Genomic DNA, 144,179 nt, shown 5'->3' with positions numbered 1-144,179 from the left:
ATAGGACAGTCTCATTATTTCCTTCATTTTCTTGCAGGCCTGTAAGATGAAACCAGCATTAGGGAACTAACCTGGTTTGATGCAGCTCAAACTTGGTATTACTTGTGAGGAAAGGGGGGCTAGTTAGCTGTAGACACAGGACTAAAACCGTCTTATGAGCTCTAGTCCGTCCCCTTTCCACTGCATCACTGAGTCGTGCTATATCCTACATCCTACATCCACCCCATTCATTGAGTTTTAACTCTGTGCCAGGCCCTGTGCTAAGGACTTTACATCCATTATCGCATTGTAGTCTTTCAACAGCCCTGCAAGGAACCTGTTCAATCCCTGATTAACAAATACAGAAACAGACTCAAAGAAATTCAGTCATTTGGGTGTGTAAGCCGCAGAGCCTGGATTCAAACCCAGATATAACTGATTCCAAAGTCTGTACTTTTTTTTTTAATCCCATCCTCGATATGTCAATAGACAATACTTTTGTACCTTTACATTCTTTGTTCATTTTTAAGCATAAAATGCAACTTTCTCTGAGTCTGGAGGAGCACAAGAGCATTAGCTTTCAATCTTCACCGTTGCCCTGGGCCAAGGCATCTTTCGTTCCTTTGGTACACTGAGTATATGGTATTTTAGGCAACTATTGTATCAATCAGGGTCCAGTCAGGTGACAGAAACCACGCCAGTTTTTAGAACAGAAATTTTAATATAAAGAATTGGTAACTAGGAATGAAGCTGTTCACTAGGCAACTGAAAGGGTACAGAGAGACCGCTAAGTATCATACAGATAAGACACAGCTCCCACCCCGAAGGCTGGGGGGAATAAAGGAAGAGGTTGGAATGATTACAACTTAGATGCCTGGAGGAGGGGCCCCGCGGAGCTGAAACTCAGAGGAGCTGAAACGGAGGCTGATGCTCTGCCTCAGCTTGGAGGAAGACCCTGGAAAACTGGGACCCAGGCCCACGAGCCTCTGGATAAGCCCTGGAGACCACAGATGAAGAAGCCACACTCTCTGAACTTAAGTGGGAGAAAAAAAAATTTAATTACGCCAAAAATATCTGTTAGAGTTTCCCATTCAATATGGAGCCTAAGCACACGCATTCACCTCCTCTCCATCCCAGAGCGGCTTTGGGCTTAAAGTCAGTAGGTATCAAGAACAAGAGTGCTCTGGGCAGCAATCCGAGGGATTGCCGTGCCGACAGGCACAGAGTAGCTGTGCCCCAGGTGAAGCTCTAAGAATTACTCTAAACAGTGGGAGTGATTTGGCTGTAGAGGGCCCACGGTAAGGATACTGCGGCGGGGCGGGGTCAAGATGGAGCTGAAGAAATGAATGGACCTCTAGAATAACCAGGAGGAGAAATAAGGAAAGACAGCCCTGTGCAGGCATGATAGACACTGAAGCTCCCTACCCTTAGAGTCAGTCTTGCTTATTTTTGCCTGCGTCCCCAGGCAGCCTGCTGGCTCCACACTCACACGCCTGAAGGGGAAGCTGATGGAGAGACCCCGTTCACTTCCTCAGAGACAAAAATTACCCCTCCCACGGAGGGGACCGTAAGCCTTTGAATAAACAAACCCACACGACTGCGAAGGAAACCCACCCAACTCTCTGCAGGAAGCAATATAGCTCTTCATTCATAAGTGGGAGTTGTCCACCGAGATACAAGTCATTTGAAGAAATCCAACAACACAAAAGAGAAAGACTAAAATTGTTGAGGTGAAACAAGAATGGCAGGATAGTGTAGTCAAAGCCGGCAATAGTCCACAAGGATTCATTAAATTGTCATCTCTGTTTTTGTGTATGCTTGAAATTTTCATAATAAAAAGTGAAAAAGTGGTGTTTTGAGCACTTGTCATGTGCTAAGTACATACATACAGCAATGAAAAAAAGAGAAACTCCATACAAAGGAGTCAGAAAACGAAGCAAACAATATAAAGTGTGATGGTTAATACAATTGAGGGATTGATGATGAAATTTCATGGGGCCAGGACTAAGCAGGAAACAAGAGAACCCAGAAGGGGAGACGGAAGCTGTGGACATGGCCCTGGGTGCGGTGGAGAGCAGGCACTGTGTCTCAGCCCCAGAGCCCGGGCTGAGCTGGACCCGGAGTTCAGGAGAAGGCGGAGACGACTTTTCAGTCCAAACTAAGGTATCTGCAGAGCCAGCAACATAACATCCAGGGCCCGGTGCAAAACGAAAGTGCAGGGGCCCAAAAAGTGAGAAAAAGTGCCATTAAAGGGACCATTTTTTACCCTTCATTTTTGTGTTATGCAATACCCATTTTAAACGCAAATATAAGAGCACTAACTAATAAGGAAATCACTGATATGACACAATTCGTATTTCATTGCTTGTACATGAATAAGTATTGTGTTCTTACCTGAACGATGGAAATCCTACACAAAACTAACTGAACTGTTTTTATTTCTTAATGGGTGTACACATATCCTACCAACATTCTCAGCCTTCAGCTTATTGATGAGTAAAGAAATAAAAAGAGAAGGAGCTGTGGGTGGCCTGAGCTTTCCCTTTCCATCTAGGTCGTCATTTTCAGCCGATGTGGTTGTCTGATAGGCTGATACAGGGAAGTAACACGTGTAAGAAGGACGTGATGGGGATCCTTGTCCGTTGCCTCCTTCCTGCATTGGAAGAAAGTTTCAGTTGGAATGGAAAGTGTAGCCTCTCTAGAATGTCAGCCCTTCCCCACTCCCACCCCTGCCCCCACTGATTCACAGGCCTAACGGTCACCTAGGATTTGCGTTGAGCACGCCGGATGAGGACATCAGGAACGCTATGTGCAAAGAACGCCGCACACACGTTGCTTTTAACTCCTGCTCACATGCATGTGGCACCCATCATACCTTGCTGACAAACAGAAAGATGTTCAAAGATAAAATTATTAAGCACTTCAAGATGGCAAACGCAGAGCATTAAACCAAGTGTGAGGCCCTTTTGAGTGTGGGGTCGTGTAGGAGTGCACAGTTCACCCATGCCTGGAAAGCTGGCTCTGGCTCTCTAGGGGCTTTCCCAAGACCCCCACGTGGTGCCCGCGTATGTGGACTCATAGCAGCAAACTGATAGGTCCTCAGTGTGAAAGCTGCCCTGAATCCAGGTCAATCTGGGTCTCATCTCATGAACGACAGCAAACTCCTTTTACCGATCTGGGTTTTTGGATTCTTTAAACAATAGAAATTGATGAGGCCAGACAAGGAATTCAGGTAAGGCTTTATCGCTGCAGCACAAGGGAGCAAAAACATGTAACAGGTGTCCTTGCGCACTCCCTGAGGGGGTGACAAGCTGGTCCCTTAAATGGGGTGAGGGGGCGTGGATTGGTGGGTAGGCCAGAGGGGCAGCTTAGGGGGTCTGCCCACCCCCTTGTAGGGACCATGCGCAGGACCCTGCCTTTGCTCCTGGCACCTCAGAAGTGGCAGCTGGGTTTTGGCCTTGTTGTACCTCATTGTTCATATTTTGCCCCAACTGCACATGTGGGCAGTTATTTTTAGTTCCTTAGAGTTTCTTGTATTCTGCTGGTCGAGGAGATATTCGTCCAGGTGCAAGTACTGCAGCAAAGGGTCCCAGGTCCCAGGTCCCAACCTGTAATAGGAATAGAAGAGAGTTTTACTTGAACCAAACTGAGGATTACAGCCCAGGAGACAGCCTCTCGGATAACTGAGGAATGCTCTAGAGAACCATGGTTTTCAGCACAATTTTGTATCTTGTCAGGACAAAGAAAACCAAATAAGTCAGGGATACATTCCTTCAAGGTTTAAAAACAAACAAACAGATCAGCACATATACAGCAAGTCAGTATGGCCTTGGCACCTGGGAAGGGAGTCTTATCATTCAAAGGAGTACTAGCATTGGCATCCCAGGAAGGGAGGCATTTAATCTTTATTTTTAACATGGACATTCTTTACTTCTGGTCAATATGTCCTTTTCTTTAATAATTAAAGCAGATGTACAATGTTTGTTTGATAGGCCACAAACAGGCTGTGTTAGTTAGCATAAAATCAAGTTAACCCATGTATAAGCCAGAATGACTTCCCCATACCTCAATATGTGAAAATGTCTTTCATTGCTCTTAAAAGGTGTTGGTGTCCATTCTGACTGAAATAAATCACAGATTCAAAGAAAGAAAGAGTCAAAGAAAGAAAGAAAACAAACTCTACTCTGTGGGCATTTCCAGTGTGCTGCTGCCACTTTAAAAACTGAAAAACTGTAAATTCAGAAAATGGTCAAAGCTACCTGGGATACTTTTTTTCTTCCAGTTTTATTAAGATATAATTGACATACAAGGCAGTATAAGTTTAAGATGTACAGCATTATGATTTGACTCACACACATCATGGAATGATTATCACAGTAAGTTTAGTACATGGGGTACTTTTGAAGTAAAAGAGCAAGGTAGGTGCCTGAGTCAATTCCCTTCAAGTCAAATCACCTAAAGCCGACAGCTTGATTTGTTGGATAAATGTGCTTATCTAATTTACATTTCAACTGTAACCCATTCAACCCGGGCCTCACCAGACCATGACTTTGGCTAATAATACTTTTCCTTTTTATACCCAGACTGTTATAGCACAAGCTTCTAATAGCTGGAAATTAACCACTTCAATGTGACATTCTCTTCCCCAGCCCCATCTTCTGCTTTTTTGAGAGATTCTCAGGAAACATTTCAAGTGTACTGTGTGCTCTGTAACATCTCTTGGGTTTTCCTTTTTTAATTACTCCTCTTGCCATGACCTCTGCTCTACCAGCCGCTTTGAGACCATCACTGAGCTGGGTCAGCTGCCCCCTGCTGGTGACCTCCCACTGATATATACTCCCCCTACCCTCTCTGGTCCTTACCGTGGGCCTCCCCCTCCAAAGCATGGGTCAGGCCTTCAGCAGCCCCTGGAAATAGCTTCTTGTGAGCCCACAGGTCCAAACAGAACCTCAGGAACCCTTCACAAGCAGGACTCTCATCTGGTTCCAGGTAGGCCTCCACACCATGGGGCTAGCTGCCCATCCCCTTTCTCCTCCACCAGGTTTCTCTGAGCACCTGAGAACCCAGACCTGACTAATCCCACTGAGCCCTGAAAGAACAAGTCTTTCCTCAAGAATTTGGCTTCATCAAAAAAAAAGCCCAACTCAGTGGTCCCTCCCAGAACTGAGGCAACTCAGCCTGGTCCTTTAGACACTGGCACCATCAAGATGAATGCTCGTAGCATTTGAAAATGCTCAGTGGCCACACACATTGTAGTACAACTGTGCACATGATCTCTGGTCTGGTCATTTAGGCGGGGTTTTTTTAGTGTCTTCTAGATCTCCGGTGATATTGCTCCCTGACTGAAGGAAGATCACATGGCCTGTCCAATAATAGCTAAGAGAAGCACAGAGCAGGACACAGAGAGGCAGCACAGTATCAAGGCTAAGAGTACAGGCTCTGGAGCTTACTTTCTCTGAAACCTTAGGAAAATACATAACCCCTCCAAACCTCAGTTTCCTCATCTGTAAAATTGGCATGGTAATACTGCCTCCCTTGCAGTTTGTTGTAAGGATGTAATATACAACAATGCCTGGTACTGAGTGACGTCTAAATAACATTAGCTACTGTTATTATTTTTCTTTAAGCTAGGGAGCAGTATAAATAGAGGTACAGAGCCACAGGCCAAAGTCAAAGAGCTAGGTGCTTAGATTTTGGCTTCTTGCATTGTATTTGGCGCTTGGCCACCTTTGGGAGGCCTTTTGAATAGACATGTATCTCATCTACTCATGAATGGATTTTTACAAGTTTAACCTTATCACCAAGCTTGTGGGTATCTTTTTGAAGACGCCCTTGCATACACAGTTTCTAAAACTACAAAGCTAGTCTCAGTCATACCTAAGGATAAAATCTTCCAGTTGCCAAGGTATGCAAATGCAATGGACTGAATGTTTGTGTGACCCCCAAATTCATGTGCTGAAACCCTAATCCCAATGTGATGGTATTTGGAGGCAGGGCCTTTGGGAGGTAATTAGGTCATGAGGGCAGAGCCTTCATGAATGGGATTAGTGCCCTTATAAGAAGAGGCGATGCCAACAAATTGGACAACCTAGAAGAAACGGACAAGTTTCTAGAAACCTACAGCCCACCAAAACTGAATCAAGAAGAAATAAATAATTTGACCAGACCGATCACTAGAAGTGAAATAGAATCTATAATAAAATAAATTCCCTGCAAACAAAAGTCCAGGACTGATGGCTTCACTGAGGAATTCTACCAAAACATACAAAGAAGAACTTATACTGATCCTTCTCAAACTCTTGCAAAAGACTGAAGAGGAGGTAACACTCCCAAAGCCATTCTATGAAGCCACCACCCTGATAAAGATACTACCAAAACCAGACAAAGATACTACCAAAAAAGAAAATTACAGGCCAATGTCTTTCATGAACATAGATGCAAAAATTCTCAATAGAATACTAGCAAGCCAAATCCAACAACACATAAAAAAGATCATAGACCACAATCAAGTTGGGTTCATCCCAGGGTCACAAGGATGGTTCAACATACACAAATCAATCAATGTGATACACCACATCAACAAAGGAAATGACTAAAACCACATGATCATCTCAGTAGATGCAGAAAAAGCATTTGATAAAATTCAACATCCATTCATAATAAAAAAAAAAGGAAAAACGTGACCAAAGTGGGTATAGCGGGAACATATCTCGACATAATAAAAGCTATTTATGACAAAACTACAGCCAACATAATACTCAATGGTAAAAAGTTGAAAGCCTTTCCACTAAAATCTGGAACAAGGATGCCCACTCTCACCACTTCTATTCAACATGATATTGGAAGTCCTAGACAGAGCAATCAGACAAGAAAAAGAAATAAAAGTTATTCAGATTGGAAGGGAAGAGGTAAAATTGTCATTATGTGCAGATGACGTGATACTATATATGGAAACCACTAAAGACTCCTAGGACTTTAGTGGTTTCCATATATAGTATCACGTCATCTGCACATAACACAAAAACCACTAGGACTGACAAACGAATTCAGCAAGGTAGCAAAATACAAGATTAACATGCAGAAATCTGTTGCGTTTCTTTACATTAACAATGAAACATCAGAAAAATCCTTTTTAAAATCACATCAAAAAAGAATAAAATACTTAGGAATAAACCTGACCAAGTAGGTGAAATACTTATACACTGAGGACTATAAAACACTGATAAAAGAAGTTGAAGATGATTTAAAGAAATGGAAAGATATCCCATGCTCTTGCATTGGAAGAATTCATATTGCTAAAATGGCCATACTACCTAAAGCAATCTTCAGACTTAATGTGCTCCCTATCAAATTACCCATGAAATTTTTCACAGAACTATCGATAGAACAAATAATCCTAAAATTTACATGGAGCCATAGGAGACCCATAATTGCCAAAGCAATCCTGAAGAAAAAGAACAAGGCTGGAGGCATAACCCTCCCAGACTTCAGACAATACTACAAAGCTATAGTAATCAAAAGAGCATGGTATTGGCACAAAAACAGACATATGGATCAATGGAACAGAAAAAAGAGCCCAGAAATAGACCCACACACCTATGGTCAATTAATCTTTGACAAAGAAGGCAAGAATATACAATGGAGAAAAGATAATCTCTTTGGCAAGTGGTGTTGGAAAAGCTGGACCGCCACGTGTAAATTAATGAAGTTAGAACACACCCTCACACCATACACAAAAATAAACTCAAAATGGCTTAAAGATTTAAATATGAGAGAGAACACCATAAAACTCCTAGAAGAGAACACGGGCAAAACATTCTCTGACATAAATCAGAGCAATGTTTTCTTAGTTCAGTCTCCCAAGGCAATAATAAATAAAAGCAAAAATAAGCAAATGGGACCTAATCAAACTTATAAGCTTTTGCACAGCAAAGGAAACCATAAACAAAACAAAAAGACAATCTACAGACTGGGAGAAAATATTTGCGAACAACACAACTGACAAGGGCTTAATTTCCAAAATATATAAACAGCTCATACAGCTCAATAACAAAACAAACAAACAGGGCCTCCCTGGTGGCGCAGCAGTTAAGAATCTGCCTGCCAATGCAAGGGACACAGGTTCGAGCCCTGGACAGGGAAGATCCCACATGCCATGGAGCAACTAAGCCCATGCGCCACAAGTACTGAGCCGGAGCTCTAGAGCCCGCAAGCCACAACTACTGAGCCTACGTGCCACAACTACTGAAGCCTGCGTGCCTAGAGTCCATGCTCCACAACAAGAGAAGCCACGACAATGAGAAGCCCTCACACCACAACGAAGAGTAGGCCCTGCTCACCGCAACTAGAGAAAGCCTGCACACAGCAACAAAGACCCAATGCAGCCATAAATTAATTAATTAATTTAAAAAACAAACAAACCAAAAAAACAACCCAATCAAAATGTGGGCAGAAGATCTAAATAGACATTTCTCCAAAGAAGACACACAGATGGCCAACAAACACATGAAAGAGTGCTCAACATCACTAATAATTAGAGAAATGCAAATCAAAACTACGATGAGGTACCACCTCACACTGGTCAGAATGGCTGTCATTAAAAAGTCTACAGATAATAAATGCTGGAGAGGGTGTGGAGAAAAGGGAACCCTCCTGCACTGTTGGGAATGTAAATTGGTTCAGCCACTATGGAAAACAGTATGGAGGTTCCTTAAAAAAACTAAAAATAGGGACTTCTCTGGTGGTCCAGTGGTAAAGAATTTGCCTTCCAATGCAGGGGACGTGGGTTCGATCCCTGGTCAAGAAACTAAGATCCCACATGCTGCAGGGCAACTAAGCCCACATGCTCTGGAGCCCACGCGCCTCAACTAAAGAGAAGCCCATGTGCCGCAACAAAAGATCCCGCATGCTGCAACTAAGACAGGATGCAGCCAAATAAATAAATAAATAAAATATTAAAATTAATAAAAAGTAAAATAAAATAAATATTTAAAAAAAAACTAAAAATAGAGTTACTATATGACCCAGCAATCCCACTCTTGGTCATATATCAAGAGAAAACCATACTTCGAAAAGATACATGCACCCCAATGTTCATAGCAGCACTATTTACAATAGCCAAGACATGGAAGCAAACTAAATGTTCATCGTCAGATGAATGGGTAAAGACGTGGTATATACATACAATGGAATACTACTCAAGCATATAAAAGAATAAAATAATGCCATTTGCAGCAACGTGGATGGACCTAGAGATTATCATACTAAGTGAAATAAGTCAGGATAAAGACAAATACCATATGATATCACTTATATGTAGAATCTAAAATATACAAATGAACTTCTTTACAAAACAGAAACAGACTCACAGACATAGAAAACAAACTTATGATTACCAAAGGGAAAAGGGAGTAAGGGGAGATAAATTAGGAGTTTGGGATTAGCAGATACAAACGACTGAATATAAAATAGATAAACAACAAGGTCCTACTGTATAGCACAGGGAACTATATTCAATATCTTGTAATAACGTATAATGGAAAAGAATATGTATAACTGAATCACTTCACTGCACACCAGAAACTAACAACAACAAAAAAAGAAGAGGCCAGAGAGCTGTCTTGCTCTTTCTCTGCCACGTGAGGATACACAAGACATCTGTAAACCAGGAAGAAGGCACTCACCAGAACCTGATCGTGATCTTGGACTTCACCCTCCAGAACTGAGAAATAAATGTCTGTTGTTGAGAAGCCACCCAGGTTACGGTATTTTATAGCAACCCAAGCTGATTAAGACAGCATATCATTAAGATTTTCTCTCAGTTCTAAACCCACACTTCCAGCGGATGGCTTTGGGGTGCCGGGGCTGAAACCGCCTTTCTGCTTTGCCAGCTGCTCCCGGTGAGGGAGACAGTGAGGCTGCACGAGGAAGAAGGACTTACTCCTTCCTATTTCTTGTTCGTAAGTACATCACTCAGCAACACTGCTTCACTCTAGCGCAGCAGCAGCTGAATCTGGTTTTGCAGTTCTTTCCAGCACTTGGACAACCAACTTCATAGCAACCCCTCAGAGACATCAGCACCCCCTCCTCAGAGGTCTGGGGTCCAGGTCTGCTGTGCCCTCCTCTTACATATTTAATGCCCTTATTGACATAATTCACATACCATACAATTCACTCATCTAAACTGTACAATTCAATGGTTCTTAGTATATCCATGGGTATGTGCAACCATCACCACCATTAATTTTAGAACATTTTCATCACCTCTAAAAGAAACCCTGAAAAGAAAATAATAGGTGGACTTTCTCACCTGAGATGGCCCACACTCTGTCTGTGGAGTGCATTTCTCTCTAAATAAATCCACTTCTTACCTATCACTTTGTCTCTCACTGAATTCTTTCTGCGATGAGACATCAAGAACCTGAGCTTCGTTAAGTCCTGAAACCAGTTGTTCTACAGGAGCTAAGACTCCATACTCACGTGGAGGGTGGCAACTACCTGCTGAGCACAAGCACGGGACCAGACTGTTCAGAACCAGAAGGTTGATGATTAAGATTCCTAAAATACCACACAGTTAGTTCACAACCAATCAATGAGAAGAAAGTCATGAATCCTTCAGCCTTCCCTCCCAAATGTTGCCTTTAAAAATGTTCCCCTGGGCTTCCCTGGTGGCGCAGTGGTTGAGAGTCCGCCTGCCAATGCAGGGGACGCGGGTTCGTGCCCCAGTCCGGGAGGATCCCACGTGCTGCGGAGCGGCTGGGCCCGTGAGCCATGGCCGCTGAGCCTGCGCATCCAGAGCCTGTGCTCCGCAGCGGCCGCAGCGGGAGAGGCCACAGCGGTGAGAGGCCCGCGTACCACACACACACACACACACAAAATGTTCCCCTGAAAGCCATTGGGGAGTTTGGGTCTTTTGAGCATAAGCTGCCTGTTCTCCTTTCTTGGCCCTGAAATAAAGCTTTCTCTGCTCCAAAAGAAGAAAAAAAGAAAATAACAGGTGTTGGTGAGGATATGGAGAAACTGGAACCCTGTGCACTGCTAGTGGGAATGTAAAATGATGCAGCCACTATGGAAAACGGTATGGTGATTTCTCAAAATTTTAAAAATAGAGTTACCATATGATCCAGAAATGCCACTTCTGGGTATATACAGAAAAGAATGGAAAGCAGGGACTCAAACAGATATTTGAATACCCACATTCACAGCAGCATTATTCATAATAGCCAAAAGATGGAATCAACTCAGTGTCCATTGACACGTGGATAAACTCACAATAGCTAGGTCATGGAAGCAACCTAAATGCCCATCGACAGATGAAAGGACAAAGAAGAGGTGGTATGTATATACAATGGAATATTACTCAGAGATAAAAAAAGAACGAAATTGGGTCATTTGTAGAGACGTGGACGGACCTAGAGACTGTCATACAGAGTGAAGTAAGTCAGAAAGAGAAAAACAAATATTGTATATTAATGCATATATGTGGAATCTAGAAAAATGGTACAGATGAACCGGTTTGCAAGGCAGAAATAGAGACACAGATGTAGAGAACAAACGTATGGACACCAAGGGGGGAAAGCGGGGCAGTGTGGGGGTCCATGGTGGTGAGATGAATTGGAAGATTGGGATTGACATATATACACTAATATGTATAAAATAGACAACTAATAAGAACCTGCTGTATAAAAAATAAATTTTTAAAATTCAAAAATAAATAATTTTTTTTAAAATGTGGTGTATACATACAACAGAATATTATTCAGCCTTAAAAGGAAGGAAATTCTGACATATCCTGCAATATGGATCAAACTGGAAAACGTGCTAAGTGAAATAAGGCAGACACAAGAGGACAAATACTGTATGATTCCACTTACATGAGGTACTTAGAGTAGTCAGATTCATAGAGACAGAAAGCAGGGAATGGTGGCTCCCAGGAATGGGGGGAGGCGGCTGAGGAGTTGACCAGGTAGAGAGATTCGATTTGGAAAGATGAAAAATGTTCTGGAGACGGATCGTGGTGATGGCTGCACATCAGTGCAAATGTACTTAATGTCACTAACCTGAGTACTTAAAAATGGTTAAAATAGTATATTTTATGTTACACATATTTTACCACAATAAAAAAAAAAAAAAACCTGTACCCTGCAGCTATCACACTTCCCCCCACCCATATTTCCTATACTCCCTATACCCACCCTCCCAGCCACTGGCAGCCTCTAAGCTATCTTCTGTCTCTGTAGATTTCTCTGTTTTGGACTTTGACATGAATGGAATCGTGCAATATGTGGACTAGTGTGACTGGTTTCTTTCACTTAGCATAATGTTTTCACAGTTCATCCAAGTTGTAGCATGGATCTGTGCCTCATTCCTTTTTATGGCTGAATATCCTCTTATCTTCTAAGTTTTAATAATTAAACCTCTTCCGTTGGTTCCTTTCATCCTGCTTCCTGCAGTTGCTACCTCTGTGATCCCTTTTTTTTAACCTGTTTAGTTACTAGTGAATAGCTTTATATGTAGGTAACAATTCTTTATATTAAATTCTTTCTGTTCAAATCACTAGTGTGACTTCTGTCTCCTGATCAAACCCTGAGAGTCAAGAAAAGTCAAGATAATTTGAATTCCTGGGCTATTCATGCAGCTGCCTATTTTTAATGTTCCATTTTCTTCCTTTCTTTTCTGTGCCCCACCCCCCTCTCCTGATGATGGTCTTCTAGCTCTTATTATCCTCCACCCATCTGCAGCCCAAATTAATCAGGAAATAATATCTCCTCCTAACAAATTCAAGAAATGCAACATTTAAAGAGCGGCTCCTTCCAGCGTGGAGTAGCCCTGCTGCTCTTGAACCCATCTGCAGTGAATTCTGCAGCCTCTGAGTCTGCAGGCAAATAGGACTGATTCTTCGTAATTTAGAGGAACATAACTGGATGAAATCTTACACAGCATCCAGGCTTCAGAAGGCACTGATATACCTCATCTTACAAAAAAGATTGGAAGGAAATATACCAAAATATTGAATAATCTCTAGATCATGGGGTTATAAGTGATTTTAATTTTCTTATTTATCCTTTCGTTTTCAAATTAACCATAAAAACCTAGGGTTTTTTTGTTTTGTTTTGTTTTGTTTTGCAGTACGCGGGCCTCTCACTGTTGTGGCCCCTCTCCCGTTGCGGAGCACAGGCTCCGGACGCGCAGGCTCAGCGGCCATGGCTCACGGGCCCAGTCGCTCCGCGGCACGTGGGATCCTCGCGGACCGGGGCACGAAACCGTGTCCCTTGCATCGGCAGGCATACTCTCAACCACTGCGCCACCAGGGAAGCCCCAAGTCTAGTTTTTATAATGAGAAATTTTAAGTATAAAAAATTGACATCACTCATCTCCCAACCAATGGTGCTGGTAAGAAGCTTCCCCCCTTCCCAGCCAGCTCTTGGATCCTGTTGTAACTCTCTTCTTTGGGGAATGACTGATTTTCCAGGAAGAGGAGATAAATGAGGGTGTTACCAGGAAGGCTGGGCAATTAAAGCCTCTTCAGGAAAAGGTGTCATCTACAAGGCAAATCCCATAGGAGATCTAGAGTGTGTGGTAGGCCGTGAATTTAAATATCTAATATGCCTGGGTTCTATGAGCCTTTGAGACAGAGAGACAGAGACAGAGACCAATTGGCAGGCAGGCAGGCAGGCTTCCATCTTCAGGCCTCTTCCTTCCTCAGTGTGTGTTCTCTCATGAGGTGATCTCTCTCACAATCAGAAGCAGCTCTGTTTCCTCCCTCCCTTTCTCTCTTCCAGATTTACTGAGCACCTACTATATACCAGAACCAGATATTGTTATAGGAGCTGGGGATTTATCAGTGAACAGACTACTCCCTGCCCCCATGGAACTAATATTCTAATAATGGGCTTAGGCCATTAAATCAGTAACTGCATAATTATTCTCTTAAATACAACTGTGATAGATGCCATGAAAAGTAGCATAGGGAACTGTGGGTCATTCACAAGGTATATCATTTGGGATTAGGTTTGGCTGCAACAGACACCTAACAGTATAGAAGAATATTCATCTCCCAGGTAAAGGCAATCTGGGTACAGGCAACCCAGGGCTGGTATGACAGCTCCAGTGTCACAAGGAATCCTGGATCCACCACCCCAGCATGTGGCTTCCATCTTCAAGGTTACCTCCTGGTCCAAAATGCCTGCTGGAGCTCCAGCTATCATATTCATATTGCAGGCTAGAAGAAAGAGGAACAGTAGAAGTGCACAGGGTACCTCTCCCAGCTAAGTCAGCTTCCTTTTGCTCATATCTCACTAGGCAAAATTAATTTATGCCTAGCTGCAAGGGAGGTAACACATTGCTGCCTTGAATAACTTTACTTGTAAACTGATAATAAACCAACTAATGTTTACTGAGCATCTGTAATGTGTCTAGCTCTTTAGAAAACAACCCTGCAGTGCAGATATCATCACTGTCATTCAACAGACTGGAAAAGTGAGGTTCAGTGGGTTTAAAGAAACTGCTCGCAGATCACACCACCAGTGATGGTGGAGCTGACTTCCTGAAGCCCATGCTCTTTCCATTGTATTTTGCTGCCTTCCCATCAGCAACTAAAAAAATGGAGAAGAAAGTTCCTCAGATTTGTCATTGATTATATTTAAAGAAAGGCCACTTTTTTCTATTTAAAGTGCATTGATGCTACGCAGCCAATGAAAAGAACTTAGATCTGTATAAAAGCAGGGACATGGTCTGTTTTGTTCACCACTATCTTCTCAATGCCTAGAACAGTGCTGGGCAAATAGTAGAAATCCAATAAATGTGAATGTTCCCTGAATGTTCTTTTGTACCCCTTTCCAGTCACTCTCCATCCTTCAGATGCAACCACTATTCTGATGCTGATTACCATAGGTTAGTTTGGCCTTTTATTTAACCTCATGTAAATGGAATCATACATCTATAACTCTTTGGTGTCTGCCTTCTTTTTGCCCAACAGTTTTTTGAGATTTATTTATGCTGTTATGTGTATCAGTAGTTTATTCTTTTACTGGCTGTGTAGTATTCCATTGTTGGAATATACCATAGTTTGCTTATCCATTCTTCTTTTGATGAACATTTATAATATTCCCAGTTTGTGCATATTATGAATGAATAAAGATGTTAAAAGCATTCTTGTACAACCCCTCCCCCTTTGGAGGGGATACTTGCTGACATTTTTTGTGAATATATAACCAGGAGTTGAATTTCCGAGCCACAGGGTAGACGTACACTTAGCTTGAAAAACTGGCAAAAGTTCCCCAAAATTGGTTGTCTCCTTTTACATTCCACCAGCAACCCTGGAGTGTGAGATGGAGATCTTTTATCATTTCTATTAATTCCATAGCACAAACCTAATAAGGACTTTTTATAAATTTATTTATTTATTTTTGGCTGCGTTGGGTCTTCATTGTTGCGCACGGGCTTTCTCTAGTTGCGGCGAGCAGGGGCTACTCTTTCTTGCCCTGCGCAGGCTTCTCATTGCAGTGGCTTCTCTTGTTGAGGAGTACCGGCTCTAGGGCACACGGGCTTCAGTAGTTGTGGCACGTGGGCTCAGTATCTGTGGCTCACGGGCTTAGCTGCTCCGCGGCATGTGGGATCTTCCCTGACCAGAGCTCGAACCCGTGTCCCCTGCATTGGCAGGCGGATTCTTAACGACTGTGCCACCAGGGAAGTCCCTAATAAGGACTTTTTAAAGTATTGACTTTTAAGTCTACTCAGATAAGAATAACAAAATCTGAAATGAAATCATCTGTCTGGAAATTCTCCTCCAAGGTAAGAGATGAGCTACTCAGGATCTGTAGCCTTATCTGATGAGTTCTACTTGAGTTTTTCAGGACAGCAAAAATGCTTATCAACCTTGGCATAGGTTTCAATGGATTGAGTCACAAGGGATCAATTTCTCTCTCTTTTTTTCTCTGCCTGTAACTCAAACCTCACAATGATGAAGAGGAGAGGGAGGGAGTGTTAGAAATGTAAAACTACGTGAAGTTCGTTCATAACAAGCACTTATACACGTGGGCACAATGTAAGAGGGAAGATGTGGAAGATTCCATTCTTGTCCTTAAGTTGCTCACAACCTAGTTGATAGATATAAGATGGCACCTCTCCCTCTGCCCACCACGAAAAGATTGATGTTGTTCTGGATTCGGCCCTTTGCCCTTTTTGTGTTTCTTTTCCACCTGCTCCTCCGGGGTCATCTCACCTGAGCTAATGATTTCAACTACCCCGCACACCTCCTTCCAAAATCACTATGCTTGGTTTGAGCCCACTCCTAGGCTCCAGACCTGTGTCTTCCAGCTGCTTCTATCCCAACTCCTCTCTCATGCTCAAAACTTACATATAATTCATCAGTAAGTTTTGTTAACTTTGCCTTTAAATTTCACCAGGAACATACTATTTTTCACCACTTCCTTTCCTATAACCCTTGTCCAAGCCACTGTCATCTCTGGCCTGCCTTATTGTAATAGCTCTACCAAATCAGTATTGCTATCTTATCGCCTGTTGCCTGCTCTTTACACATTTCCCTTTCTTTCGGTAATAAAAGCTTGAATTACCTTTGGTGAATGTAACCGTCTGGGTTCCTGCAGAAGGTTAATCTGAGCTGAGTTTGGTAAAGGTTATATACAAATGTGTGGGCAGGGTTGAGGGAAACAAGAAGGAATGATAGGATGAAACTCTGAGGCTGCCAGCAGTAGGGAGCTACTACCACCTCTAGGCCAAGAGAAGGGAGACTCTACCAGAGCTAGGAGAGACCCGTATGAAGAGGGGCACTAGATAGAAGACTCAACAGAGGTATGTGGCCAACATGCAGTGACCCAGAAGGGAAAGGGCCTGCGGAAGGGGCCTAACTTCATCCTCCTCCAATCCTCTGCACGCCTCCAATGTCTTCTATGGATAAATTCAACTGTAAGCCAGAGAACTAGGGACCCATTGAAGCAGTCCATGCTGGTATCTCCTAAGGCACAAATCAGGTAGAAAAAAATGTAGAGTAGATAAAGGGACCAAGAGAAAATTTTTGGTCACACAGGAAGCCACGTTTCCCCAATTCTCAGTCCATGAGATTTAAGAGCTACTCCAGAGGTTAGCACATGACCCAGGTCTGGGCTATCAGAATAGTCCACGCCCCTTCTGAAGAGAGTGGCTTAATGATGCACAAGTAACCCAAGTTAGACCAACGAGATGCAGTCCTGGGACTTTTGTTGACAGCACTGAAGAAAAGAAACTCTCTAATGGTAAGGATATGATGTGAAGTTGTTAGCAGCCATTCTGCTATCTCATGGGGAAAGGCAGCCTGAGAAAGAAGTCAACACGAAGGAAAACAGAGTTAAGAAATGGAGATCAAATCCTGATGTCATACTTTTAAGCCCTTAGATCCAGCCATGCTTGAAGCCCACAACTTTTCTGCATTACATGAGGTAATGAATTCCATTTGCTGTTTAATCCAGTTTGAGTGGTATATTGCATGCAAAAAAAACAAAAACATAACCTCTTGAATAATATTTAATACTTATCCCAAAGACCAACATAAAGGCATACCTTTATATCTCTAAATATGCCATTATTCTATGGAATGTCCTTTTCCATATTCTCCACCTAGAAAAATCCTACTCAAATATCCTCTTAATGCAAAGCCTTCCCTCAGTTTTCCAGGTAGAATTGCTCGATCCTTCCTCTGCTTTGTCAGCACTTTGCAAATGCCTCTATCAGTGTACATATAAAGTTGTGTCATAGTTAGTTGTTTGCTTATCTGTCTCCCCTATCTGTGAGCTCCTGAAGGGATAGATTTGCATGGCCCTTACCCCTGTAAGCCTAGTACCCAGCACAAGGCCTAAACCCTGAGTTAAACAAGGCTAAACCAGTCTTTTTACTTTAGGACTTCAGAGCCATTTCTGTGTTAAGATGCATTAATGGATCCCCATGCAGGGGTACCGAATGCAGCAACTTCCAAATTCATTTGACCTAAAAGCTCAATTTTTGCTGAAGTTGCTGTGTTTGAGAAATTTAGAGAAGAAAAATAACTGCGGCTCTTAGGGTGACCTTAACGCATGAAGTGGCTCTCAATAAATATTTGTTAAGTGAATGAAAGGGAGAACTTGGTGGGGCGCAAGGGGCAGTAGGGTTGGAAGCAACAGAAACAACACAAGCAAGGAACAGGAAGCCAGAGGGGTGATCCGTTGGACATATCTCTGTGATGGTGCCAGGTCAATTGCTAAAGAATGATTGGGACCATAATGCAATCCTGTTTCCTTAGTTTAAATCTAACAGAGATTAGATGTATTCTACACACTTTAATCCTTCTTCCTGTCCCATGACCCAGGGGCTAAGTGCCTGACGGCATTGCTTCCTTGATTTTGACCTTCAATTTGCTTCACTTTGCCTCAGAGGGGACTATGTGGGAGATCAGAGCTGATTTTCCTCTAACTGCACACCTTAAGTCAAATTCCTTTCCTGTTCTGTGCCTCTGTTTCCCTCTCTGTGAACACAGGCTCCCTTCCAAGCTTGGCTCAGACGCCTTGGGAAAAAAAAAATTTTTTTTTTTTAAATAACCTGACAAAGGAAGTCCCAGTCCTACCACTGTAACTTTGGACAACTCATTGAACAGCTCAGGCCCTTGCTCTTTCTATTTGTAAAAGAAATAGAGGTTTCTGAGAGAATCAAGGAAGACTGTGAGGTGAAAAGTGTTTTGCAAACGGGGAATAAAACATTATAAATGTAAATATTATTAGGATTCTACATACGATGAAGAGGAGGTGGAGGGGGAGTGGGGGGGGTTGGAGGAGGCGGCGGCTGCAGCAGAAGCCCACCGTGGTTCAGAGCCCAGGACAAGGAGTCAGCACCCGGACGCAGCCTATAGCTCAACCACCTAACTTGCTGTCTCGCCTTGGGGAATTAAGCACATGGAAGCCCTCTTCATCTATAAAAGGAGGATAATAATGTTCGGTTCGCTGGTTGTGAGGTTAAATGAGGTAAATCCTGCAAAGCACACGTTGCAGTGTACATAGTAACTAGCCCTCAGTAAATGTTCATTATATTCCTACTAACTATTCTTGCCACCGACTGAATGGGACCAAGCAAGAAAAGGAGATAAGCCATTTCTGGTCACGGTGCAAGACCAGAAGATCGCCAAAGGTCCCGCCGTCGGGGGCACCTAAAGCCCCCTCCCCAGCTAGACCGCCCAAGCCCCTCACCTGCGCGGAACAAGAAAACCCGGACGCAGGTCAAGTGCGAGCGCGCAGCCAGGCTCCCGCCCCGGCCCCAAGGCCGCACGCGAAGGGCGGGGCCGCTTCCTGCCGGCTACTGGGCCCCGCGCGCCCCCGCCGGGCGGTCTACACCGGGCGCCTGCGCCGCGCGAGCTCGCCGGAGGTGGGGGGAGGGGGGGCGGAGCCGCGCGGGACCGGGCGCGCGCGCGCGCGACGCCGACGGCCTCGCTCTACAGGACGCGGCTCGCGCCCAGGCGGAGGCGGCCGTTCCCGCGGACGTCGAGGGCGTGGCAGCTAGGCTCTGGGCAGCGGGCGCCTAGCAGACTGTACCCCGGCGACTGCCCGCCGCGTCTCCCCAAGCGCGGCCCCTCGCGGCGCCCCGTCTCCCGCGTAGCCCGTCTGGCCGCCCCGGCCTCTCCTTGCCTGCCTGCCTGTTTGCGGCGGCCACGCGAGCAGGTGAGTCTCCCCTTCGCAGGGTGGGGCCGGCGCCCGCCTCTCCGAGCAGGCTCTGCCCCCGGCTCTCGGTAGGATGGGGGGCACTGGGTGTGGCAAGTTAAAAAAAGAAACGGTCCGCAGGTGCCGGGGGGGGGGGTGGCGCTCCTGTGCCCGAGACCCCAGAGATGCTGCGCCTTTGCCTTCCGGGTCCAGCCCCTCTGGCGTCCAGGCTCTTCTCTGACAGCTCTGGGGTCGTGTCTTGGAAAACAAAACCAAGAAAAATGTTCTCTCTCCCAACAGCTGTTTGACTTTTTGAAAAGCTGACAGAGCCAGCGTGCTCCTGAAGGCAGAAGGGTGCAGTCCAGGGGCGACCAGAAGTTGGAAGCCCCTCCTTTTTTCTTGCTCTCCTTCCTCCGTGATGCGCGGGTAACGATTGCATTACCTATTCGATAACTTCTTGAAACTTGTCTGTCTGCTTCCATCTGCTGCCTGGACCAATAGAGCAGTAGTGGTCCGTTTTCAGGTTGCTTCGTCCCAGCTTCCGTGCAAAATCTGATCATCTCCTTCAGGGATTAGGAGTCTAGTGCAGGGAGCAGTTCAGATCCGTGTTGCAGATACAAACTAGGATTATTTAAAGTGATGTTTTAGTGCAGTGCTCAAAGCCAGAAGTATTTGCTCCTTCTTGTTGAAAGTTACCTAGCACACCACATTTATTCGAACTTTTAATAGAAGTCTCTGTATTTCATAGAAGTCTCAGATGTACAATTTCATAAGCGATTGACTTATTGGTAGCTGTGATTACATAGGATTTAAAGTGATTAATTTTAAGACTGTTTCATTAGCTCTGATTCAAAATACTAAATTATAAAAACACACAATACTGAGACTCAGAATACAGATGTTTGTGTATCAGCTAAGTTCGTGCTTTTTGGTGGGGATATTATATTGGTTTTCTAGAAATGGATTTTTGATGCGGGAAGACAGTGAAAGGCCTGAAAACTCAGAGCCCCTTCTTTAGCCACGCTGTCAGCTTTATGTTTTACCAGGTTGGCAAAACTTTTCTTTCTTAGCGTGGGAAGAGATTTCAGTGCTTTTCAGGAAAACAAGATTTGTCCCACTATTGAATTGTAACATCTGTAAAACTTTTAAACGTGTTCATGTTAAGGATTACAAATGAGTACAAATTTTGTATGGTACTAGAGGATATGTTGGTTGAAAGACTTAGGCAAAACATCATGAAAAATAGTGTGATTTGGAAATCTATTAGGCTGAAACCTGTGAAATAATGGGAGGTCTAAAGTTCAATACCGTTTGTTATTTAGACCCAAAGAGCTACAGAAGGTGGAGGTCAGACAGTGGATCTCCACTTTTTTCCTAGAATGTAGAGGTTATAGTGAGAGGAAATGAATTACATACAGCGAAACGAATAGCATCAGTCTTTACATCTCTACTTCAATTATTCTTTAAAACCTGTTATTTTCATTTGTTCTGACAAATGTGAAAAGAGGGCATAGGTCATTGAAACATACAAAATTCAAAAATCTAATTTTCATCTTTACTGTTGCACCATTTTTTTTTTCATACCACAGCTACTAAAAAGTAGTAAGATTCTACCTAAAAGTAGTGAGTGGGGAGGAAGTGGGAGATAGAGGCTTGTAGGATAGCTATTCAGAACCCCCACATTGACAATCCAGAGGGTTTTTTTTAAAAAAGGAATTTAGTCTAAATTTATAATTTAGACGTTTTTATAAGGTATTTAGTAGTTCAACAGCATCTGTGAGTATTTTCCTCATTTTATATTGAGAGGACAAATGTAATACAAAAAGCCAAGTGACTGTTCCAAGGTTATTCAGCAGGGCACTTGTAGAGCTGGAAATGGGGTATTTTGTTTGCTTCCAGTATTGATCAATAGCATTTTGAGCACATCAAAACGTAATAAAGTGCATCTAGCTAAGGTATTTTAAATGTGCACCAAGTTGAGAAGCATACTATTTTGAAAAATTATTATTTTTTTAATCCTGGAGGAGGAGGAGGAATTTACCTTTTCCTGATCAGAATTTAAAATGCAGAGTCAAATCCATGTGCTTGACATTTTCCCCTGATGGATTACTTCTGTCACTAGGCTTGTAGCAGAGCAGAGGGTCATGCTACTTGGAGTTTTCCACTCATGTGATATTTCCATGAAGAAACAATTTGCCAGAAGCCAGCCACAGCTACCGTTGTGCTGCAGATGATGCTAAACCCTGATTAGCACAGACCTTGGCTTACAAAAGCTGGTGGATATCGGTTCAGCCCTTTCCAATCAATATTTTCCTGAGTTAGTAAACTGAGGGACAGGTTAGCCTTGTAGGAGTTGCAGTGAGGCAGAGTTAGCAACAACTCCAGTAATATCAGCATAGAGGCTGTATACTTCTGTAAATTTTTTTCTTTTCCTTAATAAAACCAAACAACTTAAGTACCAGCTGAGTTACCTTATAAGATGATTTCTTTACAGATGTGCTAGGATTGTCTTTTCCACTGGTTGACTCTGATCATATCTCTCTGTTCAAATCTGGCTGCATTTATGATGTCAGAAAATTGTGAAATGGTTGATGATGTTGACTTAAGCTATATCCAAAAAAATCTCATGGCAGGCGTTTAGCAAGAGAACCGTCATATGAAGGACAACATCTCTAATACTGTGTGCACTGAATTACAACATAGAATTCTTTGAGGCCCATAAAAAGTGCACCATGGCCTTTTCTCAGTTAGCTCTCTGGGGATTTTTTTGTTTTTTTTTTTTTGCAGTACACGGGCCTCTCACTGTTGTGGCCTCTCCCGTTGCGGAGCACAGGCTCCGGACGTGCAGGCTCAGCGGCCATGGCTCACGGGCCCAGCCGCTCCGCGGCATGTGGGATCCTCCCGGACCGGGGCATGAACCCACATCTCCTGCATCGGCAGGCGGACTCTCAACACTGCGCCACCAGGGAAGCCCAGCTCTCTGTTTTTAAATCTTTAAATGATTTCATGCTGGAGCTATATTACTACTACCAGTGGTTGCTCTGGAGCTGATTTTATTGATAGATCTGCAACTGAACAGTTTTCTTGAAATGATACAAAGTGTTAGTTTTATTTTTTTAGTTTTATTTTTGTATCCTTTTTGTTGCTTGGAATTAGATCATTTGGGTGTGCATTTTTCTCATTTTGTTATTTTAATATAAATTCCACCGAAGGTTCTGATATTATTGGGATCCTTTCGACCCAACAATACATTGACATAGATTGTGCCTATGTAAAGATAATTAGTTATCGACCACCAACTATATGCAAAGCATTATTCTGAGCACCCAGCATGTATTCTCTCATTTAATACTTCTAACATCATTATTGGATAAGAATTATTATTATCACCCCCATTTTATAGTTGAGGAAATAGAAAGGGAGGCAAAGTAATTTACCTAACATAGAATACAGGGGACAGAGTTTAAATCTAGAGGAGTCTGATTATGGAGCCTGAATCTTTCTGAGATATATTTAAATATTGTTCAAACTTGTTTGCAGTTACTATGGTATTTCATTAATCCATCCTTTTAAGCTGTATCAAATATACACTACTGTATAAGTGAAGAAAATATAGCAATACTATAAAGATTATTGAAATATCTTGGGACAAAAGGCAAATAATTTAACAATAATGTAAAAAAATTGAAGGGAAAATACCTATAAAGATATTATAGGGGATAACTGACAAAATGTGAAAATCGACTCTGATTTAGATAAAAATATTATATCAATGTTAAAGTACTTGGTTTTGATAATTGAACTGTAGGTTGTATAAGAAAATGATCTTATTCTTATACACTGAAGTATTTGGGCGTAAAGGGGGCATACCCTATCTTAGTCTCAACGGTTTGGGGAAAAATGTATATGTATTAAAATGAGAGAATGATTTTTAAAATAGGCAAAAATGTAAGTAATTGTATACAGGAAAAGGGTACATAGGAATTCCTTATACTATTCTTACAACTTTTCTGTTTGACATTATATCAAAAGAAAAAGTTACCCCAAAATGAAGGTAGAAAACAGGAAATGAAGGTGTAACATTCTAAGAATTTTTTTTTTTTAAGTCAGGTGAAGGATTGTTTCTTGTGCTCTGATTTTCTTTTTCTTTTAGAGGTTGGAGGAAGGAACTTGAGACAAACAGAAAATCTTATCAAAAATAGCTTGACTTTCTCAAATTTCAAAATCTAGCCATTCAAAGCTCCCTAACACTCCAGCCAGGCCAGGTGTTTTCGTCACCTCTTTTTTTTTTTTTTTTTTTTTTTGCGGTACATGGGCTTCTTCTCACTGTTGTGGCCTCTCCCGTTGCGGAGAACAGGCTCCGGACACGCAGGCTCAGCGGCCATGGCTCACGGGCCCAGCCGCTCCGCGGCCTGTGGGATCCTCCTGGACCGGGGCACGAACCCGTGTCCCCTGCATCGGCAGGCGGCAGGCGGACTCTCAACCACTGCGCCACCAGGGAAGCCCCTCACCTCTTTTTAATGGGGAGGGGGAGGATAAAGACATTAGTGTCTCAGAGATAAGAGGTAAAGACAGCCCACTTTTAGTGATACTGAAAGTTAAATTAGGTTGGTTATATCATTTCCCTGCCTAAAACCTTCAATGCCATGCTAATATTGACTAATTTTTATGTCAGAACTCTGTAACCCTACTTTCAAGGCAGCCTGGCCCAAACCTACCTTTCTCACTTTGTTTCGTGCCATCCCCACCAAACCTGGTCCACTCTGGCCACACCAGATCTCATGATCTGGTGCCTGCTCCTCTTTCTGTCCTCCTGCCTTTGTCCGTGAACTGTTGGCTTCGCCTGGAATGCACCCCATTCTCTTCCTGCAGAAATTCTGTTCCTCTTTTAAGTCTAACCATAACCTCCTTTGGGGAAGCTGTTTCTAATCTCATGCAGAATTAAATTTTCCTTTGTCTGTGCTGCCGTATCAGAGGGGTAAACACAATACTACCTGCTTGCGTTCAGTAATCCTTATTAAGCATATACTCTGAGCTAGAAACTGTGCCAGGGACTGGGGATTCAAAGGTACTCAAGCTCTGGTAGCTTAAGAGTGATTTGTAAACAAATAATCAAGTACATAACAGAGAATTGAACAAAGCTACGGACTCTACCTGACAATTTAGGCTTAAAGAAAAGATTACAGTGAAAGTCACAGTGAGATACCATTTTCCCCCCCAGCACGCCCCTGTCCAGATCAGAGATTTCCAGCACAGTCATCTACTTAAAGGAATAAGTTTTAAACAGTTGTAGTACCAGATAGGTATATTCAAAGGAAAGCTAAAAATACAAGTCTAGAACTCAGGAGAGAGAGGTGGAGTTCAGTGTGCACAGGCAGGAAAGACCTGGGGGCAGATGAGAATCTTTCGGGATCCTGTCGGTTTTCAACGCATCATAGCCTCCAATGCCCAAGATTCTGCTCTTGCTTCCCCCTCAATTTTGGTGACATCTTTCCCCGCTTAAGAATTATTGAAGCGAGAGACTGTATTGATATACATGTGTTGTGTGTGTCAACCACGGGGAAGCAAGAAACAAAGTTGAGAAACACTGGTGGTGGAGTAGTTAAAATCCTTGGGCCTCGATAAAACCACCCAGGAAGGGTAAGATGAAGAAGAGGATGGGGTTGAAACCTCGAAGAAACGTTGTAAAGGGTGAGTAGGGAAAGAGGAGCCAGTGACAAGGGCAGCTGGGGAGGAAGGAGAGCCGGGAAAGACGGAGCCCGGGGAGGGCATGGGCACAGAGACGTCCCAGAAGGAATGGGTGGGCGGCGGTCCCGAGCTGCAGAGACAGGCAGAGGCCTGGGATTAGGACACCACGAAGAGGCTGTTGCTGTCCAATGGGGGCAGTTTTAGCTGGAAGAGGGTGGCAGGAGTCCTGCAGTCCTGAATTCACGAGTGGCTGGAGTTGAGGAGACTCCTCTTTCCAGGAAGCCGGTAGGAAAGGGGAAGCAGAGACAGAGGGAGGTAGATGGAGGGGCAGGCCGACTCCAAATGGAAGGTTTTCTTTTTTCAAGATTGGGCCGGAGTGGGGGTGGGGAATCTTGAAGAGGTATGTTTGCTGAAGAAGAGGAATGAATGGGTGGAGATGGAGAAATTAAAAGTATAGGAGCCAGTTAATGGAACAAGGTCCTTTGGGGGTATTATTGAAGAGAAGAAATTCTTGCTTTGGTGGGATCTCCTTGAGGATAGGAACCATGTTTTATTCATCTCATAGCTCGCGGTACTTGGCATGGGCATGCAGTAGACACTCGGAAAATGTTTCTGAAAACAAGTAAAGATTTTACTTTTTAGAATTAGTCTTTCCTGATTGATACAGTGGAATAACGGGGGGGAAAAATCACTATTTTTTCGCAAAATTAACATTCTGTACTGTTTTCTATATAAGCAATATATTTGCAACTTCGTGTTCTTTGAAATAAAAGAGAAAATCACAAAGGGAATATTGAAGTAGTAATAATCATGCTCACTTAATTTTTCTGTGCCTGATAAGTGTTACTTAAATTCCAGCATTTTGAAATGTGTTATGTTCAAGGCACTGCTTGGTGGATGTGGAGTGCAGTTCATCAGAAGAGACAAAAATGCACGTAAACAGTCCTATAAGACAGACTCTGTTCATTATTTAACAGTGGGACACTATCAGCTCCATGCTTTGGGGTTAAAATTATTGATTTTTAAGCATTCAGAGAAAGGACATTTTTAAAATTGTCTTCTATGTCAGATTTTGCCTGTTGTAAATATTACTGATATTAGCAAAGACCAACTTTGTATAGAACTTTCGGTTCTGTGTAACTTAGTTCTTCGAGAGTGTATTCAAAAAGAACAAATTGTTTAAAAAAAAGGTAAAGTCAGCTTATTGCAGACCATATTTTAGGGTGCAGATGGTGAGCGAATCAGTGTGGGTTTTATTCTGCTCTGCCAATTTCAGTGTTGCAGACCTAAATCCCAAACAAATATGCAAAGGCAGCTCTGGTTCACATTTTCCTTCCTACTGCTTGTAAACTGGTGTATCTCATTTTGTATTATACCCCCAGCTCCATTTCAGTAGAAAACTTGCAGCCTTTTTTTCGTAATATGTCGTTGCCAGTGAAATATATTACATAAAGTATGCTAAGCAAATCAAATTAGTATGTATAGAATTCATTTATGAGGACTGTAATGAGGTTATTTAAACTTTGAGTGATCTTTCCTGAATAAAATTGCTTCATTTGACGAGTCACTGTCTTGAGAATTAATTGGAGCGTTATTGGGCCTTCAAAGTCTTATCTCTGTTGTTTTCTTTTTTTTAACAGTAGATGCCTGGTAGACATCTTAGAACTTTAAGAACGGAAAAGACCTGCTTTTAGGGGATAATGCTGAGGGACACTATGAAATCTTGGAATGACAGCCAGTCAGATCTCTGTAGCAGTGACCAAGAAGAGGAAGAAGAGATGATTTTTGGTGAAAATGAAGATGATTTGGAAGAAATGATGGATTTAAGTGATCTGCCTACCTCACTTTTTGCTTGCAGCGTCCATGAAGCTGTGTTTGAGGTGCCAGAGCAGAAGGTAGGCATGTACCCTGCCTTTCCCTGCCTTTGATAGTGTGTTAAATGTGTGCGGGTTCGGGGAAACAGCATGTCGCTGCCCGTTTGCAAAGTTTATTACTGGTCCGTGACTACTAAGTAGAGAAGTGTGCACCTAACTTTAGACATTGCTGGGGCATTTTTATTATGCTTTATGAGACTATCAGTCTGCGACAGATAGGAAATATTTAAAATCCAGTCCTTCCCCACAGACATTTTGAGAAGTACTGGTTTCTAGTGAACTCTGAATCAAGTCCTATTAAGTTCATCCATTTATTCATGCAGTCATTCATTTTTGGAGCCTGTGGTTAAAGAGAAGCTAAGTGATTTTTAGCCTGGCTTCCTATTACTTGGGAGTTTATTCACAAAAGAAGGAATTATTTTAAGCCTTTTTCTAGGGCTAATTACATAATTAGGACTATTTATGATTTCATTTTAACAGAGTTGTTAGTATTTCTTGTTTTACTTTCTACAACCTGGCCAGGGCAAAATGATTGAGTTTATTTTTTTAAAAGGTTACTCTTCTTTAGTTCATTCATTATTTAACTGGAAAAAGAGATTGTATGTGCGCTTTTGGTTCCGTCGTGACCTCACAAAAACTTGTGGGTCTTAGTCATACAAAAGTAAAATATTTCTGCCACTGGTATGAATTTTGCATGTTCTAAGACTTCGTTTAAAAATCCTATCACGATCCTTTTAATTTGCTATCTATGCCCTCTAAGTATTTTCCTTCCAGTGACTCTCATGGAGCAGAACTTGATACAGTTTGACTCAGTAGATACTTGAGTGCTCCAGTGTGTAAGGCACTGTACCAGTTGCTTCAGGGAATTTAAACAGCTTCTGCCACAGAGAGTTTACAGTCCTGCAGTGGAGATGATCAGTAATTTGATGTAAGATAGAATACTCGTGCCTTTAGAGACACTTGAAAGTACTGAGGTAACAGAGGAGTAGGATCACAGCCAGCTGGAATAAAAGAGCTTACGGGGAGACGCATTGCAGAGGAGCTTTGTGAGTTGGGTAGGAGTTTAGCAGGGAAGGGAAAGGCAGCTCCAGCCAGAGGGAACAGAATGAGCGAAAGAGCTGAATCAGGAGAGCGTGGACCGCTTACTGCAGGGAGTAGTGAGCAGTTCTGTGTGGCTGGCGCTGAGGTAAGATGTAGCCAACGTCAAGAGCAGTTGGGCTGGAAAGGTGAGTGTGAGGCATCCTGCAGACTCAAGGAGCTTGCCCTTCTGTGGTCAGTAGCCTCTGAGCAAAGGAGTGGCAGTCAGAATTACACATTGGGAAGGTCAGCCACAACCTGTAAAGGGCAGAGCAGTGGCAGGAGAGCCAAAAGCAGGGCCCGTTGGGGTGCGCTTGTGGAAACCAGCCTAGAGGTACAGGAGACCTGGAAGGGGAGAGGGAGAGGGTGGCAGCCACCAGGTTTTTACCGTTTGGGTTTGTTTACATTTACAAATGCTATTTTCTTTCCCAAGTTCAGTCACAGTGTAGACATTTTGAAATCATTCTTCCTAGTTTTCTCATACGTTTTAAGAGCTCTAAATTTTCATGTAATAAATAATTACATTGACTTTGTTGTTTGCTGTTGTGAGAAACCACATGTATTACTAGTTTATCTTAAAATTCGTAAGAATTTTTCAAGAAACCTCACAATCTTATCTGTCCCAAGTTTTTCATTTTTTACTATAGCCTAGGGGTTTGTTTAACTTGCCGAAGTGATGAATTCTGGTTGGTTTTCAATTTTAAAACCATTTGACGTTGTATCTAACCTAAATTTATATTGGGAATCATATCACCAGAAATTCTAGCAGCAGTTCAGTGGACTTCCCGTTACATACAGTTCACATTACAAGTCATAGTAAATTTTATATAAAAACCTTCATGATGATATCTGAAGCTGCAGAATATAAAATGTTTATATAATAAAATTATATATGGATCATTAATTGGATATAAAGTGTAAGGAGAATCAAATGTTTTCTTTATAGTTTGCTTCTCACTATCAGTGTCTTATTTTGCTTTAGTTTCTTCTGGAATAACCTGTTTGTGCAGGTCATCCACATACGTGCAAAAAACAAAGCGAAACAAAAACCACTTCTGATGGATTATGGACAAAATAATTCTGATTGCAATTAAATGTTTTATTTTCAAAAGAATTTTAGTTTTTTCTCCAGGTTTGAAAAGGTTTTTGTCTTGATAATTTTATAATTGTTGGAATGCGCTTCTACCCTCTTCTGAATGGTAGACTGAGTAACACAGGTGCCATTGTCATGTGAAGGTGAATCTTCATTTTAGACTGCTGGAATTGGGCTCTACATTTTCATCAATTTTTCTTGAAAATTGCATGAGGTTGGGGAGGAAAAGTAAAGAATATAGGAAACTGTAAGAAAAATAAACCGAGGAAAAGGCTTATCTCGTCATTTCTGTTTCTGCAGCAGCACGGTTGCTAGTTTTTATACATGTGCTCAGCTAATCAGCGGCTCCATCTGGAGCACTGCAGGTTTAGTACCTAATTTTTCTGTAACAGATTGGAATTTGTTCCGTGTGATTTTATTAACTTGACATTTTTAACCCCAGTTTTCCCTTTCTTAAAATAAGGAAAAATTGAGCAGCCTTCTGGTTTGAACATGAGAGGTCTTCAAAATGCAATTTAGGTTTTTATGATGGGAGAAACTGGAGTGATTCTCCTTCTGATTTAGGTCTGAGTATCTGAGGGGACTCAGTAAATGTTGATGCGAAGCAGCATTCCGATAGGACTGACTTTATAAAGAAATGCATGTGGCTTTTGGATTAGTCTCTTCGCAAAGCACTACCCTTCGCACATGAAACTGTTTCCACTGACCTACTCACCATACGACATTTGATTTATTTTTCTAATGACGATGGTTGGGGTATATTAAGACATCTCTACTTGCTCTCCTGGTCCTGCTTTTTGATCAGTGACACTTAGCATCTAATACAGTTCCCAGTACGGGGCAACACCTGTTAAATGTTTGTTGAATGAATGGATTATGTAAGATATTTGTGGAGGATTAGTGATACAGAGCTGTGGTAGAGAAACAGACTTATAAGCTGAGTGAGGTTAAGTAGTATGTAGAAGATTTAATCTGAAATTGTGATTTCAGATACACTGGCGCAAATTCTTCTGTGGTCTGTATAATCATATTCATAATATAATCTTTCTGTCGAGCATTTGGTTTCTATACCCTCCATTTAAAGAATAGAAAATATTACTTAAGAAAAATAAATGATATCTGGAAGTTAACTGAAATACCCTGAGTCTCTGGTTTTTAGACCTAATCAATTGTTGAGTGTTCTAATACAACCTTCAATCCAGGAGAAATGAATCTTTTGAGGAAAGTGATTTGTTTTAAACTTGAGAATTGAAAAAGGGGATTCAAAGGAAGAATGTTAAAGTGAACTGTATTTTTAACAGCGCCTGGAACATAATATGGTTTCAGTAAATATTTGTTCAATTGAATCTGTAGTGCCATTCTGGCCAAGAATTAGTAAAAATTTAATTAACTTCAAGGCTAGATTAAATACTAGAGAATCATAGAAGTTTAGAGCTGGAAGAAATCCTAGCCAAGTCTCATACAGTAGTTTCAGAGTGACAGAGTAATTGAGCTTGCTTTAGAACCCATTTTTCAGTTGTACACTGAAAACTACAAAACATTGCTGAAGGAAATTAAAGACAACACAAATAAATGGAAAGATATTCATATCCATGGACTGGAATACTTAATATTGTTAAGATGTCAGTACTGCCTAAAACAGTCTATGGATTTGGTGCAATCCCTATCAAAATCCCAAAGATGTTTCCTACAGAAATAGAAAAACTCACTCCTAAAATTCATAGACTCTCAAGAGACCCCCAAATAACCAAAACAATTTTGAAAAAGAACAACGTTGGAGGACTCACACTTGCTGATTTTAAAACTTAATACAAAGCTGTAGTAATCAAAGCAGTGTGGTGCTTACTTGTCAATTATATCTCAATTAAAAAAAACCAGTATGGTACTAGTATAAAGATAGACATATTAACCAATTGAATAGAACAGAGAGTCCAGAAATGAATCCTTGCATATATGGTCAAATGATTTTCGGCAAGGATACCAAGACCATTCAACGGGGAAAGGACAGTCTTTTCAACAAATAATGCTGGGAAAACTGGATATCCACATGCAAAAGAATGAGGTTGGACCCTTACCTTACACCATATACAAAAATTAATTCCAAATAGGTCAAAGACCTAAATGTAAGAGCTAAAACTGTAAACTCGTAGAAGGAAACATAGAGGGAAAGCTTCTTGACATTGGATTTGGTATTAATTTCTCAGATAGGACACCAAAAGCACAGACAACAATAGAAAAAATAGGTAAATTGGACTTTATCAGAATTTAAAACATGTGCAGAGAATATTTTCAAATCGTATATCTGATAAGGGATTAATCCCCAGAATATATAAAGAACTCCTAAAATTCAACAACAAAAACCAAATGGGGTATATACAACTAATTGAAAAATGGGCAAAAGATTTGAATAGACATTTCTCCAAAGGTGTATAAATGGCCAATAAGTACATGAAAAGATGCTCAACATCATGAATAATTAGGGAAATACAAATCAAATGCACAATGAGATACTTCACACCCATTATTGACAAGGATATGGAGAAATTGGAACCTTTTGTGCATTGCTGGCGGGAACATAAAATGGTGTGACTGCTGTGGAAAATGGTATGGCAGCTCTTCAAAGAATTAAGCATAGAATTACCATATGATCCAATGATTTTGCTTCTGGGTATATACACAAAAGAAAGCAGGGACTCCAACAGATATTTGTACACCAATGTTCACAGCAGTATTATTCACAATAGGCAAAAAGTGGAAACAACTCAAATGTCTATCAATGTTACCCGTTGATAGACATTTGAGTTGTTTCCACTTTTTGCCTATTTGCCTATTGTTGTTTGCCTATTTGCCTATTGTTGTTTCCACTTTTTGCCTATTTGCCTATTGTAAATAAACAAAATGCAGTGTATACATACAATGGACTATTATCCAGACTTAAAAACGAATGAAATTCTGATGCTGTGGATGAACCTTGAAAGACGTTATGCTAAGTGAAATAAGCCAGACAGACACAAGAGGATAAATATCGTATGATTCTACTTATATGAGACAGAAAGTAGAATGGTGGTTGCCATGGGCTGTGAGAAGTGGGGAATTGGGAGTGACAGCTTAATGGCTACAGAGTTTCAATTTGGGATGATGAGAAGTTCTGGAGATGGATAGTGGTTATGTACAGCAGCGTGAATATACTTAATGCCACTGAATTGTACACTTAAAAATGGTTAAAATGGTAAATTTTGTGTTTTGTGCGTTTTACCACAAAAAAAATGCAACCCCCCCTTTTTCTTGACTTTATCATTCTTTGTAATGTGCTTTTATACATATATAATATATATATAATATGTATATATGTGTGCGTACTACATGTGTATATATGTATGGGCACCTCTTTTGCCCCACTTTGCATGCTTTTGGCCCACGTTTTCACTCCAGCTGTTGTGAGCGTACTCACCTGTGTGCAGGTGTAACCCCACAGCAGCTGGCCTCCGTGGCACTGTGGATATCTTACTCTTTGTCCCAGTGTTTCTCTGCTGACTGTGCACAGATGCTCGTCCGTATTGATGCAGGTGCAGACGTAGCAGTGTGAGGGAGTTAATTAACATCTCACAGGGCAATCCTAGACCAGTGGGGGGCTGAAGCCAGTGAATACGTCCCTTCTCCTCTACTCTCCAGCCACCAGTTCCTTGGATTCTGGTTCCTCAGAGTGCTCCTAGCAGGATCAAGCCCCAGTTGCTCACAGAGGTGACCAGCTTGGTAACACAACCTGGACAGAAGGAGGACGGGCTTTCCCTTCTTCCCTGTTCCCACCTTGTCACATGAGGTCACTTCCCAAAACAAGCTCCTTGTGGGTGCCCTTGCCTCGGCCTCTGCTTTCACAAGGAGCCCAGGGAAGACACAGGTGAATAACTTCCAAGTTTGGTTATTCCTCCTGTGTAAAGGCACTGTCTCAGTCTCTCAAAAAAGGGGCAATTTTTAGCTTGTGCAGAAAGGATAAAGACTAATATAAAGAAAAACCACGTGCCCACCCAATTTAGCAAATAAAATTTTACTAATAAATTGAACAACTTTTGTCTTCTCCCAGAGATAAGCGTTGTCCTGAACTCCATGTTTATCATTTCCCATGCAATTTTAACTTTTTATTAAGTTTAACCGTATGAAATTGGTGTATCTGTAGGCCAAAATGGTCAAATACAGGTTTCCCCCTTTCTCCAAAAGTAGAGTGTTTCTACAAAACCTTTTGTAAGCTGAAACGGTATAAAATGAAGAAGCAATTCCTTAGGACACATCTTACCAAAGGATGCACAGAATAAATCAAGGTAGAGCACAGATGCTCACAGACACAGTTCAAAGCTAAGGTGGCTTGAGATGCTGAGATGCTAAGGATAGTTCCCCGGGACGGAGCTTGGTGGTGCCACTCTCACCGCTTGTGGTGTGCACTGCCTCTATAACAGCTGCTGCAAAACAGATGCTGAGTGTGATTTTCGCCTTTTTTTTGTAAAAGGGAAACATCCTCTTTGGATTTCTTTCAGTTAGTGAAAACAGGTACTAATGTAAGTCTTTTGTAAAAGCAAAGCAGCATAAAGCAAACTTTCAAAAAGTGGTGGATACCTGTATTGGCGTTTCTTCTGGTTCAGCCTAATACTGTGTGTATGTATGTATACTATTTTTAAATTTTGCTCTATTTGCAGTTGACATGATTGTCTATCTAGAAAGGAATCTACATAAAAACTCTTAGAACTAATAAGTGAGTTTAAGAAGGTTGTAGGATACAGGGTCAATATACAATATCAACTACATGTCTCTATACTAGCAGTAAACATTTGGAAATTGAAACTTAAAAAACACTGCAGTAGCACCATGAAATACTTAAAGATAAATCCAGCAAAATATGTGCAGGATCTGTATGCTGAAGACTATAACACTAATGGAATACATAGAATTTTACATAATTTAAAATTTTCTATAAATGGCGTAATTATATGGTTTTTCTCCATGTTATATTTGTAAGATTTTTTTTTAAATACCATGCCTCTCTCTTTTGACCTGCAAAGTTTTGTAGTTTTTTAAATTAATTAATTAATTAATTTTTGGCTGTATTGGGTCTTCGTTGCCACGCACGGGCTGTCTCTAGCTGTGGTGAGCGGGGGCTACTCTTCGTTGCAGTACGCTGGCTTCTCAATGCGGTGGCTTCTCTTGTTGCGGAGCCCAGGCTCTAGGCGCGTGGGCTTCAGTAGTTGTGGCTCGCGAGCTCTAGAGCGCAGGCTCAGTAGTTGTGGTGCACGGGCTTAGTTGCTCCACGGCATGTAGGATCTTCCCAGACCAGGGATCAAACCCATGTCCCCTGCATTGGCAGGAGGATTCTTAACCACTGTGCCACCAGAGAAGTCCCCTATATTTGTAAGATTAATCCATGTTGAGATATGTGTTCAGTGTCGCTTGCTGTATACTGTCCTGTTTTACAAATATACCATTCTTTATTTACCCATTCTAATGTTGGACATTTAGGTTATTTTTGAGATGTTGTTATTGCAGCAGTGATGTTGTAAATGTTCTGTATGTGTCCTGTATATGTGAGGGTGAGGGTGGGGGGTCTCCTCAGGGTATATAAACAGGAATGACGTTGCTGGCTTGTCAGGTGTCGCATTTTCACCATCTTAGTGGAAACTGTCAGATAGTCTCTAAAGTTGTACCTGTTTGCATTCCTACCAGCCATGCAGAAGAGTTCCCATTGTTCCATAGCATCACCAATACTTTATATTTTCAGAATTGAAAATTTTTGCCAGTGTGGTAGTTAACATTTTTATTCCTTTTTAACACACTTTTGCATAAACTGTAGATGAATGCTTCTCAAATTTATCGCTTAGTGAAGGACCAGGTTTTTCCTCCAAACTGTCACAGATTTGTAAAATGCAATAAGAATGTCACAGCAGTGTAAACTTGCTAAAATGTTCCTAGACCCTTTCCCTCAATTTCTATACCAAACCTTGTTGTGGACCAGTAGCGAAGTTCATGGACTAGTGCTGGGTCCTCAGACCACCGCATCGTATATATAACATTTAGGAAATTACAAATATAAGATTTTGAAATGAAGAAGCTATCTTCAGTTATCTTCAATTATATTTGTAGCTTCCATTGTAAATACTTTGTCTCAAAAACAAGAGTTAAAAAGGGTCTTAGATCATTTAGTTAGGTATCCTAATTATCGGCCATATTAAGAGATCACTGAATAGTCAGGTTAGCTGTCATGTTCTTAGAGACAATTGGTTTACAGATTCCACATGCGATCTTGGTTTGTGTATTCAGTAAGTGTTTATTGAGCATTGTGCCAGCCACAGTTAAAGTTCTGGGGAGACAGTGGTGAACGCAGTGACTCTCCAGCCCTGATGGAACATTAAGGAGATAAATATATTTAACATGCAAACAAGTGAATCAGAAGTTCAGATAATAACAAGTATTGCTGTGAAGAAAATAAAATAGTGGAGGGGTAGAGAGTGACTTGATGGGTGACAGTTTTTAACTAGAGTGGTTGGGGAAGGCCTGTCTGAAGAAGTGACGTTTGAAGTCACCGAATAATGAGAAAGAACCAGTATAATATTTAATACTTCCTATAATTTAATTGAGATTTATCCTAACATAGTTTTTTAAATATTTATTTATTTAGGCTGCTCTGGGTCTCAGTTGCGGCACACGGGATCTTTGTTGCAGCATGCAGGCTTCTTAGTTGCGGCATGTGGACTTCTTAGTTGCGGCATGAGGGATCTAGTTCCCTGACCAGGGATCAAACCCGGGACCCCTGCATTAGCAGTACAGAGTCTTACCCACTGGACCACCAGGGAAGTCCCCTAACGTAATTTAAATAACTTTTCTCTCATGTGTGTATATAGTTGAAATGCCTTATAATTTTTTTTTTTAATCTTTCTCAAAACAAATAACTGCATTGAAGCTTTTTTCCCCCAGTAATCTCAATTTCAGTTGGAAAAGATCTGCCGGTCCCCAAATCAAGGTAGGATTTAAGGTCCTTGGGTTCTAAGAAACATCTAGTTACCCATGTGTATGTGTTCCTAATCTCTCCAAAGCAGGGTGCTCCCATGGGGGAGGGTGGGATAATTCAGGAGTGAGCGAGCTCGGAATAGGCACGTGTGTCACCTCTATACTGCCTGTCACAGAGCCCAGCTTTTGAGCCTTGCTGTGCATTAAATATGTGATGAATAAAAAACTAGGAAGATTATCTACAAGGTCAGGGTACCAACACTCGCCAGCGTTTATGTTGAGCCCTCCTAAATTAATTTCAGTAACCATGTCTTTTCTGTTTGTTTTATTTTCTTATCTGATTTACATTTCTATTTTTATAAGTTTTATAGGGCATATTATATTGGAATAGCACAACATGTCCATAATATGTGTGTGTATGGGTATGTGTGTATGTATATAAATTTAAAAGTAGATAAATAAATAAAGTGTATTGGCAGTGCGTATTGAAATACTTTTACTGGTTTGGGTGTACAAAGGACTTTTTTCCCCAAACCATTTTAAGAGTGAGTTGCCAGCAATGGTGGCCATCACCCACAATTTTTTAATTTGTATTTGCTACAAACAAGGGCATTCTAAGAGAAAAAACAAAATTCAGGAAATCAACACTGATACATTACATTGTTCTAATTCTCCGACCCTACTCAAATTTGCGGTGGTTCCAGTAATGTCCTTTATAACAACAACATCAAAAATCCAGTCCCTTATCACGCAGTGCATTCAGTTGTCAGGTCTCTTTAGTCTCTTTCAGTCTGAAACAATTCCTAGTCCTCCCTGCCTTTCAGGATGCTCACACTCTAGGAGACTGCAGCTGGTCGTTTTGTAGCCCACCTCTCAGTTTGGGTTTGGCTGAAAACTGTTTCTTCAGGGTCCGTCAGGTTGTGCACCTTTGGCAGGAACATCCCAGAAGCGATGCTGTCCTCTTCTCACATCCATCTTTAATTTGTCCTGTTACCGATGAAATTCACTTTGAGCCGTTGATTAAGACAGTGTCTCCCAGGTTTCTGCACTGTCGAGTTATTCTTTTTTTCCTTGTAATTAATAAGTACTTTGTGGGAGTTACTATGAAAGTAAATATCCTGTATCCCCGTCAAGTTTTAAACATATTTACTCATATCAGCAAGATTCATGATTTCCTATTTCATTCATTGGTTATAATCTGTTACTGTCACGATTTTATGCTCACTTTCGTCCCAGGTTTGGCCAGCACTTGCCCCTTCCAGGTGGTCTCTGTGTCTTTTTGACATGTGCCCATCACTCTTTGGGTACCTCTTTAAACTTTCTAGCATAACAAACTATTGCAGAATTATCTTGTACTCTCCCTGCCCCAGCGCTGGAATCAGCCATTCCTCTGAGGAGCCCTGATTCCTTTCAATGGAGAATAGTCATATTTAGGAACCGAGATAGGAGTTAGCTGTGTGTGCCGGGTGCTCTCGGAGTCTCACTGTTCCTAGGCCTCTGGCACAGAGATGGGAACTATGTGCAAATGAACATATTTGCATACATACCTGTGTTTACACGTATACTTCCAGCTCCAGTCCAACACTAAAGAGTTGTTTCTAGTTTTCTTCCTTTTCAAATCTGTAACTCCTTTCTCTGACAGAGAGATAACTAGCTTCCATTATCTTATTATAGTTACTTATTCAATCACTTCTTCTGTATCACCTTAAATTAGATCACCACCCACCCCCTTTCCCATGTGGACGCCCACCTGTGTTCCAACACCCCGTGTCAGGTCCCACCCTGCACCCAGACCCACCACAGGAAAGTCCCCTTCACCCCACCTGGGTTCTGATACTCCCGTGGGTGCCCTCCTTACCCTGCTCGGGATTCAGTGTCCTGTGCTGGCCTCCTACAGACATATCCCTACCCACTTGGGCTCCGAGCTCCAGGCTGGATTGCCTTCCTGAGCAGGTCCCCTCCTCGGCCTTCTCACGCCATCAGCCTGCCCCTTTGCTGGATACCTTCCCTCTTGCCCTGCTCTGGGCAGTCTTCCTGCATGGACATCCACCTCACCCCACTGAGCTTCAGCACCCTGTGTTGGGCTACCCCTATGTGGGCACACTGTCCTCATCCTTATTGGGCTCCCGCACCCCATGCTGGGCCTGCCTCCCTCCCTGGTGTCTGCCCCCCTTAACCCACCTGTATCTGACACCTGCTCCAGGCTCCCCATCAGCATGGACACCCCAACCTTACTTGGCTACACCTGAAGGCTTCTGAAGCGAATGTTCAGGAAGAGGAAGGATGCCTTATTCTTTTTAAAGGAACAAATAATACACTTCCTTCTCAGACTTGTTTCTGACATTCTTTCAAGTTTACATGTCTTTGGAAAGATGGGTCCCTAACTTGAAAAATCACCTTCATTCTCTAATGTCCATGAAGAAAACACCACCGGAAAGGAAATGAACGTCTACCCTGGAATAAATCACACAATCAATATTGTTCCTTGTTTTAGCCTCAGTATCTAAGATAGTACCTGGCCTTATTGAATGAGTGAGTGGATGAACAGTGAGAAAGAATTTATCAAGACACGTACACACAAAGATCTAGATGGAAACCAAAGAAATGGAACAGAGCTCAAGTTACTGCCAATCCTTAAGCACATGGACAAGCCCGAGAATGAAATGTTTCTTGGTCTTTGTACGTAACTGACCTTGACGAAGAGGAATCGTGTCTTGCTCCTCCACATTTTCATGCATACTGTGATAGCTTCATATCAGCCGTTTCCATTTGTTTTAAGTGGCTTTTCATTCTGTGCAAGCTTGGCGCCATGAATACATACATAGTAAGCAACTCCAAGGCCATCACCAAACAGTTGACTTTATGAAATAGAAAACAAAACAAAAAGACAAAATTAATAAGGAAGATTAAAAGCCACTGGCCTGGAAATAGTGTATTTTTTCAGTATGTACAATTCAATTTATCGCTACAATAAAAAAACCCTGCTATCCTCTCCCTCAGTTCAAGTCAAAGTTCATAGCAGAGTAATGCAGAGTCCTCAGTGTCATAACAGAGAAGCAGTGTCCTCTGCTTCAAGGGGTCAGGGTCATAGGTCAAGTTCAGAAGAATCCTGGGAAGATGGACACTGATTCTGTTAATTAGTGGTTCACTGTATCACCCACTGCAACCGAGACTCCTGGGAGGGCATGTCTCCTAAGTGACTGCTCCATCAGCTCGATGCATCTGAATTACACTAAAGGACTGTCAGGAAGGGCAGGTTTTAATTTTCCACTGGCGACCTCCGTGGTACCTGCTATCTAGTTCACCCTGTCATCGCTGTGTATTTACCTCCTTCCTGGGGAATCCACATCACACAGTAGAACAGCTATTTATGTGACCACAGAATGGCAAATGGATTATTGCAACAGCTCTACCTATTTCTGTTAATAATAGTGATAATACTCCCTATGTATTGTTCTAAGACCTTTAAATGGTCTCTCTTTCTATCACCAATAACCCAATGAAGTGAGTACTTTTACTATCCTCAGTTAATGGATAAGGAAACTGTAGGCACAGCAAAAGTGAGTAACTCGCCCAAGGTCACACAGATGTGTAATGGAGCCAGGAGTTAAACACAGACAGCCAAGCTCCAGAGTTCTGTGCTCAGAAGATAAGTGGCTGGTAGAAGCCATAAGACCTTGCTGAAGTGATCTGTCCAGGCTGTGAATTCCTCATTAGGTCTTCCTTTTGTGGTCTCATGTTTGAAGAAGTGAAGAGTCTCTGTTACTGGATGCAAAAAGGAGTGTTTTACCCATGCTAAAGGCCAGTGAGCAGAGAGCCTCAGGAATGGATGGTGTGTACTCATGTCCCCCTTGCAAATGCAGAGGTGGGTTTTGTACTTGTTCATCAAAGCCAGTGCTCGGTCACTGAAGTCACAGGAAAGATACCACCATGTGGAGGACATTGTCCCTGACTGGGGGCCATCGGACCATCTGCAGGCTGGCACGTGCAGTTCTCTCTACTCCAGTAGAAGCCTGGGGCTGGATGTGAAGTTCAAGCTGAACCTGAACTTCCCTGAAACTTATTTGAAATTTAAGAAACATCTAAACAATTCATGAGACAAGGAAGAATCATAATGGAAATTAGACTGAAGTATTTAGAATCAAATGATAGTGAAAATAATATATATTAAAACTTGTGGGGACAGCTAAAAGAATACTTAGAAATGTATATTTTTAAAATGCTTATATTAAAAATGAGAAAAGTTGAAAAACTAATGGAGTAAGCATCCATCTTAAGGTGATAGGAAAAAAACTCAAAAGAATAAAGAGCAGGAATTAATGAAAAGTGAATAAACATACATGGAGAGAGCCAATAGTGTCAGAAAGGTGATTTTCAAGGAGAAAGAATTCTATCTCTCCACTTACATGGGTCTTTAATTTCTTTCAACTATGTCTTATAGTTTTCAGTGCACAGGGGAAAGGATAATCATTTCAACAATGGGTGCTGGAACAAAGGGATAGCCATATGGGATAAAAAATGAACTTTGACCCTTGTCTCACATACAAAAATTAACTTGAAGTGGATCATAGACCTCAACGTAAGAACTAAGCTATAAAACGTCTACAAGAAAGCATAGGAAAAAATCTTAGTGACCTTGGGTATGGCTGAGATTTCCTAAATATGACACAAAAAGCACAAAGGTTTTTTGTGGGTTTTTTTAAGTTATTTATTGTCTTTATTTTTTATACTTATGTGCGTTTATACTTGATACAGTTCTTTTTTTTTAACATCTTTATTGGAGTATAATTGCTTTACCATCGTGTGTTAGTTTCTGCTTCATAACAAAGTGAATCAGCTATACATATACATATATCCCCATATCTCTTCCCTCTTGCGTCTCCCTCCCTCCCATCCTCCCTATCCCATCCCTCTAGTTGGTCACAAAGCACCGAGCTGATCTCCTGAAAAAGCACAAAGGTTTTTTTTTAAGTCAACACACGGAGTCAACACTTCATCCAAAAACAAAACAAAAAAAAAAACTTGCTTTTCAAAAGATACTCTTTCAAAATGAAAAAGGAAAGCAAGGACAATATTTGAAAGACATAGACTTGACAAAGGGCTTCTATATAGAATACATAAAAGAACTCTTACAACTTAATAAGAAAGATAGCCCAAGTTAAAAGTGGGAAAAGATTTGAATAGACACTTGGCCCAAGAAATTATAGAGATGGCAAAGAAACTTAGGAAAAGATACTCAGTATCAGTAGTCATTAGGGAAGTGTGAATTAAAACTACAGTGAGATAATACTGTATCCCAGTACAATGACTGAAGTTAAGAAGACTGACCGTACCGAACGCTGGTGAGAATGTGGAGCAGCTAGAACTCTTATACACTGTTGGTGTGAATGTAAAATGGTACAATCACTTTGAAAATCGGTTTCTGAAAAGTTGACCATGTACTTGTCATACAATTCAGCCATTCTACTCTTAGGTATTTACCCAAAAGAAAATCATATATCTACCCAAAATGTGTACATGAATGTTCATAGCAGCCTAATACCTAATAGTTCAAAACTAGAAACAGCCCAAATGTCCATCAGCAGGTACGTGGGTAAACATCCTTACAGTGGAATTCTACTTGACACTAAGAAGGACCACAAAAGAGAACCCAGTAATATGAATCTCAAAATGATTATGCTCAGGGAAAAAACCTGGACCTCCCCACACACAGACCAAAAGTACATTTATACAAAATGCTAAAAGATATAATCTAATCTAGAGTGATAGGAAAAGAGATGGTGGTTACTGGGGTGAGAGGGGGCACCTCATACACATCTGTTTTATGTTAAGTAAGGACTTAAACATGAAAGGTAAAACCATAAAACTTAGAGAAGACGATCCGGGAGAACATCATTGTGATCTCAGAGTGCAGAAGGATTTCTCAAGACACAACACAAAAGGAAAAAGTGGATACATTTAGTAATGTTCAAATTTTAATATTTATGGTACCTATAATTGACAAAGAATTAGTATCTCTATAAAACTCCCATGACTCAATAAAAAAAGACAACCCAGTAGAAAAATGGACAAAAGATATGAACAGATACCTCACATTAAGAGGAGCCCCAAATGGCCAATAAACGTGAAACGAGGTTCAACCTCTTTATTATTCAGAGAAACGTGAATTATAACCAAAATTAGAGCCCATTTCATATTCCCTACTTCACATTGATAAAAATTTAAAGGTCTTTATAAAATGTTGGCATAGATATGATGCAACCAGAACACACATTCACTCTTAGAGAGTAAACTGATACAAGCTCTTTGGAAAACTATTTGGCAACATCTACTAAAGTTAAAGATGTGCCAGTGCTAAGGCCCAGGGATTGCACTTCAGAGAAACTCATGCATATAGTACCAAGAATGTTCATAGCAGCACTGTAGTAGCAAAATCTGGAGGCAGTTCAGATTCCAGCAGCACTAGAGGAATTGTGGTATGGCTCTACAATGGAATACTATACAGTCATGAAAAGGATAGCTCACAGTTACACGCAGCAACAAGGAAGAATCTTAGGAACAAAAAGCAAGTCACAGGGCTTCCCTGGTGACGCAGCGGTTGAAAGTCTGCCTGCCGATGCAGGGGACACGGGTTTGTGCCCCGGTCCGGGAAGATCCCACATGCCGTGGAGCGGCTAGGCCCGTGAGCCATCACTGCTGAGCCTGTGCGTCCGGAGCCTGTGCTCCACAACGGGAGAGGCCACAACAGTGAGAGGCCCACATACCACAAAAAAAAAAAAAAAAAAAAAAAGCAAGTTACAGAGGAATATGTGCAAAATGATGCAATATTTAGGGATCCATATAAATGTTGTAAAACTATAAAGAAAAGCAAGGGAAAGATAAGCACAAAATGCCAGAAAAGGGTTACTTTGGAGCAGGAAAGGAATAGGATGGGGGTAGAAACTCTGACACACTGTGGACTTCAAAATGATAGTAATGTTTTTGTTCTATGATTGGGAATGTTTTTATGATTTTTATACCTTACGTTTATTTTATAATACTTTACATATGATTTTATAATATGAATCTACACTATATTTAATAAGGTTATTTTTAGAATAAGTGCAAACTGCAGAATTTAGCATATGACTAACAGGATACCTGTTCTTGTATACCTGCAAGAAAAAAATGCTTTCTTGGGGAAAAAGGCAAATTATAATGAGTTCTATCCCATTAATTATGTTTAATGACTTAAATTTCCTCTTGGTAAAGGTTTGTCGTTTCTCCCCCCGCCCCCATTCTCTCTGCCTGGCTGCCCCTCAATTTGTAGGAGAGATTTGAAGCGCTTTTCACCATCTATGATGACCAAGTTACGTTTCAGCTGTTTAAAAGCTTTAGAAGAGTCCGAATAAATTTCAGCAAACCTGAAGCAGCAGCACGGGCTCGAATAGAACTCCACGAGACAGACTTCAATGGGAAGAAGCTGAAGCTGTATTTCGCACAGGTACTTCATGGTGCAGAGGGCAGTGTTCTCTAAACTTGTTTTCCTCCATCCAGAAATACTGTCAGTTCTCCACTTTCTCTATTATTATGCCAGAGGTCTTTCATATGAACAATCCCCAAGGAGAAAAATATGTTTTCCTTTATTTTACAGATATATACATTTATTTATTAAGCACATTTGCCGTCCTAACTTTGTTTTGCTTAAACATGAAAAGAGTTTCAACCTCTTCTTTATTCAGTTTAAGGAATTCATTTTTCTGGCAGCTTTTCTCAACTGGGGTTGAGAAGGTTAAGCCCTAACACCTTAAGGCCAGTGAATTAACTTTTCTCCTGTGCATCTAGAATGGCGCTCATGCTGGGATATCCTTGGAAGAAGTGAGAAAGAAGTCTCTGGAATCATTTCCGTGTGCTGTGATTCATATGAGGCACCCCTTTGAAAATGGCTCCCAGCCCAAGGGGTGAGCAGGGAGGAGGCATGGCACATACAGAAAGACTGTTTTAGACTTTGGAATTGAAAAGGATCCTGTGGGTTGCCAAGAATTGGCTATGCTTATTATTCTAATCCTACATTGATAGGACTCTGAGAAGCCAGTTTCTTCTCGGAAGAGTTAGTGAAATAAAGGCATTAGATGATGTGTTAAGGGCACTGTTTTATTTTCAACACAGAATTTTTTCCCTTGGTCTTAGCTTTCAAAATAAAAAAAAAAAAATTAAGGGGTTTGTCATCTCATACTCCAAATGAAACCCATGTTTGGACTTCTCTTGGTGGAATTGATGGAGATGGTATAACCTAATCTCTTCTAAAACTGGGATTCAGTGCTTAGTACCATTCATTGTTCATTCATCTCTCCACCAATTTATTTTTCTATTCAACTAATCTTTATTGAGCACATAATGCTCTGTGCTGTGCACTGAGTGTTCAGTGGTGAACCAGACAGGCACAGACCCTGACCCAGCCACTGGGAGACGTACTGTTAAAGAGAAATTTTTAATTTTTAAAAATTTTCTCCCAAGAGATGTTCTCCCAAGAGATGTTACAATTAATGTAAAGATGAAAGTGAAAAAAATAGTCCAGTCAAATTTTGAACATCTTCCTCCCTGCAGGTACAGATGTCCAGCGAAACACAGGACAAATCGTATTTACTGCCCCCCCAGCCGGTCAAACAGTTCCTCATCTCCCCTCCTGCGTCGCCTCCAGTGGGGTGGAAGCAGGGGGAAGACGCGATGCCTGTTATAAATTATGATTTACTCTGTGCTGTTTCCAAATTGGGACCAGGTAACAAACTTCTGTCTCTCCTGTTTTTTTTCCCAAGAAACTTTGGTATTAAAGACTGTATTCAGCAATTTGTGTTCTAGCCAAGTAGTAACAGCATGATCAGCATGGAGGATAAAACCTGGGTTCAAATTCTAGCATTTGCTAACTTTGTGAACTTGAGCAAGTTACTTAGCTTCAATTTTCTGAGCCTCTGTTTTCTCCTCTAAAATCCAAAATAGGGATCATAATAGCTACCTTTCAACGTGGTTATAAGGATTACATGATATATATGTAATAATTAATCTAACTGGGGTTTTTACCGCTATAAATTCTAGTATATAACAGGTCATTAGTGAATATTAGTTGCCATCAGAATAGACAGACGTCACGTTGACTAGTGTATCAGGGAACTGGTGGTGATACCATATCATCCCTTCCAGACTCTTCTCCTGTATTTATTTTTCATTTCTTCTTTTCCTTCTCTTTTATTTCTCTCTCTCTCTCTCATCCCTTTAAAACAATATAAGAAATCTGTGGCGTTGTTGTTCATACAAGTTGTCCACCTAAAATAATGTTATGTCTTTTATAGGGGATACAAAAGGCATTTTGAGGGGAAGTGGCTAGTTGTTGTTTTTAGACATCAGAGCTGTATCTTGGATCTCTGAGGTCCTATAGTAACGAGATTGCCGATGCTGCCCGGAACCTTACAGGTGTCTACCAAGGGAAAACCAGAAACCGTTATGAAATGAAGCTGATGTACTTGTGTTATTCATAGAACAATAATTAGCACTTACATTTTAACCCCCAAGACCTCAGTACTCCGTACTAGCTAATGTCTTAAAATGTCAAAACTCTTTAAGAACCTTAAAGCATCAGTTCTCTAATGCCAAGACAAGATGAAGTTCTCTGAAATAGGATTTAAAGATTGAAAAACCAATAATGAGCAATGAAAATATGAGTAGAGCAAGAAGTTCCGAGGGACAGAACCCTTCCTTTGCTGTTTACCTCCACAGGAGAGAAATACGAACTGCACGCGGGAACCGAGTCGACACCGAGCGTGGTGGTTCATGTCTGTGAAAGTGAAACTGAAGAGGAAGCGGAAACAAAAAATCCCAAACAGAAAATCACCCAGACAAGGCGCCCTGAACCTCTGACTGCAGGACTGAGCAAGCCCCGGGCCTTCGACTGCACGCTGTGAGGCTTTGGTTGTGGGGCGAGGCTGCTGCCACCTGGGCTGGGGTGGTGGGGACATGCCTGCCCGTGACCGCTGCTCAGCTGAGGCGAGGACAGGAGGGAACAGAGCGCCTGCCTTGGGGACAGGGGAGTACAGAGTAGCAGCCGGGTTTACCTGTTCAAAATTTTAACTGTTGCTCTGAGCAGCACGTTAAATTAAAGGATTAGCCCCCAACATGTGGCAACTCTTGACCATTTTTAACAATAGCAAATTGGAAGAATGGCTCCCTCCAGCAGCGTTGGTTTCCCTGCTTCCGTATAGCGTGGGGTACCGCAAAATGAAAACTCTAGTCACTGAGTGCAGTACCATTTTTAAGAACTTAAAAACAGTCTTACAATTTTAATAATGTAGTGCGGGGTTTTTTTGTAATGGTCTGTTGGCTTCCAACTAATCTGTTGGTAAATGGTTAATTGCTCTTCAATATACATGGAATTTTTTGCACAGAAAGAAACCTGACATAGAGAATAATTCGTAGAAAATCATTTTTCTCAAGTGTTTTTTCCTTAACTTTGGGGAAGAAATACCCAATTCCCTTTGACTGGCAGAATCAAGGGACCCAAATCTATGTGCACATTGTTCTCATCCCGGAAGTGATACACAGACCCCAGTTCCTGATGTGCCATCCCTCCCGGACACAGAGCTGTTGCTTTGGAACGCAGGACGTATCCCTTGTGAGCTTGACGACTGTGACCTCAGGCGGCCACTGCACTCTACCATTTGTGACCACGTCCTGGCCTGTAGCTCGACTGTCTTCAACCACCAGTTGAGTTTTTGTTACGCATATTTGTGTGTCATTATTCTTGAATTAGAAAAGGTCATGATAAGATTTTCCATTTTTAAATTGTCCATTTAAACATTTTTCAGTTTGATTTGAAAGAAAAGTCACACACATTCTTTTTCTGTGAATTAGGGAAAGATGGGGCAAACGGAGATCGTTTTGTTAATTGGACTTTCTTCTGGGTGAAATTTTTTTACCCTGGCTTCCAGTTGGCATTTTCCCATAAAATAGAAGTGTTTCCTACTTGTGTTTCAGAGTGTATCGTTGAACCTGCTAAGGTAGAAGCAGACATCTTCTTAACTCTTTGTGGTCTGTTTGGACTTTGAGGTCCCTTTTACAGAGAAGCATCAAAACTAAGAATGCTTTGCTTCAGGTCAAGTGGCTCTGCTGATTCTCTGCTCACTCCGAGGTTTTCTTTGTATGGCAAGTGTCTGGGGTTCCCTGGTGTGTCTGTGCAGGGACGTGTGGGTTTAGACTAATAAACCAATATGGCTGCCACTACAAAGAAAGAAAAATGCAGAAATTCAGCCTGTGCTGTCTATACATTTTTGGTAATGTGTTTCTGTGGTCTAGATGTTCTCATTATGGTAGAATTTATTTCTAAGGACATAAACTTTATTGCAAAAAAAAAAAAGAGTTTTCCTTGCCCTCAAATACTCTGAGATGATCAACTCTTCTATTTGTATATATCCACCACTGGTAAGCCTCAGTGTAAATTCAGTTGAAACTTGTGATTCTGTAAGCAGTTTATTAAACTCATTATTGGCAGTTTAACTGGCAGCCACTTAATAAATTTACTTTGCAGTTCTAAATTCAGCATTTTGTCACTTTTTAATCTTATCTGGGTGTACTAACTTATTGCAGGACGGACCCTAAGTCAGGAAATGTATGTATTTTCAACATTTGGGAATTTTTGAATTTCCTTTTAGATCATATTTATTTGCTATAATTTTCTAAGTGGTCAAAAGTCATGATGTTTTATTATCTGGCTTGGCTTTCATGCTCTACCTTCCAATTAAAGAATATTCTATCCCTAACTTAAAACTGTCTTTTAAAGTCAAACAATGCAAATTACCTGAATATTTCTTTTTCTCTTTTCTTTCTTTTTTTCCAGTGTTGAATAAATTGAAGAAAAACTTAAACCAAAATTAAATTTTATTTAAAATATAATTATTTAATATATATTAAACTTTTCTGAATGGAAAATGTTAATATTTTCATTCTTTCTAGTATAATATTTCCACAAAATGAACTCTAAAAGAAAAACTACTATATGCCCATTAACTTTTTTTTTTTTAATTTTTGGCCACGCCCCACGGCTTATGGGGCCTTGACCAGGGATGGAACCCGAGCCCTCAGCAGTGAAAGCACCAAGTCCTAACCACTGGATCGCCAGGGAATTCCCTCCCATTGACTTTTAAATATTGTGAAATCAACCAGGATCTCCCCAGGTATTATGAGCTCTTTCTTTGGCTATTTTGTATCCAGTTCATGTATCCATCTTGTGAGAGAGAAGTCTCATGCATCTTTCTTTTTTTTTAAGTACCTTCTAATAAGTTTATCTACTTCTTCTTCTTTGAAATTGAGTCATTGCTTAGATTTAACTGATAATATGGTAGCTATGTTTTCTTTAGAAGTGATAACCTCTTCTTGGGAGTCAATTTATGTAGACAGTTATGAGGAAAGAAGAAGATGTTTTTCGTTAGGAAAAACATTTGCGAAGGATAAGAAAATTGTACGACAGTAAAAATAGTCGACAGAACCTGTAATGCGTGGGCTATTATGGTCTAGGTTCTTTCAATTTACCCACCGGATGAAACCGGAAGTTAATCTATTTAAAAGTGTACCCCCGTGAGCATCTACTAGTTTAAGGTGCTAAGAAGCAGAAGTGGTAAGAGCAGTTAGTTCCCTTGCCTTGGAGAGCTGAAAACCAGGTGAAAGCCAACTAGTCTTTTCACATTCTCCTTCGCCAAAATATTATACACTAAAACCTATCAGTAATTAAGAGCCAAATAAAAGCTCCTGGGAACTTCTAAGTTCAACATAAAGGGTTTTTTTTTTAATTGAAGTTTAGTTGATTTGCAGTGTTTTGTTAATTTCTGCCATACAGCAAAGCGATTCAGTTATACATATATATACATATTCTTTTTTATATTCTTTTCCGTTATGGTTTATCACAGGATATTGAATATAGTTCCCTGTGCTGTGCAGTAGGACCTTGTTGTTTATAACGTAGAAGTTTAGATAAACATTGTGGTTTATGGGATGTTCAAATCAAAGAGATGCCAGGAGACAGAGTCAGGTTAGCACTTTCATTCTAGAATACGGTTGTTTTTGTTTCCCACTCACAATAATTCTGTCTTTTTAAAATGTTGTGATATAGGGAATTCCCTGGTGGTCCAGTGGTTAGGACTCTGTGCTTCCACTGCAGGGGGCCTGGGTTCAATCCCTGGTCAGGGAACTAAGATCCCGCATGCCACACAGCAGAGCAAAAAAAAAAAAAGTTGTGATGTAAAGTGAAAAGATTTGATTTCTCAGAATCTCAATTACAGAGCTGAAGATGCCTTTGGAAATCATAATGTACTCTTCGTGTTGCTCAGATTAGAAAACAGGAGCTGTGACTTGCCGTGAAGCCCACAGAAGGCAGCCCTGGTTCTAGAATTGGCAGTCCCAACTCCCAGGCTAGGGCTTTCCTCTAGTTTTTCTCACCTTAGCCTCTTAAAGACACTCAGAGGCAGTGAATCCCAGTCATAAGAAAAGAAACAAACAAACAAAAGGGAAAAAATTCCTTTTCCCCTGATACGATACAATGAATAAGAAAAATCTTACCTGATGAAATCAGTGACTTAGTAATTTTAATGAATGAATTCAATGTTCCATGTTTTGTCTTTGTTGTCATTGTACCATTGGGTTTGGAATCTACTTAAATATTGTCTTGGTAGCAAGGAATTGTGTTGACATTTTATCAATATGTGGGCTTTCCTAGATTTCATAGTAATGAGATTAAAATATAAATAGGCATACTTGAGATGTGATTCTCATGAAGCATAATGAGATCTAATATGATTTGAAAAGAGCTTGCAGTGGAATGGCACACTCACTCAGTGCTTGTAAGATGGAGTTCTGTTAAAGATTGAAGGCTGACCTGTGCTTCAGGTTTCTATATAGACTCTTACAGACCATGGCTTCATTTGTAAAAGGGAAAATCTCACGCCTAATTAAGCATTGGAAAATGTACAAAATTCTTTGGTTCATCAGGGTCACTGTCTGCTGGATCTCTCTCTTTTCTCCACAGTTGTGTACTTCATACCCGTCCTACAGGTGAGCTTGGTCAGTCTTTCTCTTCTTGGCACACTTGCATTTATATCTTCCTGTAGGAAGGGAAATAAATTACTGACAATAAGTGTGACAATATAAAGAAACTAAAGACTTGGAGAAGTAGTTGCCTCCTAGCTGAGGAGGTAAGTCCATGTTGTAGAACCTCGCCTTTTAAAAGGTTAAATAAATTTAAAGAGTAAGATTTGTGAACCTTGTCCAACAATTTGATAAATACATGTTCTTTAAACTTCCTTTGAAGTGGGGTCAGCCAGAACATCTTCATTGAAATGCAGGTTTTTTTAATTGCATGGTAAAGGTGAACCAGTTTGCAGGGCAGAAAGAGAGACCCAGATGTAGAGAACAAATGTATGGACACCAAGGCGGGAAAGTGTGGGGGGGATGAATTGGGAGATTGGGATTGAAATGTATACACTGATGTGTATAAAATGGATAACTAATAAGAATCTGCTGTATAAAAAAATAAATAAAATACAAAAAAAATCATGAATCGGGGGAAATTGTAAAAATTTGTAGAGTGTTGTTATTATTACCAAATATACAAGCAACAAAGCCACTGAAATTTGCAACGACTCCTAGGTTCACTGACCAAAAAAATTATAAAAATGGTCAAGTTCAAAGTAGAAGTTTCCAGCTAGGGTTAAGAACTAACCTTGGACTGAGTCAAAGTGTCTCTGTCCATTTAAACAAAAGTTTAAAGGCCTTTTACTGAATCAGCCATGTGGTCCATCTTGTAAACCTGCATTTCCTTTTGAAACAAAACCACGTTCTGCAGGCGCTTAGAACAAAGCGTAGCTTTGACTGAATGTCCATTCTTGCCGTAAGGGAAGATTTATATCTATGCAGCTAATATGTGTTTTTCTGTATTGTTTTCTGCGTAGTCCCCAATCTTCCTAACTCATATTGGGGACTGAGGAGAGATGAAGGTGGCTAATCCTGTTATTGTGCCATACTCTTCCCACTGCTTTCTCAGCCCACGTCGGGGCGCCCGTGATTTCATTCGTGCTGTATTGCGCATATCCTCCAAGTTTAAGAAACGTTTCTCCACCGTTTCGCTGTTCTGTTAACTGAACCCAGGAGTTGAATTTGTTATTTTACCTGAACACATGTGTGATCTTGTGTTACATTTTGGGGCACATCACCTTTCTGGTACTATCGACTGTAGTGAATATTATTGTACTTCAAGAAGCTGGTCAGTAATTCACATGTGTGTATTCCACATTTTAGTGTGTTTGAAGTGGCAATTTGTAGTTTGTAGTGCTTTGTTATTTGTCAGCTTTGGCTCTTCTGTATTTTGAGGACATTTAAACATTCCTCATCCTATCAAGGTGATAAAAGCAGAATGTAATTTGGGGGGGAGCCTTTGTGATTAATTGTAACAGTTTTGTTTTTAAAGCTAATAAAGTTAGGTTTTTTTTAATCCTTTGAACTGAGTTTTCTTAGTATTTTCAATAAGTATCACATTTAGGTAATAACACAAAAGGCAGAAAAGTGAAATATTATGTTTGATTCTTTAACTAGATCCCAGCTGGACATTAGTGCTGGGTTTGTGCCCAAGTTAAAGGTGGTGCCTCACTGCTGACTCTGGTTTGCATTCGCCAGCAAGAAAAGCTTTTACCCTGGTTTTTCCTCAGTTAAAAATGATTTACTCTGGGAATTCCCTGGCAGTCCATTGGTTGGACTCTGCACTCTCAATGCCGAGGGCCTGGGTTCAATCCCTGGTCCACAAGCCATGGGGTGTGGCCCCCCCAAAAAATTTGATTTACTCTTGTTAAAGGCTTATTTTCTGTCTTGGTTAAAAAAAAAAAAGTCTCTAACTCAAAATGTTGAAGCTAAAAATGACTGTAGAGGTTATCTAGTACAGTGATTTTATATATATATATATATATATATATATATATATATATATATATATATATATATACACCAGTTTTTAAGCTGTTGAACTCCGCTCTTTGTTCAGAAAAAGTCTTATGTAAATCACAGTGTAAAAGTGATTACCAAAAACAAAGGTAAACAGAGCTGCTCCTTTTGAAGGGAGGCAGGGAGTGGGGAGAATGGGGACCCACAGTCCCCTCCAGCCCGTGTGAGAGCTCATGGAACAGTTCAGAGCACTCCACAGGGATCTATTTCAGTAGCCTCCACACCCCCACCCCCATGTTCTCCACTCACACCTTTACAAGCAAACGGCCTAAGAGGCATTGCCAGGTTCACACATCTGGATGGTAGGCCACCTGGGACTAAAATCTCAGTTTCTTGCCCCTGTCCCAGGTTCTTTCTACCACACTCTCCTACTCTGTTAAACTGAAATCCTTAATTTTTCGGGAGAAGACGTATCACGATTCAGAGGTTCTTAAAATTATTAGTGTTTTTCTTTGTTTTTTGGTTTGGTTTGGTTTGGTTTTTTTATAAATTTATTTATTTATTTTTGGCTGCGTTGGGTCTTCGTTGCTGCACGCAGGCTTTCTCTAGTTGCGGCAAGCGGGGGCTACTCTTCCTTGTGGTGTGCGGGCTTCTAATTGCTGTGGCTTCTCTTGTTGTGGAGCACGGGCTGGCTCTAGACGTGTGGGCTTCAGTAGTTGTGGCACATAGGCTCAGTAGTTGTGGCACATGGGCTCCAGAGTGCAGGCTCAGTAGTTGTGGCGCATGGGCTTAGTTGCTCCGCGGCATGTGGGATCTTCCCAGACCAGGGCTCGAACCCGTGTCTCCTGCATTGGCAGGTGGATTCCCAACCACTGTGCCACCAAGGAAGCCCCTCTTCGTTTGTTTTAAAAGAACTAAGCCAGAGTTGTTGGGGACGTTGCCATTGTCACACATGCTTTTCAAGCTGTGTTCTGGGGAGCGGCCTCCAGGTGGCGCTGAGCCTCCAGGTGACCGGGGCCTGGCACTCTTCACTCTAATCTGTTGCACATAATGGCCTTAAAATAAGATCTCACTGGAGCTAAGGATTCCTTGGCTGAAACAGCAAGTTGGAAAACCACCACAAATAACCTAAAGGTAAAACACTCTTTTAATGCAGGATAGAAAATACAAGAATAAAGGTTTAAGTAATTTACCTCATAAAATTAGACTGACTGAGATAAAAGATTTAAAAAAAGAAAAAATAAATAAATAAATAAAGAGAAAAAATAGAGTGACTTAAAAGTTAGATTCAACAATGTGTGTGTCGGAGTCCTATTATCACCAAGAAACATGTTGGAACAGATATGGGGAGTGAGCAGTAACCCACTATGCTTTCACTGAACGCATGAAAATATGGTTCCAATCTAGAAAGAAAAAAGATTTAAATTCTTAAGCTCATAGGAAAGATCTCAAATCTTGCCAGACTTCCCCTGGTCTTCTGAGACATAGAGGTATAAATATAAGTAATTCATGGATTAGGTATTTAAATAGGGTGTATCAAAATTTGTTATATATTTGGAAAAAGTTTGTGGTCTGGAATATTTGGAAAAGTTAAGCAGCTATATTGCAGTGCTTCTAGGAACTTCGTTTTTTCATCAAGCATGTTCGTTCTTTCTTTCTTTATTTATTTTTGGCTGTGTTGGGTCTTCGTTGCTGCGCGCAGGCTTTCTCTAGTTGCAGCGAGCAGGGGCTGCTCTTCATTGCGGAGCACGGACTTTACACGCAGGGGCTTCAGTAGTTGTGTCACGTGGGCACAGTAGTTGTGGCTCGCGAGCTCTAGAGCGCAGGCTCAGTAGTTGTAGCACACAGACTTAGTTGCTCCGCGGCATGCGGGATCTTCCCGGACCAGGGCATGAACCTGTGTCCCCTGCATCGGCAGGTGGACTCTCAACCACTGCGCCACCAGGGAAGCCCTAAGTAATGCGTTTAAATGGGGTAGCAATATTTTAGGAATGTCAGATTTTCTCCAAATTAATCTATAAATTTAGTGAAATCTCTGTCAAAATTCCAGCTCTAGTTTTATAATACACTCATTAATCTTATTCTAAAATGTTCATGGAAGAATAACAAAATAAATAATTAAGACAACCTTAAAAAGAAATAAGATGGAGATATGCCTTACCAAATATTAACCAAAAAGTCAAATGAGATTGGTGCAGGAACTGGCAAATAAACTAAAAAAAAAATAATGGAGACCAGCCCATGTACATATAAGAATTTAATATACAATAAAGTGGCATCATAAATTTATTTAATTTATTTAGTTTTGGCTGCGTTGTGTCTTCATTGCCGTGTACGGGCTTTCTGTAGTTGCAGCTAGCGGGTCCACTCTTTGTTGCCGTGGGTGGGCTTCTCATTGCGGTGGCTTCTCTTGTTGTGGAGCATGGACTGTAGGCGCGCAGGCTTCAGCAGTTGTGGCTCATGGGCTCTAGAGCACACGCTCAAGTAGTTGTGGCGCCTGGGCTTTGTTGCTCCGCGGCATGTGGGATCTTCCCGGACCATGGCTCAGACCCATGTCCCCTGCATTGGCGGGCGGATTCTCATCCACTGCGCCACGAGGGAAGCCCCTAAAGTGCCATCATAAAATAAAAATGGAGAAAGGCTGGATTGTCTAGTAAATGGTGTTGGGGAAACTGGCTTAGCATATGTAGGTAAATAAAAATTGGTTCCCCATCAAACGCCACGCACAAAGATGGATTCCAGATGAACTTAAGACCTAAATATAGAATGTAAAACTGTAAACGTAGCAGAACAAATTGTAGGGGAATGCCACTGTGACCCAGACACAGGAAAAGACTTCATACAGCTTTAAAAGCATTGCTGTAATGTAAGTATAATTTGACTACATTGACATGAATGTTTTAGGTTCAGTGGAGACTGCCATGGGCAATGTTGACAGACAATAGGGAGAAGATATTTGCAATCCTAACATGGGATTAATAAAAATTTGGAAATCAAAAGGAAAAGCAGCCCAGTAGGAAAACTGGCTAAAGGATACATACAGCAGTTGACAACAAAGGAAAAAGTGAGCCTATGAAGAGATACTCCAACCCAGTAATAAGTGTAAATTAAAACAAGATCCCACTTTACACCTATTGGATTCTCAAAAATGTAAAAAGCAGATAACGCCAAGTCTAGCCAGAGGGTGGGGATATAGGAAACCTGATATAATACTGGTGGGAATGGAGACTGTTATTCTGAAGAACTAGCTGGTAGTACTTTGTCATATCAATAAGAATAAAGTCTCTGGGGACTTCCCTGCTGGTCCAGTGGTTAGGACTCTGCGCTCCCACTTCAGGGGCCTGGGTTCAATCCCTGACTGGGGAATTAAGATCCCGCAAGCTGTGTGGTATGGCCAAAAAAAAAAAGAACAAAGTCTGACTCAGCAGTTCTCCTGGAGATATATATCCCAAGAGTATCCCAAAGATGTTCTCATGCAGGTCCGTAAGGAGACGTCTTGAGAATGTTCATTGTGCCGTTATTTATGGAGGCAAGCTGGTGTCCCCAACTGGGAAATTGACACTGTGGAGAACTACACATCAAGAGAGTAACCATGCCCACAACAGCATGGATGGGTCTGAAAAACAGAGCTGAATGACAAAAGTGAGAGTGAGATGTATATAACAGTTGCATTACATAAATTAAAATACAAAGACAGTAATCACTATGCAAGAATATATACAAATAAAAAGACATTAAACACATATATATATATACATAAGAGGCATCCTGCATGGATCAGTGATGATCATGTGCTGGGAACTGAGAAGTCTGATTTACTATTAGACTTTACATAACCTTTTTTTTTTTTTTTCAGTCAGTGTTTTTAAATGCCACTTTTTATTGACAGCCATCTGGAGTGGGGATGAGGTGTGTTTTATGACACTTGGCCAAGGTGATGGTTGGCCCATATTATTTAATGTTTTAAAAAAAATTTTATTGGAGTATAATTGATTTACAATGTTGTGTTTGTTTCAGGTGCACAGCAAAGTGACTCTGTTACACATATACATATATCCACTCTTTTTTAAGATTCTTTTCCCATATAGGCCATTACAGAGTATTGAGTAGAGTTCCCTGTGCTATACAGTAGGTCCTTATTAGTTATCTGTTTTATATATAGTAGTGTATATATGTCAATACCAATCTTCCAACTTATCCCTCCTCCTACCCTTACCCCCTGGTAACGATAAGTTTATTTTCTACATCTGTAACTGTTTCTGTTTTGTAGGTAAGTTCATTTGTACCTTTTTTTTTAGATTCCACATAAAAGCAATATCACATGATATTTGTCTTTCTCTGTCTGACTTCACTCAGTATGACAATCTCTGGGTCCATCCATGTTGCTTCACATGGCATTATTTCATACATAACCTTTGTATAGACTTTAAGAAACTACTAATACGTACCTCAGTCTCTTTCCTCCCTTGATTCTACATTGTTTAAAATTTTTATGTTATTTTTCTTTATTATTGCTCTAGAAGAAAATATTTTGCTGTGATTTGTTTAGGTGAAATGCAGATTTTATTGGAGGTATTTGCCTTTTAGGATAAATATTTCAGAAAAATGTCAGGAATGCCTATTCTGATGCTAGATGTGTGTATATTAATGCTTTCTCCAAGTAAGTTACATAGATTCTTTATTAACTGTACTCCCATATGGATGGAAAAAAATATACCCACCATTCATGGTTCTCTGAGCTATAGATAAGCATTGCATGTGGTTTGACTCTAGATTCACCATTTCCTTTTGCTTCAAAGAAGTAATCAAGTTATTTCTTGGCCTGGTGCTGCCTTTCTTCCATGTGTTTTGAATAATTGAGATCTTTAATGGAAAATTATACAGTTTTCTGTCCTGAGAGATCTGAGTAGGCCCCCTGGCCCCAGAGCAGGTAATTAGACCACAAATGATTTCTCAGAGGTTGCTTGGGTAAGTCCTGTGAATAAAAGGTCTTTAATGGGCCAGCTTTACACGTCTTCTATTACCCATTTCCTTGATAACTTGAGTCATTTCCTAGACTATTTATTAGAAATTTCTAACAACTGTTGGAAAGTCTAGAATGGAGATGTCTCCTTTCCAAATGAGAAGCAGCCCTTGGGCATTGATTGACCAGTGCCACCTGCTAATTCTAATGAATTAGTGGGTTCCTTTGTGAAAGAGACAGAGCTGCCCTCCAACTCGGTTCCAGTCTTCAATTTCCCTTCACCATCCATACAGGAATGGAGCACCTTAAAATGTGTTTTCCTGGAGAGGGGCTTACGAATTGTTCATACTGGAATAAAATTAAACTGCAGGCTTAATAAAAACCCATTGAGGAGCACATTAGTTATCTACTACTGCATAATAAATTACTGCAGAATTTAGCATCTTAAAACAACAGAGCATTTACTTATTATCTCACAGTCTCTGAGAGTCAGGAGTCTGGGGCTGTCTGAAGGTGAAGGCCTAGGGTCTCTCAGAAGTTTCCATTGAGTAGTCAGCTTGGGCTGCAGTCACCTGACGGGACTGGAAGACCCGCCTCCGGGCTCACTACAGGGCTGTTGGCGGGAGGCTTTGGTTCCTCACCACAGGGCCTCCCCGTCAGTGCACACAGGGCATAGAAGCTGGCTTTCCCCAGAGTGAGGGATCAGAGAGAGAACCCAATATGGAATCTTTTTTTTATATAAAGTATTTTTATTTTATAAATTTATTTATTTTATGGATTTATTTTTTGGCTGTGTTGGGTCTTCATTGCTGCTCATGGGCTTTCTCTAGTTGCGGCGAGTGGGGGCTACTCTTCATTGTGGTGCGCGGGCTTCTCATTGCGGTGGCTTCTCTTGTTGTGGAGCACGGGCTCCAGGCGCGCAGGCTCAGTAGCTGTGGCGCAGGGCTTAGTTGCTCTGAGGCATCTGGTATCTTCTGGGACCAGAGCTCAAACCTGTGTCCCCTGCATTAGCAGGCAGGTTCTTAACTACTGCACCACCAGGGAAGCCCCTGGAGTCTTTTTATAACCTAAACTCAGAAGTGCTATCCCATCACTTCTGCCGTATGCTGTTGGTCACACAGACCAACCCTGGTACCAAATGGGAGGAGAGAAAGGGTGCTCAAACAATCCTGAGAGGGAAATGTAAAGCTCTAAACACCTAGATTAAGAGAAGGGTAAAGAATTAATTCTTTCCCTTCATCTCTCAGCTCTCCTTATTCTAACTCTCTTTAGTGGTCACTTCATCCCCACTTACGGCAAAAAGGACTTTCCTCTCAGAGTAGAGAACAAGGCAGCAAACAGGTAGAAGGAGAACTTTCTAGAGTCCCAACCTAGGCGAGGATTCTGATTGGCTTGGTTGGATGACATGCCCGTCCCTGTGGCCAGGTGGGCAAGTCCTTTACCCCAGAAAGGGAAACAGAAGAAGGGCAGACAAAAACACCATGTATGTACTTCAGCATACTGATGAGTGTTATAAAGCCTAAAAGGTGACAGCATTTTACCGATTGGTGAATTTGTCAGATTTTAGCAATCTAACAGATAAGCAGTGTTTGTTTTTTAATCTGGTATTTATTTTTTACCATCCAACTGATTCCAGGCAAGATATGAAGAGTAAATTTTAAGGGAGTCTTATAAACGTACCCAAAATAACTTGTGATACAGAGGTTTCTGACACAGATCTTCCATGATAATTTACCACAGAACTTCCTTAGGATCTTGACGTCAAGTGACAAACAACACCAGTACCACAGTCTTCCATGTTACACTGAGAGACATGTACTCAGAATCCATGAAGAACGTTATTTTATCACTACTCTAAATTTTTGATAGGGTAAGTCACTTTATATTATTTCACTTATTAAATACTTAAAGATCCAGAGAAGGAAACGTCACAGCTTGCTTTTTGTTTGTTTGTTTTCAATTTATTTATTTATTTATTTTTGGCTGAGTTGGGTCTTTGTTGCTGCACGTGGGCTTTCTCTAGTTGCGGCGAGCGGGGGCTACTCTTTGCTGCGGTGCATGGGCTTCTCATTGTGGTGGCTTCTGTTGTTGCAGAGCACGAGCTCTAGGCACGCAGGCTTAGTAGTTGTGGCGCCCGGGCTTATTTGCTCCAAGGCATGTGGGATCTTCCCGGACCAGGGCTCGAACCCGTGTCCCCTGCATTGGCAGGTGGATTCTTAACCACTGTGCCACCAGGGAAGCCCTCACAGCTTGTTTTTATTTAGATTTTCTGACTGTATAAAATTTTACTCTCACACTGTATCCTTCCATTCTTTTTTCTCAGTGTAAATTTTTATTTACAAGTTTGCAAAACTATTACCAAAAAAAAAAAAAAAAAGAAAACTATTACCAGCATCTAATTCCAGAATGTTTTCATCACTTCTGAAAGAAACCCTGCACCCATAAGTAGTCACTACCCATTCTCTCCTGCCCCCAGCCCTTGGAAACCACTAATTTATTTTCTGTCTTATAGATTTGCCTATTCTGGACACTTCTTATAAATGGAGTCATACAATATGTGGCCTTTTGTGTCTGGCTTGTTTCACTTAGCATGTTTGCAAGGTTCATCCGTGTCATAGAATGAATTCTTCATCCCTGTTTGTGGCTGAAAATATTCCACTGAATGGATATAGCACATTGTGTTGCATCATTCGCCAGTTGGTGGATTTGGGATATTCCCACTTTTTAGTTATCTATAATGCTCTCAAGTACATCCTATACAAGTTTTTGTGGGGACATATGTTTTTGATTCTCTTGGATAGATATACCTGGGAGTGGAATTGCTGGGTCATGTGGTAACTCTGTGTTTAACTTTTCGAGCAAATGCCAGACTGTTTTCCAAAGGTGCACCATTCTACATTCAACCCAGCAGTGTATGAGTGTTCCAGTTCTCACCAACACTCTTTGTGAGCTGTCTTTTTTTTTTGGCCGAGCTGTGCAGCATGTGGTATCTTAGTTCCCAACCCAGGGATCGAACCCACGCCCCCTGTACTGGAAGCTCAAAGTCCTAACCACTGGACCACCAGGGAAGTCCCTTTAGCTGTCTTTTTGATTTTAGCAATCTTAGTGGGTGTAAAGTGGTGTCTCATTGTGGGTTTGATTTGTATTTCCCTGATGACTAGTGATGTTGAGCACCTTTTCATGTACCTATCATAAGCTATTCATATATCTTCTTTAGAGAAATGTCTATTCAGCTGTATAATGGATTGAGTAGTGTCCCCCCAAAATTCATGTCCACCTGGAACCTTATGTGGAAATAGGGTCTTTGCAGATGTAATTAAGTCAATGTTAGGTCATACTGGATTAGGGTGGGCTCTGAGTCCAGTTTGACTGGTGTTCTTATAAGAGGAGTGAAATTTGGTCATGGACATACACAAAGAGAATGACATGTGGAGACAGGCAAAGAGACTGGAATGATGTTCCAGAAGCCAAGCAATGCCAAAGATTGCCAGCAACCACCAGAAGCTAGGAGAGAGACATGGATCAGGTTCTCCCTCAGAGCCCCAGTAGGAGCCAGCCCTGTCAACACCTTGATTTCAGACTTCTAAAGCTGCTAAAAGTGTGAAAGAATGCATTTCTGTTGTCTTAAGCTATGCCGTTTGTGGAAATTTGTTACAGCCACTGTAGGAAACTAATACAAGCTTCTTGGCCTATTTTTTTTTTTTTTTTTTTGAGGTACGCGAGCCTCTCACTATTGTGGCCTCTCCCGTTGCGGAGCACAGGCTCCGGACGCGCAGGCTCAGTGGCCATGGCTCACGGGCCCAGCCGCTCCGCGGCATGTGGGATCTTCCCAGACCGGGGCACGAACCCGTGTCCCCTGCATCGGCAGGCGGACTCCCAACCACTGCGCCACCAGGGAAGCCCTCTTGGCCTATTTTTAAATGGGGTTATTTGTGTTTTTATTCACAACTTCAACGTATAACCAGAACATACTACATAGGACTTAATTCTTTCCTTACAGTTAAAGTTTTTAACAACAGTCTGATTTATATCACTAGCTTTAAAAGCAAATTTTTGTATTTTGGTTTTAAAAGGACTATATTTGTGCTTATCTCTTTATGTTTATTTTTTTCCCACTTGTCCTCCTGATACTGACCAAGGTTCTTGGCCTTCCCCAATCAATAGAAATTGACTAGAGGCCAGACAAGAAATTCAGACAAGGCTTCACTGGGGCTCCTGAAGCTGCAGGAAGGAGTGAAAACAAGTAGCAGGTTCCCTTGCTCGCTCCCTGAGTGGGGGCAAGCTGGTTCCTTACGGGGTGTGACCAGGGCTCTGGCCGGAGGGGTAGCTTAGGTGGTTTGCCCACCCGTTTGGTGGTGTTGTGTGCAGGGGGCATGCGCAGTACCCTGCTTTTGCTCCCAACACCCTGTTTCAGTTCCTGGCTCTTCAGAAGTGGCAGTTGGGTTTTTTGGTCTTTCTGTATCTTTTTGTCCGTAATCTTCCCCAACTGCGCATGCGTGCAGTTATTTTTGGTCCCTTATAGTTTCTTTGTATTTTGTTGCTTGAGGAGAGGTGCATTCAGGTGCAAGCACTGCAGCAAAGGGTCCCAGCTCCTAGCCTCCCTCACTCGTATCCTAGGAATGACTTTAAACACGTGTTATTATATTTGTTAGGAAAAGTCACACAATTTGTAACGAAATGTAAGAGAGAAGAGAGAGAGGATGAATGTGGCTGAGCTCTTCTGAGTAAATGCCTTACTCTGTTCTTGGCTCCCATTCATTCTTCATTCATTTATTAATTTATACAACAAGAATCTATCATATGTCTTCTCAATAGATGACTGAGGCATCTGTTTTGCCCTTGAGCATGCATTCTAGTGGGGGAAACACTAGAATGCAGACATATAAACAGATATTCACCGTCATTCACAGAGTTAGTTACTGCTATAGAGTGAACGTTCATGTCCCTTCAAACTTCATATGTTTAACCACCAAATGTAAAATAGATAGCTAGTGGGAAGCAGCTGCATAGCACAGGGAGATCAGCTCGGTGCTTTGTGTCCACCTAGAGGTGTGGGAGGGAGATGCAAGAGGGAGGAGATATGGGGATATATGTATACATATAGCTAATTCACTTTGTTATACAGCAGCAACTAACACAACATTGTAACGCAATTATATTCCAATAAAGATGTTTTTAAAAAATATTCATATGTTTAAATCCTACCCCCCAACACAATGGTATTAAGAGGTGAGTGGGGCCTTTGGGAGGGAATTAGGTCGGGAGGGTGGAGCCCTCATGAATGGGATCAGTGCCCTTATAAAAGAGACCCTAGAGAGCACCCTAATCTCTTCCACCATGTGAAGTTACAGCAGAAAGATGGCTGTCTATGAACTAGAAAGCTAGTTTTCACCAGACACCAAAGATTTACGGAATCTGAGTCTTGCTTCAGGGAAAGCAGGATATTTAACCATTATGTATTTTCTGATTATATTTTGATCATAAAAAAGAATGTAGAGATAGCTTCATCCACCAGAGGCAGACAGCAGAAGCAAGAAGAACTACAATCCTGCAGGCTGTGGAATAAAACCTACATTCACAGAAAGACAGACAAGATGAAAAGGCAGAGGGCTTTGTACCAGATGAAGGACCAAGATAAACCCCCAGAAAAACAACTAAATGAAGTGGAGATAGGCAACCTTCCAGAAAAAGAATTCAGAATAATGATATTGAAGATGATCCAGGACCTCGGAAAAAGAATGGAGGCAAAGATCGAGAAGATGCAAGAAATGTTTAACAAAGATCTAGAAGAATTAAAGAACAAACAAACAGATGAACAATACAATAACTGAAATGAAGACTACACTAGAAGGAATCAATAGCAGAATAACTGAGGCAGAAGAACGGATAAGTGACCTGGAAGACAGAATGGTAGAATTCACTGCTGTGGAACAGAATAAAGAAAAAAGAATGAAAAGAAATGAAGACAGCCTAAGAGACCTCTGGGAACAACATTAAACGCAACAACATTCACATTGTAGGGGTCCCAGAAGGAGAAGAGAGAGAGAAAGGACCCGAGAAAATATTTGAAGAGATTATAGTCGAAAACTTCCCTAACATGGGAAAGGAAATAGCCACCTAAGTCCAGGAAGCACAGTGAGTCCCATACAGGATAAACCCAAGGAGAAACACACAGAGACACATAGTAATCAAATTGGCAAAAATTAAAGACAAAGAAAAATTATTGAAAGCAGCAAGGGAAAAATGACAAATAACATATAAGGGAACTCCCATAAGGTTAAACAGCTGATTTCTCAGCAGAAACTCTACAAGCCAGAAGGGAGTGGCATGATATACTTAAAGTGATGAAAGGGGAAAACCTACAACCAAGATTACTCTATCCGGCAAGGATCTCATTCACATTCGATGGAGAAATCAAAAGCTTTACAGACAAGTAAAAGCTAAGAGAATTCAGCACCACCGAACCAGCTCTATAACAAATGCTAAAGGAACTTCTCTAAGTGGGAAACACAAGAGAAGAAAAGGACCTACAAAAACAAACCCAAAACAATTAAGAAAATGGTCATAGGAACATACATATCGATAATTACCTTAAATGTGAATGGATTAAATGCTCCAACCAAAAGACACAGGCTTGCTGAATGGATACAAAAACAAGACCCATATATATGCTGTCTACAAGAGACCCACTTCAGACCTAGGGACACATACAGACTGAAAGTGAGGGGATGGAAAAAGATACTCCATGCAAATGGAAATCAAAAGAAAGCTGGAGTACCTATACTCATATCAGATAAAATAGACTTTAAAATAAAGAATGTTACAAGAGACAAGGAAGGACACTACATAATGATCAAGGGATCAATCCAAGAAGAAGATATAACAATTATAACTATATATGCACCCAACATAGGAGCACCTCAATACATAAGGCAACTGCTAACAGCTGTAAAAGAGGAAATCGACAGTAACCCAATAATAGTGGGGGACTTCAACACCTCACTTACACCAATGGACAGATCATCCAAAATGAAAATAAATATGGAAACAGAAGCTTTAAATGACACAATAGACCAGATAGATTTAATTGATATTTATAGGATATTCCATCCAAAAACAGCAGATTACACTTTCTTCTCAAGTGCGCACAGAACATTCTCCAGGATAGATCACATCTTGGGTCACAAATCAAGCCTCAGTAAATTTAAGAAAATTGAAATCATATCAAGCATCTTTTCTGACCACAACAACACTATGAGATTAGAAATGAATTACAGGGGAAAAAATGTAAAAAAAAACAAACACGTGGAGGCTAAACAATATGTTACTAAATAACCAAGAGATCACTGAAGAAATCAAAGAGGAAAAAAATACCTAGAGACAAATGACAGTGAAAACACGATGATCCAAAACCTATGGGATGCAGCAAAAGCAGTTCTAAGAGGGAGGTTTATAGCTATACAAGCCTACCTCAAGAAACAAGAAAAATCTCAAGTAAACAATCTAACCTTACACCTAAAGGAACTAGAGAAAGAAGAACAAACAAAACCCAAAATTAGCAGAAGGAAAGAAATCATAAAGGTCAGAGCAGAAATAAATGAAATAGAGACAAAACAATAGCAAAGATCAATAAAACTAAAAGCTGGTTCTTTGAGAAGATACACAAAAGTGATAAACCATTAGCCAGACTCATCAAGAAAAAGGAGAGGACTCAAATCAATAAAATTAGAAATAACAAAGGAGAAGTTACAACAGACACCACAGAAATACAAAGCATCCTAAGAGACTACTACAGGCAACTCTATGCCAATAAAATGGACAACCTGGAATAAATGGACAAATTCTTAGAAAGGTATAACCTTCCAAGACTGAACCAGGAAGAAATAGAAAATATGAACAGACCAATCACAAGTAATGAAGTTGAAACTGTGATTAAAAATCTTCCAACAGGGCTTCCCTGGTGGCGCAGTGGTTGAGAGTTCGCCTGCCGATGCAGGGGACACGGGTTCGTGCCCTGGACCAGGAAGATCCCACGTGCCGCGGAGCAGCTGGGCCCATGAGCCATGCCCGCTGGGCCTGAGCGTCCGGAGCCTGTGCTCCTTAATGGAAGAAGCCACAGCAGTGAGAGGCCCGTGTACCACAAAAAAAAAAAAAAAAAAATCTTCCAACAAACAAAAGTCCAGGACCAGATGGCTTCACAGGTGAACTCTATCAAACATTTAGAGAAGAGCTAACACCCATCCTTCTCAAACTCTTCCAAAATATTGCAGAGGAAGGAACACTCCCAAACTCATTCTATGAGGCCACCATCACCCTGATACCAAAACCAGACAAAGATACTACAAAAAAAGAAAATTACGAGGGCTTCCCTGGTGGTGCAGTGGTTGAGAGTCCGCCTGTCAATGCAGGGAACGTGGGTTCGTGCCCCGGTCCGGGAGGATCCCACATGCCGCAGAGCGGCTGGGCCCGTGAGCCATGGCCACTGGGCCTGCACGTCCGGAGCCTGTGCTCCGCAACGGGAGAGGCCACAACAGTGAGAGGCCCGCATACCACAAAAAAAAAAAAAAGAAAGAAAATTACAGACCAATATCACTGATGAATATAGATGCAAAAATCCTCAACAAAATACTAGCAAACAGAATCCAACAACACATTAAAAGGATCATACACTATGATCAAGTGGGATTTATCCCAGGGATGCAAGGATTCTTCAATATACACAAATCAATCAATGTGATACACCACATTAACAAATTGAAGAATAAAAACCATATGATCATCTCAATAGATGCAGAAAAAGCTTTTGACAAAATTCAACATCCATTTATGATAAAAACTCTCCAGAAAGTGGGCATAGAGGGAACCTACTTCAACATAATAAAGGCCATGTATGACAAACCCACAGCAGACATCATTCTCAATGGTGAAAAACTGAAAGCATTTCCTCTAAGATCAGGAACGAGACAAGGATGTCCACTCTCACCACTGTTATTCAACATAGTTTTGGAAGTCCTAGCCACGGCAATCAGAGAAGAAAAGGAAATAAAAGGAATACAAATTGGAAAAGAAGTAAAACTGTCACTGTTTGCTGATGACATGATGCTATACATAGAGAATCCTAAAGATGCTACCAGAAAACTACTAGAGCTAATCAATGAATTTGGTAAAGTTGCAGTACAAAATTAATGCACAGAAATCTCTTGCATTCCTATACACTAATGATGAAAAATCTGAAAGAGGAATTAAGGAAACACTCCCATTTGCCATTGCAACAAAAAGAATAAAATACCTAGGAATAAACCTACCTAGGGAGACAAAAGACCTGTATGCAGAAAACTATAAGACACTGATGAAAGAAATTAAAGATGATACCAACAGATGGAGAGATATACCATGTTCTTGGATTGGAATAATCAATACTGTGAAAGTGACTATACTACCCAAAGCAATCTACAGATTCAATGCAATCCCTATCAAATTACCAATAGCATTTTTTACAGAACTAGAACAAATCATCTTAAAATTTGTATGGAGACACAAAAGACCCAGAACAGCCAAAGCAGTCTTGAGGGAAAAAAACAACTGGAGGAATCAGACTCCCTGACTTCAGACTATACTACAAAACTACGGTAATCAAGACAATATGGTACTGGCACAAAAACAGAAACATAGATCAATGGAACAAGATAGAAAGCCCCGAGATAAACCCACGCACCTATGGTCAACTAATCTATGACAAAGGAGGCAAAGATATACAATGGAGAAAAGACAGTCTCTTCAATAAGTGGTGCTGGGAAAACTGGACAGCTACAGGTAAAAGAATGAAATTAAAACACTCCCTAGCACCATACACAAAAATAAACTCAAAATGGATTCGAGACCTAAATGTAAGACTGGACACTATAAAACTCTTAGAGGAAAACATAGGAAGAACACTCTGACATAAATCACAGCAAGATCTTTTTTGACCCACCTCCTAGAGTAATGGAAATAAAAACAAAAATAAACAAATGCGACAACTTCAAAGCTTTTGCACAGCAAAGGAAACCATAAACAAGACGAAAAGACAACCCTCAGAATGGGAGAAAATATTTGCAAATGAAGCAACCGACAAAGGATTAATCTCCAAAATATATAAACAGCTCATGCAACTCAATATTAAAGAAACAACCCAATCCAAAAATGGGCAGAAGACCTAAATAGACATTTCTCCAAAGAAGACATACAGATGGCCAAGAAGCACATGAAAAGCTGCTCAACATCACTAATTATTAGAGAAATGCAAATCAAAAGTGAAATGAGGCATCACCTCACACCAGTTAGAATGGGCATCATCAGAAAACCTACAAACAACAAATGCTGGAGAGGGTGTGGAGAAAAGGGAACGCTCTTGCACTGTTGGTGGGAATGTAAATTGATACAGCCACTATGGAGAACAGTATGGAGGTTCCTTAAAAAACTAAAAATAGGATTACCATATGACCCAGCAATCCCACTACTGGGCACATACCCAGAGAAAACCATAATTCAAAAAGACACACGCACCCCAATGTTCATTGCAGCACTATTTACAATACCCAGGTCAGGGAAGCAACCTAAATGCCCATTGACAGACGAATGGATACAGAGATGTGGTACATATATACAATGGAACATTACTCAGCCATAAAAAGGAACGAAATTGGGTCATTTGTTGAGACGTGGATGTATCTAGGGACTGTCATACAGAGTGAAGTAAGAAAGAGAAAAACAAATATTGTATATTAACGCATGTATGTGGAACCTAGAAAAATGGTACAGATGAACCAGTCTGCAGGGCAGAAATTGAGACACAGATGTAGAGAACAAACGTATGGACACCAAGGTGGGGAAACCGCAGTGGGGAGGGGATGGTGGTGTGCTGGGAAAAAAAAAAAAAGAATGTAGTTAAGAAGTAAAAATAAAAACCACTCCAACAAAAATAATTTTCACTGGAGGGAAATCTTTAAAAATGTGGCTTTCATGTAACCAGTTTACAACAGAAAAACTGTCCTCACATATCACCCACAGTGGAAGTATCACTGTGGTTGATAAAACATTCGGAAAACACAGGTAACCTGGCAGAACAGGGGGAAGTCAGGTAAGTAAATATAAAGGAGAAAAGCATATTAATATTTTTTAAAATGTAGTATCCCAATCGCATCTACTGCATCATGTGACCTTGAATATGTGCCTTTGCCTAAGTCTGTTTCCTGATGTGTAAAATGCTGATGCAACATCTGCCCCGTATCTCAAGGTGTTGTTAGACTCAAGTGAGATGATGTATATGCATATGCAGAAATTTTATAAATTGCAAAGTGCTGCACATATGAAAAGAATTGCTATGTCTAGATACCAACTCCTCGAAAGCAGAGGACATAGTAATCTTGTGTCTCTCATAGTACCAAACTCAGTTCCTTGCCCCTCATATACTCTCAATGTGTGCTTACTTAAATGAATCCACATGTGGCTGAGTTAACACATGTGTATCCTGGAAAAGGTGACGTCCACTCCCCATAGAATAAGTTTAACAAAAGCCAACTCTATACATCATGAGGAACTTTCCAGAAGCAGTTTGGTAGTTTTCCAGATGCAGCTATTTCTACAGAAATTGTTTTATATTTAGAACAGTAGTCATATATAACTCTGAAGACATGCCTGTATTAATTAAACCAACAAACTTAAACTAAGTTTAATACCAAATATTTTCCCAAATCACATGAACCTGAAATTCATTTGGGTTAGTTTCTATTATATTTCTGAGAATTTATGTAAGCCCTTAATTTTCTTTAAACCAATTAAATGAAACACTTTTACAAATTAATTTTGGCAATGCCATCCAAAGGTAGAAAACATCACATCTACAAGACACATACCAACAGGCACAAACAGAGAACCCATAACTCCTGTTCCAAAACTTCAGCCATGAATCAGGTACAATAACATAAACCCCACAAGTTACAAAATAGGTTTGATTCAAATTGGATTTCTGGCAGATGGAACAAATCAAGGTCATCTGTTCAGATGGCTAAAGCCCTTTTACTAATGTTTGTGGAGAAGACTTAAGATTTGCATTTCTCCTTGACAAGTCAAGCTCCAAATGACCTTTACCCCTTTTGGTTTTTCTTCTTTTGATAAGTTACCTTCCTGAAATTTGCATTTTTAAATAAATGGCCTGGGGACTTCCCTGGTGGCACAGTGGTTAAGAATCCACCTGCCAATGCAGGGGACACAGGTTCAATCCCTGGTCCGGGAAGATCCCACATGCCGCAGAGCATCTAAGCCCGTGTGCCACAACTACTGAGCCTGCGATCTAGAGCCCGCAAGCCGCAACTACTGAGCCTGCACCCCACAACTACTGAAGCCCACGTGCCTAGAGCCCATGCTCTGCAACAAGAGAAGCCACTGCAATGAGAAGCCCGCACACCGCAACGAAGAGTGGCCCCTGCTTGCCGCAACTAGAGAACGCCTGCATGCAGCAATGAAGACCCAATGCAGCAAAAATAAATAAAATTTTAAAAATAAATAAAGAGATGGCTTGAAAAGAGTTCCTGGAGAAGACCAGGTAGAACATTTACATCTCAAAGGCACAGGGAGAGAAATGCAAGCTCCATGTCTTTGATCCATGAGGAGTTTATTTTTGTAGGTGGTGTGACAAATGAGGACTTGGAGGTTCATGATCCTTTTGGGGTTCCCGTTTGTCTGAGGTATGAAGTTTAGGTCAAGGGTTTTCGGTTTGCTGTTTGCTGGCTTGTTTGGGTGTTTTGCCTGCCCATGTCCGATGGCCCTCCTCCCACTGGAAGGAGAGGCCATCTTTTTGCTTTTGCACTTTTGCCAAACATATGGGCTTGGGCGTATCTTTCTGGGTCTCCATTCTGTTCCACGGGTGGATCCACAAGTCTCTGAGTCTGCCATCATCAATGCGTACAAGCCTCTTAAGATAAATAGGGGAGGTTTGGGGAGTAGTTTAAAAAAAAAAAATTTGATGGGCTTTGAATTGTTTCTGAAGCCACACCTCTGGTACTGTAAAGACAAGATTTGTAAAACAAGGACAGCTGTTTTTAATTCCTCAAAGAATTGGGTGACTACCTAAATGATACTAAAGGACTGATGCAACCATCCACTTATGTTTTTCTTTCTCGCTGGGTACATTTAGTTCCCAGATTAAATGCTGTAGACTCTGAGAAATTTTCTGAAACCATCCAGGCAGAGCTAGATGATATATGCTCGCTGGTTCTCAAAGCCTTCCTTGACCATCCACAGAAGTCCAGGTTAGGGCCCCTCCCATTTAATCGCACTGGAGTTCTCCCCCACCAGGCTGTGAGCTCCACTGGGACAGGAATCACGTTTCTCTCATTCATCACCACATTTCCATGGTGCTTGGTACACTGACATCACTTGAAATCGCCAAGTGCTGTTGAATTGGATTGTAATTACCTGCTCATAATTCTGTAGTCAGGACTATGTCTCTATCCTTAGTGCCTATACTGTGCCTCAGATCAGTCAGCTCTGGGTGAATGGATGGATGGATGATGGAGGGATGGATGGATGCCATGGAAATTCTGAGGGTGGAGAGATCACTGAGATGTGAACTCAGCAAGAAAGTCTTCATGAGAGAGAAAGGATGAGTTAGGCTGGGAAGAAAGAATAAGCCTCACGTAAGTAGAGAAAAAGAGGAAAGATCCTGCAGAGAAGAGGAAGACCTAAGCAAAGGTGCTCCTTTGCAGAAAGCAGAATCACGGGATTGGCCTGGCCTGGACTTTGCACAATAAAGGAAACAAGCCTGGGGATGCGGGAGTCAAAGTCTGATTTGCGAGGGATTTGGACTTCACCCTGCGTAAGGTTTTCAGGAAGGGTGGAAGTGAAGGAGAATTGTGCAAGGTGGGGCTGCAGGACAGTTGGCCTGGCAGAAGCGGGTGGGATACCCTGAAGTAAGGAGGAGGCAAGGAGCCCAGGTAGGAGCCTTCTGATGGAGTCCAGATGGTGAGGATCTCTGCAGGGGATCATAGGACCCAGGTTTTGGAGTCAGACAGACCTGGGCTCAGATGCTGATTCACCACTGTGCAATTTAGGGCAAGACTCCTAATCCTAACCTCTGTAAAACTTAGTTTCCTCACCTTCAAAATGGGAATAATAAAATACTGCAGTAAGGGTTAATGAAAATGAAACAGGAGGGAAGGAGGCAGGGCACAACGTTTGAAAGAAAGACATAGCCCAAGGACATGACATAAACTGATTAGAACAAAGTGGGTCCAAGATGGCAGACAAGTCGACTTCCACTAGGCCTTGAGCCTCAGTATACGCTCACATCAAGAAGCTAAATGAGGGCTTCCCTGGTGGCGCAGTGGTTGAGAGTCCGCCTGCCGATGCAGGGGACACGGGTTCGTGCCCCGGTCTGGGAAGATCCTACATGCCGCGGAGCGGCTGGGCCCGTGAGCCATGGCTGCTGAGCCTACACGTCCGGAGCCTGTGCTCCGCAACGGGAGAGGCCACAACAGTGAGAGGCCCGCGTACCACAAAAAAAAAAGAAGCAGCAGCTAAATGACACACCCGCAGGCGCCGTGACAGTTCCAAGACAGACCAGAAGGATCAAAAAGTGGGCGGTGGCCCAATTCCTGGAAATCCCCGCCCCTTTCTAAAATAGCTGGAATACTCCTCCCACTCATTAGCCTATGATACCCACTCCTATAAAAACTGACAACCCCGTGCCCTGGTACCTTTCTCACCTCCTGAGATGGCCCACGCTCCATCTGTGGAGTGTGTTTCTCACACGGCCTTTCTCACCTTCTGAGATGGCCCATGTGGAGTGTGTTTCTCTCTAAAAAAATCCACTTCTTACCTATCACTTTGTCTCTCACTGAATTCTTTCTGTGATGAGACATCAAGAACCTGAGCTTCATTAACTCCTGAAACCAGGTGTGTGATCTCAGTTGGAAGACTGGGGGTTTTGTCTGGGTTCGAGTCCCAGCCGCGTGGGTTAAAGTCCCAATCTGAGGTGCACAATTTTTTCAAAAACACTTGTAGATCATCTAATGTAACAGGGAAGAGCCAATTTTGACTACATGTTGGATCTGTTTCTTTGACTTTAGCTTTTGCTTTTCGTTGCTTTTGGTATTATAATCATGCATAATGGCCTACCTCAGGGAACCCTACCCACCTGTGAATGGCTGCGAGAAAGAAGAAATTAACACATTTATCACATCCCCTCCCCCGAGGCTGACCATTCCAGGAGATGTCAAGACTGATGGCCCTTTTTACTTTACTTCCTCCCCACCTCTCCCTCTCTATTCTGCCTTTTTACTTTCCTTCCCTCTCTGATTCTATAAAGGAAACTGGCATCCAGACCCCATAAGATGGTTTTCTTGGGAACCCTATCTTCTCGGTCTGCTGGCTTTCCGAATAAAGTTGTATTCCTTGCCTCAACACCTCGCCTCCCAATTTATTGGCCTGTTGTGCAGCAAGGAGAGCGAGTTTGGACTCAGTAACACTAGCAGTGTTCTGGTACCTAATATGCTCTAAATAAGTAATAACATTATTGAGTATTTGGTGGCTGCCCTGGTAGGAAGAGAAAAATCAGATCAACTTCTTTACATGCAGAGGATTATTCTCTCTGCCTCTTAAGTCAGAAGAAAAAGACTTTTCCTTGAAGGCTTTGTATTTCCTTACAATACAGAAGCATTAAAGATACCCACTGGGAAAATAACATCTTTGAAATCTAAACAACGAGCCACCAAGTTTTACAGAAGAGAAGCAAAACTTTGACCACATTCTTCCCAAGCGTATCTCTGAGAGCAGCGTCTGACCTCAGAATGCCGTTCCGTGATCAGTTGTGTAAAAAGAGCTCATAGGATGCTTTACTTTATTTCCTAAGCAAGCCTCATCCTTGATTGACAGGCGTCCCTCAAGTGCTGTTAATAGTTCCGGACAATATTGCCCCACAACAGATTCCACACTAGGCCATAACACAGTCACAATGTTTTGTGTTCCAGTCATTATGGGTCTAATTATTAATTATTGTAAATAATTTGACATTTGTACCTGAGAGTTTTCAAAGCATTTTCACAGTCGTTATCTCCTTTGGCCTTCACAGTAACCCAGAAGGTCAGCCAGGCATGTGTGATTACTGTTTAACAGACAAAAACACAGTTGTTGAGCTCAACAGAAACTCAAGGAAGTGTCTGGGGAAGTCACGAAGAAAAAGAAAAATACAATGTGGATCTTGAGAAGAGGTGAGCACATAGGATAAAGAGGAGAGAGGAATGGCACTCCAGGCTTGGAGGAAAAGGGACACGGAGGACAAAGTCATGCTTAGGGTACCAGCAACCCGTCTAAAAATGGACTCATCTCAGAGACAGCAGTCAGCCTTGAAATAGCCTGCCTAGGGCATTCGGAAGAAGTTCACAGAGGAGACGGTATATGAACAGGAAGGGAAGATTTTAATATATATCATAAGAAATATGGTAGACAAAAAAGAAATATAGATAACAAAATGTTAAATAAAAATTAAACAGCTTAATTACATATTATATGTAACATAAATATATATCGCATTACACAAAATATACCTTGTATAATAATATAATCTAGTATCATGATACATAATTATGTGATAGATCATATAAATACATAGATTATATGTGTATCTTTATATATAACTTTGTACCCCAAAAAGCACATTCTTTTCAAGCATATATCTAACATCACTAATGATTATCAAGTATTAGTCTACAAGGAAATTTTCAACAAATCACAAAAAGCAGAAATCTCATTGTCTTAATTTATTCGGGCTGCTATAACAAAATACCATAGACTGGATGGCTTATACACAACAGAAATTTATTTCTCACAGTTCTGGAGGCTGAGTCCAAGATTGAGTCACCAGCAGATTCAGTGTCTGATGAGAGGCCGCTTCCTGATTCATAGACTTCTGTCTTTTCACTGGGTCCTCACACGGTGGGAGGGGCAAGGGATCTCTCTGGACACTCATTTATAAAGGCATGAGGGGACTTCCCTGGTGGTCCAGTGGTTAAGACTCTGTGCTTCCAATGCAAGGGCAGGGGTTCCATCCATTTTGTAAAATATATATTTTACAAAAATATATATTTGTAAAATATATATAATATATATTTTAAGTGTATATTATATATATTTATAAAATATATATATTATATATAAATATATATTATTTATATTTATATATATATATTATATATATATATTATAATATATATTTATTATATATCATATATACATATATATATATATAAAGGCACCAATCCCGTTCATGAGGGCTCCACCCTCGTGACCTAGTCACTTCCCAAAGGCTCCACCTCCAAATGATATCACTTTAGGGATTAGATTTCTACATATGAATTTGTGGGGGAGGGGAGACACAAATATTCAGTCTTACAGCACCCATGTGCCACATTCATTAACCATAATATAATAAAATTCAAAATTAACCATAAAAGCATAGAAAAACCGATCTAACCACTTGGAAATACAAAACTACCCCTCTAAATAGTTCTTTAGTTAAGAGGAAAACAAAACTGGTTTTGGAAATGAACAGTGAGAGTGCTCCCTACTAAGACATTTGGGATGTGGCCATGGTTGTATTCAGAAGAAAATGCATAGTAGCCTTAAGTCCATGTATTAGAAAACAGAAAGAATTCAGTCTAAATAAACAACACATTCAACTCAAGAAGCTAGAAAAAAGAGCAATAAAATGAACCAGAGCTTATAGGAGAAGCAGGAATTTCACAAAGTGGGGTTGGAAGGAATGGCTACAGGAGAGAGGAAACAAAAGCCTAAAGATAGTGTTCAGCATCTGTGGGAGCAAGTGTAGTTGGTTGAAGGGTTGGGTGTAAATAGGTGCATAGTAGAAGGTAATGCTGGAGAGATGAGCTAAGAACAACTAAGGCAGGCCCTGAATGCTGACCTAATGACTGTTCTTGATCCTAAAAGCAATGGTGAGCTGGCTGTTGGAAGGTGGTTCCGTCAGCAGTGTGCTAAATGGTTTGGGAATTACTTTGATTTTGTGCCATGGCCTCTGAACTTGGCCATTATAAACTCTTCTGTGTTTTGCATTTGACAAACAGCAAAGGGCATGGTTTTGAAAACAAATTTTGGTACATTTCCTGTTTGACCAGTGTTGTATTTGGGGCACTGCCACCGGCTTCTCAAAGCTGGCTGCTTCCCTGGGATCCCAGCAGCTGTCCTGTTGGATCGTCACTCACTACCTGCCCCAATTTGTGAAATGATTTTTCTCTGAAACAGACTCTGGTTTCATTGGTCATGCGTTTTTACACTTGACACCTGTGTAGGAAAGAGCCAGTTGAAAGCCCAGGTTCTAACCTGGACTACTCCTGGCTCCCCAGGTGACCATAGGCAAGTCCCTTTCTCATCTGTGCAGTGGGAAGAGCTGGACTAGGTGATGCAGTCTAAGGAGATGCCTAGAAGAATAACCGGCTCCCCTTAAACTCAGTCTGATGGTGTCTAATGGGATGTCAGTTAGCGGGTGGAGGAGAAGCAGGCTAGAGGATTTGTGGGCTTAAAATCTGGAAAGAAATTGGGATTCAGAGTTAAGTTGCTATGCTTCAAGTTTTGCCTTCCTGGCATCTTGGCCACATCATTTTGTGGCCCTTTTTCGTGTGTGTAAAACAGGGGTAATGATCCTTCCTGCCTCACAGGTTAACCGTAAGAATAAGTGACCAAGGAGTGAAAAAATACTTGGCAAGTGCAGCTGGCCAGCGTCAGAGCTGCCCAAACTTGACCTGACCTGCTGAATCTCCAGACTGTCGCGTCAGCAGAGTGAACGAGCTGTGTGAGCTGTACAGATGCCACCGAAGTAGAGGACATTGTCACTTGACCCACGCAGGCTGTTGCAGACATGCTTCCCCTGTGCTGTGCCCCACTCAGTTCACCTTGTAGAGAGGGACAGAGAGAAGAAGGATGAGGCTCAACCTGAACAATTCTCTAATCCGCCCATCCTGGGAGCAGACCCCCCCCCGGGGACACCAGTCTTTCTAGAAAATTCCACAATGTCCAGGCCTGTGGGCAGCCAGTATTCTGTGATCTTTAGCGCCCCTGGATGACTGAGTCCTCCCCGCCTAATTCCTCTGGCTGCCTGATTAGTAAATCCCAAAATGGTTTCCTCTCACTGGAATGTTTTGCTTTTCCATCCCAAGGCAGAGCAGTTCCAGGCAAAACGAGAAGCCATCGGGAGCTCTTGGGATTGGTCCTGGATATCCTGTAGCCCTACCAAGCATCTTCTGTCAGTCCCCTGCTGGCTGCCTCTCCCTACTGTGTCCACAGTTGGGAAAGGCCAAGTCCATTCAAAGGAGAGGGTGCTATAAGGCAAATGAGTTCATTTTGCAAACCAACACATTTAAAAAAATCTGTTTAACATTAGATGCTCTGGGATGGACTTCCCTGGCGGTCTAGTGGTTAAGACTCCGTGCTTCCAGTGCAGGGGGCATGGGTTCGATCCCCGGTCGGGGAACTAAGATCCCACATGCTGCACGCCTCACGGCACAGCCAAAATAACCAAAATAAAACAAAAACCTAAATGCTCTGGGAAATATAAACTCAGGCCTCCAAAGCCCAGAACAGAACAGGAGAGATGGGTCTGCAAATAACCAGCTGTAGTGTAAGACAGAATCACAGGTGATGGTTTGGGAACAGACACAGCGCTAGGGCTCCCCAAGAAGGGGGGCCAGACTTTGGCTGGGGGCTTAGAGGGACTTCATGGAAGGATGTGGGATCTTGAAGGAAGGCCATTTGTGACCGGGAGGGACAGGAGAGCATCTCTCTGGAAGGAATGGCCTGCTCTGACCCAGAGCCCAGGGCAGGTTTGAAGAGCAGAAGCCGCCCACGGGGCTGGGGAGAAGTCCAGATAAGACTGGAAAGGACAGCAGGCCCAGAGAGTGATGGCCACAGTGATGGGAGCAAGAGATGAACAAATGGTCAGACCAGGATCCTTAGTGAAATTGAGGATGGAGGGCATATGTCCCTGAAGGTCAAGGTCAATTCCTACTGTAGGGCTAACCTCATGGTGGGTAAGCCTGAAAGCCCTGGGTGACCTTGGGTAAATTGTACTAACTTGTTCAAGCCTCAATTTCTTCATGTGTAAAATGCAATAAATAATAGTATCTACTTCATAGAATTGTCTAGACAAATGACTTATGCATGTAACACATGCTCCCTAAACATGACCTATAATTTTAATTTTTTGTGTTTTTTTGTGGGGTTTTTTTTTGCGGTACGCGGGCCTCTCACTGTTGTGTCCTCTCACGTTGCGGAGCACAGGCTCCGGACGCGCAGGCTCAGCGGCCATGGCTCACGGGCCCAGCCGCTCCGCGGCATGTGGAATCCTCCCAGACCGGGGCACAAACCTGTGTCCCCTGCATTGGCAGGCGGACTCTCAACCACTGTGCCACCAGGGAAGCCCTATAATTTTAATTTTTATTATTCACTCTTCCCCGATGATCCAAGAAACCCTGGCCAAAGACTGTATTTCATATCTTCATTCATGACTTTCCTGGACATCTGTTTAGAGAATTGTGCTTGATGCTGTGGAGGACACACAGGTGAACAGGACCCGAGAAGCTCATGGTCTGTTCGGAGAGGAAGAATAACAACCACCTTGTCCATGACAGAAGCAAGTGAAGGTGCATGCGATTGGGGTTATAAAAGTTCCCTGGGAACTGACAGTTGATCTTAGTCTTGAGACTTGAAGGGTACACAAGGTTCTTAGGCTGCAAGGGAATCAAATACGCTTTCTCCTTCCAGTGCCCCAGGGGACGGGATGCCCGTGATGTGACCAATCACGAGGTGGTATGAGTTTGCTAGGGCTTCCAGAACAAAGTACCAGAGACCGGGTGGCCTAAAGAACAGATATTTATTCCCTCAGAGTTCTGGAGGCTGGAAATCTAAGGTCTGGGTCCGTTTCTTCTGAGAACCTCCCTCCTAGGCTTGTAGATGGCGGTCTTCTTCCTGTGTCCGCACATGGTCTTCCTTCTGCGTCTGTGTCCTAATCTCCTCTTCTTATAGGGACACCAATCACATTGGATTAGGGCCCAACCATACAACTTCATTTTACTTTAATTACCTCTTTAAAGGCCCTATCTCCAAATACAATCATATTCGAAAGTATTAGAGGTTAGGACTTCCAACAGGAATTTTCTGGGGGTGGAGGGGGGAGTGAGTCAGGAGTGGGCGTGGGCGACAATTCAGCCCATACCAGAAATTGAAGTTGGAATGATCAACAGCCTGGCCATCACTGAGAAGTAACACAGTTTCTTAGCCTTCAGGTAAGAGGGCCACTCCGGCTTGCAGCAAGGTGGGAGGAGTGGCCGAGACGCGGTGACAGCCCTGTGGGGGCTCCCAGCATGGAAGGGAATGAGGTGCTGAGCGGCACACAATGACACTGGGCCTGGGAGAGGAAAGATCTCAGGCCTGGGTACCAGCCTTTAGGCAAGTCGCCCCCCTCTCTATGGTCAGATGCTGCTCTCGACCCTGATCACACATAGCATCACCAGGGCAGCTTGTAAGAAACAACATGAATGCCTGGCCCCGCCCCCAGAGACTCTGGTTCAAGGGAATCTGCCGTGTGACCTTGACCTCGGCAGTTTTTCAAAGCACCTTGGTGATTCCGAGGGACAGCCAGATCCCTGGGCTAGCGGATGTCCAAGTTCCCTTCCAGCAGCCCCAGGCCATGATTCAAGCTGACTTGGGTTCTCCATCCCTGGATCACCACATTCTCTGGGCCTTTGGGATCTCTGTAAACGCTTTCATTGAACAAAATGTTCATTTATATATTATAATTATTCTTTATATTTGCACAGCCCATTACTGTTTGAGGAAGAAATTTAATGAGCATCAGCTCATTCAGTCCTCATCACAACCCTTAGGGGTAGGCAGTAGGCAGACTTCACTATTCCAACTCCTTTCTATTTTTGTCCAGATCACTTATCACCTTCTGACATGCCATATCACTGGCTTATTTATTTTTATTGTTTTCCCCTCATCTCAGAATGTCAGCTTTATCAGGACAGGGATTATTGTCTCTTTTGTTCATTGCTGGTACATAGCAAGCACTCAGTAAATATTTTTTTAATGAATGAATGAATCATAGAAGAGTAAACTAAAGCCCAGAGAGGTTAGGAGATCTGCCTGAGGTCACACAGCAAGTAAATAGAGTAGCTTCTGTGTGTGTGTGTGTTCGTTCTACTCCTGCTCTGGGTTTCCTAGGGTGACTGTGATATTAGGGTGGACCCAGGAGGTACCAGGGGAGAGCAAATCCAGCAGCAGAGATAGCTGCAAATGGACTGACTGCTGCCAGGAATTGCTCCTAGAATCCCAGATAAAAGCAGTTTCCTTGCCAGGGTGAGGAAGGGCAGCTTCCGCTGGTGGCCAAAGGGCTTAACTTAATTTACAGCCTCTCATTTTCATTTTGGGAACAGAAGTTTTTCCCTTGCAACCAGTAAAATTGAATCATGGGTTTCCTAAAAATGTAGCATAAAAATGAGGAAGCTGCCAGGTAATGACCTGGGCTGGCTATTTAAAGGGGCAGTCATGGGCTTCCCTGGTGGCGCAGTGGTTGAGAGTCCACCTGCTGATGCAGGGGACACGGGTTCGTGCCCCGGTCCGGGAAGATACCACATGCCGCGGAGCGTCTGGGCCCGTGAGCCATGGCCGCTGAGCCTGCGCATCCGGAGCCTGTGCTCCGCAACGGGAGAGGCCACAGCAGTGAGAGGCCCGCGTACCGCAAAAAAAATAAAGGTGGGGGGCAGTCATGACAGTCAAACTCACTGGAAGAGGCCTCAGGAACAAAACAGTCCAATCTGCCATTTTACAGATGAGAAAATAAAGGCCCCAAGAGACCAGGTGGCTTGCTGGGGGCTACAGAAGCCTGGCTCAGCCTTCGTCACTCTCTCCTGTCTTCACCCTCCATCACCCAGATGTTCTCACAGCTGAAATGGGAATTAACCCGAATGCAGGACCGCTGCTCGGCTTGTGGGTCACATCTCTGGGTGCCACAGGGCACACAGTTATCTGGGTAGCAGTCACAGGGAAGACCACACGGTGTGCTCTGCAGCTAACTAAGAACCGCGGCTTCTGAGCCTTTGCCCTTTGCTGCCCCCTCCATCCCCTTGGCTGGGAGGCAAGGAATTGATTTCAGAATCGACTGGCCTGCGTATGTCTGCTTCCTCTTCTTTCCTGGATGAATCAGTGTGGACTTGTATGTCTCTGGATTCATGATTCTCTGTGCTTCACCTCCCCCTAAAATTGCCTTCTAACCCTACATGACATTTGTCTTGTTTCCCCAGCAACCATCTCAAATGCCATGAATAGCAGATTAAGGCTTTGAGGGCAGAGGTGAGAGACTACACGGTCCAGGCCAGGAGATGAAAACCCGGGGGCTCAAAGGCTGGTTTGCAGCAACACCCTCTGCTAACAAGAAAGGGAAGGGTAGCTTGGTGCATCTGAGTATTTTCTATGTGGAAAGAGCAGTTTTTTGTTATTTTTAAACCTCCTGGCGCTTAAGCGTCCATATGGTACGTCTGAAACAGGGGTGGTTTGTTGGGTAATTTTATAAGCCATTTTCATTGACTTATAAAACTGTTTTACATAAATATCATCGTCTCTACAGAAAAAAAAAGAACACGGAAAATCCCCACGCTTTATTTACATTCCACCAAATTCCCTTCAAATCTTAATCAGTACATGGACGTACCTTTTATATAGTTGTCAGAGTTTGCGCCTGCTGTTTTCATTTTCTATTTATACACTCTTATGTGAAAGCGTAACCTTGTGTCTCCTCTACCCTCAACACTCTGCTTTACTTCTGACACTGCTGCCCACCACGTGTGTGGGGGGGTGCTGGAGGAGTGGGGTGGTCTTCTCAAGCAATTCTGCGACACCAGCTCGGTGTCCTACAATGTAACTCAATTCGGACTCCATCTACCTGGAGACAGCATCAGATCCCCCAGGCTAAGGGCTCAGTCCTACAAGACTGACCCTCACTTCAGATGCCAATCAAAGGTCCAGGTTATTACCTGTGCTTTTGACGACCTGGTATAAATCAGAGGTTCCCGTGACCCCCTCCTTGGGCTTGATTAATCTGTTAGAGTGGCTCACAGAACTCAGGAAAAGTTTACTTACTCGATTACTGGCTTATTACAAAGGATATTAAAGAATACGAATGAACAGCCATATGAAGAGATGCATAGCACGAGGTCCAGAAGGGTCCTGACCACAGAAGCTTCTGTGCCACCCTCCCAGCACATGGATGTATCCTTATTTGCCAACCGGGAGGCTCTCTGGATCCTACCCTTTGGGGTTTTTTATGGAGGCTTCCTTATATAGGGCACGACTGATTAAATCTTGGCCATTGATGATTGATTCAAACTCCAGCCCCTCTCCCCTCGCTGGAGGTTGTTCAGGGAGGGCTGCACTGAAAGTTCCAACCCTCTAATCACTTGGTTGGTCTGGCAACTAGCTCCCATCCTTAGGTTGCCTAGCGGCTTTCCAAAAATCACCCCATTAACATAAACTCAGGTGTGGTTGAAAGGGGTTTGTTGTGAATCACAGAAGACACTCGTTTCACTTTTATCACTCTGAAGCTATCTTAGGAACTGAGGATAAAAACCAAATATTATAATTAAAGATGCCCCTATGGCTCTAATCACTTAGGAATTACAGGGTTTGGGGAGCTGTGAGCCAGAAACCTTGGATGAAGACCAAAATACATATTTCTTATGTATCTCCACTGTTGGAAACACCTGAGTATTTACATGTCTGGTGCATCTGTTATGAAGCACAATTGGCTAGGCCATTCTCTATCGCTTGGAATTGTGGTCATTTCTAGCTTTTACATGCAGAATATCTCTCGATAATCCCTTTGCCCGGGGCGGCACCTTAGATGACCAGCTCCCGGTTTGCCCAAGGAATAAATCAAGGCCAGTGGGTCAGGCAGGTTCTGGACTGGGAGCTAGGGGACCTCTGCCTTTACCTGGGCACGTTTCCCCACCTCCCCGGGCTCACACTCTGTGGATGTAAGATCCGGGGGTGACCTGAAGGTCTCCGAGTTGCATCCAGCTCAGCAGAAGGAGGGTCAGGGATTCTGGTCACGGGAGCTTCCACTGCTCAGGGCATGAATTGACTCGGCAGCAAACAAGCCACCACATGGCCTTCTTTGAACCTTCCTCTCCATCAGCAATTCCCGTCTGCCTGTCCTCCAGAATATATCCCAAATCTGATCACTTCTCTCCTTTTCCACTGCCACCCCCTGTTCCACACCTCCCTCCTACCTGGGCTCCCTTGATCTGTTCTTCTCAGCCAGCCACAGTGGTCTATTTTTTTTTTGGCCACGCTGCGCAGCTTGCAGATTCTTAGTTCCCTGACCAGGGATTGAACCCACGTCCTCAGCAGTGAACGTGCAGAGTCCTAACCACTGGACTGCCAGGGAACTGCCCAGAGTGGTCCGTTAAAAACATAGGTCAGATCAGGCCATTGCCTTTCTTAAACCCTCCCATGATTTTCCATGGTTCTTGAAATGAGATCTGAACTCCTCACTCTGACCTCTAAGACCTCACGAGATCTGACCGCTGCCTGATTCTGACCTCATGCTGTCCACTCTGCCCTCTACCCCCACTCTGGTCCACCATACTGGCCTTATGGGCTTTCCCTCCATCCAGAATGCTCCCCAGCCCCAGCATCTCCCACACCTGCCTGCTTGTCCTTTAGATCTCAGCTCACCCGTCTTCTCCCAGCAGATGGTCCTTGCCCTTCCCTCCTTTTCTGAAGGAGCCCCTACCCTCCCATGGATAATGATCAAAGACAGCATGTTATTTCCTTTGTAGAACTTTTCACAGACTGTCTTTCTCTTGTGTTACCATCTTTTGTGCTTGGGTATCAGCTGTCCTCACAGCCCCACTGGAAGGTGAGGTCTACTGGCTGGGGCAGGGCCCCCACTGACTCTGCCCCACCTTGCAGAGTGCCTGGCCTGTAGTGAACATTCAGGAGGACTTAATGAATAAATAAACTGAGAGATGAAGGTTACCTAGAGCCTTTTTATGCCTCTGCCTCACTGAGCTTGGCTGGTGTGTCTGACCCTGGTCAATTCCTTATGGCGGAGGCTGGTGAGAGGAAGAGTTGTTACCGAACTGAACCCGGGTCTGCTCAGTTGACACCAGCAAAGCCAATCTACTGGGTTGTGGTGAAGGAAAGTACAGTGTTTATTGCAGGGCATTAAGCAAGGAGAATGGGCGGCTAGTACTCAAAAGACCTGAACTACCCTGGCCTTCAGGCAAGGGTTTTGAAAGTAGCATTAGGGGTAGGGCTGCAGGGTACATGATCAGCTCGTGGACATTCTTCTGATTGGCTGCTGGTGAGGTGATGTTTTTCAAATCTCAGTCGTCAGCCTTCTGGTTCCAAGCCATCTGAGGTCTATGTCCCTGTGGTCAGCATGTAGTCACCATGCTCCAGCAGGTGAGACGGGGTCTTAGTTTCTGTAGGACAACTCAAGGATCTGTGTCAGATTGTTATCTATATCCCTTCGGGAGGAACTAGGAGTCCTTTGACTCTATTTTCTAATCATTAACTGCTTGAGTCTGCTCTTTGGAGCCCAGGGAAGGCCAAACAAGAAGTGGGGGACACGGACGGACTTGTACCAGGAAAGGCCCTACAGGGTCCTGTTTGGTTTCAGAGTTTCATTCCCGAATCCCTCATGGAGGTGTGTGCAAAGCCATTCTGACATGGCAGGTGTCCTATGGCTTGGTTGGCTGGGTTAAGGGAGAAAGCAGAAGGTGGGGTAGAGCCATGGATGACAGAAGGCTGAAGACCACTGAATTCCTCAGAGGGGGACCTAACAGAGATGCTAGGTCCCCTTTGTGTTGGCGTGTCTACCTCCCCAGCGCCTACCACTTAGCATAATAATTCTTCCATTTATCTAGACTTTCATAAGCATTATCGCATTTTTAATTCTCACCATAACTATACTGAGGGAATTATACTATCTTCATCCAACTGAAAGAAACTGAGTCTCAGAGAGGTTAAAAACAACAACAACAACAACAAAAACCCTGCTCCTGGGCTTCCCTGGTGGCGCAGTGGTTGAGAGTCCGCCTGCCGATGCAGGGGACACGGGTTCGTGCCCCGGTCCGGGAAGATTCCCACATGCCGTGGAGTGGCTGGGCCCGTGAGCCATGGCCGCTGAGCCTGTGCGTCCGGAGCCTGTGCTCCGCAACGGGAGAGGCCAGAACAGTGAGAGGCCCGCGTACCGCAAAAAAACAAAAACAAAAAACACCTGCTCCTGCCTTGCAATTAGTAAGCAATTGAGTCAGGATTGGAACTTGAGACCATCCGACTACAGAGCCCTTGACCCCATGCACAACCCGGTGAGAGCTTCTGGAAGTATCTTGAAGTGGTCTCATAGATCTCGGGTCTCAGGACCAGAGCAATGTCCCACGGGGCCCTCTCTGCCTTCTGCCTTCCTTCACAGCCCCTGCTTTGTGGACAGATCTGCGTCTCCCACCACAGAGAAGCTCTTTGAAGCCAAGGATTGTGTCTCATGTATTTGGTGAGAAGTAGAATCACAGGCTGCTCTCACTTTCCAGGACAAACTCATGCCCTGGGGCTGCTCTCGCCTTCTGAGATGGACAGCATTCTGCCTTTGGAATGTGTATTCTCTCTCAATAAATCTTTCACTTAAAAAAAAAAAGTAGAATCACAGAATTACACTTTTTTTTAATTGAAGTGCAGTTGATACACAATATTATATAAGTTACAGGTGTACAATATAGCGAGTCACAGAATTTCACTTCTTAATCATCCTTGTTAATAAACACCACCTGAGCTGCCTGTTAAAACACAGTGGGCTCTCTCTGTTTTCAGCCAACTTGGGAGGAAGTTATCAAGGCTTTGACAGCATCTCACAGGCAACCAGTGACAAAGCATTAGGCCCCAAACCAAACACTTTCTAGAAATAATTTGAAAAACACAATGGGGAAACCTGGCTGTACTCTTGATTCTGTCGCTCCCCTGCTGTGTGATTTTGGGCAACTTACCTCTGCTTCCTGGGCCTCAGTTTCCTGTCTGTAAACGGGGAGATCCCCTAAGAGACCCCCTAAGATCTCTCCTCTCTTTTTATAAATATTAATGGAGGGCCCGTTGTGTGCCCGGGATAGAGTGCTGGGCTCCAGGGATCCAGCCGTAAACCAGTCTGATGCCGGAAACTGCCGGATTCTACAGGGCGGAGTTTTTGACATTTGCTAGCCGGCAAACCTCCTGGTGTAACATTCTGTGATTGTCTAGACTCCAACCTCCCCGCAAAGCCTTCAATTAAATTAGCACAATCTCACTTAATTAAGACCCGTCTGCAGCAGCGGCGGCGGCAGCGGGCTCTGAGGCAGCGGTTGGGCTCGCCGCGAGTGAACGGGGTCGAGTCAGTGCATTCGCGCGAGCTGGAATCGAAGCCTCTTAAAATGGCAGATGATTTGGACTTCGAGACAGGAGATGCAGGGGCCTCAGCCACCTTCCCGATGCAGCGCTCAGCTTTACGTAAGAATGGCTTTGTGGTGCCCAAAGGCCGGCCATGTAAGATTGTGGAGATGTCAGCCTCCAAGACTGGCCAGCACGGCCATGCCAAGGTCCATCTGGTTGGTCTTGACATCTTTACTGGGAAGAAATATGAAGATATCTGCCCGTCAACTCATAATATGGATGTCCCCAGCCTCAAAAGGAACGATTTCCAGCTGATTGGCATCCCGGATGGGTATCTATCACTGCTCCAAGACAGCGGGGAGGTGCGAGAGCACCTCCATCTGCCTGAGGGAGATCTTGGCAAGGAGATTGAGCAGAAGTACGACGGTGGAGAAGAGATACTGATCGCGGTGCTGTCTGCCACGACAGAGGATGCAGCTGCTGCAGTCAAGGCCATGGCCGAATAACTGGCTCCCAGGGTGGCTGTGGTGGCAGCAGTGATCCTCCAGCCTGCAGAGGCCCCCTCCCCGAGCCTGGCCCAGCTCTGCCCCGGCCCTTGGCTGGACTCCTCCCACACGATTTATTTGACATTTTATTTTGGTTTCCCCTACACCCTCGATCTGCCGGGGAGCCCCTGCCCTTCACCCTGCTCCCTTGGCCAGGAGTGAGTGAACCACGGCCTTGGTGAAGCTGCCCCTCCTCTTCTCCCCTCGCACTACAGCCCTGGTTGGGGAGACCGGGCGGGTGCTGCTTGTGGTTTAGGTTTGTTTTGTTTTGTTTTTTAATTCAATCTGGAATCAGAAAGCTGTGGATTCTGTGCCCTTCCCCCACTCATCCCTGGTCTGGTCCCTTATTCCCCAATAGCCCTTTTTCCCAAGCACCACCCCCACAGACTGGGGACCAGCCCCCTCCCCTGCCTATGTCTCTCCCCAAATCCCTTTAGATGGGAAGGGAAGAGGAGGAGAGGGGAGGGGACCTGCCCCCTCCTCAGGCATCTGGGAGGGCCCTGCCCCCATGGGCTTCACCCTTTCCTGCGGGCTCTCTCCCCGACACATTTGTTAAAAATCAAACCTGAATAAAACTACAAGTTTAATATGAAAAAAAAAAAGAGAAGTCTCACTTTCTCTTCCTGTTTCCCGTCATGGCGCAGGATCAAGGGGAGAAGGAGAACCCCATGCGGGAACTTCGCATCCACAAGCTCTGCCTCAACATCTACGTGGGGGAGAGTGGAGACAGGCTGACCCGGGCAGCCAAGGTGCTGGAGCAGCTCACAGGCCAGACCCCTGTGTTCTCCAAAGGTGAGTCGTGGCCGGCAGGGAAGGGCTGGTGGCTGGGGATGTCGGGATGTTTCTTACCTCGCCTGCTGTCAAGCCTGTTTCGTACCCGTTTTGAAGGTGATATCTCTTTAAAGCATTGCCTTCCTGAGCTTCCCAAGAGGTATCTCCCTTCCAACATAGGAGTGGTATTGGAATACCAGATTTTGTATGAGCCGAGATTAAGCTAAGACTAGCCCAAATAGAGGTTTTTGCAAGTAACGAGAGTATGAGGTAGCGTGGAAATGTTGGGAATGCAGAAAATGGTATTTGGCTTGATTAGCAGTTAGGGTTACATAGGCTGCAGCTAGAACAGGGCTGTGTCCCTAGACTAACCTGGTTCGCATCCCGGCTCCATCACTTGCTAGTCTGTGACTTTGGCTTCTCTGGGCCTCAGCTTCCTTATTTGCATACAGGGGATGGTAGTACTTGCATTACAAGATCGCGGGGGACAGGATAGGTTATATGAAATGCCTGCTGCATACCAAGCACCGTGTAAGCATTACTGTTGTTACATTTTTTGTTTTTAGAGTTTCATTGCTTTGGGGTAATGGAATATGGCAAGTCTTTGGAATCACAGCCTGCCTCTTACTACCAACTGATCTTGTGCAAGTTAACCTTTCACGGCTTCTGTGAAATGGGGATACAATAAGGTTTTAGCAAATATTAGCTATTATTAATAAACATTATTAGTAGAATGCATGGTCATTTTCCTTTAGCTTATACTGGTTATGAACTTGCCCTCCCTGAGACTTTGACATTATGGCTCTGAGGTTTTAATCGCTCAAGTATGGCTGAGTGACTTGGAAGTTGGAAAATCTGTTTCTGTGTTACAAATGAATCTGATTAACTGATACAAGTTGACACTGATTAGAACATCACTTTAGAATGTGGATGGATACTTAATGTCACTTTGGAGTCATGGAGATGATTTTCTGGGGAAGAGGGGAGTGCAGTGGGAGTATGCTAACAGCTGACTCCTTGTTACCCCTGCCTGCAGCTAGATACACCGTCAGATCCTTTGGCATCAGAAGAAATGAAAAAATTGCCGTCCATTACACAGTCCGTGGGGCCAAGGCAGAAGAAATCCTGGAGAAAGGTCTGAAGGTGCGAGAGTATGAGTTAAGAAAAAATAACTTCTCAGACACTGGAAACTTTGGCTTTGGGATCCAAGAACACATCGATCTGGGGATCAAATATGACCCAAGCATTGGTATCTACGGCCTGGACTTCTGTGTGGTGCTGGGTAGGCCAGGTTTCAGCATCGTAGACAAGAAGCACAGGACAGGCTGCATTGGGGCCAAACACAGAATCAGCAAAGAGGAGGCCATGCGCTGGTTCCAGCAGAAGTATGATGGGATCATCCTTCCTGGCAAATAAATTCCCGTTTCTATCCAAAAGGCTAATAAAAAGTTTTCAGTGAAATGTAAAAAAAAAAAAAAAAAAGTTGCAGTGGTTAAGAATCCGCCTGCCAATGCAGGGGACACGGCTTCGAGCCCTGGCCTGGGAAGATCCCACACGCCACAGAGCAACTAAGCCCGTGCACCACAACTACTGAGCCTGCGTTCTAGAGCCCATGAGCCACAACTACTGAGCCCATGTACTGCAACTACTGAAGCCCACGTGCCTAGAGCCTGTGCTCCGCAACAAAGAGAAGACACCGCAATGAGAAGCCCGCGCACCGCAGGGAAGAGTAGCCCCTGCTCACTGCAACTACAGAAAGCCCGCGCACAGCAACGAAGACCCAGTGCAGACAAAAAAGAAAAGGCTATAAATATTATAAATTAAAAAAAAAAAAAAGACACCTACACAAACCCCCTGCAGCTCACACCCGGCCTGGTTTATTTGTAAGGCCCCTTCTCCCCTTCTGCCCTGGCAGAAGTCTGACCTGGGAGACGTGGCCTTGGTGTGCTGAGCGCCTGGGGGTGGGGGTGGGTGTGCCAGAATTGGAATCTCAAGAAGGACCCAGGCCAGGAGAAGCGCGAGGACACTGCAGTGAGGCGCCGCCCAGCCAGCGTCCCGAGCCTGGCGCCCCCAGGACGGCCCCCGAGGCAGGGACCGTGGGGGCACGTCGGCCCCTCCCCGGGATCACCTGCACGGGGCGGGGCGGAGCCGGGGGCGGGATCCCGGACGGCCGGAGCCGGGGCTGCTGTGGTGGCGCCGGCGGGAGGCGGAGCGGGCGGCGGCCGGAGCGCAGGGCTCCCCCGAGCAGGTAGGAGGCGGGGGACGCCGGGGACGCCGGGTCTGCGGGGGGCACGGGCGGCCCGGCTCAGGCGCAGCGGCTCGCTGTCCACCTGCCGCGCTCCGCGGAGGGGTGACGGGAGAGGGAGAGTGAGGAGTTCCCAGTTCCACCCCCACCTGCGTTGGAAGGGGTGCCTGGGGTCTGCGCGCGAGGGCGGTGGGCGGTGGCCGGGGTGGAGGGAGGGATATCGGTCACCTTTTGCGGGTTTTGGAAATGGGGATGGGGCATGCGTACAGGTGCCCGGAGTGCCGAGCAAGCTCGACCCTCGCGGAGAAGTGCCCCGAGCGCCAGCCTGCGTTTGGGGGGTTGATATTACGGGCATCCAGCAGGCAGGTCGTTTCCTTGTCCCACCCCTCTCACCAAGCCTCCGGCTCAGGGTCCGAGACTCCCCGGAAGAAAAGGGAGCGGACTCGGCCAGCCAGGAGGTAAAGGGATTTTGAACCACTCAGGACCTGTGTTGGTTTCATCTGTGAAATGGGCGTCTGGATGGGTGAGCCCTGTGCGGAGACCCCTCCAGGAGGAAGATCTGCGATGAAAACCCACAGCCGGGGGAGAAAACCAGTGTTCTAGCTCAGATCAGCAAACTCAGCAGCTCCCGGGTGGCTCACTGGACTAGCTGCTCCAGAGGAAAGAGGTGGGGACACGTTCTGTGGGCTGGATATCTGGCAGCAGGAGGACATGGGTGTGTCAAATACTAGAGCAGGCTTAGAGGGACCAAGGAAGCGATCTCGTCTGGGACGAGGATCTGGAGGGGTGCCTGGAGGAGGTGGGATTGAGTAGGGGTGGGGAAGAAAGCATAGTGCTGGTGCTTTAGAATCAGTCAACCTGGGCATTGGAATCCCTGCCTTGCCCCTTAGGTGGCCAATAACTTAGTCTTGGGCAGGACCCTGCATTTCTCTACAGTTCCCTTTGCTCTGTAAGTGAAACAATTTCTTTGACAGAGTGTCAGGTAGTCCATATAAAGTGCTTAGTACAAGGTCTGTATATTATAGGCACTCCGTAAATATAAGCTGTTAATTTCCACTAGACTGTAGCTTCTTTTTTTTAATACATAAATTTATTTATTTATTCATTTATTTAATTTTTGGCTGTACTGGGTCTTCGTTGCTGCACGCCGGTTTTCTCTAGTTGCTGAGAGTGGGGGCTACTCTTTGTTGCCGTGGCTTCTCTGTTGCGGAGCACGGGCTCTAGGTGCGCGGGCTTCAGTAGTTGTGGCACGTGGGCTCGGTAGCTGTGGTGCGTGGGCTTAGTTGCTCCGCGGCATGTGGGATCTTCCCCGACCAGGGCTTGAACCTGTGTCCCCTGCATTGGCAGGCAGATTCTTAACCACTGCGCCGCCAGGGAAGCCCTAGGCTGTAGCTTCTTGGGGGCAGGGGCCATGTCTATTTGGTTCACCATTATATGGTGCCTGGCATATAGTAGGTCTCACTACATATTGGTTGAATGAATGAACAATGAATGAGTATGTAGTACAACAGTTGGCATGTGGTAAGTAGTCAATAAATAGCAGTGAATTTAGAGATGATCAGATCCTAACAGATGGGATGATGTAGGAGACGGTTGTTTAGGTGGATGGAGCAGTGTAACAGATTAAGATAAGCCCAGAGTAACAGATTTGGGGCACCCCTTCTTATGGGGGGCAGGGGAGTAATATGATAAGCTCATCCAGAGCACAGAGGTAGGGAGGGCACACAAAGTCCTGGAATCCTGAGTCCCAGCAGCCACATGGGCGTAGATGAAGGAGCTGGAACTCTAGGTAGGTCAGATACCTTTCTCACATCCTCTAAGTGTCCACCTCCAAATTATAGGGGTAAGGGGCGGCAGGTGGGCGGGGCGGGGGGGAAGACACAGCAAAGGACTGTGGGTACCTGACGGGAACAGAAGATGAAAAGGGAAAGGGACTCCCATGGCCCCTTCATGGGGGTGGGACATTCCTCACCTTGTCCTGCTGTCTCCTGGCTGGTGGTGAGGTAGCTGAAGGGGGCAGTGTGGTACCAGGCGGGCCAACTACTGTGTGTGTGCTGAGCCAGGCTCACAGTGAGTTGGGCTAGGGGAACGTGTTGGGTCTCTGGGGGAATCTGCTGCAGTGGATTCAAAGCTTATCCCCGTGGCCGGTTCGCACCCCCGTTATCACCCCTGTGGACAGTGGCCACTGATGCCTCGGGCTGGGAGGGAGCTATGTCCTTGAGGTGGAGCCACTCTTAGCAAAGTTAGGGACCTTCAGCCTGTCTGACATCCTGGCAGGCAGCCTCATTGGGTTTCCATCTCCCTGTGGTGACTAGGAGTCCGTGAGAAGCAAAGATCTGAAGTGGAGGTGAGAGATTTGGGGGAACACATCAAGAGGAGATGGGAGGCACTGTATTCCTCAAAAGAGCTGAGTTCAAAGCTTCTCCTTTTAGCACTTTCCATAACTGCTCATAATCGTTTAATGTCTGTGTTTCCCACCGACTGTAAACTCTATGGGAACAGGGAGGAAGCCTGCCTCCTTCCTTGCTGCATCCCCACCTACGACAGTGTCTGGCACGTGGTAGGCACTCAGTGAATGTCTGTGGAATGCACAAACCTGGGCTGAGGACTGGGACTCTTGGCGCTGAGAGAGGAGAGCACCCCCTGACAGAACTGATGTAAGCACCACAAGTTCTTTTTCCCCTGTCTGATCCCTACCCCACAGCTTGAAGGGTACGTCCCCCTGTCACAGGTTCTGTGCCTCCACCCTCTCTCCTGCCACCATCTGCGTCTTTTCTCAGGGAAGAATCCACTACTAGTAGACATTTACACCTCAGGGGTAGGCCTAGGCTGCTGCTCCCAGCCCTACTGCCCTTGACAGTCAGACCCCCGGGGCTTTGAGAGGAGGAAGGCAACATCCAGGCCGATCCCCATCCCATTGCTCCTGGGGCTCAGGGTCACAGAAGGTAGGAGCTACAGAGACCCTTAAAGGTAACAGAGGGCTCCCTCCATTTAAAGGTGAGAAGACGGGTCCGGAGAGGATGAGATACACTCGGTCAATGGAGGGTTAGGGGAGACCTCAAGTCTCCTAGTCCAAGTGCTTTGTCACTACAGTGGGCTTTGAGAGTCTCTGAGAATTGTAAATCCTGCAACATTTCTCCTTACTTTCCAATCTTCCAATAAAATGGAATGGAAGATTAAAAAAAGAATGGTAAAGTGGATTTAAGTTGCCCAATAAACCCTTTTAATTAAAAAAAAACAACAACAAAAAACCTCATATGATGAAAATAGACCCCAAATTATGTATGTTCACTTTACTTTTTAAAAGATGTATGTTTGATATTGGAGAAAAATAATCTAAAATAGGAACCTGTCTAAACTAGGCTAAGTATTGCTGGCCAGCAGTGCCTGTGTTAAGATGCCCCCTGCACGCTGCCATGCGAGCGCCTCTGAAGGCAGCCCAGGAGCAGCGGCGTGTTTGTTTCTCCTGGACAACCTCCAAGCGCCGAGCGCACCGCCCCGTTGGGCTCCCCATCTCCATCCATCTGGCCTCCTGATGCAGTCATTGACATCTGGGCTTCTGGCATCCCGCACTTTGCTTTGGGATCTGGTAGGGTGGATCCCTCTTTGCCTTCTTTCAGAGGAATTCCTTATCAGGAGGAAAGATCCTCGGTGGGCAGGAGGGGGCAGGAAGAGGGGAAGGGGACTGTGCCAAGGCAGGAGCCTGCCAGCAGGTCTCTGGATTCCTGAGCAGGGCTGGGTGTAGGTAAGAGTTGAGGGGGCAGGGCCAGTGGCAGCTGGGCTGGAACCTATCGTGCGGTTTGAAACTCCTGGGGGTGCTGGCTGCAGTTTGGCCTAAGGAAGGAAAAGAGGGTGTGCAAGCCTCTAAGACAGAGAGGCCCGTTCTTCAGCCAGCTTCCAGGCCTGTTGTGAGGGGCCTCCTGCCTGGGCCAGATACTCCTGAGCTGTTGGGGCCCTCAGTGGGGCTGCCAGATCCTATGGTACGTCCCGGGCAGCTTCAGGAGGTGGAGGGGACGGTCTTAGAAGCTCCTGGCATCTCAAGGAGCCGTGCAGACCCTGGACTGCCAGCACACCTCGCTCCATCCGGGGCAGCCTCAGCCAGCAGTGAGGATGGGGCACAGAGCAGGCACATAGGCCTCTGCTTTTGAGCTGTGGGATCTTGGTCAAGCCACATGGCCTCTCTGAGCCTCAGTTTCCCAATGTATTAAAGAGGATACTATCCGCAGTCCTCCCTTAATAAATATTAGTTTCCCTTCCCCTTCAGAGAAGCTTGTGTCTTGGGACCTGTCGAGCCAACTTTTAGGGCCAACAAGCCTCAGGATTTTTCAGTTTCTCCAGAATCCATTCATCATTCATTCACTCACTCATTCTCCAAGGCTAACACCTGCCTCGGGCCTGCGCTGGAAATTCAGCTCTTTTTCCTGCTGGTTTGGTTTCTGGCAGACTCCGGCACACATGGCCTGGCCTTGAAGCTTCCATCTGTTCCTCCACTGGAGATGATCTCTTTCAGTCTGTCATGCAAAATAAAAAGCAATTGTGTAACTTGTTCCCCTGCTGCTGTCCCTAATCCCCTAACCCTCCTCCAAGTTCCCTAAGGTTTTAGCCTGCAGGTCTCAGAGGGAAATAAATGGTTAACGACTGCTTGCTGAGAGCCTGTGTTTGCTGGTGCCCACACAGCGCTAAATGCTCCACATGCCTCAGTCCCTTTAACACCCACGGCAGCCCAGGAAGTGAGTAGTATTATTCCCTCGGTACCTGCTAAGGTTCAGAGACCACTTGCTGGTGGTCACAGAGCTTACCAGGGATGCAATTTTGCCTTCGTGGACCCCTTCCTCCCTAAAACATATCAACAGTTATATTAATGACTGCATTGGTGCATTAAAACATTTTCTTCAACCTAAAAGTCCCTGTTTTCTTCTGATTTTGACAGAAATGAGAACATTTTTGTGAGCCCCGGAAAGTATTGTGAGCCCTGGCACTGTCTCCTGGGCCCAGGAGAGATGCAGGCCCTGAGGCTAGGGAGAAACAAGGCTGAGATTCCCGCCCACGCTGCCGTGGAAGTTCTAACCTCCTCCCTGTACTGCCCTTTAGTAATTAAAAAAAAAAAAAAAAGAACAAGCAAGAAACTGTAGAAAAGGGTCTAGTTATCTGAAATCTTAATGCCTATGGTGGTATTAATAGTCGTCTCTGGAAAATGTAACTTGGATTTTTTTATTCACCTCCCCACCAAAGTCCCACCTTCTGCCTCGCTACTTCTTGTTTTTTTTTTTTTTTTTTTGCGGTACGCGGGCCTCTCACTGTTGTGGCCTCTCCTGTTGCGGAGCACAGGCTCCGGGCGCGCAGGCTCAGCGGCCATGGCTCACGGGCTTAGTTGCTCCGCGGCATGTGGGATCTTCCCAGACTGGGGCACGAACCCGTGTCCCCTGCATCGGCAGGCGGACTCTCAACCACTGCGCCACCAGGGAAGCCCCTCGCTACTTCTTGACCAAAACTTTTCAAAGAGCCAAGACCACTCTATCCTCTTTTGTGGAAATTCTAGACACCCCGTCTTGGCCTTCTATCCAGTCTCAGACCTAAAGGGTGACTGGTTTGCCCAGAGGACAAAAGGGGATTCATTTATTTTATGGGAGCAGCTCCAAGTTCCTACCTAATCCCCAGAAACATTATCATTGGTCATAGTAATAATGACAACAGTAATTCATATTTTTGAGAGCTCTCAATGTGCTGGGCATTTGCTAATCACTTGGCACGAACTGTCTCATCTCCATTTTACAGATGAAGAAACTGAGACTTAGGAAGACTAAGTGAGGTGCCCAAAAGGAGGTGCCAAGATAGGGACCTTAGTAGGGAACTAAGCTGAGTCTGCTAGACCGTTGTAGTTACCGAGTCCAAGCTCTCTCTGCTCGCTGCACGACAGGCCAATAAATCGGAGACATTGAGGTGAGGAATAACGACTTTATTCAGAAAGCTGGCAGACCGAGAAGATGGCAGACAAATGTCTCCGAAAAACCAACTTATTGGGTTCCGATGCCATTTTCTTTTATAGAACAGAGAGGGGAAGGAGGTGAGGAAGTAAAGTAAAAAGGCCATAAGATTTGCAGATGCCCCTGGAATGGCCAGCCTCGGTGACCAGACGTGTTAATTTCTTCTTTCTTGTAGCCATCCACAGGTGGACGGCGCGGGGATGTTTCCCTGAACAAAGGCACTTTGGTTTAACATTCAGGAAGAGGGGCAGGGTTCCCCAAGGCAGGCCATTATGTATAGACAATATCCTTTTAATGAACGAAAGCAACTGAAAGCAAAGGTTAAAGTAAAAGAAACAGTTCCAATCTGTAGTCAGATTTAGCTCTTCCCTGTTTCATTGTCAGAGCATGGCCTCCACGAGGGCAGGGTCCATTTCCCACCGTCTCCCGGTCGCCCAGCACAATTTTAAGTGTGGAAAGACACACTTTCAGTGTGGAATGAATGAATGGTGGACTGACCTCTCCGCTGTCCTGCTCTCTAGGACGCTTACCCACTTCCTGTCCCTGCTCCTTGTCTTGGGACAGTCACTACCTCCTGCCTCTGTAGTGCAGAAGTTGGCAGCTACAGCCCTGGGGGGAGTCTGGGGCAGCTCAAAGCCCTGCTGGAATAAGGGACTCTCCCCCATCAATGCCCATCCAACCCCACCACCCACCCCAGCCTGTGGCATCCCTGCAGTCTACCTCCTGCCAAGTCTGCTTCTCCCTGGAACTCCAAGGTGAAGCCTGACAGACACACAGGCAGAGTGCCAACAGGAAGGAGGTGGCTGAGGGAGTCTGTGTGGCTCTCTGGCCCGGGGCTCATCTTTTTTCCTCTTAATGCCTTTGGCTCTCCCCCAGGGCACATTACCAGACTAAGAGCAAATACCCCCAGGGGGACATGAATTCACCCACGAAAATAATCGGATGCCCTAGAAGTACAACTACTATACAAGAAGGACAATAAACCAAGCTGCATGTGTCATCTAAAGCAGAATGATTGAAGTAGATGGACCAAGATTTTGAAGTAAAGCACGATAATTATGCCTAAAAAGATAAGGGAAGACATTTGTAAAATAACGCAAGGACAAGAAGTCCAGGGGAGAACCAAGGCAAAAGATTAGCTGTGAAAGATATACTCTTGAAAGTAAAGGACACGACAGATGGTATAAATATCAGGTTGGATACAAGTGAACTAACAACTAACTAGTAAAGAGGAAAATCAGATTGAGAACTGTCCCAGGATGCAGGAAAAGACAAAGAGAGAACAAATGAAAAAGAAAACCTAAGAGATGGTGGGTAGAAGTAGGTGTCGCTAAAGGAGAGAAAAAGAAAAATGGAGAATAGGGAAGAATTGAAATAATGGAGATGAAATGTTCCAGAATTAAAGGAAAATGAATGAACTCAGATTGAAAGGACTCATGGAGTAGCCAACAGTAGAAATAAAGAAAAATCCACACAAAGATATCATGGTAAAGTCGAGAAGATGCCGGACAAAGAGGAAGGACAAAGAAATAACATCCCTTACAAAGGGCCAAGAATCAGATTGGCATTATACATCTCAGTAACAGCACTTGATCCAGGAAATCAGAGTAATGTTATTACAAGAATTGAAAGAAAAGAACCCTTTCAATCCAGAATTTTAAAGCCAGCCAAATTGTCATTCAAACATGAGGTCATACTAAAAATATTCTTAGGCAAATAAAGCCTTAGAAGGTGGAATACACAGAGACCCACATTGAAAATACTCATGAAGGAAATACCTAAATAATAAAAGAAACAAGTCCAGGACGTGCTGCAAGAGCAATGGGAAGTCAGGGTGTTTAAGTCAGGGGTCAGTGCAAGAAACAGAAGCAGAACTCGGCATTTTCGGTAGGAAGGAATTTTATGCACCTGATTCTTTTAAAATATTGGAAAGGCTGGAGGCTTCCAAAACAATACAGAACTGGCCAGACTGGAGAGCTGTGGCACCTGCCGTAATCAGGAAAGTGAAGGAATCACAAGGGCTGCCGGGAGCTGTTGAATTTAAAGATACACAACCATGGCCATGTGATCCAGGAATCCGGAAGCTGGTATGCTGCAACTACCCAGATTCTGGAACTCAGAGTCTGGCTACAACACTTGCTCATCTTTTTAACGGAGGACCAGCCTTGGGCCCAGACACTTTGGGAGGTAACACTGTCCGGCTAGAGTTTAGTGACATTGATCCGTTTCATCTATTTTATTTTGTTACTTTCTGTTGATGGCAAGTGACATTGGTTTTCCATTTTCAGAAATGATAGAACATTTCTGTTTAGAGCACACTTTTAAATGTTTTAAAGGAAAAGTAGGTCCAGGGATCTCACTGCAAAGCCATTGTGATTGGTGCAGACAATTATTATAAGTAGTCAGAGGTGGAAGAGGTGACCTAGGGAGGAGGGGACAGTTGGGTCTCATGACAGAGGAAGGTTTAGATTGGTGTAGTACTGGGAAGATAGCACTGGAGCAAAGGCCAGTGTGCTGATTATCTATCCCTGTGTAACCAACTACTCCAAGACTTTGTGCCTTGATGCTGTCTGTCGCGCGGTCTCGGTCAGATCTTCGCATCTGAAGGCTCAGCTGGCCTGGGCGCCCCCAGTGGCTCACTCACGTGGCTGCCTAGTGACACTTGGCTGTCAGTTTTGAGCACAGCTGGGGCTGTCAGCTAGCACATCTACCTGTGGCCTCTGCACGTGCCTTGGGCTCCTCACAGCATGTCAGCTGGGTTCCAAGAAGGAGGTTTCCAGGAGCAGGCATTCTGAGAGGCAGGAAGCAGAAGCTGCCACTGAAGGGCTATACCTGGAACTTCCGGTGTCACTTCTACCATATTCTAGTGGTCCCAGCAGTCATAGGGCCCACCTAGATTCAAAGGAGTGGAGAAATAGACTCTACCTCTTCAGCGGTGAGCAGTGGGATGGGAAATACTGTGCAGTTAGCTTCCCAGTGCCGGGAAGCATGGGTGAGTTTAGGAGACAGGAAGTCACTCATTCCCTGCCTAGGGCCGGGGAGAAAAGGAGGAGACAGGTGCTGGTGGATAAAACTGGAAAAGTTTCATGGAATACCTTAGTTAATGAGACGAAGAATTAGGGCTTTATTCTGTAGCCGGCCAGAAGCGATTGATGGTATTGGAATGAAGGAGAGACACCGTGCCGAAAGCCAAGGTCTCAGCAATTCTTTCTGCAACGAGTGGGTCCCCAGGGAAGAAGGCTGGTAGCTTCTGTTCCTTTACAGTAGAATATCCCAGCAGCACGATGGAGTGAAAAAACACATTGCCCCCAATCCACTAAGCATTTGTTAGACAGTTATCGTATGCCAGGTGCATGACCAGGCCAGGCATTGTGGAAGTAAGTCTACAATTCATAAACCACTGGACTATCCTGCAAATTCCAGTATTTCTACCTTCATTCTGTAGCTTCTAGATCTCCTCTTGGACTCCTTGTGGACCCAAAATCTTTTGCTAGGACAAGTGTCCTGGGTTTGGACTAAAAAATTATGGTGCAGGTCCAAGTCCAAGCCCCTTAAGCACCCAGAAGAGGGTGTGGCTTACCCCTGGAGTCAGCATGGAGCTGAGCGAGGGCCTCTGATGGTCGGCAGCAGAGCTCAGGGAGCCAGAGCCCAGAGCGTTCAGTGTATGTTCAAAGCCAACCCATCCTAGGGCATCTGCGAAAGCCCATCTCTTCCACGCAGCCTCTCTGTGTGCGTGAATTCACTCCCCATGAAGCTCCTAGAATAGAAGGGAGGACAGACCTGTCTACTAATTACAACACTTTCATATGATAAATGCTGTAAGCAAAGTACCTATGAGATGCTGTGACGTCTCAGAAGACATCGACCTACTTGAGATTGGCGGGGTTGCTTTGGGCAGGTCTTGGAGAAGGAAAGCAGCATTTATCAGTGCCCACTATGCATGAGGCACTCACTTTTCTAGAGGCTTGACGTGCATTGCTAAATGACTTATGCATGCAAAACCTTCACACGTTTATGCGATAAGGCTAAGTAATTGGCACTTATTAACAATTGTTATCTCATTTGATTGTTGCAACCAGGAAAAAGACAGGAATCACCAAGCCCAGTTTACAGATGAGGAAACAGGCCCAGAGAGGTTAAGTCACAGGCCCAAGGCCACTCAGGCCGGAATTCAAGCCCATGTCTGACTCCAAACCCCACACCTCTGTCCCCCCCACCATACCACCATTTTGAGGGAAGGGGAGGACTTCCCGGGAGAGGAACAAATCCTGTTGGGGGGCGTTGGGGACTCAGTAGTCCCAAAGAGCCAGGGTTCGTAGTGTGTGGGTTCCAAGATGGGATGGGGGAAAAGGCAGGAGAGAGAGCTTTGAATGCCAGGCCAGGGTGCAGGGAGAAGGCTGGATTCTCTCCCCAGGGAAGGTCCTGCCACTCCCTAGCTCACAGTGTAATCTCTCCTCCCAGATCACTCGTCGCCTGAAGTCCACGTCCTTCAAGTCAGGGCTAGGCCTGGAACACGGTCTCCTGACTCCCAGCCCAGAGCTCACTCTTCACCCAGCTTCCTCCTTGTCATGGCCTCCCTTTCAGGCTGTGGTGTTTGCTCAGAACCCGAGGCCGGGGCAGAGAGCAGAGAAATATTTACTTATGTCACCGCCAACCCTGCCTCCTGGCGGCCCCAAGGGCTACCTCACAGAGAAGTTCAGTTATATAACCCTGAGTTGACACAGCAAGAAGGAGAAGGAAATAAATTATAATTATTCTTTTTCCTCAGTCTTGGACACACTTTGGATAGCTTGATATTTGCTTCTCTGCTTCCTCGTCTTATTGACCTGGGGTCTCCAGGGACCTTAGTGGTTCTCGATCAGCTGTTGATTTTAGCCTTGATTCTGGTGAGGCTGGGGATTTGCGGAGGTCGTCCTAGAGGCTGGGGAAGGGAGAGAAATGAGATATCAAAGGGCTGCTTTATGCCAAACTCTGCTGGGGCTTTGTATGCATAAAGTCATTTTACTCAAGCAGGAGCCCAATGAAAGTGGTCCCGTTTATTACCTCCCTTTTGCAGAAAAGGAATGGAGGCACAGAGAGGTTAAGTAACTTCCCAAAGGACACTCAGCAGAGCCAGGTCAGAAGCTCTGAAGCTTCTAGTTTTCAAACATCTCACATGGAATCCATGGCATAGGGATCCTGGAGAGAGCAGAACACACTAGCATCTCCCTGTGGAGGAAGTTCCTCCATAGCTTAATCCCAAAACATCCCTCACATCTCATCTCCTCTCTGGCCTTCCCTGGACACTCAGCTCCACGGTGCTGGGACCCTCACTGTCCCACCCCCATCACCAATCTCACACTTTCCTTCCTGAAAGTGTTCATACTCACCCCCACCTCCCAGTCTTCACACCCAATGTTCTTCCCAGCTAGAATGTCACTCGTCCCTTCTCCACCTGACAAAATCCTAGCATAATAATAATAATAATAATGCACCTTCATAGAGCAGGAGCTGTGAAGTGGAGTGGTTAAAAGAATGAACTCTGAGTGTTTTGCATGGTTCCAACTAGTTTCATCACTTTTGATGGCTGTGTGACCTCAGGCAAGTTAGTTAACCTTTCTGGACTTCAGTTTCTTCACCTGTAAGATGGAGATAATGACACCCAGCTTACTTAAAAGAAAGAGATAAAATTATGGGATGAAACGAGTTATAAAAATAAAAATGATATAAATAAAAACTTACTTGTAAAGTTTTTTTTTTTTGCGGTACGCGGGCCTCTCACTGCCGTGGCCTTTCCCGTTGTGGAGCACAGGCTCCGGACGCACAGGCCCAGCGGCCATGGCTCACGGGCCCAGCCGCTCCGTGGCATGTGGGATCTTCCCGGACCGGGGCACGAACCCGTGTCCCCTGCATCCGCAGGTGGACTCTCAACCACTGCGCCACCAGGGAAGCCCCACTTGTAAAGTTTTTAGAAAAGTGCTTGGCCCCTAGTAAGAGCTCATCAAATGCTTATTCTTATCATCAAGGCTTCAAATGTGGAGCAGACTCTGAAGTCGGATTCCTTGAGTTCACATCCCATCCCAGTTGGTGACCTTAGACAAGTTAGTTAACCTCTCTGGGCCTCAGTGTCCTCTATAAAAAATTTAAACTGCAATGTGCTTTCCACTTAGGGAGGATGAGACAATCAGATAGACATAAAGCAGTCAGAGGGCTTGGCAGTTAGAGACAGGTAAATATAATCTACTATTATATTACTGGGGTTCAGACCCAGATCACGGACCCCTGAGCACAAGGGTTTAATGACCACATGGTGCCACTCAAATTTTGCCTCTCCAGGCAGCACGCCCTCTTCCCCGGCCCCCTGCTCAGCACCCTCTCCCACTCCGAGCTCCGTAGCACTCACGGCCTGTCTTGTCTCTTAATGTCATGTCTGCATTACCAGCGGCCACATGTGGTGGGAAAGCACAAGACGCATGACCTGTGCTTGGTCCTTGTTCGATGAGGCAGTTCAGTCAGCTGCTGTTAACCCCCGACTGCCCATTCACTTAGCGGGGGTTGATTTCATTTGACAACTATGTGTTCATACTTGCAATGTGCCAAGCAGCATTTGAGGAACTAGGGTTTCAAAGGGTGAATAAAAACTGACACATTGGGCTTCCCTGGTGGCGCAGTGGTTGAGAGTCCGCCTGCCGATGCAGGGGACACGGGTTCGTGCTCCGGTCTGGGAAGATCCCACATGCCGCGGAGCGGCTGGGCCCGTGAGCCTTGGCCGCCGAGCCTGCGTGTCCAGAGCCTGTCTGTGCTCCGCGACGGGAGAGGCCACAACAGTGAGAGGCCCGCATACCGCAAAAAAAAAAAAACAAAGAAACTGACACATCCCCTACACTCATGGGGCTCAGAGTCTGATATGGGACACAACCATTCATCAAATGGAAGGTGATAACTACAACCTGTGGTGACAGAGGGACACAGGGCTGTGAGAGTGCACAGCATGGGAATTTGAAGTGATGCTTGGGTTAAAGTATCAGAAGTGTCAATAAATGAGAAAAGAGTGCTCTGGCATATGCAAAGGCCCTGTGGCAGCGATGGGACAGAGTGCCAGAGGGCAGAGCTCAGACAGGGAGGAGACTGGAGGGGTCTGAAGGATCCAGATCCTGTACAGGGGACTTGCTGACCATCATAAGTTCTAGTCTGAAGTAGTCTTGAGGTTTTTAAAGATTGCTGGAGCTGCTGTGGAGAAGGGTTGCAGTGGCCCAGAGTAGAGGCAGCCTTGACCTGTTAGGAAGCTATTGCAGCATCCAGGTGAGAGAAGACAGAAGCCTGGACCTGAACAAGGATGGGGAGGATAAGAGAGGTTAGTAAGAAAATGTATAAGACGTGAAGGTAAATCTGAAAGGGTTTGATGATGGGGGTGGAGGACTGGTGACAGGCGGTGACTTTAGGTTTCCGGCCTCAGAGGCTATGTGAGTGGCAGTGACATTTCCTGCAATGGGGAACCCTGGAAGAGACCAGATTCTGTGAAGTGCTGGGGCATGACAAAGCCCAAGACACTGCCTGGGCCCTCAAGAGGGGGAAAGCAGACATATAATAACAACGACGATGGTGATAACAGTAGCTAATTGAGTGCAGGATTTGAACCGAGCAGTCTGGCTCCAGAGCCTCTGGTGTAACTCCCTCTACTCTACAGCCATCATGCCATCATCTTTATTTTCTAAGTGCCTACTAGGTGCTAAGAACTGTGCTAGGCCCTGGGATGTCAGCTCTGAACAAGAAAGACAGTAGCCCTGCCTGGCCGAGCTCCCTGCTGGCTCAAGACGCACCAGCCCACGGAGGCAAATGCTGGCACGCTGACCTCCCAGCGGCCTCCCACCCTGCTCTCACAGAGCTTAGGATCTGGGGGTTAGATGGGTCACAAACAAGACAGTTTCAGCTGGTGGTTATTCTGTGAAGAAGGTTAAAGAGGGTAAGTGAGACAATTCCTGGGGTTGGGGGGAAAGGGATAATCTTAGAGTGGTGACATTTAAACTGACATGATAGTAAAATTGCATAATCACACAGTTAATAGTTCAGAACCCCAGCAGGGAGTAGGGGTGGGAGTGAACAAACTGTATGAGGTAGATTTTTTTTTTTAATTGAAACATTTGACATAAGTGCTTGAAGTGTTTGATGGTTTGGGTTTTGAAGTATAAATAGGAGTTCACCAGGCAGACTGGGTTAGGAAGTCATTCTAGAGAGAAGCATGAATATGAGCAGAGGTAAGTAATGCTATGCGATGTGTGTGTGTAGAACACAAGCTCTTTGGTATCTCTAAAATATAGTTCATAAGCTCCATGTGGGCTCAGGCCTATATTGTTTCCTTTTTGTCTCCAGTGTTTAGCATGTAGCTTATGATTAATGAATTTTTACTGAATGAATAAATGCATGAAGAAATGAACAAATGAATGAGCTAGTGTTGATAGGAGAGGCAGCAAAGAGAGAAGGACATAGTATAAATCAGTGTTGTTCAATATAAATGAGCCACATATGTAATTTTAAATGTTCTAGGAGCCACGTTAAAAAAGTAAATAGAAACATTACATTTTGATAATATATTTTATTTAACCTTGTATACCCCAATATTATCAAACATCTAATCAATATTTAAAAACTACTGAGGTATTTCACACTCTTTCATTTTGTGCTACGTCTCTGAGTTCCCGCAGGTATGTTACACATACAGCACATCTCAGTTCAGACCAGCCACATTTCAAGGACTCCATAGCCGCGTGTGGCTACCATATTGGCGAGCACAGGTCTAAGTGCTGCTGGGCGGTAACAGGCCTGCTGAGGGGTTTGGACTTCATTCGCCTTAGCTGGTGAGAGACCACTGAAGGTCTAGGCAGAGGTCAGCACGGTCAGATTTGTTGCTAGAAAGCTCTCTGGGGTAGCTGTGCAGCCGATAGGCTTTGAGACAGAGAGTCCCTTTCCATCCTGTCCACTCTGGCATGGAAAGGTCACACTCAGGGCACACTCCACTCCCCCTGGCTGTGGTGTGACTGGTGTGGAGACGGGCACCCTGTCCCCAACTAAGAATCTCCCTCCTTTGGCGAACGTCAGAGCCCGAGGTCCCCGGCCCGCGAGCAGCTACATCCTGCTCTGCGACTCTGAGCTTCTCTTTCCCGAGGCAGGCAGCGCTCCCTGAACAGCACGGCATCTGCTGTGGTTTGTAGCTAAACAGACATGGCTCTGGGCAGTTTGGAGGGAAAATGAAGTACCTATTAGCGTGTTTTGCAGTAGCCCCGCCTGGCCAAGCGCCTTGCCGGCTCAAGACACACTGGCCTGCGGAGGCAAATGCTGGCAGGCTGCCCCCGCCCTTGCCCCTGCACAGCCCACCACCCCCCGGGGTACCCAGGTGCCCCTGGTGCGCTCAGTCCCTGGCACACCCACTCCCTTCCCCATAATGCTCTGCTGCTCACTTTCGTATTTCCTTGGACCCCGGACTCACACTTGCCCTGCATGTTCCGCACACCCTCAAAGCCTGCTTCATGTTCCCTCTGACTCTTCAAGGAGGCTGGGGTGGGTGCTGGGAGGCCCCTGGTTTGGGAAGCAGAAGACTGGGTCCCAAGCCTGCTCTGGTAGCTCTGTGAGTGGGTGAGTCACTCGGCCTCTCTGAGCCTCAGTTTCCTTGGGTGTAAAGCGGAATGGGTGTGACGTGGGGTAAATGAGATTATGAACGTGAAGCCCCAAGCACAGTGCTAGACACAGAGGAGGTCCCAAAAGGGAGTGGTGGTGACTGTGAGTGGTAAGTGCCCATCGCCCCCCACCCCAGTTCCTTGAGAGCCAGGCCGGCTTACACACCCAGGGCCCCTGGATTCTCCCTGCCTCCACACCTGCCATGCTGCTGGGGCCCGTCATCCTCGTGTGACAGGGCTCGGACTGCATTGACACTGGAAGATTTGGCTAAACTGGAGGACCGTGGGCTCAGCTCTGGGGTGGGAGGCATCAGTGATCCACGGGAGATTCTTCAGAGACGGCATTGGGGTCTCTGCCCAGGACAGGTCAGCACTTGAGAAGACCCTGATCCAACATCAGGCCGACTTCTCCGCCGGGCACAGCAGACACAAGGCCCACAAGACGTTCAAGGGCCCCCGAAATGTTTTCATTTCTTTTAAAATCGGTGGGGGGAGGGGGGATCCCATTTTAGGGCAGAAGAAAATGTTTCCATTTTTTTCTCACATCAGAAAAAATAAACTGTTTAGAGCCCATGAAACTTTATTACGGTGAAAGCAGCCCTGCGGCCACACTGCGGCCCTGACCAATTCTTCTTTCATTCAAATGCATTTTTGGGGCAGGGTACGTCCCATCTGTTCTTTTTTGTTCCTTATGATCTTGTCTGGCTGCACACCCATCTTTTTTTCCCTGAGATGAGGAAGATGAGGCTCATGGAGGGTAAATAAATTGCCTATAACTTAGAGGTGACAGAGGTGCGATTTGAACCCAGGTCCACCTGAGTCCAAACTTGTTTCTTCCCTAGACCACGCTATTTGCAGGTTCATCATCTGATTTGATTTACAGCATAAGGACAGGATAACCAGCTTTTTTTTTTGCCTCACTGCGCGGCTTATGGGATTTTAGTTCCCTGACCAGAGATTGAACCCGTACCCTCGGCAGTGAAAGCATGGCGTCCTAACCACTGGACTGCCAGGGAATTCCCAGCCCCATTTTAAAGCTGAGGAGACTGAGGCCTGGAGGAGAAGGGAGCATCTTGTTCACGAGTCCCTTCCTCCTAGTCAGTGAGGGTGGGGAACCGGCCCCTCCTTCTGAACCCTCCCTACTGCCTCTGCCCTGTCCAAAGCCCTTCCTGTGCCCCCCCCACACTGTCCCCGCCCTCTGCCCTCCCTGTGGCCACGCCCCCGGTGGCCACCCTGCACACGTGTCTCCCCTGCCCTTCTTTCCCACCTTCCTCCTTTTGGCCGGTTTTCCAGCCCTTAGAGGGGCTGCTCAGGTCTGCACAGCTTCCACATCCCGCCTCCTAGCAAAGCTGGGGGCTGGCGCTGCCACCTGAGAGGGAGGGAGGAGAGAGAGCGCGAAGGTTTAGATGAAACCGTGGGTCTCCCAGACAAACGCCCCTCTGTATCTCGGGGCCTGTTGTGACTGGCTGCGGGCCAGCTCTCCCCACGGCAGCTTGAATGGCCGGGATTGTTCCCCCGCCTCCTGTCCTGTCTGCCGCCCAGCGCCTGCCGCCCAGCGCCTGCCAGGCCCCAGCTCGGGCAGGAAAGGGGAGGGCTGTTCCTTCTGGAATGGAAGGTGTAGGAGGCAGGCGAGCCTTGGGGAGGGTGAGGGGCCACGTCCTGAACCAAACTGGGAGGCGGGAGAGTCACACAACGGAAGGAGCGTGAGAGGGAGGTCACCGATCCCCGCCGTGCACTTTGCAAGAGAGCAAGCTGAAGTCCAGACAGAACAAGTGACTTGCCCAAGGTCACACGGCAAGCAAGTAACAGAGGTAAGACTCGAACCCTGGGCTCCTAACTTCCAGCCCAGGGCTCTTGCCGCCCCCTACGTCAGGCCTCCCTGTCAGGGTTTTGGTGGTGACCCTGCTGAACAGGTGAGGTAATGAGCTCCATAGCCCGGGACACTGAGACTCAAAGAAAGAACGTCACGTGATAAGCTTACACAGAACTAGGTTCCCTCGAATTCTGTAGTAAAGTGCAGATGCTCCAGACAGAGCTTACATCCTTAACTCATTCATTACGAAGACCTTGAGGTTAACCAAGCCCTTGGAAAAGGCGGAGGGAGAGGCAGAGAATCAAAGCGAGGCCCCTGAAAGGTCAGCGTTAGGGGTAAACTCAGATGATTGGATTTTGTAGGACGGCATTTGCCTGGGTTCTTTAAAATAAAATAATAAGGAGTTAGCCAGGGGCACTGGGGGTCAGGGCACCTGGTTCCGAGGAGACTTGGTTTTTTCCCTGCACTCCCACCCCCAATTTTTTTTCTTCCAGAGGTTCACAGTGGCCTGTCCGTGGTGTATACAACTCAGGTACATCTCTATGTTCTTGCTTTCATAGGTGGCAACGAGAAGTAACTCAGAAACCTCAGTTGGTGTGTTTTAGAAACTTAGTGCAGTTACCAAGCGGGGTGGTTGAGGACAAAGCTGAGGGGGAAACGCAGGGCCCAGTGGCACATCAACGTGCTCACGGGCCAGAGTCCCTTCGGGTTGTCTTTGGTTCTTGCTGTTGTTATTACTGATCTTGTCTTGAATGAATCAGAAAGGAGTTCTGGAAAACGTACCAAATGAACTACCAATGAACCTTCCCGTCTGTGTGCCCTGGGCAACCCCGTCGGCCCTCAGCTTCCCCGTGTGTAAGGAGAAGGTGGTGGACTCAGCAGTTTTCAGACTGGCTTCCACCAAATCCTCTGATCACAGGAGTTGCCTCCTAGGGCCATCGCAGAGGGTGTGTGGACCAGTGAAAGAGAAATTGTCGGGGGAGGAGTAGAAGGGAGCAGCTTAGCTCCTTAAACCTTTTGGAGGAGCTGAATTTTCCATCATAAGTTCATCCCCCAAACTCTCCAACGGAAGCGTAGATCTCCTTTCACTCTGGACAGACACATAGAAAGTCTACCAGTTTCACTTTTTCCTGGCTGGCAGAATCCCCCTGCACCTCCCTCCTCCCCCTAGTTGGACTGGCTACCCCCAGGCTGCTGCGGGGCGCCGCCCTGGGCACTCCTCGATCCCTGGGTCCCTTGAGCTTCTCATGTTCATTCGCTCCTCCACGTTGGTGGGGCACGTCCTCCAGGAGCATCCCAGGAAAAGGTGCATGGGGTGGGGTGGAGTTTTTGTGAAGCTTCCTATGTCCCCAAATGTAGTTCTTCTAGCCTTACTCTCGATATTTAGTTTGGCTTCTGTCCGCTTCTAGGCTGGAGGTTATTTTCCCTCAGAATTTTGGAGAGGTATCTCAGAGCTTCCCTGCTGCTGCTGTCGAATCCACTGCTGTTCTGGTTTCATCTGAGCGTTCATCCTTTTATTGGTATCTGACCTTTTTTGTTGTTGTTGTTATCTATAGATGTGTGTGGGATATTCTCTTTAGGCCCTGTGTTCTGAAAGGCCATGATGATGAGTCCCACTGTGGGTCTTTTTAATTCATTTTTCTGGGGACTCCGTGAGTCTTCTCATTCTGAAAATTCATATCCTTCATTTCCAGGAAATTTCCAGGTATTCTTTGATAATTTCCTCCCCTTGATTTTTTCTGCTTAATCACTTCTTGAATTCTTATCATTAGAATGTTGGACCTCCTGGAGTAATTTGTTTTTGCCCCTTTTCTCTCCCAATCTTTATTTGTTCCACGTTATGAGACATTTCTTCAACTATCTTCCAATAATTCTATTGAATTTTTAAATTTCTTTTATCATATTTTAAATATCCTAACACTCTTTCTTGTTCTGGGAATATTCTTTTCTTATAGCATTCTGTTCTTGTTTTATTAATGTAGTATCTCCTCTCTCTGAGGATGTCGAAGTTTTCTTCTGCCCTTTGAAGGGCCCTTCTGACCTTCTGTCTCTATATGCTTTAAACGCCTCCCTCTGTTCATTTGTTTGCTGTCTGTTCATCGTGTTTGAGGCTTGTACCCTCAGAGGTCTGTTGACCCTTAGCTATCTGTTCCTATTTAAGACTAAGCCACTAGAAAACTCGTTGAATAAAAAAAGTTCAGGGGAAGCTCTGGGTGTGGGGGCCGGCTTATCAGCTAGTGGCCTCCCCATTGGCTGATTGGCAGGAACCTGGTCATTTCATTGGAGGATCGTGTGACATCAGTCAGTATCTGTCAGTCTGTTCTCTTTAGCTGGTCAGTCTCCCAAGAGCCTCTAATTTCCTGCCTGGAGGTTAAGCCCAGTGGCCCAGGGGGTTAAAGGGGCTAGATGAGCCCCACAATGCAGGGCTTTACCTCAACGCCATTTTTCAGCCAGAGATGAACCACCACCTTCCTTTTCCTTAAGTCTCAAAGTCAGATGTGCCTATGAGTCACCTGGGAATCTGGCTAAATAAAAGGCACATTCCCATTCAGCAGGTCTGAATGGAGCCTGAGATTCTGCCTTCCGAACAGGGTCGGGGGGTTGCCAGCGCTTCTGATCCGAGGACCGCACTTTGGATGGCCAGCGTCTAGAGCCCTGCCGTCCAGCGGAACTTTACGCGGTGGTGGACACGTGCTAGACCCACACTGATCAATACAGGAGCCACACGCCCCAGTGGATGTTCGCGCTTGACATGTGGCTAGTGCGACTGACGCACTGAGCTTTTAATTGTATTAAATTTTCCTTAATTTCATTTAACTTTAGATGGCCAGAGGTTTGAGCCTCGGCCTTTGCCAGGCTGCTAAGTCACACTCAGCCATCAGCTTTTCCAGCGTTCAAACCTTGCCTGGCCTCTCTCCAATGTGGTTGTCGTCTCTCCTTTCTCTTTGGCCTTATGGATCCATACGTCTGAATTCTTTCACTGTCGTTCATGGGGGGTTTCAGAAGGAAGCAGAGATGAAGACTTGTGTTCCATCTGCTCTTTTGGACCAGAATTCCCTCCTGCATTTTTTATTTTAATTTTATTTTTAAAATAAATTTATTTATTTAGTTTTGGGTGTGTTGGGTCTTCCTTTCTGTGCGAGGGCTTTCTCCAGTTGTGGCGAGCGGGGGCTACTCTTCATCGCGGTGCGCGGGCCTCTCACTGTCGCGGCCTCTCTTGTTGCGGAGCACAGGCTTCAGACGCGCAGGCTCAGTAGTTGTGGCTCATGGGCCTAGTTGCTCCGTGGCATGTGGGATCTTCCCAGACCAGGGCTCGAACCCATGTCCCCTGCATCGGCAGGCAGATTCTCAACCACTGCACCACCAGGGAAGCCCCCTCCTACATTTTTTAAAAGACAAAGATAGATGCCACACTTTGTTTCTCCCAGGATGAAGCAAACCAGAGTTTGTCCTTCTTACCTGTCATCTTCCTCTGGGCCCAGAGAAACCATCTCTGAGTCACTGCAGAGCCTGAGAGCTGCTGGAGGAGGTAGAAGGCTCTGCCTGTCTGGAGGGAGAGCCCTGCTCACCCACTCGGTGTGGTTTCTCTATTCTGTAAAGGGAGGGGTGGGCTCATGGAGGGGCCAGGCAGCCAAAGGACATCCTTGCAAACCAGAGCTGGGCAGGGAGTGGACTTATAAAACTAAAGGCATTCTAAGCCCTTGGCAGGGAGGAGATTTGTCTGTTCAGGCAGGACAGGGCAGGGGAGGCAGGAGTGGATTAAGTACAAACCTTGGGGTCTGACAGATTAGAGTCTGAATCCTATATATTAGCTCCCTCAGCAGGGAGGAGATTTGGACAGGAAAAATTGAGAATGGTCACCATTTAATTGTGCGAATAAATCCCACCGATGGGACCGAATCCTGGCAGGCAGGGGCTGGAGTAGGGTGGTCCTTCAGGACAGGATGAACTGCAGATGTATTCGTAGTTAGTTTGGAAGTAGGTGCTGAGACATGTGAAATCAGCTCGTGCAGCAGGGATGGAATCGGGCCTGCCCCGTTGCCTCCTGAGCCCATGCCCCACACCCCTACCTAGCTGGCCCAGTGTCTTCAGGACCCCTTCTCTGCTCCTCTTACAGCACCAGCACCTCTCACGTACTACCTCCTGATGTGTGCTCATGACCACCACTCCCTGAAAGTGTCTGGTCAACCTCCGCATTCCCCACAGCACCTGGCCTGTGGGATGTGTCTGTTCAGGCAGGGCAGGGGAAGCAGGTGTGGTTTGAATACAAACCTTGGGGTCCAACAGATAAGAGTCTGAATCCTATATATGAGGCAGAGTAATGCCCCCTCAAAGATAGCCACATCCTAATCCCCCAAACCTGTGCCTATGTTACCTTGTGTGGCGAAAGGGACTTTGCAGATGTAGTTAAGTTAAGGATTTTGCGATGGGGGATTATCCTGGGTTACCTGGGTGGGTCCAGTGTAATCACAAGGGTCCTTATAGGAGGGAGGCTGGAGAATCAGAGAGAGAGAAAGAGATGTGAGGTTGGGAGCAGAGGTCAGAGAGAGAGATAAGAAGATGCTACAATGGGGACTTCCCTGGTGGTCCAGTGGTAAAGAATCCACCTTCCAATGCAGGGGACGCAGGTTCGATCCCTGGTCGGGGAGATAAGATCCCACATGCCGTGGGGCAACTAAGCCCGCGCGCCACAACTACTGAGCTCACGCCCCGCAACGAGAGAGCCCACGTGCTGCAAACTACAGAGCCCACATGCCCTGGAGCCCACGCGCCACAGCTAGAGAGAAGCCCATGCGCCTCAACAAAGATCCTGTGTGCCACAACTAAGACCCGATGCAGCCAAAAAAATAATAAAAGAAATAATAATAATAAAAGTTAAAAAAAAAAAAAAAGAAGAAGAAGATGCTACACTGTTAGCTTGAAGAGGGAGGTAGGGGCCACAGGCCAGGGAATGCAGGTGGCCCACAGAAGGTAGAAAAGGCAAGGAGACAGAGTCTTCTCTAGAGCCTTGAATGGAGCATGGCCCTGCCAACGTTTTGAGTTTAGCCCAGTGAGTGTGATTTTAGGCTTTGGACCTCTAAACTATAAGAAAATAAATTTGTGTTATTTTAAGCTGTAATTTGTTACAGCAGCCATAGGAAACGAATGCATCCTAGCACTGCCATACATTAGCACTGGGACCTTGGATGAGTCACTTCACTTTTCTGAGCCTCACGCCATTTTTATCTGGAAAATAGAGAAAAGGTATGTGAGAAAATATGTATGAAGTACTTAGCATGGTAACTGGCACAGAGTAAGCATTTGCTAAACGGGAGCTGCTGTGTTTGAGGGCATCATAATTGCCGTCATCCTTTCTGTTATTGGTTGCTTACCCACACGTGTTAAGTACAGGCTGGACATTCTCCTGTTTGTCTAGACCTTTATGGAGAGAAAGGATAGGAAGCTGTTATGAGACAGGCCCATAACTCAACTCCAGTAGTTCTCAACCAGGGGCAACTTTGCCTCCCAGAAGACATTTGGAAATGTCTGGAGACATTTTTGGTTGTTGTAAGTGGGGGATGCTACTGGCGTCTGGTGGGTAGAGGCCAAGGATGCTGCTAAACATCCTGCAATGTGCAAGATACCTCCCAACAGAGAACATCTGCCCCAACGTAAACAGTGCCAAGCTTGAGAAACCCTTCCATTCTCGGAGGTTTTGTGGTAACTCTTGGGCTCAAAATAACAACATGTAGTAAAAATAGCGAGCACGGTCCTGCTGCAGCAGGGCTGCTGACCCTCGGAGCGCCCCCAGGAAAATTGCTTGCCTCCTGGAAGACTTGGCAGCCGCCACAGTTTGGAGGTAGATCTGAATTTGAGAGTCAGCGTCTCCACTCATTTGCTGTAAGACTTTGGGCAAGTCAGTTAACCTCTCTGAGCCTCCATTTCTTTTTTTTTTTTTTTTCGTGGTACGCGGTCCTCTCACTGTTGTGGCCTCTCCCGTTGCGGAGCACAGGCTCCGGACGTGCAGGCTCAGTGGCCATGGCTCACGGGCCTAGCCGCTCCGCGGCATGTGGGATCTTCCCCGACCGGGGCACGAACCCGTGTCCCCTGCATCGGCAGGCGGACTCTCAACCACTGCGCCACCAGGGAAGCGCTGAGCCTCCATTTCTTATCAGCAAAGTGGAGATAAAAGACCCGCCTTGTCGTATTGGTTAAATGAGAAAACATATGAATGCACAGCGCCTGAGTCTTCATTAGCGTCCCCTTAAATGTTAGTTTCCTTTCCTTCCTGATCAGAATGTCGGGGTGGAATTATTTTCCTCTGACATATTCACTTAGGGGCATCAACTCTTTAACCTTGTGCCTATTTCCCTTGGGGACAGTGGGACACCCGAAGATTTATGTAGGAACTCAGGTGTAGTTTGAGGACTCCGTGGCTGGGCCCTTGACTTGAGCCCAAAGACTGAGGGGCAAATGGAAGGCACAGGTCACGTTCCAGCTCTCGGTCAGTCTCAACCAGGATACCCACTGGTCTCTTTCTCCCACTGACTCCTGGCACGGCCTGTGCCACCCTATTGGCACTAGGTGTAAATCTGCCTTGTGACAAGTTTCATCTGGGATTTCTATTTATAACGCTTCGTCCATGAAACTTATCAGACTTTCAGGTCTTGGGCTGGAAGCTCCTTGAGGCACCTTTCTTTATAATGTGGGCCACAAAAATAAGAAACAAAGGATGTTCAAGCCAGAAATTGACAGATGGGTAAATAAGACTTAGTAGATGTGGTGGGCCTGGAACCCCAACTTCCAGAGCCACGGCCCACTGCCTTTTCCATAGGACTTCAATCTGCTGTTGCTCAGCTACCTCTCTGATCAGGCTGGACCAGGCGTGAGGGGGGATGAGCCCCACTAAATACTGATGGAAGGAAAGATTCTTTTTAATTTTTGGCTGCGTTGGGTCTTGGTTGCTGCGCGTGGGCTTTCTCTAGTTGCGGTGAGCGGGGGCTACTCTTCATTGCGGTGCGCGGGCTTCTCATTGCAGTGGCTTCTCTTGTTGCGGAGCACGGGCTCTAGGCGTGTGAGCTTCAGTAGTTGTGGCACGCGGGCTCAGTAGTTGTGGCTTGCGGGCTCTAGAGCACAGGCTCAGTAGTTGTGGTGCACGGGCTCAGCTGCTCCGCAGCATGTGGGATTTTCCCCGGACCAGGGCTCGAACCTGCATCCCCTGCGTTGGCAGGCGGATTCCCAACCACTGCACCACCAGGGAAGTCTCAGCAAAGATTCTTAAAGGAAATAATTCCGTTTCTCATCCTCTCTGTCTGAGCTCTGGATACATGATCCCCATGGCCCATCTTTGAATCGTCTCAGAGCTGTGTACATGGTGGGCGCTGGTTGAATGAATGACAGGGAACATGGACAGAACAAGTGGGAGGATGAATGCGTGCACAGTGGGTGGGTGGGTGCATGAGTGGATGGGAGGATGGAAAAGTAGATGGATGAATGGAACAAGAAATGGTCTTCCTAATTTCTGGGGACCAACCACAAGGAACATGTATTCAGTATGTAATCGTGTCTGGCCCCAAGTTCAAGATGGCATTATGCCAACTCAGACCCCACCTTTGGAAGCTGTGACACACAATGGGACAGAGTCAAGCACACGCAGGGTAGATGGAGTGGGTGGAGATGATGTGGAACCCAACAGGAATGGAGGGTGTAAGAGGGGCCAGTTAAGATTCAGGCAGACTGGGGTTACTATGTACTCAACAGAGCATTTGGAGGTTCCTGGGGGTCCCGTGTGCAATGCTGCTGCCACGTCAAAACCCCTCTGTGGAGTTCTTCTCGGCTTGTTCTAGTCTCACCTGCCTCCCAGCCTGAATTGCACACACTGTCTCCCAATATCCCCCAAGTAGGTAGCTATAAAGAAAGATGAGCTTTTGGAAGACACTGGTTCTTGAGGTAAGCTATGAATGGCTGGTCCATGCAATAGAACCACAAGTTGGAAAGGCCCTTAGCGATCATCTCCAAACTGGGCCATTTTACAGGTGGGAAAACCAAGGTCCAGGGAGGGGAGATGACTTTCCAAAGTTGTATGGCAAAGAGTAACAAAGGGGACCCAGGTGTCCTGATTCTCACCCCAAGTTATGAGTTCATTATTGCTCTTTTGCTGCACCCAGCAGCCCCCGTGCCCTACCAGTCCCATTAGGATTTTTGCCTCTCTGGGGGTGGTTTCACTATTTCCTCTGTCTCTACCCTCAGCGGAAATGAAGGAGAAGGTCGAACCTCTGGAAGTTCTGAGGTATCCCTCCTCAGATCCCCTCCTTGGGACATCAGCCTTCATGGCCTGGCTCCTTGACCTTCCTGTTCATACTTGAGCTTGAGCAAATGCAGCAAACACTTGGCCAGGTGGAGAACTGGGGTCTCCAAGAAGAGGAGGGAGAACACAGACTGGGGACAGGAAGGAAAGGAGAAGAGAGGCTGGGATGGACATTTACCCATCACCCACCATCCAGCAGGCACTGTGCTGGACAGTTATAACATCTCATTTATTCTCGTAACCCCGCAAGATAGGGAGTGTTATTCCTGCTTTATAAATGAGAACACTGAAGCCTAGAGAAGTGGTTTGGCTTGGAGAGCCGGTCAGCAGGGAGCCCAAGAATAAAACTCAGGGCTACCTGACCCCGAAGCCCTTGCTGGGTCCTGAGTTCCTAGACAACATGCTCTGTCACAGACCGTCAAGAGTTCTCAGGAGCCACCCAGCAGGAGCTGGAGTTTCTCTCCTGAGGGCCCAATCAACAAGGTCAAGGCTAACAGGGATCAATGCAAAGTCCTGCCCTTAAGTTCAAAAAGACAGCTGCACAAGAGTGTAATGGAGTTCTGGCTACTGGACCGCAGCTCATCATAACACTGTCACCATGCATAATGCGGCCGTTATTGCCTTCTAGTTCCATTGCACTTTGAGTGTAGGAAGCCCTTGTACTTACTGATCTTAGGGCTTTGACCGTAAACAAGCACAAGAATAAGTCAGAAAGAGGCTTGCGGGTGTCCCAGCAGGGTCTGGGTGGAGCAGGGTCTGTGGTTGCCTGTAAAGCGAATGGGCTATTTGTCCGCATTAATCCAGTGCAATATCAATAGGTTTTGTGTGCAGCCACTGTGCTGAATATATCACACGTTTTATCGCATTTAATTCTCACACAACCCTATGAAGTTTGTAATTCCTGTTTTACAGATCAAAAAACTAAGAAGTGAAGACAGTTGACGGAGGTCACACAGCTAGTAAATAGTAGAATTCAGGCTCAGGTCTGATAATTGTCAAGAAAAACGTCATTCTGGAGAGTTCAGGCCCCCTCTGGAGTCATGTATCCAGTTTGGGGTGTTATATTTAAGGAAGACATTGACATACAGAGAAACAAGGAACCCATCCATGAGGGAGACTATCACCCTAAAGATTGTTTGAAGGAGCTGAGAATATTTATCCCGGAGAAGAAAATCATCAGAGAACATACAGTTGCTGTTTTCAAGGGCAGAGAGCTCCTCTACTTAGAAACAGGTTGGGTTCACGGGACATTGGCCAACGATTTGTTGGTGAAGTCCAAAAGGACATACTATAGCCAACTGCTATTGCCACCTACTGGTGGGAGGTAAAATTGATGTGCTGATTTCAGCTACCGTAACTGTACCATTCATAGAACTTAACTTTTCATACATAGAAGGGCTTTTAAGCATGATCCTTGTCATGTGTAAGAAGTAGCAGATTACCTTTGTGGGAAGAGAATTAGGACGAATGGGTTAAAATCACAAGGGGAGAGCTTTTGGTTCCAAAATGAAAGTTAATTTTCTGATAATGAACACATAATTATCAAGGGACTGCTCGGGACTAGTGAGGTTCTTGTCTGTGGGAGAAACCAAGTCATGCTGAATCTCCCATCTCTCAGGTGAATGGGAGAAATCGATCCCAATGTTTTGGTGGGTCTCAGGCATTCGTGGCTTACCTATTCTGAGCTATAGTTGGACGTTTGGGTAGGGGTCTGCCAGGGTTGATAGCATCTGGGCTGTCTTATCCAGGGAGGAATAAGGCTTTTAGGCTAGGCCAGAGGGAAGGAGGGTACCACAGGGGCAGAGCAGAAGGGGGAAACATTTTGGACAGGTGGGGTCTGGCAACATTTATCCTCCAGTTATGGCCCTTACACTTAACCAAGGAACAGTCAGAGAGGGGTGGTTCAGTGAGGTCCATGATCCTCCATCGCTTCCCAAACTGACCTCCCACACGGGGCCATTTGTAAACAACCCAAGGGAAAAGTTTCTTATAGATTCTGCAAATGAGATTAAGGCTCGGCTGGAGACAGAGGTTCAGGGTATAGGCAAGGTCAGGGACCAGTCGGGTAGGACCAGTCTGGGTCAGGATTAGATCAAGGGCTCTGGCTCTCTGTGCCACAGCCTGTGAGGTTTGTCCCCAGATTCACTGGGAGGCAGTCCAGTGAGAGTTTATGGAGAAGGGGCTGTGAAATCAGACAGACCCTAGCTTGAATCCTAGCATGGCTACATATTAGCCTTGTGAGCTTAGATTGATTTCTTCTCTGATCTGAGTCTCAGTTTCCTCATCTGTAGAGTGGGCACAGTGACTGCACCCTCCTAACCAGAAAGGTATGAGGATTAAATGAGACCTCCCACATAAGTCACTGAGTGCAGTGCCTGGGGCACATAGTATATTATTATTATTATTATTAATTATTAAATTAACCTCTGTCAGTGAAAACTAGCTTCGCCCTCCCTGTATCTCCCCCATTTTCTGTGGCCATGGATCCCGGTCATGGGCACACTTGATACTGAAATCCCCTGCTGGATCTCACTTGGTTAACAAGAATTGCAGAGGCCCCACACATGAAAACACCCACATCCTTGGCCATCAACGCTCCACCACCCTCCCTCCCACCTTCTCTGATGTGGCAGGAACAGAGACGTAATTAAAGCCCTCGGTCCTTAGATGGGGCAAGATATGCTCTGGGATTACTCACTGTTCTCTCAGAAAGAAGAGTAGCCGGGCCCATCTGAAAAGGAGTCACACCTGGAACTTGGCACCCAGGAGGTCACCCTGAAGGACCTGCAGAGGAGCCTGTGTCCTGGTGGCCTTAGGCGGCTCCATTACTGGTCAGTATGTGTCTGTGAGTACATGTGTGCGGGTTCCTGTAGTGACTGTTCATTTCCCCCCTCCCCACCGATGTGTACCAGGGGCAGGTGGTGTAGAGGGAAGGATATAGTCTTTGAAGTTTGCAGAACCAAGTTCATATGCCAAGCCTGCAGCCTCCAGGCTGTATGAGCATGGAAAGTCTCAGGGTCCTCATTTGAAACAAGGGGAGAGGAAAACCTACTTTACATGGCATTTGCTAATTAAATCAGAGGATGGATGAAAATATCTGGCACAAGGTCTTGGCATGTGGCAGACACTCGGATGGTGGCTTCCGTCATCTTTGTGCATGTTGGTTTAACGGGGGATGTGTCCATGGTAGGGTTTAGCTTATCTAGTGATTATGCCACATGTCTCTCTCCTTAAATGACCTTTGACCAATGGCCACCTATTTGCCTCTTCTTCCTGTTTTTGTTTTTATTTTTGTTTTTCTCTCTTTTTTGTGTTTAAAAGGAATTGTGAGAAGGCGTTACTGGTGAGTGTCCTCAGCTTGATATTGGTGGGGATAGAAGTAGAGCGTCTGGGCAAATGCATATTAAAGCCCTTTATGTGCTGAGATGGGGAGTGTGTATATGTGTGTGTTGAGGGAGGGGTTCAGCCACCTCTCATTAGGAGTAGGAGTGGGGGTCGGGGGCTGGGGAAGAATTTTATTCCATGTTCGCAAATTGGTCCATACCTATTTTTTAAAAAAATAAATTTATTTATTTATTTTTGGCCGCATTGGGTCTTCATTGCTGCATGCGGGCTTTTCTCTAGTTGTGGCGAGAGGGGGCTACTCTTTGTTGCGGTGCGCAGGCTTCTCATTGCGGTGTCCTCTCTTGTTGCGGAGCGCGGGCTCTAGGCGCGCGGGCTTCAGTAGTCGTGGCGCGCGGGCTCCGTAGTTGCGGTGCACGGGCTTAGTTGCTCCGCGGCATGTGGGATCTTCCCGGACCAGGGCTCGAACCCGTGTCCCCTGCATTGGCAGGTGGATTCTTAACCACTGAGCCACCAGGGAAGCCTGGTCCATACCTATTTTTATAGAAAGAATTTTTTTTCCTGTTTTGAGCTCCTGTCTCTAATTAGTTCAGCAAGTATTCACTGATACCCACTAAAATCCTGAGGGCTATCTACCATTTACTGAGCACTTAAAAGCACTTTCCATACTTAACCTTGATCCCTCATTTCCCTTGGGAAAAGCTACCTCATTTTACAAACAGCAACCCCAGCTGGGAGAGGTTCGGCCACTCACTCAAGTCCTTCCACTGGCAAAGGTGAGGAGAGCCAGACAGGAGTGAAAAGAACCAGAAACAGTCTCTACCTCAACGACCTGACCATGAACGTGGAAAGTTGACTGCCGGACACAGCAACTGAGACACGAGCTGTGGTGGTGCTCGCAGGGCACTGCTATGGGAGGATGGAGGGTAGCATCGCTAATTCTATCTGGCGGGAAGCCTTCCTGAAGGTGACTGGGCTGAGTCTGGAAGGTTCTGTTCCTTTTGGAGGGGGAGCGGGCCATGGAGCATGGCCAGCAACCCAGGTCTGTTTAAGGTAGTCGGGAGACAGGAAGCCCAGCCAGGCTGAAAGGTTGAAAGGTTGGCCGGCGTGGGGACGTCAGAGTCACAGACACGTCCTTCAGGAAGCCTGAGTTGTGAAAGTCCTGAGGATTGGGTTTTTGGGAGGAGGGGACAGACGTAGCTGGGGGTAGAGCAGTAGTTTAGGCAGGATCTCAAGACGTAAAGGAGGGCAGAGAAAGTAAAGGCAGAGCCTGTCCTGTGGATCAGCAGGGCCTGGCCACGCAGGGTCGTTCTGAGGCTGAGGCCCTTGTTGGGAGGGTTGGCAGGGGAACAGGTCATAGCCCCAGAGCCCCCAGCCTGGCTGCAGATGACCTGACCCCACTTGGAGGGGTGCTGACTCCCGTTTCCATCATGAGCTGGCAGAGCTGGGGGACCTCGGAGGCCAAAGCCTGGGGCCGCAGCCCAGAGACAGCAAAGACCAGGAACGACGGGGGAGGATGGAGTGGCCCGTTGTCCCAGCAATTTGGCAGAGGTTGGTAGGAGGAACCAGGAGGCTGAAATGGAGGGTGGAAACAGCCAGTGAAGGGCTTTCGCTGCCAGGTATAGACGTGTGGGTACCGGGGAGATGATTGTTTTTTGAGCCCGAGAATGCTATGGTCAAACCTACTGTCTCTCTCACTCTCACCAGAATGTGAGCTTCCGGAGTCAAGGAGTTTACCTTTGGGCCAAGCTCCACGTCTTTGTAGCTGTGTGACTTTGGTCGATTCACTCAACCACTCTGAGCCTCAGTTTCTCAGCAGCAAAATGTGATGATTGAGAGCATTAAGTAAGCTGACAGATGGCATTTGTGAAGACAGCCTTGTGCACGGGAGATGCTCTCTTCCCATTGAGGGTTTTGTGCAACCACACCTGTGTTCTCTCTCCTCCACCCCCATCCCCAGACCACACTCATCCTTCAAGCCCCATTCAAATTGATCTCCTCCTTGAAATCATTCTTCACAACCCAATGGCTCATGTCACTGACTGCTTAATAATCAAGTAACCATAATTTTTTTCATTTGCTTTTATTCTTTCCTCCTTAGATGGTAAAGCTTTTGAAAGCAGGAACACAATTTCAAGCACGGTTGTGGGGTGGGCAAAGCCCCACTAGCGTGGGAAGTAGACGCCCAGGGTTCAGTTCTTCTAGGTAAACTTGGGGCTCCACATGGCACTGGGGGCTTCAGTTTCATCAGTCAAATGGCAACGATAACCTCCCTCACAGTTTCCAGAAGATCAATTTAGACATTCTGTGTGAAACATAGTTAGGAGGAGTTGAATAAATATTGTTGAATGAATTGAAACTGCTTTGAAAAATGAAGTTCTTTACAAATGTCAGACCTTATTTTTAATTCCCCATAGTGTATAGTAAAAGGCCTTATCTTTAATTGCTGCTGAGAGAAACTGCATGCTTAAATATTTTCTCCTGTCACCCAGATGAAGACCAAAAGAGGCATCATACAGGGGTTATAAAGATTACTCTGGTTTTAAATGATATTTCATCTTCCTTCTCAGCAGGTCGAGATGACCACAGCTACCCCTTTGGGGAGTACCACCTTCTTCTCATTGAACATGACCACCAGAGGAGAAGACTTTCTGTACAAGAGTAAGGTCAACTTAGCTTGGCGGCCAGGGGAGCGAGGGCGGGACAGGTGTTGTGGTCAGCTCCTGGTGTCGAGGTCAAGAGCGTGGGCCCTGGAGACACACTGCCTGGGTCTCAGTCTCAGTAATATACCACTTGCCAACTACATGACCCCGAGCACATGACTTCACTGCTCTGGGCCTGATTTCCTCATTTATAAGATGGGAATATTAACAATGCTGCCACATAGGTAGGTGTGAAAGCTAGAAGGGATAATCCGTGTAAAAAACGGAGAATAGCCTCTGTGCGTATGAAACATACTAAGTACCTAATGAGTATTATTATTACTATTACTATTACTATTATTTTCATTAGGGAGTTTGGGGGCCTAGAAGGCGATGGAGATTTGTATCTCTTGTAAGATGGCCCTACAGGAGTCACCTTAAAATGCAGCTACTTTCATACTAGTTTTGCAAAGCAAAAACATCCCATCAATTTACCAAAGAGTAAGTGAATGTAGGTAGGAAGAGTTAGTTCTGGGGAGACATTTGCCAAGAACAAGGGGTCCCTAGAAGGAAAAATTTGAGGACCATTCTTCAGAAAACCAACTGACTGTATTAGGTGAAATTTGGGTCCATTTCAGTCATCTCAGGTGACTTGGTACGTACCTCCATGAATGGAACAGGCCTCCCGACACACATGGAGCAGTGATGAACAGCGTTAAACAGCTACAGGCTGGGGTACTCGCAGGAAGCTGGGTTAATGGCAGGATGTGGCTCTTCTATGAAGACCCAGAGAGGGTCGCTCTTGGGATAGAGTCCCACATGTTAGCCTGCTCTTGCTGGGTGGGGAGACCTACAGAGGCCTGCTGAGATATGTCTCAAAACAGTTCTGAAGTGAAATGCAGGGTAGATAGAATCACTGTCAGCAAGATGGGAATAATACTGTTTTTGTTTAACTAAAAGTCATGGCTCTCAACTAGGCAATTTTGCCCCCTAAATAAGGTTGCCAGATTTAGCAAATAAAAGTACAGGATACCAATTAAATTTGAATTTAAGATAAACAATTCGGCTTCCCTGGTGGCGCAGTGGTTGAGAGTCCGCCTGCCGATGCAGGGGACACGGGTTCGTGCCCTGGTCCCGGAAGATCCCACATGCCGCGGAGCAGCTGGGCCCGTGAGCCATGGCCGCTGAGCCTGCGCATCCGGAGCCTGTGCTCTGCAACAGGAGAGGCCACAACAGTGAGAGGCCTGCGTACCGCAAAAAAAAAAAAAAGATAAACAATTAATAGATTTTTAGTATAAGGATATACCTTGCAATATTTTGAAATTATTCATTGTTTATCAGATATTCTAATTTAATGGGTATTCTGTATTTTATCTGGCAACCCTACCACCAGGAGACACTTGGCAATGTCTGAAGACATTTTTGCTTGTCACAACTGGGAGTGTGGGAGGAGAAGTTCTACTGGTATCTAGTGAGTACAGGCCAGGGATGCTGGTAACTACCCTGCAAGGCACAGGACAGTCCCCACAACAGAGAATTATCCAGCCGAGGTTGAAAAACCCACTGGACTCCCCAGGAAGGAAAGAAAAACAAGTAACACCATGATGGATTCCCCACACCCTCCCTTTTTCCCTCTGTCCTTCTTCCTATGAATAAATGCACAGTTGTTGTTTTTTAAGTAAACGTTTTATAAAAGCATTACATATGTTCGAAAAAGTGCCCAAATGATAAGTGCACAGCTGGACGAATTTTCACAAAGTGCACACAGCTGTGTAGCCAGCCCCCCAGATGAAGAATCAGGCCACCATCTGTGTTTCAGAAGTTCTGGTGCCCTTTGCCATCACTATCCCCCACCCACTCAAGGGAACCCACTGTTCTGACTTCTACCACCATAGATTAATTCTACCTTGGTTTTGAACTTTGTATTCGTGGAATCATACCACGAATGATTTGTTCAATGTTATGTCTGTATGCACATATTTAATGGTTGCAACATGATGTATATGTATGTATGTGTATATAATATCATATTCTATATTCCACACTTTTCTATCATCGAAAGTGTTCCATGTACCATAGTCTTCGTAATTATTATTTTAATTACAGTATATTTCATGGATAAGTGTGCTATACCTTATTAAACCCTTCCCATATTTAGAATATCAATAATGTAATAAGCATTTTCATTCATATAGCTTTTTCTGTATTTGGGATTTTTCCCTATGATCAATTCCCCAGAATCAAAAAGATCGGCTTAAAGTATGAAGCTTTTTTAGGATTCTTGATGTTTTCTATATCAATTCTGGCAAGGCTGTTGATCTTGAACCTAATATTAGAATTTGACTTTGGGACTGGGAGCTGATATTGAAATTAGAATCTGAGATATGAAGCTACAAGGACATTCATCATAGCCATGTTTTTAATAGTGTAAAATTGAATGCAACATAAATATCCTCAATAAAGAATTGGTAAACAAATTATGGCACAGGCAAACAGTGGAGTACTATACAGCCTTCAAGAGTCATGAAGAGAAATATGTACTTACATAGCAAAAGGATCAGGGTATTTTGTTGTAAAACGGTATATGGAATATGGTTCCATTTTTATCAAGTGCATATTTTTCCATATTTATGAATATTTTCTTAAGATGGATTTTCAGACATAGGATTAATAAATTATTCTAAAAGATGATAGATAAATATGCATATATGCAAAAACATGATCACATTGGTGAATGTATACGTATGTAGACTATCAATGGCTCTTGGGGTAATGAGGTCTTCGTCTTCCCCTCCTCTTTGGCTTGTATGTATATTTTCAAAATTATCTACACAGGGCACAGGGCTATTGTTGTTGCCCATGTGTGTCCTGTAGGGAAAAAAAAATTATCTACAAAAACCACATATTACTTTTATATCATCTGAAAGAAGGATGTTTTATTTCACAAAAGTAGTTCAAGGCTATCTTGGGGATGATAAGAGCAGGGCTTAGCCTAAGGTAGGATTTTGGCAGGGCAGGTGCTGAGGATATGGCCCTCCAAGTCCCATTGGAGGTAGAGGTACACTGCCACTCTAGATGTGACTCTGTCCTGGGGTCAGCAGTGAGTATGCCAGGATTTCACGTTCTCTCCTCTCCTTGACCCAGTGAGGATGCCAGGTGTTGTGTCTTCCTCCCAGCCTCCGAATCCTTCCTTGCATTTCAGTTTGCACGTTAGCCATCTCCACTCCTCTCTTCCTCGTAGGTTCTGGAGCCATCGTTGCTGCCATTGTGGTGGTTGTCATCATCATCTTCACCGTGGTTCTGATCTTGCTGAAGATGTACAACAGGTATGGGATGCCCTGGGCTTTGGAACTGTCTGGTCCCTTCAGTGATGCCAGAATGAATGGGAAGTAATGTTCGTGGGTGCCTATTATGTGCACAGCAGTATCTATGAGTCCATCATCAAATGCTCTAACCCTCTGTGGGTCCTTTTTTGCTGTCTGTTCTACTGGAAGAACTTCACAGTGACCATATATTTTTATATTTGGAGAAATATTTTTAAAATATAATAATATAATGCAATGATAATAACCTTGAGCTGTGTAGTAAACTCTTATATGTAATTTACAAATAAGAGAGGAGTGTTTCAATCCTCTTCTCCTGGAGAGCCCTCTGCTAGGTTGTATTGTGTGGACCACATGAGTATTTGAGGTGACAAATACTGAAATGCACATACCTGTGACTTTACTTTCTGGGACCAAATAAGAGGAAATAAAACCATATAAATTGTAAGAAGAGTAACTGCTGTGTTATCACCTTATGTGTTATCACCTGTAGTCACAGCTTTGCTAGAAGATTATTCTTTTCAGTGAATAAATCAAAATTAAAAGACTAAATTCAATTACATCATAGAAGACCTGGAAGCCATTAAAAATATTGTATAAATGTATAAATTGATGAGGAAATTTGTTTACAACATATTGTCAAAATTTACAAAGCAGTATGTACGTCATTTTTTTTAAATTAATTTATTTTTTGGCTACGTCAGGTCTTAGTTGTGGCAGATGGGATCTTTCGTTGCGGCTAGTGGCTCTTCGTTGCGGTGTGCAGCTTCTCTCTAGTTGTGACGCACAGGCTCAAGGGTGCGTAGGCTCCGTAGTTGTGGTGTGTGGGCTTAAGTACCCTGCAGCATATGGGATCTTAGTTCCCCTACAAGGGATCTAACCTGCGTCCCCTGCATTGGAAGGTGGATTCTTAACCACTGGACCACCAGGGAAGTCCCTAAAGCAGTATGTACATTATGATCATACACATGGGTTACGCACATGCACCCAGGAAAAGTTCAAATGATATACCACAAGGTGTTAACAACCAGTATGTCTGCATGATTGGATTGCTAGTAGGTTAGTTGGTTGGTTGGTTTTTGCAAGGTCAAGTGGTGTGCTTCTTTATTTCTGCATTGTTTTTATAATAATATTAATGTATTTATGAGGGTAGCTAACATATATTGATCTCTTACTATGTGCTGGGCACAGTTCTAAGCTCTTTACATGTATTAACTCATTAGGTCTTCATAACAGCACCACAAAGTGGGTGCTTCTATATCCCCAATTTTAGAGGTGTGAAACAGGCACAGGAAGATTAAGTAACATGCCTGAATTCACTCAGCCCTAATTGGCAGAGTTGGGATTCAAACCCAGTTCCTCTCGCTTCAGAGAAAATACTCCCCCCAGTACACATATAATAACAATAATAACATTTCATATGTTATTTTTAAAAATCTTTGGGCTGTTACAGTTTGGGTCTATTTCAAACCAGGAAGTGGCATCAGACCCCGAGTTCTACCCGCCATTCCTCTCCATCATTGCTGGAGCTCTAAACCCCTTTTCTAGGTTGAAATTTGGATGGAGACTCTACTCACCCCATCCTGTTTACAATGATACGTGGGCTGGGAATTGAGAAACCTGGGTTCAGTCTTTGGTCTGTCAAAAGCAGGCAAGTTATTTAGCCTCTCTGTGCTTTGATTTTATCATCTTTAAAATGGAAGTGTCTCTAAATAGACATTTCTCCAAAGAAATGGACAATAGACACATGAAAAGATGCTCAACGTTGCTAAATATTAGAGAAATGCAAATCAAAACTACAATGAGGTATGTCCTCACACTGGTCAGAATGGCCATAATTAAAAAGTCTACTGGACTTCCTTGGTGGTCCAGTGGTTAAGAATCCACCTGCCAATGCAAGGGACACGGGTTCGATCCCTGGTCCGGGAAGATCCAACAAGCTGTGGGGCAACTAAGCCCATGTGCCACAACTACTGAGCCTGTGCTCTAGAGCCCGAGAGCTGCAACTACTGAAGCCCGTGCACTCTGCGCCCACGTGCTGCAACTACTGAGCCCATGTGCTGCAACTACTGAAGCCCACACACTTAGAGCCCATGCTCTGCAATAAGAGAAGCCACCGCAATGAGAAGCCTGCGCACCTCAATGAAGAGTAGCCCCCGCTCGCCTCAACTAGAGAAAGCCCGCATGCAGCAACAAAGACCCAATGCAGCCAAAAAAAAAAAAAAAAAAAATCAGTTAAAAAAAAAGTTAGGGCTTCCCTGGTGGCGCAGTGGTTGAGAGTCCGCCTGCCAATGCAGGGGACACGGGTTCGTGCCCCGGTCCGGGAAGATCCCACATGCTGCGGAGTGGCTGGGCCCATGAGCCATGGCTGTTGAGCCTGCGCGTCCGGAGCCTATGCTCCGCAACGGGAGAGGCCACAACAGTGAGAGGCCTGCGTACCGCAAAAAAAAAAAAAAAGTTAAAAAAATAAGTCTACAAATAATAAATGCCGGAGACAGTGTGGAGAACAGGGAACCCTCCTCCACTGTTGGTGGGAATGTAAGTTGGTACAGCCACTATGGAAAACAGTGTAGAGGTTCCTTAAAAAACTTAAAATAGAGTTACCATGTGATCTAGCAATTCCACTCCTGGGCATATATGGAGAAAACTATAATTCTAAAAGATACTTGCACCCCAATGTTCATAGCAACACTATTTACAATAGCTGAGACATGGAAGCAACCTAAATGTCCATTGACAGATGAACGGATAAAGAAGATGTGGTATGTATACACAATGGAATACTACTCAGCCATAAGAAAGAATGAAATAATGCCATTTGCAGCAACGTGGATGGACCTAGAGATCATCATACTAAGTGAAGTAAGTCAGACAGAGAAAGACAAATATCATGATATTACTTATATATGGAATCTAAAATATGATACAAATTAACTTATTTACAAAACAGACTCACAGACATAGAAAACAAATTTATGGTTACCAAAGGGGAAAGGCAGGGGTTGGGGGAGAGGGATAAATTAGGAGTTTGGGATTAGCAGATACAAACAAAATAGATAAACAACAAGGTCCTACTGTATAGCACAGGGAGCTATATTCAATATCTTATAATAACCTATAATGGAAAAGAATATGAAAAATATATATATATATGTAACTGAATCACTTTGCTGTACACGAGAAATTAACACAACATTGTAAATCAACTATACTTCAATAAAAGAAAAGGATAGGGGGACTTCTCTGGTGGCGCAGCGGTTAAGAATCCGCCTGCCGGTGCAGGGGACATGGGTTCAAGCCCTGGTCCAGGAAGATCCCACATGCTGCGGGGCAACTAAGCCCGTGCGCCACAACTACTGAAGCCCGTGCGCCTAGAGCCCGTGCTCCGCAACAAGAGAAGCCACTGCAATGAGAAGCCCACGCACCACAATGAAAAGTAGCCCCCACTCGCCGCAACTAGAGAAAGCCTGCGCGTCACAACGAAGACCCAACGCAGCCAAAAAGAAAAGAAAAGAATAGGCAGAAATTTTAATTCAACAACAGCAAAAATGGAAGGTTCTTAAAGTGTGATAATTGTGTTATGGTTACATTGAAGAATGCCCTTGTTCTTAGGAGTATTTAGTGTTGAAGTGGCATGATGTCTGCAACTAACTCACAAATGGTTCATGATCTTTTAAAAAACTGTGTGTGTGTGTCTGTGTGTGTGTGTAAATGGGGCAAGTAAAAGAAAGAAAGCAAATGTGGCAAATTGTTAACAATTTGTCAATTGTTTAGTGAAGGGTATTCAGGTATGAGTTGTACTATTTGTGTAACTTTTCTGAGGATTTGAAATTTTGAAAAAAGAAGCACGATAGGTCAACAAGATGAAATTTCATGTAGACATTAGAATGAGTGATTGTTGTTAGTTACTGAATTTTATGGCACATGAGATGAAAGCCAGGATATATGTTTTAAGTCCATTCTCTTCTCAACTGTGTAAATTTCTTCAATATTTCTAGCAATATACTTAGCAAGCATAATGAGGCTTCACATTACAACTCTGAACAGAAAAAAAACGTAATATCCTCATTTTGCCTTCAAAATAGCCACCTATCTGCTACTTTACTCATTCATTAATAGGAAAAAAAATAAAATTAAGTATCCAACCTAGGTTAAACAAAGAAACTGAAGGGTCAGACTACCTGATGTCTAAGATCCCTTCCAGTGGTAAGCTTCTGTGATTGGCAATTAAGCAACATGATTTAACGATGATCTATATTAATTTCATCACTGGAGCTGTAGTCACAGAGCTCGTTCCCCAAGGCATATGAGGGAGAAGGCTCAGCCATGCGTGTGTATCTCATTACAGGAAAATGAGGACAAGACGGGAGCTGGAGCCCAAGGTCCCCAAGCCAGCCTCCCCTTCTGCCCTGGGCCCAAACAGCAACAGCAGCCAACACCCTGCAACTGTGACCTTCAGCCCTGTTGACGTCCACGTGGAGACTCGGTGACCCCCCCATCCTGGGTGCTGTCTCGGCCACTGTCCAAAGAGCCTTCAGTCAAGACCAAGAAGCACATTTCTCCTCTGGCAGCTTCACTATGAGTTTGTTCCGGTCAGGTCAACAGGGGCATCTCTTATGCAATCCCTGATGCTTCAGGCAACCCCCAACCCCATCCTGCCGGGCCCCACCCCAGGTACGTCCATATCCCTGCTGCCACCCTTCCAAAAAGCTGTGCTATTTTGGGAATCCACTGCCGTGGGTTTAGCTGTCTCCCCGCAAACACAATAGCTAGACAGACAGACAGACAGGCAGATAGCCCAGGAGTCTTCTGGTCAGGAGTCAGGGGTCAGGGCATGCTCCTTAGAGGGTCTGCCCTGAGGTCATATCAGAGGAAGGGCCATATCCACAGCTTTGTAGAGCAAAATAGTCAATCCCATAATCAGGCACAGGGGAACTAACTTGGACTAACTCACCAACAACCCAGCTTGTTAATTTATAACTTGTTCCAGTGCTAAATGACTGCTAGCTAGCTCATGATCATCGATCAGCACATTTCTCCCTCTTTAAGAAAGATTTTGGGAAAAACTGGATTCTTCTCCAAAGGTGTCTACTTCTTTAGTAAAGAGTCAAAGTCGAAGACATAGGATGACCTTGAGGAAGAACGGCATCTAGGATGAAAGCTTGTTGTAGTGTCCATGGGCCTGGAATAAGCCTGGTGTCTGGTCAGGGCCCCTCCCCCCACCCCCACGGGGGCTGGATTAACCTTGACTCAGTCTCATTTCTTGGCTTCCCTCTATTTGGATTCTGAGCAATCCTCACTCTCCAGTTACCATCTTACCTCCAAGGTCCAGTATTTGGAGACTGATTAGATTACAACTCTATTTATGTTACCTCTGCCCTTCCTGGTCACCTTGCAAAGATTCAGGATATATTCAAAGTACCACATTCACAAACCATTCCTCCGGACAGAACTCATCTCTTTGACACTTCAGCCTGGAGAACAATCTACTGAAAGAGGAAAGCATTTTGAAATTAAGAAGACCTGCCTTCCAAGCCCTATTTCCTGGTTTCGTGACCTTGGGAAAGTGACTTGACCCCCCCGTATTCTGTTTCCTAACATGAAATGGGAATAACGTCTGCCTCACTGGGTGACTATGACAAGCCAGGGACTTAGTAAAACAGCTTAGGTAGCACCTGGCGCCCAGCAGATGCTTTATAAATGGGAGCCAGCATTATTATTATGAATTTCTTCCATTGTAAGACATACACTTGTTCCCATTTTAATGATTCTGAAATCAGAATATGTCTTAAAATGGATGGGTCCACTAATGAGGTTGCATTTTTTTTCTCTCTCTCTCTCAAAAAGCTCTTTTTTAGCCAGTTGTGCATTTTACAGTTGAAGGCATCTTGGAAACAAGGTAATAAATCTGTATTCTGTTACAGACAGTGACACACTCTGACATTTAACCTTAAACTCTAGGAGTCTCTCCTTCTGAGGGAAATCTCTTTTGAGGGAAAACTGAGGGTCAGGAGGTAAGAAGACGGACACAGGGTCACACAGTTCATGTCATCCCACTATAAAAATGCTCACTTGAATATATCTGGAGAAATACAGGCAAATTCTTTCTCCCCAGACATCTCTTCTCCCTCCTGTGTTTAAATATCCGCCAGACACTTTGCAAGGTGCTTTTCCATAAGTTATGTCATGGGATTTATTTTTCCCAATAACCCTGGGAGGTATTATTTTTCCCATTTGCCAATGAGAATTTCAAACTCAAGAAGAAAAAATACTTGCTCCAAGTCTCACAGCTTGTGAGACAGTAAGTTGCAAAGACAAGACTCAAACCGTGGCCTCTTTGACTCCAAAGTCCATCTTTTTGTTGTATCACACTCTTCCCTAACATCCCGGCTCACAGAACATGGATTCCTTTGTGAGCTGAGCAAGAGGAGGACAGGCTTACCCATGCGTCTGAGTGGAGGTCGGGGGTCAGCTTCCACACCAAAAGTGGGGCAAAGCCACTTTGGTAGCCTCCTCTGGGCTTCCATGATTGTAGACAAAGGGGCCGTTTCCAAATCCATCCAAGCTCTAAGGATTTCTGCTTCATTCCCCCACCACTTAGGCCCAAGGAGCAAGGCATGAGATGGCCTCGAACCAGGACAAAGCCATTTAAGGACTTAAGCCCACATAGATATATTTCCCAGATGTATTCTGCTTTAAAAAAAAAAAAAGATTAGGGCTTCCCTGGTGGCGCAGTGATTGAGAGTCCACCTGCTGATGCAGGGGACATGGGTTCGTGCCCCGGTCCGGGAGGATGCCACATGCCGCGGAGCGGCTGGGCCCGTGAGCCATGGCCGCTGAGCCTGCGCGTCCGGAGCCTGTGCTCTGCAACGGGAGAGGCCGCAACAGTGAGAGGCCCGCGTACCGCAAAAAAAAAAAAAAAAAAAATTGTTTGGAGTGTTCTAGCCCTAAAGCCAAACTCTTCTGTCCACAGTGGAATCTTCCTGGAAGAAAGAAGAACATATCCCTCTAGTATAAATGAAAGCTTGGAAATGGAAGGGGGAGGTAGAGAGGTGAGGGGGAGGCAAAGAAAAGCGTTGTGTTTTGTTTTTAACTGATGACGATTACCTCAGTAAACATCCTTTAAGGGCTCCTGTATGCCAGTTGAGGTGCTACTAAATACAGTAAGCATGGCCCCTGCTCTCAGGGAGTCTGCGGCTGGCCTCCTGAGACAGGGATCGTGCAGCACAGTTGAATTTCCTTTCTGACAGGTGCCTTTCCTAACAGAGCAGATGCTGCCTTATTTGGCCACTGAATCAATAAATGATATTAAACGCTTAAAGAAAAATGTCTAAAAATAAAAAAGTTTAAATCAAACATTTGTTGAGTTGATTTCAATTCAGTTTAGAGATAACAAATACGTTTTTTAGAAACTTCCTTCCCCTGACAATGTAGACAGTGCCCTGAGGGAAAGCCGGAGCTGTTTCACACATTGCGTTCTCACTTCTATAGGATGGTGGGAAAGATGGGCTGCTCTGTGAGGTAGAAAATGTGTTAACTTGATGAAATATTATGCAGAGAATCCCATTTCACGGCAGGCTGAGAAGCCAATGTTTGGGGACCCCGGGGAGTGGAGGAGACATTAGAATGGAGCCCAAATCACCAATAATGATGTTTACCATTGACTAAGCTCCTGCTGTGAGCCAGGCATAGGATGGGTCCTTCCTACCCACCAGCTCCTTTAACCATTACAGCTCCCCTGCATAGAGCGATCATTATTTCTGTTTTTTGGATGAGGAAACAGGTGCAGGGAGGTAGCTTGTCTGTAGGTGATGTCATGGACATGTGTCCTTCTTTTGGTGATGTTGAGTTCATTTGACTGGTCTAATTATTAAATATACATAAGACAGGGCTTCCCTGGTGGCGCAGTGGTTGAGAGTCCACCTGCCGATGCAGGGGACATGGGTTCGTGCCCCGGTCTGGGAAGAACCCACATGCCATGGAGCGGCTGGGCCCGTGAGCCACGGCCGCTGAGCCTGCGTGTCCGGAGCCTGTGCTCCACAACGGGAGAGGCCACAACATTGAGAGGCCCACGTGCCGCCAAAATATATATATATATATATATATATATATATATATATACACACACACACATACATAAGACAGATTAACAGGAGAAAAAAAATAAATTTATATGCATGGAGGTCTCATAGAAATGGGACCCTGAAGTGACCAAAGCAGGCTGTTTATGCAATATCATATTTAGACAAAGAAGCAATTATTTGTGAAGATTCAATGGAACAAAGGGGCTCGTGCTTGGTGTAGCAGATGAATGAAGAAGTAACAATGTTTCTTTATACAGATTTCTTAGCCTTGAATTCCCTAACTCTGGTGATAAGGATGCTTTCTATCCTCCTGTTATAAGGAGGATACCTGCACATGGGAGATTTATTTCCCACTATCAGGGAGAAACAGGGGGGTCAGAGAGGTTTTCTTTAATATCATTTTTTTTTTCTACTAGCTGTTTCTCAAGTAACTTTAATTCAAAATAATCAACATGCCATCATGGCGTATCTTGGGCAGGCTACTCTGAGCCCCAGCAGTGACCATTCCTGTGTTTGGGAAGTCCTCTACTTTAAGAGACAAGACCACCTGCTGCTATAAAAACTGGAAAGGCCAGACACTCATTTTCTCGGAGTCTCTTGCAGCTAGGGGGAGGTCACATGACCTAGGCTTTGCCAATCAGACACCTGTGCCGCAGACTTTGAATCCAGAAGTTGGCAACCTCGAGGGATAGGAACTGCAGGATCTGCTCTGGTGGCAGGTGTGTTGGCACCCTCCACTTCAAGAGGCAGCCACATCAGGGATTCTAGCAGCATGGCAGGGGCATTCTTGAGTCCAGACCCAGTGCCCACTGGAGTTGACTATGTGAGCTGTGCCCAACAACATCAGCCATGGTATCTGTACCAAACTAGTTCTGTAGTAGGATTGTAAGCATCACACCTGGCATCATATCTCTGAGCCTGGTTCTAGCCTTCCAGGAATTCTAGCAACTACCTGATTCCCTTTTCTGTTGAAATCAAGGGTCACTTCCTGTTGCTTGTAGCTAAGTACTCTATGGCTGTGGGGGACCTGCTCGTGGCCACCCACATGGGAAGTGGCTGGCACTAGGACCCAGGTCCCCAAAGCGCTTGCTCTTTCCATGCACATGCTTCCAGGCAAGTGATCACAGGATCCCAAAGTGCTGTGAAATCATAGAGGAAGTAAAGTCGCCACCAATTACTCTTATCCCAGAGACTTTGTGACTTTGTGAATGTTAATGAGGGAGTACTTAAAAAGAACCTGGAAGAATGGGTAGGATTTTTTTTTTTTTTTTTTTTTTTTTTTTGCAGTACGCGGGCCTCTCACTGTTGTGGCCTCTCCCGTTGCAGAGCACAGGCTCCGGACGCGCAGGCTCAGTGGCCATGGCTCACGGGCCCAGCCGCTCCGCGGCATGTGGGATCTTCCCGGACCGGGGCAGGAACCGGCATCCCCTGCATCGGCAGGCGGACTCTCAACCACTGTGCCACCAGGGAAGCCCTCCCCATCTTTTATTAACCACCTGCTCCCCATCTTTTACTAACACTAGGATATGTTCAGAATCTTCCATTTCACTCATTCTGATGTGTGTGCAGTGGGTGCTCATTATGGTTTTAATTTGTATTCCCTGATGATTAATGGAACTGATCGCTTTTTCATATGTTCATTGGCCATTTCAATTTCATTAGGGTTCATCTTTTATGAAGTTATCTTTCCATTTGTCTGTCCATTTTTTGTATTTGCTTCTTTCCTTTTTCATTACTGACTGGTCAGAGTTTTATATGTATTCTGGATATAAGTCCTCTGTCAGCTTGCGGCTTGCCTTTTTAAAAACTAACAGCTTTGGGCTTCCCTGGTGGCGCAGTGGTTGAGAGTCCGCCTGCCGATGCAGGGGACACGGGTTCGATCCCTGGTCCGGGAAGACCCCACCTGCCACGGAGCAACGAAGCCAGTGTGCCACAACTACTGAGCCTGTGCTCTATAGCCTGTGAGCCACAACTGCTGAGCCCGTGCACCTAGAGCCCATGGTCCGCAACAAGAGAAGCCACTGCAGTGAGAAGCTTGTGCATCGCAACGAAGAGTAGCCCCCACTCGCCACAACTAGAGAAAGCCCACGTACAGCGACAAAGACCCAACACAGCCATCTAAATAAATAAAGGGCAATGGGGAGCCACAGAAGGTGCTGGAGTGTGGAAGTGACCAGATCAGATCTGTGCTTTAAGGAGATGAATCTTGCTATAATGTGCAGAATGGATTGGTGTGGGAGAGACTGGAGACTGGGAGAACAGTTTCAAGTCTATTACAAAAGTAACAGGAGCATCTGTGTGTCTGTTAATTTTTAAATGCCTTTTGTAAATAGCCCTCTAATTGTGAAGTTTTGTTCTTTTCCTTTTTTTAAGTAGCTATTTGTGGGTGTGCAGTAACCCAACAAAAATGTCTCCAGGAATCCTCTCCGGCCCACTGGATGGGAACACACAGGGGGGCATTGTATCAGCTCTGTAGCCCTTTGTCCCAGGACACCCATTCCCCATACAGAAAATTTCCTGGCAAAGAGGCGAACTACTGTGGTTCAGCAGATACTCCTGTCCTGGACTCTTGACTGTCTGCCCACGTTTGGGAGAAGCAGGTAAAAACAAGAATGACCTTCAGGTCTCTAGTGACATGAAACCCTCTACCTGATCACAGCCCAGATAGTAGCAGAGAGGGTCCCTTCCTGCCTCAACTCAGTCGCTTGAATGAATGTTACCTGGGCCCCCAGATGTTCTTAAAGATGCTGCAGTGCCTTAATTGATCTCAGAGAAATACAACAACCAATTTAGGCATTCTTTCTAGCTTTCCAGTTCTTGTCTTAGGAGGCATATGGAGTAAAAAAGATACAAAACTTTTATGTCTCAGTATTCACAACCTTGACTGGAAGAATCTGTGAATTGGGCAGTTTGCTCTGCATAATAAAGGAGGGGAGAAGAGGGTGGTGTTTGTTTTGTTTTGTTCTGTGTGTTTGCTTCTCCTCCCTGCTTGGCCCCTCCACCATTCTCTCCAAGTTCATGGCGCCATCATCTCTGACCAAGTGAGCCCCTTCTTATTTTATGTTTTCCACTTCACCCTGAATCGCCACTCCTACTTTTCATCTCCACCATAGACACTCCCTTTCATTTATTTAATTTATCTCATTAAAAATAACAAGCAAAAACTTTCCATTGACCACTCAGGCCCCTTCAGGCACTGGGCCACCTCTCTGCTTTCCCTGATAGCAAAATTCTTCAAAAGTGCTGTCTGCGGCATACTCTTAGGAAGAGTCTTGGGAACAATGAGGGTGGGGACAGAATGGAATGGAGGAGCGACCATAGAAGTGGACAGAGGGCATGAGTGGAATAAAGCTGACCCCACGCAGGTATAGAGCTGAAGGTCAAGTGGAGTCAGTCTCTGTCCCTCTGGTAAGCTTGGTGGCCTGAGGCCCAGGGACCCGCACTGGGTGGCTGTGGGACTGCTCACCTGGGTGGCCTTGGGGCTTCTGGTGACCAGACATGAGGGTCATGGAGGCCTGCATGAGAACTTCTGTGGTCACAGCCGCAGGCACCCAGGTGTGGATTTCTACCAAGGACAGTCACGCCTGTGCCCATGGCCACACTCACAAGAGCATCTGGCGTGGGTACACGCCCGGTCACGAGCATGGAGGATTTGCCCCATGGCCATAGCCATGGCCACTGCCATGACAGCCTGTCCCACAGAGGACATGGACGTGATCATGAGCACAGCCTATGCACTGGGGCCACAGTGCCGATCTCTGCAGCTCCATTTTTCTTCCACTTCCTTATCCCTGAGGAGTCCAGGTCCCCTGACACTGCTTTCCACTCCAGATTTTACTCAGTTTTGCTTGGGGTGGGCTCCTGGGAGATGTCTTCCTCAACCTCATGCCCCCTGCCCTGGAACCTCCTTCTTACCACTGTCTGGAGCACAATGGGAGGGCCCTGTCCTGTCTGCGAGATGGTGGGTCCTCGGTGGAACTATCGCCTCTCTCTGTGAGTCGAGGTGGGAGGATAAGCACGTGCTCTGGATCACACATGGAAGTCACTGATGTGGAAGACAGGAGCATCCTCTGAAGGAGAAGCAGAGCTCAGAGGAAGAAGAAAAGGAAGTGGGGGGGAGGGGTCTCAGAGGAGGAGAGGAGGGAGCACGGGGCGCAAAGATGGGCCCAGGAGACCTCAGAATTCTGAAGGGGAAAGATCAGGTTCAGACCTGCATGTATTGGGGTAGCTGAATCTGGTTGCCGACCGGCACCAACCTCACGGGTGGTCTGGCCATGGTGCTTCATTTCGGGGGGTCGGGGGCTGGAGATCCTGACCACAGTGACTGTCCCACTGCAAGAAGTGCCCCAAGAAGTCGGGGACTATGCCTTGTTGGTCCAGTCTGGCAATAGGGGCGCTGGTGTGTGCAGCCTTACGCTCCTAACTCAAAGAGGGGCGTGGGCAGTGAAGTGCAGGCAGGGCGGGTCCTGGCAGGGCTCTGCCGCTCACTGCTTTATCTACAGAGCAACTACGTCCCATGTCCGCGTGGCCTGAGCTGTTGAGGGAGGTGTCACCACTACAGTCCCTTCCTGGAGATGCTGGGGCAGGTTGTCATATGGTGATGATGGTCCACTCGAGTGACAGGTGGGATAAACTGCCCCCACCCCTGCCCCAAACTTCTAGCCTCTAACTCCTCCAGGTCAGGGGTCTGTGGAGGTTGGACGCCCTGGCCAGGGAGCTCTGCTAAGGGAAAGAGCTGTATCTGAGGGAAGCGGAGGCTTTGGCACGAGGACCATCAGGGTTTGGCAGTCTCACAAGGGCTGTAGAGGCGAAATTGAGAGGCCAGCGGACGGTGTCATCAGGCACGGGCTGACCATGTTGTTGGGGTTGGAGGGCTGCCTGGGGCCACGAAGAAGGCTGGAAGAGAGAGAGCGGACAGCAGCCCACCCCGTGTCCCCACCCCACCTGTTCTCGGAGGACCAAGCTGCCACACACAGGCTTCTCCAAGGTCTGCCTCCCTTCTCCCACCTGCTGGTGGAAGCTCCAACGAAGACCAGAGCCCTGGACAGAGGGGGAAGCAGGAGGACGTGAGGATAAACATCAGTTAAACTTCAATCACGTAACCGGATCCAGGAGTGACAGGGAGGAGGGGGATTAGCTGCTAATCTCATGGCCTGATTTGTGTGTGTGTGTCTCTATTCTTTTTATATTATTGGGGTTTTTTTGGGAGTTTTTTTTTGTTGTTTTGCGGTACGCGGGCCTCTCACTGCTGTGGCCTCTCCCGTTGCGGAGCACAGGCTCCGGACGCGCAGGCTCAGCGGCCATGGCTCACGGCTGCTCCGCGGCATGTGGGATCTTCCGGGACCGAGGCACGAACCCGTGTCCCCTGCATGGGCAGGCGGACTCCCAACCACTGCGCCACCAGGGAAGCCCTATATTACTGTTTGAATGGAGAGGAGGGGTGATGAAATAAAGTCCTTGTATCTTCAGCCCCACCAAAAAAAAAAAAAAAAGTGCTGTCTCTGCTTGCTTTACCCACTTCTTTTCCTGGTCTCTCTAAAGCTCTCTCTAGTAGTGAGGCTTTCAACCCCATCATTGCATTAAATTATCTTTGCCAAAACTATTCAGTCCTCTTCGCTCATTTTATCAGCCTATCAGCAGAATCGGGCACTGCCTATTGCTCCTTCCTTCTGGAAATGGTTCCCCGCTTGGCCTCCAAAACCCCACGCTCTCTTGGTTCTCTTCCAACCTCAGCGGCCATTCCTTTTCGGCCTCTTTGCTGGCTCCGCACCACCTTCCCTCCTGCTAAATAATGGAGTGTCTCGGGGCTTGGTCTCGGGCTCTCTTGCTGTTATGGTCTCTACGTGACTTCATCTAACCCCATGATTTAAATACCTTCTATCTACTGCAACTCCCAAAAGTGTATCCTCAGACCTTTCCCCTGAATTCTACTCTAGATAAATGGCCAACAGACTCCTCAATACCTCCACTTGGATGTCTAATGGGCATCCCAAACATAAACCAAACCAAACTCCTGTTTTTTCCACCTAAACTTACTCTTCCCCAGTCTTTCCCTCCCAGTGAACCCTCAGCAACATCTCAGGTTCCTCCTGTTCCCTCACACCCATTTATTAATAAATTGTCCGCTCTTTTTAAAACTCTCTCTGTTCTCCCAGTTTGCAACTTGTCTTTTTACTTTTGGTGGTATCTTTTTTTTTGCGGTACGCGGGCCTCTCACTGTTGTGGCCTCTCCCGTTGCAGAGCACAGGCTCCGGACGCGCAGACTCAGCGGCCATGGCTCACGGGCCAAGCCGCTCTGCAACACGTGGGATCTTCCTGGACCGGGGCACGAACCCGCGTCCCCTGCATTGGCAGGCGGACTCTCAACCACTGGGCCACCAGGGAAGCCCTGGTGGTATCTTTTGAGGAACAAATGTAATTTGTTTCTTTTATGGTTAACACTTCTGAAAATATCTTGTTTGAAATATTTCCTATCCCTAGTTCTTGAAGATACTCTCTGGCAGCTTTTCTTTTTTCTCTAAAGATTTGCCTTTCACATCTCTCCTACCACCCTATTCTAAATTACCAGCACTGTGTCCTGGATCACTGTAATCCCTCCTCACTGCTCTCCCAGCCTCTAGTCTTGCCTCTGCACAATAACCATGGTGATCCTGTAAAAATAAGCCAGATGTTTTCACTCCTCTGCTAAAAAGCGTCTAATGGATTCTCATTTTGTTCCAAGCAAAGCCCTCAGCACTTACCACAGCCTGCAAGGCCCTGTGTGACCTCGCCCACCACATCTCTCACGTCCTGTAACTCCCTCTCTCACTCTACTTGGGCCATGCACTGGCCTCCTTAATGTCCTAAAACATGCCAAACATTCTCCCACCTCAGGACCTTTGCACATACTGTTTTCTTTGCCCGGAGTTCTCTTCCCTCACATAACCAGTCTTGTTCCTCTTAAAGCAGGCTTCTGCCCCCAGGTCTCCTTATCAGAGAGGACTTCCACAGCCGCCCTGTATAAAATAGCACATCTCCTCCACCCGCAATCTCCATCCTGTGTTCCTCATTTATTTTTCCTTGTCATCTCTCTTCTTCTAGTAGAATATAAGTTCCATAAAAAACACAATTTTGCTTAGTGTGCTGCTATATTCCCAACGTCAAGAGTGGTGCCTGACAGACAACCAGTATTAAAAAAAATACTATTGAATACCTGATGGGATGAATGAAAGTGTCTTGAAAAATATACAGTGTTCATTTAAGAATAAATGTTTTGAATGTACATAAATTCACATAAATATCATGTAGATATTCTGCTTCTTACTTTCTCACTAAACATATTTAAGATCGAACCGTACTGCTGAATGTAAATCCAGTTCATTATTTCTGACCACTGCCTAGTGTGCCATCAAATGCCACATTTTCTCATCCGCCTCCTTGACGGGGGACACACGGTTTGCCTGCAGCTCCAGCTATATACACAGCATGAAATAAACTTTCTGCAACTTACACCTTATGAACCTGTGTGAAAGACCTTTTTGGTATTTTGGGGGTGGGGAGTGGAGAGAGTGGGATGGTATGTATACTCAGGAGTAGAATTGGTGAGTCACAGGACAAACATAGACATGCTTAATTCAACTAAGTACAGCCAAAAGGCCTGCCAGGGAGAAAGTACACATAATATATGCCTACCCCCATCAACAATTTGTGGAAAATCCTGTTTCCTCCATATCCTTCCTGGCCCTTTGAAGTACCTTGCGTTTCTAATGTTTGGCATTATTACAGATATAAAATATTATCTAATTGTTCTTTGCATTTGCATTTCTCTGATTACCAGGTAAGAGCACATAGAGTTTAGCTCTGATGTTTGCAACCTTTGGGTTCTTTTGTTGTTGTTGTTCGTTTTTTTGTTTTTCTTGAGGGGGGAGAGGGAGGGAAGGGGAGAAATCACTATTTAGACACTAATAAAATTTATTAATTCATTTATTCTCCTTTATTCCCCATATCTCATTGCTTTCTCCTGGATTCAGTTCTCTTCTTGCTTTATGCTTACTTCAGGAGGGATTTCAAAGAAGGTCTTTACATGGCAACATTTCTGAGACCTTGAATAAATATTTATTTTCCTCGAGTATTTAAATGACAGTATAGGACTTCCCTGGTGGCACAGTGGTTAAGAATCCACCTCCCAATACGGGGGACACGGGTTCGAGCCCTGGTCCGGGAAGATCTCACATGCCGCGGAACAACTAAGTCCACGTGCCACAGTTACTGAGCCTGCACTCTAGAGCCCGCGAAGCACAACAGCTGAGCCCACGTGCCACAACTACTGAAGCCCGCGCGCCTAGAGCCCCGCTCCACAACGAGAGAAGCCACCACAATGAGAAGTCCGCACACTGCAATGAAGAGTAGCCCAGCTCACCGCAACTAGAGAAAGCCCTTGTGCAGCAACAAAGACCAAACACAGCCAAAAATAAATAAATAAATTTATTTTAAAAATAAAAATAAATAAATAAATGACAGTATAACCAGAGATAAAATTCTAGTGTCAAAGTTCTTTACCTTCAGCACTTTGAAAATATAAGTCCATTGTCTTTTGCATCCCAGCTATTGAGTTCAACGATCTAACCATTTTGCCAGGAGTTTTTCTCCCCCACATTGTGTTGTATTTGTAAAATACCAAATAAAATATGTAACATTTTAAAAAATGGCTCTGAACCACTCTAACTCAACTCGAGTTGGAGCATTACCAGTGCTGTTTAATAATCTACCTCTGTGTTCTTTCCCTATCATATTCTCTATTCTCACCCACCCCGCACCAGGGAACCATTTTCCTGAATGTTCCTCATTTTAAAAATAAATTTGTCGGTCACCTTATCTTTGACAAAGGAGGCAGAAATGTACAGTGGAGAAAGGACAGCCTATTCAATAAGTGGTGCTGGGAAAACTGGACAGCTACATGTAAAAGTATGAAATTAGATCACTCCCTAACACCATACACAAAAATAAGCTCAAAATGGATTAAAGACCTAAATGTAAGGCCAGAAACTATCAAACTCTTAGAGGAAAACATAGGCAGAACACTCTATGACATAAATCACAGCAAGGTCCTTTTTGACCCACCTCCTAGAGAAATGGAAATAAAAACAAGAGTAAACAAATGGGACCTAATGAAACTTAAAAGCTTTTGCGCAGCAAAGGAAACCATAAAGAAGACCAAAAGACAACCCTCAGAATGGGAGAAAATATTTGCAAATGAAGCAACTGACAAAGGATTGATCTCCAAAATTTATAAGCAGCTCATGCAGCTTAATAACAAAAAAACAAACAACCCAATCCAAAAATGGGCAGAAGACCTAAATAGACATTTCTCCAAAGAAGATATACAGAGTGCCAACAAACACATGAAAGAATGCTCAACATCACTAATCATGAGAGAAATGCAAATCAAAACTACAATGAGATATCATCTCACACCAGTCAGAATGGCCAACATCAAAAAATCTAGAAACAATAAATGCTGGAGAGGATGTGGAGAAAAGGGAACCCTCTTACACTGTTGGTGGGAATGTAAATTGATACAGCCACTGTGGAGAACAGTATGGAGGTTCCTTAAAAAGCTACAAATAGAACTACCATATGACCCAGCAATCCCACTACTGGGCATATACCCTGAGAAAACCATAATTCAAAAAGAGTCATGTACCAAAATGTTCATTGCAGCTCTATTTACAATAGCCCGGAGATGGAAACAACCTAAGTGTCCATCATCGGATGAATGGATAAAGAAGATGTGGCACATATATACAATGGAATATTACTCAGCCATAAAAAGAGACGAAATTGAGCTATTTGTAATGAGGTGGATAAACCTAGAGTCTGTCATACAGAGTGAAGTAAGTCAGAAAGAGAGAGACAAATACCGTATGCTAACACATATATATGGAATTTAAAAAAAAAAAAAGTCATGAAAAACCTAGGGGTGAAACAGGAATAAAGACACAGACTTACTAGAGAATGGACTTGAGGCTATGGGGAGGGGGAAGGGTAAACGGTGACAAAGCGATAAAGAGGCATGGACATATATACACTACCAAACGTAAGGTAGATAGCTAGTGGGAAGCAGCCGCATAGCACAGAGAGATCAGCTCGGTGCTTTGTGACCGCCTGGAGGGGTGGGATAGGGAGGGTGGGAGGGAGGGAGACGCAAGCGGGAAGAGATATGGGAATATATGTATATATGTAACTGATTCATTTTGTTGTGAAGCTGAAACTAACATACCATTGTAAAGCAATTATACTCCAATAAAGATGTTAAAAAAAATAAAAAAATAAAAAAATAAATTTGTCATAAATGTGTGCTTCCCTAAAATAATACATTGTTTAGTTTTGCTAGTTTTTTTTCAGCTTTTCATAAATGAGCTTATAGTGTGCATAGTCTTCTGCAACTTCTTTTTTTCACTCAACTTTATATTTCTGTTTCATCTATTTTGTTGCATGTAGCAGTACCTAATTCTGTTTCTTTCTGCATGATATTCCACTTTGGAAACATGTTACAATCTACCCATTATCCTGATGACAGACATTTAGGTTTACCTCCAAGTTTTTGCCAGTAGAAAGGATATTGCTATGAATATTTTTTTTTTAAATATTTTATTGGAATAATTATTCAATTGTTAGCATGATATTCACGATAACATTATTCATAGGGTGATTCTTTCCACTTTAAGGAGATCTATTTTTATTTTATTTATTTTTGGCTGTGTTGGGTCTTCGTTTCTGTGCGAGGGCTTTCTCTAGTTGTGGCAAGCGGGGGCCACTCTTCATCGCGGTGCGCGGGCCTCTCACTATCGCGGCCTCTCTTGTTGTGGAGCACAAGCTCCAGACGCGCAGGCTCAGTAGTTGTGGCTCACGGGCCTAGTTGCTCCGCGGCATGTGGGATCTTCCCAGACCAGGGCTCGAACCCGTGTCCCCTGCATTGGCAGGCAGATTCTCAACCACTGCGCCACCAGGGAAGCCCTGCTATGAATATTTTATACATATCTCTTGGTACATGCATACAATTGTTTGGAGTAGAAATGCTGGGTCATAAGGTTTGCACATCTTTAATTTTATTCAATAATGCCAACTTATTTTCTAAAGTGTTTGTAAAATTTCCTCTTCCACCAGCAGTACATGAGAGTTCTGTTTAATCCACATCTTCAACACTTTGTATCACTAGACTTCATAATTTTGAGTAGTCTAGTAGATGTAAACTGGTACCTTGTGATCTTAATTTGCATTTCCTAGATTTCTAGAGAGGTTGAGCATCTTGTCATATGTTGATAAGTTCTGTGAAATGCTGGCTCAAGTCTTTGCCCATCTTTGCATTGGGTTGTGTGTCTTTTTCTTGTTTATGGTAGTTTGTAACAGTATCTATTCTAGATGTTAATCTTTTCTCAGTTTCAATAATTTTGTTGCAAATATCTTCTCCCAGTTTGCCAGTTTACAACTTGTGTTTTGACTCCCTTCATGATATCTTTTTTTTTTTTTTTAGGCCACACCATGTGGCATGTGGGATCTTAGTTCCCTGACCAAGGATCAGACCCGTGCCCCCTGTATTGGGAGTGCAGAGTCTTAACCACTGGACTGCCAGAGGAGTCCCATCTTTGTGGTATCTTTTGATGAACAAACACTTTTTACTTAATGTAGTCAAATTTATTCATATTTTTATCTTATAGTTAGCAGGTTTTTTGTATCTTGTTTAAGGAAATCTTTCCTATCCTTAGGCCTTAAAGATATGTTCT

General features: G+C 44.5%; 4 protein-coding genes across 12 annotated transcripts; all 4 read left to right on the top strand.

Moving 5' to 3' along the window:
- Positions 1 to 19,494: 19,494 nt before the first annotated feature.
- Positions 19,495 to 48,264, top strand: RCAN3 (RCAN family member 3). Of its 4 annotated transcripts, none has more exons than XM_082832444.1 (5): positions 19,495 to 19,655; positions 26,966 to 27,217; positions 43,666 to 43,839; positions 44,943 to 45,114; positions 46,107 to 48,264. In XM_082832444.1, exons 2-5 carry the CDS (start codon positions 27,023 to 27,025, stop codon positions 46,289 to 46,291), a joined length of 726 nt encoding a protein of 241 aa, XP_082688570.1. In that variant the 5' UTR covers positions 19,495 to 19,655; positions 26,966 to 27,022; the 3' UTR covers positions 46,292 to 48,264. The 4 variants fall into 4 exon arrangements, with proteins under 4 accessions (XP_082688570.1, XP_082688568.1, XP_082688571.1 ...); XM_082832442.1 differs by having other exon boundaries at positions 26,963 to 27,217; XM_082832445.1 differs by lacking the exon at positions 19,495 to 19,655 and adding an exon at positions 19,993 to 20,060 and having other exon boundaries at positions 26,963 to 27,217.
- Positions 48,265 to 85,660: 37,396 nt separating this feature from the next.
- Positions 85,661 to 86,331, top strand: LOC309957912 (eukaryotic translation initiation factor 5A-1-like). The gene has a single exon (XM_082833457.1). It carries the CDS (start codon positions 85,773 to 85,775, stop codon positions 86,235 to 86,237), a length of 465 nt encoding a protein of 154 aa, XP_082689583.1. The 5' UTR covers positions 85,661 to 85,772; the 3' UTR covers positions 86,238 to 86,331.
- Positions 86,332 to 86,895: 564 nt separating this feature from the next.
- On the top strand, positions 86,896 to 89,163 carry LOC309957911 (large ribosomal subunit protein uL5-like). Its single transcript, XM_082833456.1, has 2 exons — positions 86,896 to 87,068; positions 88,084 to 89,163. Exons 1-2 carry the CDS (start codon positions 86,912 to 86,914, stop codon positions 88,461 to 88,463), a joined length of 537 nt encoding a protein of 178 aa, XP_082689582.1. The 5' UTR covers positions 86,896 to 86,911; the 3' UTR covers positions 88,464 to 89,163.
- Positions 89,164 to 89,250: 87 nt separating this feature from the next.
- NCMAP (non-compact myelin associated protein) lies at positions 89,251 to 131,597 on the top strand (the record flags this gene model as incomplete). Of its 6 annotated transcripts, none has more annotated exons than XM_082834148.1 (4): positions 89,251 to 89,295; positions 120,942 to 121,029; positions 124,252 to 124,336; positions 128,682 to 131,597. In XM_082834148.1, the coding sequence occupies 3 exons, from the start codon at positions 120,948 to 120,950 to the stop codon at positions 128,821 to 128,823; spliced, it is 309 nt and encodes a 102-aa protein (XP_082690274.1). In that variant the 3' UTR covers positions 128,824 to 131,597. The 6 variants fall into 6 exon arrangements, 5 of the variants coding, with proteins under 5 accessions (XP_082690274.1, XP_082690271.1, XP_082690273.1 ...); XM_082834145.1 differs by having other exon boundaries at positions 89,254 to 89,295; positions 120,939 to 121,029; XM_082834147.1 differs by lacking the exon at positions 89,251 to 89,295 and adding an exon at positions 89,693 to 89,959 and having other exon boundaries at positions 120,939 to 121,029.
- Positions 131,598 to 144,179: the final 12,582 nt, after the last annotated feature.

This window comes from Leucopleurus acutus (genome assembly GCF_964270905.1).
Source record: "Leucopleurus acutus genome assembly, chromosome: 2".
NCBI classification, from domain to species: domain Eukaryota; kingdom Metazoa; phylum Chordata; class Mammalia; order Artiodactyla; family Delphinidae; genus Leucopleurus; species Leucopleurus acutus.
This window is presented reverse-complemented; position numbering and strand designations above follow the sequence as displayed.

What these genes read in the sequence shown, in the direction of transcription:
- RCAN3 (XM_082832444.1), top strand. Translation starts at nt 27,023, where the DNA reads ATGCTGAGGGACACTATGAAATCTTGGAATGACAGCCAGTCAGATCTC. An exon ending in TGAAGCTGTATTTCGCACAG is followed by an intron (nt 43,840 to 44,942) that starts GTACTTCATGGT and finishes TCCTCCCTGCAG; the next exon opens with GTACAGATGTCCAGCGAAAC. An exon ending in TGTTTCCAAATTGGGACCAG is followed by an intron (nt 45,115 to 46,106) that starts GTAACAAACTTC and finishes TTACCTCCACAG; the next exon opens with GAGAGAAATACGAACTGCAC.
- LOC309957912 (XM_082833457.1), top strand. Translation starts at nt 85,773, where the DNA reads ATGGCAGATGATTTGGACTTCGAGACAGGAGATGCAGGGGCCTCAGCC.
- LOC309957911 (XM_082833456.1), top strand. Translation starts at nt 86,912, where the DNA reads ATGGCGCAGGATCAAGGGGAGAAGGAGAACCCCATGCGGGAACTTCGC. An exon ending in GACCCCTGTGTTCTCCAAAG is followed by an intron (nt 87,069 to 88,083) that starts GTGAGTCGTGGC and finishes CCCTGCCTGCAG; the next exon opens with CTAGATACACCGTCAGATCC.